Raw genomic sequence first — 142,110 nt, 5'->3', positions numbered from 1 at the left:
GTGCTGCTGTGGCTATAAAGAGGCTCTTAAGGAAAAACGGGACCATTTTGGATTTTGGAGGTGGTTGTGTTTGTATGTGTATGTATGTGTGGTGTATTTGTTGTGTGTGCTGTGTATGTATTGTGGTTGGTGTGTACCTGTGTGTGTGTGTGTGTGTGTGTGTGTGTGTGCCAGAGGATAATGTCAGGTGTCTTCTTCATCTGCTCGCCACCTTATCTTTTGAGGCAGAGTCTCTCACTGAACTTGAAGCTCAATGGCACAGCTAGACCAGCTCCCCATCAAGTCCCAGGGATCCTCCTGCCTCCCCCTCCCAGGTCTGACATTACAGGCCCACATCCCATTGCCTGCCTTTTTGCATGGGTTCTCATGCTTGAATGACAAGCACTTTACCAACAGCCTGTGGCTCAAGATGTAGAACTCTTTGCTCCTTCTCCAGCACAGTGTATGCCTGGGTATCTTGGTATTGGATAACCACATGGGTACTCCCATGCTTCCCACCGTGATGATAATGTAATGTAAAAGGAAAAAATTAAGTGTTTTCCTTTATGAGAGTTGCCTTGGTCATGGTGTCTGTTCACAGCACTAAACCAATAATCTCAAGTTATTAGATTACAAAAATGCTTTTTGACAATTCAAGAATGTAAGGACAGGGGCTAGAGAGATGGCCAGTGGTTAGGAATGTTAGCTCTGCAATCATGAGCACCTGAGTTCGGATCCCAATATCTACGCAACAAGTTGGGCATCTCTGAAAATGCCTGGAACCTTTGCTCTGAGGGGAACTGGAACAGGAGGATTGCTGTGGTCTCCTGGATTCCAGCCTACCTAAGAAATTCACATACAAGGAGAAAGCCCTGCCTCAAAGGAATAGGTGGAGAGCAATAGAGGAAGACACATGATGCCCTCTTCTTGACTCTGTGAATATACACAGATATGTATGCACACATACACAGACAGACAGACAACAGACAGAGTTCAACAACAGCATCAGGGCTGGCCATAAGATGTCATTTCTTGGAGCTGGAGAGATTACTCAGTTTTAACTCTTCCCCCCTCCCCTTTTTCAAAACAGGGTTTCTCTGTGTAGCCTTGGCTGTCCTGGACTCACTTTGTAGACCAGGCTGGCCTCGAACTCATAGAGATCTGCCTGCCTCTGCCTCCCTGAGTGCTGGGATTACAGGCATGCGCCACCATGCCCAGCTACAGTTTTAACTCTTAACTCAGGTTGGGAGAATACACTGCTTTCACAGAGAACCTGGCCTTAATTCCCAGCAATCCTGTTGGGTGGCTTAAAATCAAAACTGCAGCTTCAGGAGATCTTACGCCTCTGGTCCCCATGGGCATGTCTACTCATGTACATGTACACATACACACATGCACACATTAAAGAGTAAAATTCCATTTCTTGTTGATGTTATTGTTGTACTTGTGGGGCTGAAGAGATAGCTCAGAGGTTAAGAGCACCACCTGTTTTTCCAGAGGTCCTGAGTTCAATTCCCAACAACCACATGGTGGCTCACAACCATCTATAATGAGATCTGGTACCTTCTTCTGCAGATAGAGCACTCAAGTACAAAAAAAAAAAAAAAGTACATGTGTTCACCGGCTTGCCTGGGGCCAGCTGTCAGAGTACAGTGTTATGGCCCTTTTGAGCAGTTGCTATTTGAGTTCAGAAAAAGGAGCTGTGATGGAAAGGTAGCCTTTCACTTATATTCAGTAAAAGGAAGGTCTTCCCTATTGTGAGAGACGCCTCAACTAGAATTTCAAGACAGTGGTTCCCATTAGGAACCTGCTAGCCAGTGCCAGAGCACTCATGGATTGGGAATGCCCAAGCCTATGCCAGAGTTCAGAAATAAGTTAGTGAGATCACTCTAGAACACTGTCCTTGGTGTTACTGGGCTTTCCTGCCCAAAAGTTAGGGTATTCAGATAAATTAGAACATGGGACATTCATTTTGGGTTCACATTGACACCCCCACTCCTGTTCCACGTTCTATGCCAGACACAGTTGACAGGATCAAAGGTTACCTGTTCCTACACCCAGGGCAGATATAATCTGGCAGATGAGACAACATATAATTAGAACATAAAGTAGAGCTGTGCCTCTTGGGTGTGGTGGGCGGGAGCTCCCAGAATAGACTCACCCCATCTTACTAGAGAGTTGAGTTTATTCCATGGCAAATAATTTAAAATCAAGTTTTATTATAGTGAAACATTTGCATTAGTTACTTTCTTTGTTGCTATAAAAAAAGAAAGCTGACAAAGGTAACTGAAGAAGGAAGAGTTTATCACAGTTTGAAAGGACAGCCCATCATGGTGGGGACGGCATAGCATGGGGACATGAAACATCTCGTGTCTCCTGCTTAGGAAGCAGAATGTGATGAATGTTGCTGTGTGCAGTCCAGGACTCCAGCCACCCACATTTAGTGTTCTTCCCCATCTCAGCTAGCCTCATCTAGAAGCTCCCCCACTGATACGTCCAGAGGCTTGTTTCCATGGTGACTCTAAATGCCACCGAGTTGACAGTCAAGACTATTGATTACACTTGGATACATTTTAAGTAGACAAATGAGGAAGAGACGTGGGCGGAAATGGCAGAGTACGGACTCCGAGAATTATCTCTAGAAAAGCTGTTAGAAAAGGATGCTGTGCAAATTTCCAAGCTAGGAAGGCAGTCAACAGTCCTGGCCAGCTGTGACATCTATGAACCACAGCAGTGACAAGCATGGCAAGATATGCCAAAAGGTCCTAAAGTAACACTCCTAACTTGGTGTTACCTTAAGATCTGCTCAACAGGAGAGAAATCCTGCCTGATACTAGAAACCTAGCCAACACCCAGGGCTAGTGAGGTCATGAGTCTTACGGGAGAGTCTATTCTCACCACTTTGCTGGACCAGTACAGTTCCTATCTGCATTATAAAACCTATTTTTATTCCTACGTATAGCTCTCACCCACCGTTGTAGAAGCTTCTCTTTGCAGCTCATGGAGACCGTTCTAGAAACCCACCACTGGTCAAAGTGTAGAGAGCAACTGCCTGTGGGGAGCCCAGGCCCAACAGATACACCTGTATAGCACAGCTCCTGTACTTAAGGCTCAGGAAACACCAAGGAAGAGGGGGCAGAAAGACTGTAACAGCCCTAGGGCCAGGAAATCTGCTGTGAGGTTGTGTCTCCTAGAAATGACAGAGAAGCTACACCCACAACACCCAAAGAATATGGTTGCCTACACTAGACCCCAACAGTAACAACACCAGCAGACGTGATGGCGCCGAAGGGGTGCTGATCTCACGGTGTCTTACCCCTGGACAAAGAGCTACAGGCAACAAATAACTACTGACACACAGAGAAAAGTAGTCTCTCCCAGGGATCCACCTCCTAGTTTATCTGATACAAAGTGGTCAGTCATGAAATCATATATACACGCATAAGCAACACCAAGCAGACCCAGAAGGTTTTATTTATATGTTTCTGACTATAACTATAATAAAGAAATGGAAGCAAGGCAGTCTTTACTCTCCCTCCTCTCCAAATCTGATGCCCCAGGCTCATGACCAGCTCTGTACCAGACCACCATACTGTGGCCTTCACTGCCCCTTTGCCCCCATTCCCAGGAGGCTAAACAGGTCCTGATTGCACACTCTTCTTTCCTACCTTGTGAAGACCCCATCATCACCTCCCTGCCCCCAACCATTTTAGATTATTTCCATCTCTAAGTGTCAGCTCCCAAGATGAAGGAACACAGATATGCTTATGAGGTAAAGAAGCATAAAAGGATGGGGAAAGATACTCCTAGCAAACAGACCTAAGAAACAAGCAGGTTTCCCCACTTGAATATCTGACAAAATAGACTTAAAACTAAAACTAATTAGGATATATATATATCTCCACTGTATACTATCAAATAAAAAAACTACTAAGAGGATATTGCAATCATAAACATTTACGCATCAAATACAAGGACATGAAAGTTCATAAAAAGAAACGCTACTATAGCTAAAATGACATGTTGACCCTCACACAGTGATACTATTACTTCAGTGCTCCATTCTTCCCAGTAGACAGGACACCCAGATAAAACTAAACAGAGAAATGCTGGAGTTAATGGACCCTTAGCCAAATGAACTCAAAGGCAGAGAGAGGGGACATAAATTAAAGTTAAAGATAAATGGGGGACATAACAATAAACACCAAAGAAATCCAGAGAATCCTAAGGACATACTTAGAAGACCTGTAGTCTACTAGGTTGGAAAGTCTAAAAGAAATGGATAATTTTCTCAATATATACCGCCTACCTAAGCTAAATCAAGACGAGATAAGCAATTTAAACAGACCTATAATCCCTAATGAAATAGAAACAGTAAGTAAAGTCTACCCTCCAAAAAAAGAAAAGAAAAGAAAAAGGCCCAGAGCCAGATGGTTTTAGAGCAGAGTTCTACTAGACTTTCAAAAAAGAGTTAACCCCAATACTTTTCAAATTATTCCACAAAATAGAAACTGAAGGAGCACTGCCCAATTATTTTTACAAAGCACAGTTACTCTTATACCTAAACCACAGAAGGACCCAACACAGAAAGAGAATTACAGAGCTATTTCCCTGATGAACATAGACACAAAAATTCTCAACAAAATACTTGCAATCTGAATCCAAGAAAAAAAAAAAAGACCATTCATCATGATCAAGTAAACTTCTTCCTAGAGATGCAGGGATGGTTCAACATATGTGAACTGATAAGTGTAACCCATCATATAAACAGACTGAAAGACAAAAACTACACGATCATCTCCTCAGAGGCAGAAAAGGCCTTTGACAAAATCTAACACTTCATGATTAAAGCCCTGGATAGAGAATAGATACAAGGGACATACTTAAACACAGTAAGGGAGATTTAAATCAATCCCATAATAGACATCAACCTAAGTGGAGAGACACTCAAAGCAATTCCTCTAAAGTCACGGACAAGATAGGATTCTCTACTCTCTCCATACACATTTGATATAGTACTTGAAGTCTTGCCTCCCACAGTAAGACAACAGAAGGAGATCAGGGGGGATACAAATAGGAATGAAAAAATCTCAAAGTATCTTTAGCAGATGATACGATTGTATACATAAGTGACCGTAACAACTCCACTGTGAAGCTCCTACAGGTGATAAACACTTCCAGCAAAGTGGCAGGATACAAAATCAACGCCGCAAATCAGTAGCCTTCCTATATACAGACAGGCATACTAAAACAAGCACACTGGGAAAACAGCACCTTTCACAATAGCCTCAAAATATAAACCCGGGATAGCTAAAGCAGTCCTGCATGATAGAAGAACTGCTAGGGGTATCCCCATGCCTGAGCTCAAATTGTCCTACAAAGCTATAGTAATAAAGCACGGTATTGACACAAAAACAGACATGTTGATCATGGAATAATAGAATTGAATGCCCGGCCATGAGTCCCTACATCTATAGACACCTGATTTTTGATAAAGAAATAAGAAATACACACTGGAAAAAGACAGTATCCTCAACAGATGGTGCTAGTCAAACTCAGGAAAAAGCAAGTAGATCCTTCCTTATCAGCCTGCATAGAACTCAACTCCAAGCTCATCAAAGACTTCAACATGAGAGCAGGCACACTGAACCTGACAGAAGAGAAAGTGGGAAGTAATCTTGAACTTAGTGTCACAGGAAGGACTTTCTGAACAGAACACCTGTAGCAAAGCACTAAGTTAATAAATAGGCCTCACAGCCAAACAATAGGCAGAGCTTAGGGGGTCTTGTGGAAGAGTGGGAGAAAGGGTTGAGGGGGCTGGAGGGGTCAAGAACACCACAGGAAGACCTACAGAGCAAACTAACTTGGTCCCATGGGGACTCACAGAGACTGAAACCACCAACCAAAGAGCATGCATGGGCTGGACCTAAACCTCCTACACATTTGTAGCAGATGCGCAGCTTTGTCATCATGTGGGTCCCCTAACAATTGGAGTAGGGGCTGTGTCTGACTCTATTGCCTGCCTTTGAGTTATTTTTTCCTAGCTGGGATGTCTTGTCTGGCCTCAGTGGGAGAGGACGCTCTTAGTACCTTTGTGACTTGATGTTCCAGAGTGGGTGCCTTCTCCTCTCCTCAGAGAAGGGGGGAGGGGAATGAACGGAGAGGGTGGGTGGGGCTGAGGAGAGAGGGTGGGTGGGGCTGAGGAGAGAGGGTGGGTGGGGCTGAGGAGAGAGGGTGGGTGGGGCTGAGGAGAGAGGGTGGGTGGGGCTGAGGAGAGAGGGTGGGTGGGGCTGAGGAGAGAGGGTGGGTGGGGCTGAGGAGAGAGGGTGGGTGGGGCTGAGGAGAGAGGGTGGGTGGGGCTGAGGAGAGAGGGGGGAAGGGGCTGAGGAGAGAGGGTGGGTGGGGCTGAGGAGAGAGGGTGGGTGGGGCTGAGGAGAGAGGGTGGGTGGGGCTGAGGAGAGAGGGTGGGTGGGGCTGAGGAGAGAGGGTGGGTGGGGCTGAGGAGAGAGGGTGGGTGGGGCTGAGGAGAGAGGGTGGGTGGGGCTGAGGAGAGAGGGTGGGTGGGGCTGAGGAGAGAGGGTGGGTGGGGCTGAGGAGAGAGGGTGGGTGGGGCTGAGGAGAGAGGGGGGAAGGGGCTGAGGAGAGAGGGTGGGTGGGGCTGAGGAGAGAGGGTGGGTGGGGCTGAGGAGAGAGGGTGGGTGGGGCTGAGGAGAGAGGGTGGGTGGGGCTGAGGAGAGAGGGGGGAAGGGGCTGAGGAGAGAGGGTGGGTGGGGCTGAGGAGAGAGGGTGGGTGGGGCTGAGGAGAGAGGGGGGAAGGGGCTGAGATCAGGCTATAACGAGATTAAAAAATTTAATGTTAAAAAGTTAAAAAGTAATCGGGTCCAGATCTACAGAATTCTCATACAGGAAACCCAAATGGCTGAGAAGCACTTAGTGAAATACTCAACATCGTTAGTTATCAGGGAAATGCAAATTAAAACTACTTTGAAAGCTGGGAATGGTGGCTCACGCCTTTAATCCCAGCACTCAGGGAGGCAGAGGCAGGCAGATCGCTGTGAGTTTGATACCAGCCTGGTCTACAAATTGAGTCCAGGATAGCCAAGGCCACACAGAGAAACTCTGTCTCAAAAAAGCTAAAACATAACAAACTGCTTTGAGATTCCATCTTACACTTGCCAGAATGGCTAAGATCAATAGAACAAATAACAAAACGCTGGCGATGGTGTGGAGTAAGGGGACCACACATCCACTGCTGGTGGGAATGCAGACTTGTCCAGAACCTGATGGAAATCAGTGTGGCATTTCCTAAAAGAACTTGAAATAAATTTAATTCAAGATCTAGCGACACCACAATGGAGCATATACACAAAGGTGTTTCATCGTACTACAGAGACACTGGTCCAGCGGAAGTGTTTGTCAGTGGATGAATGTGTAAAGAAAAGGTGGTATACTTTCATGATGGGATATCACTCAGTCACTTAAAAAAATAAAATGGAATTCACAGGATTTCATGGGTGGAATAACAAGACAAAAACCATCCCATATACGGCAAGTCAGATTTAGAAAACCAAATATGCTAAAGAAATGTAGCAATAAAATGACTTCTAACAACATTCTGCTATACTCACAGATCTACGCCTTGCTCAGCCATTGTCAGAAAAGCTTCCTCCTGCAGCAAACGTGTGGGGAGTGTTGAGGTAATCCTTACAGAGGCCCGTAAGGATTGGCAAGTGAGGTCTCATCGGCTTTTAAGACTCCTCGGGTGCTCCTGATGCACTGCACACAGTCTTGATCTCCTGGGGACTCCTAGCACACTAACGAAGTGGATCTGAGGCTGAGGTGGTAACTGCTTCCCCTTCTTTACAGAAGTCTCCTGAGGTGACCTTGGCCCCCACATTCCCTTATAGTTAGACCAACCTGATTGATTGCTGTTGGTGCTCGAGGCTAGCATGGGATGGTCTAATTGGCCCTACAATTGAATAAAGGCGTATACACGGCACAATAAAGTCAGATCTGCACCTTGAGTCTGGTCTCTGGAGTCTGATTCCCGGGACTCCTGCCACTCATCCCCCTGCCCCCCGGTTGCTGATCCCCACAAATGGAAGCAAATACAGAGAGACAATACGCAGAGAGTGAGAGACCTCGGAACCCTAAGCCTTCAACAGGAAGGGGGATGTGATGTGATTATATGGACCCTCAGGGTCCAGGGAATAACGGAAGAGGAGGCAGAAAGAGTGTAAGAGACAGAGGAGATGGACTACACCAGTGAATCAAGGTCTTTAGACAACATGGCTGGCATGCATGTAAACTCACAGAGGTCAGAGGTCAGAGGTCAGGGCCTGCACAGGTCAGAGGTCAGGGCCTGCACAGGTCCACGCCAGACTGGGGTCCTATAACTGAAGGAAGTGGAGTATGCCCCCCATCACTAATCAGAATCTATCTCCAATTGGTAGCCACTTTTAAGTGAAAAAATAATTTTCTCCAAGGGAGTCTCATCGGGGAAACAAACCACTCTTAAGGGTAGGCTGCATGCCCAGTAGATGCCAACAGAAAATGAACTTAACAGCATCTTTGGAGGTTCTTTGTCTTATTAAGTTATTAAAGCAGGGCTCTTTTTAAAAACCTTATAGGTCTTTTGCATGTATATGCAAACATATATGTCTCTGTGTCTGTATGCATTGCTTGTGCTTTTTCTTTGGCTCTTTCTCTTCTTTGGTTGCTTCATCATAGTCCAATTTGTTGTTGGGTTTTTTTTTTTTTTACTTATTTTATTGTATCTTATTTTATGTTATTATTATTCCTTAAATGCTTACTTGTTTTCTATCAGGAGACAGGGAGGGCGTGGATCTGGGGGGGGGGGGGAGGTGAGAGGAGCAGGGGTTGTGAAGATGAAGGTGAAGGGGGATGTGATTCTATTTTAATTAAAACATTTAAAAGTCAATTAGGAAATGGGTAAAAACTGTCAGAATCTTTTTCCCTTTCCAAATGCCGGGAAATGAACCAAACTGCACAAGCCTGGCAAGTATATAGTCAGGGAAAGGGGCTGGTTTTTTGTTAGAATGATAAGCCTTGGTTACATCTTCCCAAGTAACCTTTACAAAGTCACAGCCCACATTCACAGTAAAGTTAGCATCTTAGCAACCGCCTAAGGAAGTGTACATACTCATAGGGCGTTCCAAGCCCCTGTACCAAATGTCCTCCATTATACGCCTGTCAAGCAGTCTACAGAAAGCCCACTTGTAAGGATGTCCACCCATGACCTGTTTCTGTGCTTACGTGGAGGGAAAGGCGTTTTTGTTACAAGGCATCTGTTGAAAACAGTTACAGGCAATTGAGTAACTTCACAGATGACTGGGGCAGTGACTAACACACAGCAGACTGACCAAAATCCTTGAGAGGAAAACCTGGACAAATGAGATACCACGGGCCATTGAACATCTTGGAAATAACCCTAGTAACTGAGGAGACCTCAGGCTATAATAGAAAAAAATAGACCATAGAAAAAATAGACCTCATAATCAGCTTTATACAGCATAGAAAACAGCAAAAATAAAATACTCTGGGGATACAGAGAATTTGGTTTTCAGAGCACTCTACAATGTATACTATGAATCATCCTTTCCCTCCCCCCCAAGACAGGGTTTCTCTGTGTAGCCTTGGCTGTCCTGGACTCACTTTGTAAACCAGGCTGGCCTCGAACTCACAGCGATCTATCTGCCTCTGCCTCCTGAGTGCTGGGATTAAAGACGTGTGCCACCACACCTGACCCAAATCATCCCTTTTTAAACAAAACAATATGAGCACTGAAAGACAAAGAGGCATGGCCCATTGATAGGAAAATAAAAATAACCATCAGACACGTTGGCAAGAAAGTACAGATGTCAGACTTCCTAGACGAGGGCTTTAAAACAGCTGTTTAGATCCAGTTTGGTGCTCTGGAAGCTGAGGCAGAGGGTCTCTTGAATCCAGGAACTTTGGGCTAGCCTGGGCAACACAGTGAGACTATGCCTCTTAGAATTTAAGTATATTTAAAATGACAAAAAACAAGACAAACCAAGAAGTTGGGCTGTACTAACAGGAAGAAGAGTATAAAACAAACAGAAAACATCAATAAAAACATAAAAATGGTCTCTATCTATCTATGTCCGTACAGATAATTTGAGGTGGGCTTGGTGACATATTTGCAATCCCAGCACTGGGGGAAGCACAAGCTGGAGGAATGCTAGTTCTGGGCCAGCCTGGGCTATGTAGTGAGACTCTGTCTCTCACTCTTGGATGAAAAATTATTCTGGAATTAATAATAGTAAGATGAAAAATGCATCCATGCTCTTTGACAGCTGTTGTGAGTAGGCAGAAGACAAAGAAAATTAATGACGTTGAGAGGAGGCCCATTGAGACAATCACATTTCAATAACAGAGTGAAAATAAAGATGAGCTGAGCCACAGTGTCCAATGGGCACTGCCAAACATGCCAAACTACGAATGATGTGGGCTTCAGATAGGGGTGTTGACAAAATAACAGACGAAGGCTTACAGATCTTGTTGCAAACTGGCCTATACTTTGAAGTACGCTACACACCTCAAGCAGGATCAATTCCGAGTGACTCTTGACTATCAGGTCATAACAAAATGTCAAAAGGCAAAGGTAGCAGGTTCTGGTGGGACAGAGAGTATCATACAATGGGGCCGCTTGGGGGTCGGACCACAACTGGAAAGCATCAAGCACCTAGGCCTACAGCCTCTGGCTAGTTTCACATCATCTTGACGAAAGCTACAGTCATCAGGGAAGGAGGAACCTCCTTTGAGAAAACAGCCCCATCAGATTGGCCTGTGGACAAGTCTGTGGGGCGTTGTCCTGCTCAACGTCATCATTTTGGATGGAACCACTTCAGCGATGGTGGTCTTGAGTTCTCCTATTAGAAAGCAGCTGAGCAAGCCACGAGGAGCAAGCCAGTAAGCAGCACCCCTCTGTGGCCTGAGCGTCAGCTCCTGCCTCCAGGTTCCTGCCCTGACTTCCCTTAGTGATAGACTGCTACCCGGAAGTGTAAGTGGAATTAAACCCTTTCCTCCCCAAGTTGCTTTGGTCATGGTTTGTCATCACAGCAATAGAAACCTGACTAAGAAATCGGTGCCAGAGAGTGGACTATTGTGATGACTGATGGATTGTGGGAGAACTTTCAGCCTCTGGGCTATAAAAGCCGTTGCCTGTTCTCAGCTTAATGAGTCATGTGGAACTTAGGAGACAATGCCGAGCGCAGTGTGGACTATTAAAGCCCCGTGTTTGACATTTCAGAGGGAAGGTTGACCGTCCCCCAAAGACTCAATCAGGGCCAATCTGAATTAAGAACCACAGAAGTGAAGCCTTTGCTTTGTGGGGGCCAATGAAACTGGTCAACTGGAGCCACAGAATCATCTGTGATTAAGAAGAGACCAGCATCACCGAGGTGAAATCTTCTGGAAAGTGGTTCCTCATGGTGTCAGCACACAGAAGCTGTGTTTTGGAGGTGACCAACACTGGTAGAAGAAACGGACAATAAGAGTTTCCCAGGCGGTACTGGTTTTGAGGGAATGATGGAGTCATGGACAACAGCAGCGTCTCGGCACCGAGAGAGGTCAGAGAGGCCATTAGTGAAGGAAGAACCTCAGTTGTAGTAAAGCCCCAGGTTTGAAGGGGTCACAGGGAGAAGCTGAGGCTTGGCACCGTGTGGTAGGTAGGGTCAGAGTCCCCGAAGAGAGCCCAGGAGGGGCTATGGGTGAAGGTGCAGCCCCATCGCAGTGGAGACCACAACAGTTTAGAGGTGCCAGGACCCTGGGACAACCACCAAGATCAGCTATCTTGGGTATCACCAGAAAGTGCATTGGTGCTTGGGGAGAAATGTCATGAAAAGCACGACACCGGTCATCCTCGAAGACGATCTTGTTGGGGGTTTCTTTATGGACGATCTTGCCGCAGATCGTGGCTGGGCCGCTTGAGCCGTGGCAATCTCGTAAGCCGAGGCCACTTGCTGCCCTTCCTGCATCCCGGCCACCGTATTGAGAGTGCACTGAGCTTTTTACACTGTTAAACTTCGGTTTTGCTTTGATTTGATCGTGACTGTGCCCTGGTCCTTCCACTATGGAGTGAAAAGGCACTTATCCTGCTTATGTTCCTGGAGCCCACAGAACTTTGGGAGCCTTTGTAGTTTTAGTAAGACTTCAGAATTCGAGATAAAAGGTGGGCCACTAAAGCAGAATACAGTAAAACACAAAACGTTCTTAGCAAACACTTAGTAAACGTACACTAGGAAAACCTAGACAAAATAGAAGAATTTCTATATGTGTGTCACCTACCAAAATAGAAGATATGAATAACTTACACCCACTGTTGATACAAGTCTAATATATCTGCAAACAAATGTATGTGTGGGCGTAGTGTAACACTTAGAAAGGAGAACAATAAAGGGCAATAAAAAATACAAAATGCTCACTCATAAATTCACATAAATAGTACATCCTATCTAAGGCCTTTGAAGGTTCTCTCAGTGTCATATGCAGTTCCAATGCAAAACAGTCCTCAAATGACAGTGAATACATGTGATTCCATAAAGGGCCGTTACCTTACTAGGAGCCCCAAATCTTAAATTATGCTTTTATTGACTATTCCTGAAGGATATAGTTTTTGAAAGCACGACTAAACTTAGTTTAGAAAGTACTACTAAACTTTATTCTTTAAAACAAAAATTTTAGATATTCAAATCATAGCATGTGAAGATTGTTAAAAGTATATTTAAAATATAATTTTGAAAAACCCTGAGACTATGTAGGGGATATTGGTTTATTGTCCCTTAATCTCAAAGAGTATCATGTCAGGAATTTCAAAATACCAAGAAACTCTTGCCCCCACTGTATATTACAATTCTAAATCATATCACTGTTGATGAATCAGCACACTTTTGTAATTGGAAAAAAAAAACACCCATAAAACAAAGAGAGAGTCTTGGAGTCAGTGAGGAAAAAGTGACTCATGTATGAGGTGTCTCCAATAAGTTTAAATGTGGCCTTCCCAGCCGAATCTGCAGCAGCAAGAAGCAAGGGGGTGATATATTTAAAATGGTGAAAAAGGAAGAGAGAGTGAGAGAGAGAGAGAGCAAGAGAGAGAGAGAGAGAGAGAGAGCAAGAGCGAGAGAGAGAGAGAGAGAGAGAGAGAGAGAGAGAGAGAGAGCAAGAGAGAGAGAGAGAGAGAGAGAGAGGTGTGTGTGTGACTCAGTGGACGAAGGCATTTAGCACCTAGCCTGATGGCGGGACCCACAGGGTGGAAGCAGAGAACCAAATTCCACAAGTTATCCTTTGACCTTTATATCATGAGTCACACACACACACACACACACACACACACACACACACACACACACCACACACACACAGTAACTTAAACATGAAAAATGAAAAACACCGTGTAGAACAAGAACTCAACACATAGCAAAACATCTCTTGAAAATGCCAATCAAAGCACTCCCAGGTAAAAAATCTTTATCACTAGGAGATCGCCCAGACAGAGATACTGACAAGGTCCTTCAGGATAAAAGAAAAGAAGTCAGAGTCAGTGAGAAGGAAAGTTCTGGAAAGAAGCTTTGTGTGAGGCTCATGGGCTGATTGAAACCTCTGTGAGTGTGGAGGTTTGCAATGGCACAGTTTATCTAATTTACCGTTTATCTTGGGCTCCATAGTGGACTAAAGAGCCTTTCCTCCCCCCAGTTATCAGATCCAACATCCCGATAAGCAGATACAAACTTTCCTGATGTATTAACTTTACAAACCTCTAACTTATACCAAATGGAAAGGCCAAGAATGTTGTCAGATGTATCGACTGTCCGCAGGGCGGTGACCTGCTTCTCCAGTGTAGCCACCAGTGTATTTTAAAACTGACTTGATTCAGGACCTTCTGTGCTCCGCCACATAAAGCTTCCTAAAACCGCTTCTGTGCAGCGACATGGGACCCGGGGAAACACAGAGTCATGTTCTCCGAACTACGGCCCCTCAACTTTGACTCCAGAATAAACTATCTTATTTCCCTTTGAGGTAAGAGCTGGGTTTGTTGGTTTGTTTTGCTTTTGTTTTTTGCTTTACAGGAGTAACTGGAATGTAGGTAGGCAAAGAAATAAAGAACAGAGGCAGAAGGTGGACGTGAGCGGCAGAGTGAGTGATGAAGCTCGTCTCCTCCTCTGATCTAAAAGAGAACAGCACGGCACATCTGTTTGCAACCTGTAGTGATGGGCGTACAATGCAAACACACAAATACATTCAGCTTCTATGAATACAAACCAAGCACGCGAATACATTAGTTTCCACAGGGAGAAGGGACCAGAGCTTCATAAGAACAAGAATCTGTAAACTAATGAAATCAAGCAAGTATTAATAAAAGGTTGATGTAAATCTAAGGAGTAAGTATAAAAATCAGAGTAGACACCAAGAAGAAATCTTGAAAACAGTGTTAAGAAAAGTTCTACAGCCTGACGCAGAGGCACAGGCCTGTAATCCCAGCACTCAGGGAGGCAGAGGCAGGTGGATCACTGTGAGCTTAAGGCCAGCCTGGTCTACAAAGTGAGTCCAGGACAGGAAAGGCTACACAGAGAAACCTCGTCTCAAAAAAAAAAAAAAAAAAAAAAAAAAAAAAAAAAAAAGAAAAAGAAGAAAGAAAGAAAAGTTCAACGCTAGAAACATTTGCTTAATTCAAAAGAATACAATGACAAATAAACAAAACATAACAAATACAAAAAATAAAAACAATAAAATGATAGACACAATCATATCAATGATAATATTTAAATAAACCTAGGCTAAACAAATGAAGCAAAAGCAAAAAATTGTCAGTCTGCTTTAAAAGATAATACTACCCCCTCCTGCAATTACAACAACAGCCCTTTGGAGGTTAATCTCAGTTGTCAATTTGATGAGATTTAGTATCACCTGGGAGACAGGGCTCTAGGGATATCTGCAGAGGATTACCTTAATTAAGTTAATTGAGGTGGGGAGGACTGCCCACTGTGGGCAGCACCATTCTCCAGGCTAGTATTCAGTACTGAGTAAAAGGAAGTGAGTGGAGCAGCAGCACTCACAGCTTGCTGCTTGACTGCCTCAAGCTCCTCCTGCTTTGGCTTTCTACCACAGTGGTCTGTAAGTGAGTCAGAATAAATCCTTTCTCCCTTAAGCTGCTTTTGCCAGGCTATTTTATCATTTAACAGAAAAAGTAACTAAGATAACCTCCAAAATAAGTCACCAGCTACCTAAAGAGATCTACTTTGAAAGGCACAAGCTAAAATTAAAAGTGCCATGATGCACGGGGCAAAGAGAAGAGACATGGGATGACTGCGTGACTAGAAAACATAGACTTTAGAGCAGAAGGTACTCTAGGGATACACAGGACTGCTTCAGAACAATAGAAGGGCCAGTTCATTAGTAACAAGGGCATTGTAAATATCTATACATCTATCAGCAGAGCCCAAAACACCTGAGCAATAACGGACGTAACTTCAGGGACTGATGCCTGAGGCAGTCCTACACACACACACACACACACACACACACACACACACACACACACACACACATCTAGAGCTAACAGACATCTCTAGAATTCTCCACCCAATAAGAGTAGGATACACCTTCCTCTGAAGGGATTATAGAAATCCATTCTGGAGAACTGAGCGTGTTAGGCCACAGAATAATAGTAATTAAACTTAGAAAAACTGATATGCTGCTAAGTTTATTGTCACATCAGAATGCAGTGAAATCTGGGGGTTGTAGCTCGGGGGCAGAGGACCTGGCTCCCAGATATGAAGCCCTGAGCCAACCTGCAAGACCGGCAAGAACACATCAAACCAGCATCGTCCTAAATGGAGAAAAAGCCGAAGGGGTCCCATTAAAATCAGGGCGAGACAAGGCTTTCCAGCGTTTCCAGTCTTTGTTAATACAGTGCTGGAACTACAAATATGAGAAGAAGTCAAAGTCCCCCTACGTGTAGAAGGCATGATAAAGGATTCACAGCAGACAACTGTTCAGCCATAAGAACACCCTGACTCAGGGGGCTGCCCATGACTCTTGAGTACACTGCACGTGATATGTAAAAGAAATGAAAAAAAAAAAAAAAGAAATGAACCAAGAGACATCACACACTACATGATCCCATCTACAGAGATGGAAAAGAAAAGTGCTGGGCAAGGTGGCCCACGCCTTTAATCCCAGCACTCAGAGAGGCAGAGGCAGGTGGATCTCTGTGAGTTCGAGGCCAGCCTGGTCTACAAAGTGAGTCCTTGACAGCCAAGGCTAACACAGAGAAACTCTGTCTTGAAAGCAAAAAACAAGAAACAAACAAACAAACAAAAAACCAAACAAACAAAGGAAAAAAATGGGGTTTGAAGGGATGGAGGTCACTGGGAGACTGCTGAAGGGTTTGGGTTACTTCTTAGAGCAATGAACATGTCCTGTCAGTGACTGTGGTGATGGATGTACAACTATGTGCGTATCCTCAAGCCATGGGCCTGTATGCTTTAAATGGCAGAACTGTGTGATGGAGAAATCCTGCCTTAATAAAGCTGTTAGGCACTGGGGAGATGGCTCAGTTAGCAAAGAGCTTGCCACACAAGCATGAGGACCCAAGTTCAATCCCAAGAAAACACGTTTAAAGAGATTGGGTGTGGTGACACATATTTGTCAACTAGTGCTGAGAAGATGGGACAGGCGTCTCTTTGGGGCTCGCTGGTCACCCAGCCTAGACTATTTGGTGATAGTGTGCACACATATGCACACATGTGCACTTGTATTCCCTTCACACACACATATTTACACAGGCAAAACAAAGGTGTTACAAAGAAATTATGACACATGCATATTTTCAGGAAAATATTTGGACTTCAAGAAATCTAAGTGATGGGCTCGAGAGATGGCTCGGTGGTTAAGATCACTTAATGCTCTCTCTAAACATTGGGGTTCAGACTCTAGTACCCACATGGCTTACAAACATCCAGATGTATACGGGCACATACATACACTCAGGCAAAACATTCGTACGAATTACAAAAATAAACCTTTCGGGCGGGGCGGGAGAAATATGAATGTTCACACATAAACATAAAACTCAGGGGGAAAAAAAAGAACAACAAGAAATGTGAATGTTCCCAGACAATTCAGCAGAGGCATCTTGTGTCTTTGTATAGTCTGTGAGGGGAAGAAGTGTGTCCCAGAGCCCTGGCATCTGGCACTTGTAACTTTTGTTGCAGGGCCAGCTGCCATGAGGAGAGGTGGCTTGCACAGCAGGGGGCTGGGAAGCCTTTGAAGCTGTCCGGATGCATGCACTGGGACCATGGGACTTTTAAGTGCCTGTGGCCTGGACGCACTTCCAACTTGGGCATTGTTGGGACAGGATTCTTGGAGCCTATGCGAGATTTAATCCCCAGCTGCAATGTGAGCTAGGCTCGGATGTTAAGCAGGGCAGCACAGCTGAGGGGCCAGCTCATCTTTCCTTCAAGACATGTAGCCACAGGGATCCTGAGCCCTTCCCAAACTCAGCATGCGACTAAGAATAGGCAGGGTACTGTATGTGTGCTCCAAAGAGGTCGTGAGTATTTATAGCTAGCCCAGAATAAGGAGCTCTATAGAGGTGCAGTGCTCTTTTTGAGAGTGCTCTATGGTCCAGGCTGGCCTTGTACTCACAAAGCCTCCTGCCTCATCTTCCTGACCACTTAGCTGCGGTTACAGAAGCATGCTACCACACCTGGAAGTCACAACATTGCTTGCTAGAGACAAACAAAACCCCAAAACCAAAAACCAACAACAACAAAAAACAACAAACCACAAGCTGGCCTTGTGAGAGCAGACACAGTCTCACCAGGGTGCCTTTCCCTTGTGGGCGCTTCCATTTCACTATGCCTGCTGTACTCAGGGCAGCAGATGGCCACGACTTCCCATTTACCTCATCTGTATTGGACATCCGATGACCTTCTTCCTGGCTTCAGTTCTGATAGGCTCATCTTGGGTCAGGTGTTTACTTGTGAGAAAGGGCAAGAGGTCGAGAGGAGAAAGTCCTTGAATCCTCTCCAGAGGGAAGGAGGTACCTCTGTAGACTGTGCTGGACAGAGAAAGGAGAATTCCTCATACTGTTTGCTCCCTGATGCTTGCTCAGTGTTCTGCTACAGCAGCTGCTCAGGATGATAAACTCCTAGCCTAGCAGAACCAGGATAATGGCCATTATTCGTCATTTGCCCAACATTTCTTTTGTCACACACTGGTCTTGCTCGAAGTCCCTGTCTTTGGCCCCTCATCTCCAGGCATAGCATGTGATCCAGAGAAACTGTTCAGAAAAGTCGATTCCTTGTCATCCCAGCAATGGCTCCGGGCTGACTCAGAGAAGAATCTCAGGGCTGAACGTCCCTCCACTCTGGATCCTCCACAGCTGTGGTGCCTGGACCTCAAAACAGGCAAAACCTAGGGGCCCTTGGCTAGATGCACTGGGTCAGTCTGTCTGGGTTGGTCCTAGGCACTGTGTGTGTGTGTGTGTGTGTGTGTGTGTGTGTGTGTGTGTGTGTGATGTTCAAAAGTAGGTGTGCAAATGTGTGCATGGGCAATGAACACATGCTTATGTGTGAGAGGAGGCTTGAAGACAGCCCTGGATGCTATTCTTTAGGCATTGTTCGCCTTATGGGGTTTTGTTTTCTTGTTTGTTTGTTTATTTTTTGTTTTTTGAGACAGGGTTTCTCTCTCTCTTTTTAAAAATTTTTTTCCTGAAAGTGATGTTTGCTTTCAGCTGATTGTCACAAACAAGTATAAAAATATGATAACTCACCTTAAGTATGAAGGATCTCATCATGTGTTTGCATGATGACTTTTATATTATTTTTATATTTTACATATACATTTATATTATTACACATAAACTACATACAGCAAGAAGAAACACGAATCAATCAGGAATTATATAAATGTTGCATTCATAATGTAAGGCAGGGTTTCTTACTGGCCTGAAACACACTGGATTGGGCTAGGCAGCTGGCTACTGAACTCCAGGATTTGTCTGTCTTTGCCAAGACAATACCAGGATTATAAACTCTTGCCATCACACCTGTATTTTTTTTAAAAATTATTTTTGTTTTTGTTTTTTTTGAGACAGGGCTTCTTTGTGTAGCTCTGACTATCATGGAACCAGTTCTGGAGACAAGGCTGGCCTCGAACTCACAAAGACCGGCCTGTCTCTTTCTCTGGAGTGCTGTGATTAAAGGCGTGAGCCACCACCCACCTGGTGTACACCTGTACTTTTAAAATGTGGATTTCAGGAGTATGGAAATGAAGCCCTTACAAAACAAGTGCTTTATAAGCTTAGCTATCACCCTAGTGCCATATCTGTATTTAATTAAAAAAAAACCTTTGTGTGGGGAGGCAGGGGAGATAGAGAGGATTACACATGCGCCATGGTGCATGTGGAGGTCGGAGGACAACTGTGGGTATCAGTTTTCTCCTTATACCACGCGAGTCCTGGAGCTCCAACTCGGGCCATTAGGCTGGGTGGCAAGCACTTTCGCTCACTGAGCCGCCTCCCTGGGTTAGCATTTGTATTTTTAGTGCGCTATTTTCTGAAGGTGCATGATGAGGCTTGGGATTCATGGCAGCCCTGTTTACACACAGTAGGTGGTTCATATTGCTGCTGAACTGGAGAAGGCTGGCGTGGGCTTTCTATACATCACCGCACCGGTTGTTGTGTTCAGTGATGACACACATGGAGATGTTTTAAGGTGGTTCTGTCACTCTTGATGGTAACTGGGCCCTTCCTGGTAGCCAGATGGTACACACTTGACAGGAGCAAGGCCTGGCAATTTCAGGAGCTGGCCGAACCCCAGAGGTTAGGACACTAGAGAAGACAGTGTTGAAATGGACCTGTCCGTTTTGTTCCAATCAGGCCGCATCAGAATGACTCAGACGGAATGCCAGGGTCTTCTAAAATTAATCACAGCCACATATAAAGCCGGCATTCGGCACGACACGCACAGGGTTTGCGCCCTAGGGGAGGAGGACATCCCATCTTCCGCAGGAGGGGGTGGGCTGTCTCTGTCTTTCAGCCTTTAGACATCTGTCGTCTTTCAGACCCATTAGCCAGCAGTTTCTCTTCTTCTTTCCCCCTCTCCCCCTCTGTGACATTCTGTCTCTGTGACTGCAAGCAAAGGCTATTTTTATGAGACCAGGGTTTCATCTCTGAAAAGAAGGATGCAAGAGGTAGATATTTCAGTACAGCGTCTTGAGCTTATTAATAAAATTCAAGGCCAGACTTTATCCAAACTATTTAAAGCTTTCTCTCCAAACCAGAGGAGTGTTTAAGCCTTTGCTAGACATGCTACAATCTGTATAACCATAAACGCTGGGCATAGAGTAAGAAAATAGGGAGGCAGGGAGAATCTTGCAAGAAAGGGAAAATTGGATAGAGAGTGGCAGGGAGGAGATTGGACCAGGAAGATTAAATGGAGAGGGGGAGGGGAAAAGGAATAAGGGAGGGACTATGGGGAGGGACATTAGCGGCTATTTGAGGGTCACATGGAAATCTACTACAGCCATCATCAGAAAAACTTCCTCCTGCAGGAGATGCGGACTTATACAGAGACCCACAGCTGGACAGTGACTTAGAGTGAGAGACTATGGAACACCCAGTCCTAAATGGAATGTCTACATCAAACTCCTCCCCTCAGGGCCCATGATACACTGCACAGAAGGAGACAGAAAGATTGTAAGAGCCAGTGGGGATGTAAGACACCAAGGACACTGTGCCCTCCAGACACAACAGCACATAGGAATGCACAGAGACCATGGCAGCACTCATAGGGCCTGGACAGGTCCAAGTCAGATGGGCTCCTAGTCCTGAGAGGGGAAGCAAACGTGAACCCCCCACCCCTACCATAGCTATCTCCAGTTGTCAACAGCTCATAAAGGAAAAATTAATTTTCTCCAGTAGAATCTCACTGGGTATACAAACTATGCTTAAAGGGAGGCCTCATGCCCAAGAGCAGATGGCAAACATAAAATGAACGCAATGGCATTTTGGGAGACTTTTAAAAATAATGCTTTGTTTAGGCATGCCTTACCTTAACAGTCTTTTGTGTATATATTATGGGTTCAGATTTTGTGTTTTTATTAGTTTTGAGTATGCCTATATATGTGTGTGTGTCTGTGTATGACTCTGTTTGTATGTGTTTACCCTGCCTTTTCTTTTTTTTTTTTTTTTAATAAATTCATTTGTTTGTTTTGTTTTATTCTAGCTGATTCTTTTATTTGCTTGTCTGTTTTCTAAAGAGAGCTGGATGGGCAGAGCAGTAAGGAATATCTGGGAGAAGAAATGATAATCAAAGTATATTGTATAAAGTGAAATTTATTTTTAATAAAAATGGCCAGTAGTTGGGGTTGAGGGGAGACGGGGTATATCTATGAGGAGTTAGGGAGAGGCGCCTATGACCAGAAGACATGCCATGAATCTCTCAAGTAAGTAATAAAAGCACTATATTAAAAAAAATATTGGGGCTAGAAAGAGGGCTCATTTGGTAAAGTGCTTGCCTGCACAAACAAGAGGACTTGGTTTTGCTCCTCAGCAGCCATGGTGGTATATTCTTGTAAGCCAGCACCGGGAGTGTGGAAACAGGTGGAGCAGAGTCTTGCTGACCAGCCAGTAGCTAAGTCAGTGAGCCCAGGAACAGTGAGAGATGCTCTTTCTTTCTTTCTTTCTTTCTTTCTTTTATTTTTTCACTTTTCTGAGACAGGGTTTCTCTGTGTAGCCTTGGCTGTCCTGGACTCATTTTGTAGACCAGGCCGGCCTCAAACTCACAGCCATCCGCCTACCTCTGCCTCCTGAGTGCTGGGATTAAAGGCGTGTGCCACCATGCCCTGCTGAGATCTTGTTTCAAAAAAAAAAAAAATGAAGTAAGTGGTTCCTGAGGAATGACAGCTGAGGTTGGCTTCTGGCGTTCACATGCATGCTCGCCCATACACATGTGCACACAAACATGCACACACACCTGTATGCAGACACACAAGTACATACACAAAGCTTGAGTATGGTTATTGTAAAGGATTCAGATAACACAGAAAGTTGTAGAAAAGAGAATAATTTCTGGGAGACCGTCGTGCAGAACAAACACTATCATGTTGATGCACTTCTTCTCAATGTCAAAATGGCAAACACCCACGGTTCTATAGATAAAAACAAGGACGTCACAAAGGGAAGGTCTGGAGGGGTGGGCTTAGTGGGCAAGCTGCTCGCTGGGCAGGTGTGAGGACCACTCGCACCCACATAAACGCCAGCGGGCGTGGTGTCCTGCCTGAAGCCATCTCAGCCTTCTGGAGGTGGAACCAGGGATCCCCTGCCTCTCTATATAAGGCGGAAAGACACCAAACAAGATACCTGACGTCTGCTTCTAGTCTCCACACGTACGTATGTGCTCACACATCCTCATACACGTAGAATACAACTCCCATACATGTAAAAATAAGTGTATGTTTTTTTCTATGTCCGTTACAGCTCCCAAATAATGACAGAGAGACCTAGTACATTTATTAATCAGCTCCAAGGCACTTTAGCTGGGCAGATGCCCATCTATTCTAACCCAACTATGCTGACCTGGCCTACTTCCCAGCCACGTGCCTGCCATCTAGGCTTGTCCTGGCTGCTCCTTCTCCATCTTTGTCCTCCTGGTGACCTCCTCCTGGTGACCTCTTCATGGTGACCTCTTCATGGTGACCCTCTCCTCGACTCCCTTTCTTCTCTCTCTCCTCCATCTGGGGCCTTCCTCCTGGGATTGCAAGTCCTGCCTCAATTCTCTGGCCCAGCTATTGGCTGTTTGGCTCTTTATCAACCAATCAGAGATGATGAAAGAACATTTTTTACACAATATTGAGACAGGAGATTCTTCAATAGCAATGACAATGGCCACGTCCTGACAGCAACCAGATTCTTAGGCACAGAAATCAGCACACAAAACCCTCCCCTACACACACACACACACACACACACACACACACACACACACACACACACGATAAGCACATCAAAAAGTGAAAAAAAAACGCAAAACAAAATCTAGCTGCTTGTATCCTCTTTTTCTATGTACTACTTTTCAACTGTCTTTTACTCTCATAATTTGATGCTTATATTATAGATGTTAATCTCTGGAGAGAAATTTGGATTTATGTATAGAAAAAAACCTCAAACCCATCTTCCCTTTTATAGAGCAGGAATTTATCTGAGATCAGTTTTCCAAGTTGGTGCTTTAACTATTCGTTGTACAGGGCTACCCTGGGAGCCACACGCCTGCCATTTTCGGGAGTTCTGCTGGGTCTCTCACCCGCTGCTCTATCAGTAAGCCTAGCTGACTCACTGATCCTCCAGCGTGAACTCTGGTGGAGTCATACTCGGGTTTATCATCGGGACCACATGGGGAGGGGGTGGGCATTGTTTAGGTCTCAGACAGGAAAAGAAGTTTAGCATCACTTGGCACATTTGGTAGGATAGACAAAACGGTGAGTTGGGAAGAGCAGTGGTGGCGTCTAGGTTTTGGGGGAGTAAGACAAACAACTGAAGAAAAATTCTATGTTTGTGTGGGGTGTAAGGGACATTTGCAGAGTAAATTCAGACATGGTAGTTTGTCCCTGTAGGGCTTGTGAGAGCACAGGCAGGGAGTAGTGAGACGTGTAACTAGGCGGGGGCCATCTGGGTGGGAGTTGTCCGTAGGGGAAGCTCCTGCATGGCGGTCTTCTAGGTGGCGTGGGGGTGAACGCGTCTGCTTTGTGGGTGGGGCCAGCCTGGGAGTATGGGAACGCTCTGAGACAAGCTGGAGGTCTAGAGCAGACGCTGGGAGCCCTGGGAGTGGTGCGTCAGGGGTGGAGGAGGGATCAGCAAGCGTCTGCAGAGGCAGCCTGGCCTGCACTATGAGTAATAAGAGATCTATCTGAGGCTGAGGTGGCAGCCCAAAGGGAGACTGCAAGGCGTAAGGGGGAGTTGCACAAGACAGAGATATATAAAGCTTGCAACGGCCATATTGACTTCCAACTTAGCAGATAAATTGGATAAAAGAGAACAAATGGAAGCGCTGGCCTGTCCTTTTTTTTTTTTTTTTTTTTTTTTTTTTTAAATGTCTGGGGTTAAAAAGAGAAGAGGGCCTAGATTATATAATAAAGAGCCCCTCCTGAGACCCTCAAACCTGGGACATCAGGGAGGAAGACAGTGAAACAGATCTGCCTCGGGTCTTTCCCTTGATCGTGAGAAAGGAAAATTTCCCTATTCAGCCTGTGGATCTTAACAATGGTCTGGGCGGGGGGGGGGGGGGGGGGGGGGCGAGAACCATGGAAAACCAGAGACTCTTCAGCGCTCAAATTGCTGGAAAAGAAGATTTAAACAAGCGGCGAAAGACTCTCTCATGGCCTGGCTTGTGAGGTTATGGGGTGCAGGGACAGATGGGATCAGTCTGAGTGCAGCAGAAGCAGAGAGGCCGAGGAATAGCACCACACAGCCCTCCTGGGACACAAGCTGCGTAGCCTGAGGCAGTGCAATGGGGACTCTTCCCTAGGGCGGTCCAGCCACTTGGCCATCACCAGCGGAGGGCTGGCAGCGTTCACCATAGACTCAAGGAAGAACTGTGACCAGCAAGGACCTCGAGACCGGCATGGAGATGTCGCAGTGCATTCCAGAGCTAGATGATGAGACCCTTTGGCTGAGGGCATCACATGCTTTGCTTGCAGGACTTGGAGACACAAAGCTAGGACTAAGCCAGCGGTGTCGCCTCCCTTCCCTCTAAGCTCCCCGCAGTGCCAGAAGTTGCCACTCAAGTTGCTGAGGAGGATTAGCACCAAAGTCCTAACTCAGCTGTGGATCCTGCTTGCTCCACAGTGGAAATGCCAGGCAAGCTGAGCCAGCCCGTGCAATAGTGGTACAGATGGTTGTGGTAGAGCCAACGTTCTGATTGAAGTTAAGGCCCACTTCCGGGGCGGGGGCGGGAAGAAATCCACGTTTGGTACTGGAAGCTTAGACGAACATCCTGAGATGATGGAACTCCGGCTCCAGGGGAGAGAAAACTGCTGATGCTTTGTTAAAGGATGTGCTGGCGGAGGTGCATCCCTACATACGTGTGTATAACCATAGGTTATCACCGCAGCCCGTGTCCACTCGGCTATTTTTCCATTTCCATTGTTTGTCTTTTTTTTCCCCCCTCACCTGTGTCTTGTAATAGGAGAAATATCCCTCAGAGTAGCCATGAACAAAGTTTGGTACCTTGTTGGAGCCGGTGAACAATTAGACATATATGTCACTCCCTACGGGGGGCTCAGGGACCCTTGCTGAAGAGGAAGCCGAAATAATCTAAGAGCTGACGGAAGTGGGGCTTGCCGTACTCTCAGACTGCTCTCCTCTGGGGGAGAGTTTGGCTGGGCCTGCTTGCAAAAAAGATCGAGAGAGCTAGACTTGTTTGACTGCTGATGCTCCCTCCTAGAAGGATGGGATGCAGGAGATCGGAACCCCCACCTGGGGACTCAGCCGCCCCTCCAATCAAGGGCATCCTTCCCCGGTTGCAAATGTCTTGGGGTTCTCATGGAAGGGCTAGAGTATCTAGGTGAGGGAGGGACTGGGGCTCCATCTAGGCAGCAATGGGGGAGTCACTGTCCACGCTGGGTGCAGACCTTCCAGTGTAGGTGCTTAAAGCCAGGGGAGCTCTTCCCCATGCCCCTCCCCCACTGCCGAGTCAGTAAGACAGGGTGAATTTTTGTTGACCCATGCCTCAGTTAATTGGGAACCTTGAAGGAGAGATAGGTACTGCTTGTATCACTCCAAGGAAAGGAATTTTAGCCACACATTGAAAGAATTTTTTTTTTCAGGATAGTTTATAAGCTGGAAGAAGCAACCAACCGTTCCGTTTGCAAAGTAGGTATGTCTGAAAAATAAAACCTTTTCCTCCTAGTAATTTAATCATTTGAAAAAATATTTTCAAATCACATGACTTGAAAAATAATTTCTTTCTCTCTCAGGCCCCCCTACCCCCCCAAACCCCCACCCCCCAGAAATGGTGGTTTAGGTTAAATGCTTTGTTTGCATCTATGCAGACTGGAGTTTACTCTTTAGAACCAGTGTAAAAAACTCAGAGCATGCTGTTTGAAATCTAGTGCTGGGGGTGTGGAGACTGGTGGATCCCTAGGGGGTCACTGGCCAGCCAGCTGAGTCTGATCAGGAAGTCCCAGGGCAATGACAGACCTTGTCTAAAAACCAAGATGGATGGCTCTAGCAGAATGTCCCTTGAAGTTGACTTCTGGCCTCTACACAAATACAGGTGCCATTGTGTTTATACACCTGCTCACACGTGTGCATTCACCTACTCCAAAACATGCACATACATTAATAAGCTGCTTTCTGCAGTGCTTCCCTAGAACCCAAGACCTCAGCCATAACTAAGCACATATTATCACTGACTGCATCCCCCATCCCCCCAACCCTTACCTCCCCCTACCCTCCACCCCCCTACCCCCCACATTCATTTTAAAGTTCGTCCTTGAGTGACATCAGACAACAGTGTTGGCAACTAGCTTAGGGATGGCAACCTGCAGCCTGAAAGACCAGTCACCGAAAGTCTATGTTGAGCTGGGCATGGTGGCACATACCCAGGAGGCAGAGGCAGGTGGATCTCTGTGAGTTTGAGACCAGCCTCAAGACAAAAGCAAACCAAAACAACCAACCAACCAACCAACCAACCAACCAACAAACAATGCCTGTGTGCAACTGTGATTCAGGTCCACAGACTCAGCACCTATCCTGAGCCGGGATCAGTGTCCCTAATCAGTGAGGCTATGCTGGACAGATAAACAAACTCGTGCACTGGAGAACCTGCTGTGCTTTGCAAGACTTCTTTTCTTCCGAGTGCTCAGAGAGCGTGGTACTTAGCTCAATTGAGGAACCTTAGGAAGATTTGTGGGCATCAGAGGTCAGCCAGACCTGGAGACACCAGCCCAGGGGTACACAGCTGTGAGGGTTAGGGAGTGACGGAAGGCTCAGGCAATAAGCAGGTCTTTGGCTTCAAAGCCTGTTTGGTAAAAAGCGTGATTCAGGCCAGGTGTGGTAGTAGATGCCTTGAATTCTGGCAATTGGGAGGCCAGGCTGGTTTATGTGAGTTTGAGGCCAGCCTGGCTTCTATAGTGAATTCTAAGCCATCTAGGGCTACATAGTGAGACCCTGTTTCAAAACAAAACAAAACAAACAAATCCCCATGGCTTAGTTGGGGTGTCACAGGCCCACCTGTCTGTGCCTCCCCAGCACAGGGTTCTCCTTGTCTGTCCCAGTGAAGTTATGAGCTAAAGAAAAACGGAAACAATGTCTAATGTTTGTAGGAAGAATGAGTCCGACAGCAGACTGGCGTGCCGTTAACAGTCCATATTAATTATTAGCTATTAATATTATTGTTTTGTGTTTTAAGACTACCACTGAGCTCCTAGTTTTATTTCTGGATATACACATATGTGCAGGTGTGTGTGTGTGTCTATGTTCATGCGTGTGTGGAGGCCAGAAGATGATCTTAATTGTCCTATTCAGCCACCATCTACCTTTTTTCTCTTTTGAAATTATAATATAATTGCATTATTTCCCCTTCTGCCTCTCCTCCCTTCAGCCCCTCCCACCCATGTGTCTCTTATCTCACTCTCAAACTCATGGCCTCTTTTCCTTTAATTATTGTTTTATATATTTTTTCTATATACATAAGCGCCACCTGCTCATTTGTTGTGATGTTACTTTCACGTCTCTGATGACCATATGGTGTTGGATTATGAATTCGGGGGAGGAGCTCTTTCCCAAGGGGAGCCATTTCTCCTGCTCCCAGCATCCTGTCGTTGCCCACAGTTCTTTGTCTAGGGCTCCAGTCCTGCGGGCTTTCTCCCTTCCGAGTCAGTGTGTCCACTGGTGTCACTGTTGTTCGGGTCTTGTTTAGGCAGCCGTGCTGAATGAGACTTCATGGGTGTAAGCTTTTCTGATGTTTCTAGGAGGCTTTATTTCACATCAGACTTCCTGTTCCTTTTGTCTCTTACAATCTTCTATGTCCCTCTTTCGCTGTAATCTCCGGGCTTTGGGTGCAGGAATCGCACTGTGGGTGTGTTGTTGAGGCAGCACTGCATGGTCATTTGTTTCCTGTATTTTGAAAGGTTGTGGTTTTCTGTAATGCTCTCTGTCTGTTGCAAAGAGAGGTGTTTTTTTATTTTTTTATTTTTTTAAAATTTTTTTGTGAGGGGTGTGAGATACACTTATCTGTGGGTATAATTATGGACAAATGTTTAGATGGTAGTTAGGAGTTAAGCTGATTTAATAAAGTGGTGGTTGTAGGTGTCCCTTCAAGATCCATGACTTCAGTAGTCTCAGATAGTTACCTAGGTTTTAAGCACCAGCTATAAATTTCCATCTTTTTGAGCAGGGCCTTAAGACCAATTAGAAAGCTGTTGACTGCCACCGAGTTATGTGTGACATCATTGCTAGGCTGGTCATTGTTTTAACTCATGGGCACCATAGCTGGGTAGGTCTATTGGCCACTTCCTGTCTTGGCTGGGGTTACTACTGCTGTGATGAAACACCATGACCAAAGCAACTTGGGAAGAAAAGGATTTGTTTAGCTTAGGCTTCTACATCACAGCTCAGTATCAAAGAAATCAGGGTAGGAACTGAAACAGGGCAGGAACCTGGGGGCAGGAGCTGGTGCAGAGGCTGTGGAGGGGTGCTGCTTACAGGCTTGCTCCTTGTGGCTTCTTCAGCCTGCTTTCTTATAGACCCCAGGACCTCCAGCCCAGGGATGGCACCACCCACAGTGAGCATGGCCTTTTCCCTTTAAGCCACTAGTTAAGGAAATGCCCTACAGGTTTTCCTACAGCCAGATCTAACAGTGAGAATTTCTCAACTGAGGCTCCCTCCTCTCTGATGACTCTAGCTTGTGTCAAGTGGAAATGAAACTAGCCAGTACACTTCTCTCCCTTGAAAGCTTGCATAGCACCTTTTCTTTTTGAAAATAGACTCTCTTTATTGGCCTGGAACTTGCTGGGTCAGCTAGGCTAGTAGCCAGTGAACTCTAGGAAGCTACCTGCCTGTACTTGTACTATGATTAAAACATGTGTAATCATGCCTGAATTTTTTTCAGTGTGGGTTCTGGGGGTTGAACTCTGGTCCTTGCAAAAGCAAGCACTTAGCCAACTGAGCTATCTTCTTGTCACAGGTCAGCTGGAGTTAGACCTAGGTTTGTGGTGACAGTGATGCTCAGTGGCCAGAGCCTAAGTTCATGACTGGGCTATTCATCACAAGTCCCTTTCTGACCTCTCTTCTAGTGTCTGTCTCCCTCTTTACATTCCCTCCTGCCCTGCATTTCACACCAGAAAGGAACAGGAAGTCAAACAACAACAACAACAACAACAGCCTCTAGCCATAGAGAATTTGTTTCTTACAATTCTGCAGGCTGCAAAGCTGAGGGCCGAGGCAAGGGGCTTTCTGCAGACAAGGCAAGACCCAGGGTAGCATATGGAGATGGGTTCATGAGAGTGGCCAATCTAAATTTTAATTTTTTAGATTATGTGTGTGAGTGTTTTCCCTGTATACTTCTCTTTGCACTCCATGTGTGCCTGGCACCTGCAAAGGCCAAAAATAGATGGTCTTGGATCACCTAGGACTAGAGTAATAGATGGTTGTGAGGCACCAATATCCATGCTGGGAGTTGAAACCAGGTCTTCAAGAACAACTGCCATTGTGCTTTACTGCTGAACCATCTCTCCAACTCCATTTTATTTTATTTTTTAAAATATGCTTTTATTTTTTATATATACATTTATATTGTTACACATATATAAAATAGACTACAAGAAGAACCACAAAAAAAATCAGAAATTATATTAATGTTACATTCATAGTGTTTTGGCTATTTGTATTCGGCAACCTTGAAGAAAACATCTTTCCTGTCTTGATGAGTCTAAAATTCTGAATGTAAATCAATATCTATCATATCTCATCTCTGTCAACTTAAAACCTCTATCTAGACCTAAAAACATCTTAACCTCTAAACAGCTAAGCTTAATTGTAAAACTAAATGATCTGGTCAGTTATTTTTAATTCATTGGTATAGAATTTTGTATATTGATGTTAAATTTTGATACACTGGTATAGAATTCAAATATAAGATTATTCTTCACATACATTATATATATTTCTACTGTAATATGAGCTATTGTGCCCATACGACTCAAGTAAAATACAAGGTTTACCTCCAATACTTTGAAAATGTTATTGCAGGCTGTTTAGGATAAGGAAGTTATACAAGTTAATTGTTAGTCATGGTCATGTCAGTTACTAGTCTACTTATATTACAGGAATTAATTTGTTTTCCTGTAGCCCAGAAAGGCCTCAAATTCCCTGAGCAGCTAAAGACAACCTTGAGCTTCTGACACCCCTGCCTGCACCTCGGGGGCACCAGAACTGCAGGCATGCGCCACCATGGCCTGTGTTGAAGTGACTTTTATAACAGACCTGATTCCTTGCTAACCTGTTAGTTCACTGATTCATTAGTGGCTCATTTCATTCTTGAGGACAGACCCATGACTCAACACCTGCCAAATATATCACTCCCGCATTCCATTGACATGTGACTTTAGGGATTATGTTTAACATGAGTGTGTTGGTCGATTTTTGTCAACTTGACACAAACCTAGACATATGATATGTCTTCCTAGATGTGACTGTAGGTGCCATGTGACTCCCGACTGAGGCCCTTCTGTCATCAGATTGTCCTGTGAGGATGTGTGGGGAACATTTTCTTGATTTCTAACTGATGTGACAGGGCTTAGCCCATTGTGGGCAGTCCTAACCTTCACAGATGATCCTAGAAGGTACTAGAAAGGTAGCTAAACGTGTGCCTGACAGGATTTCAGTGACATTGATCCTCCATGGTGTCTGCTTCAGTTCCTGCCTCCAGGTGCTTCCTGGGTTCCTACCTTGACTTCCTTTTGTGATAAACAGTGACCTCTAAGATGAAATAACCCCGTTCCTCCCCAGATTGTCTCAGAGAACAGTCTGTCACAGCACACGTTAGCACGAGTTGAGGAAGGGATAAGCACCCACAGCACTGCAGCTCTTTACATTTAAAGTAGGGCGTCTCCTGTGCACCCCCCCTAAAGAGTCTCACATGATCTTAAGATCTGGATTCTTTGAGCGTTTCAATAGACTTTCCTGAGATGTCTGTGCAGAATCAGCTGGAGAGTAAAGCTTGTGATGGGAGATCTGAGCCTTGCAGGCTACTGGTGCTGGCTACTCTAAAGTCCGAGGTGGCAAAGGTTGCCATGCTTGCAAATGCTTTGCAAATAAGCACCAAATGCTCATGCTTGCAAATTCCACCGGTACGTGTGGTACTCCGTACCTTTCTCGCGGCTGTGACAAAATATGAGACTCTAAAGGGTTTATCTTGGCTCGCAGTTTGGAGGTCCGTGGTGCCAGGGAAGGCGTGGTGGCAGGGGTGGCAGGCAGCTGGTCAGACTGCATCTGCAGTGGGAGACAAGTGCTAGTTCTCAGCTCACTTTCTCCTTCCTGTGCAGCTATGTCCGAAGCACATTGATCGGATGGTGCCATTCACACTTAGGGAGGGTCTTCTGACTTCAACGCAACCCAGAAACTCCCTCACTGACATACCCAGAGGATTGTCTCTCAAGTGACAAATTGACTATCAGTATTAAACATCATACCTGGGTCCTCCAGTAGGAGTTTTGGAGGGGGAAAGCCATGGCTCTTTAGGAGGCCAGTGACCGGAGATTCCACTCAGCCTGGAGGTCGCTCGGGTTTTGTTACATCCTTTCAGCACTAGGCTCAGAAAGACTCACAGCTTTCTAACCGTTCTCTCCTTTTCAGTTGTGGGATTCCTGGTCTCACCGTCACCTGGCAGTTGTCAGTGAAGCCCCACATCTGATGGTTTGGAGATGGAATGTCTCCCAGTGTCCTAGGTAACAGACGTTAGCCCCCAGATCGGTACCACTGGGAGGTGGCGGAACCTTTGAGAAGTGAGACAACTGGGGGTGTCGGGGTGTGGGATTGTAGGGTGCCTGGCTCCTCTCTTCTCATCTTTGTGTGCAGACTGAAACTGAGGCCTCAAACAAATCTTTCTTTATTTTAATCTAATTTACTCAGCTATTTTGATACCACAATGGAAAATAAATACACTGTCTTAGTTTGCTTTCTAGGAGGAAGGAGGCATTTGACTTACATATCCTGGGTCACAGTCCATCAAGGAAAACTAAACAGAACCAAGAAGCAGGAACTGAAGCGGAGGCCGCGGAGGAGCGCTGCTCACTGGCTTGCTCCCCTTGCCTTACTCAGCCTTATTTCTCCACAACCCAGAACCACCTGCCCAGGGGTGTCACTGCCCACAGTGAGGTGGGCCTTCCCACGTCTAGCTCATCTTCTCAGCTATGTCTGTGTTTGTGCCAAGCTAGGCCAACTAGCGCAGTCAGTATTCCCTTATATAATGACAAATCAGTGTGTAACATACAGCGTGTGATTTGTTTCATTTTGCAGGTGAGGACACAAAGACTTAGAAAGTCCATCCCAAACCATGCAGGTGGCAAAGCTCATGCTGTCCCCAGCTCATCTTACCTGAAGGCTGTTGTACACTATGAGGCATATTCATTGAAAGGCTGATTGCAGTTGTGAAAGTTGGAAATCAGTTCTGATTTTCAGTAATTGGGTATCGATTAGACAATACAGTGCAATGGAAGGCCCAGAGTAGGGCTTTTTGCACCAATTAAGCATGGTGCTGCGGGCTCAGCAGGTAAAGGCACCTGCTACCACACCCCACAGCCTGGGTTCAATCCGTGGGGCCCACAAGATGAAAGGTGAGAACTTGCTCCTGTAAGTTGTTGTGCAAATACAACAAGTAAATAAACACAAAATGTAAAGAGAGAGAGAGAGAGAGAGAGAGAGAGAGAGAGAGAGAGAGAGAAGCAGGTGGTATTTACTGACATGGAAGTACATATATAGCATACTTTTCCCAAAAAAGATAGATACACAACAATATGCGTGGCCAGGAGTGGCAGTGCATACCTGAATCCCAGTACTCTGGGGGCTGAGACAGGAGGATTGTGAACTTGAGGCCACTGTGGGCTACAAAGTATGTTCACACCGGCATGGGGTATACAATGAGACCCCTTAAAAATTATATATATGAAAGGGGCTTAGGGCAATGTGAGGGTCTATTCACTTTTAATTTCATAAACCATGTAGGTTGGGTTTTGCTTGGTTTTGGCTGCTTTGAGTTGATGCCAAGGCAGGTGCACAGTAGGCACACATCCCTGTAGCTTCTAAAGCTTTGTTTTCATTTGTAATTAGATATGTGTGTCTTTGTACATATGTGGGTACGTGTACTTGAGTGCTGGTGCCCTTGGAGGTCAGAGGCATCTGCTCCCTCTGGCACTGGAGTTACAAGGGTGAGTCAGCATGGGTCTTCATCAGGTCCTCTGCAAGAACTGCATGCATTCTTAGCCACTGAGTCATCTCTTTAGACTCTCAGGTAATTTTTTATCTAAAGAAAATATCTACTTCCTGGTCTACTTCCAAATCCCAGCAAATGTGTGTGCCATCTACTTTCTTTTTATTAAAATGTTGACTTTCATAAATATAGTTGAGCTGGGCGTGGTGGCACACATCTTTAATCCCAGAACTGAGGAGGCAGAGGCAGGTGGATTGCTGTGCATTTGAGGCCAGCCTGGTATACAAAGCAAGTCCAGGAGAGCCAAGACTACACAGAGAAACCCTGTCTCAAAAAAAAAAAAAAATCAAATAAATAAGTAAAGAAAGTTGAAATTCATAGTTTTTTTCCTCCAAAATTCTTTTTTTTTTCTTTTTTGTTTTTGTTTTTTTGAGACAGGATTGTTGTGTAGCTCTGGCTTCTCTGGGTCTAACTCTGTAGACCAGGCTGGCTTCGAACTCAGAGGTCCATCTGTTTCCTGAGTACTAGGGTAAAAGCTGTGTACCACCACTGCCTAGTGAAATTCATAAAGTTCCTATCTGAACCATTTAATGAAAACAAAGTTACAGAAGACAGATTTTCTATGTATGAAAAGGAGATTACATATGTAGTGCAGCTCAGTTCAAACTCAGGATTATCCTGCTTGAGCCTTAAAGTTGGAATAACTGATTATGTCCCCATGTTCAGCTTCCAACACATCCTAAGGAGAAATAACCTTTAAATATGATTTCAGATTTTAAAATATAAAACATGCTCTAAGGCCTACAAATACTGTTAGGGAGAAATAGATGTAGTGTGTAATCTAGTTCTTCAACAATAGCCACATATTATTTATTTCCAAAAGGCAGGGAGTACAAGAAGATTCTGCCAGTCCTCGGTCTGATTATGTGATCGTGCATGAGTGGGAGAGTCTGTGCCAGAGGACAACTCAGGTGTCACTCCTCAGACACATCTACCTTAATCTTTTGAGGAAGGGTCTGGGACTGCCAAATAGAGTAGGCTGACTGGCCGGAAAAGCCGGGGTCTCCCTGTCCCTGTCCCTGTCCCTGACCCTATCTCCCCAGCCCTGGGGTTTCACGCATGCACCAACACACCCAGCTCTCTCTCTCTGTCTCTCCCTTTAAGATGTGAGTTCTGGGGGTTGGCAAACTCATCAGCCACACTGACCTTCCAGTCCCTCTCTCTGTGTGACCTTGGCAAGTCTTTTCTCTTCTGCTCTCAGCATCTTCATCTGAAAGACGAGGACCACTCGGCATCAGAGAGGTAGGTACAGGAAGACTGGGACCAAGTCTGGTTTGCTCTCACAGAGTCTGAAACATAGGCTATTCTCAGTGTACAACTTCATGAACAGGTGGATGGATGGATGGACAAACAGACAGACAGACGGACAGACGGATGGATGGAAATTGAGTGATAGTGTTGGAAGGGCTTTGACGACATGGCATACAGTTGGGGTCCTCACCTGTGCCCTGGGGCAGAAGATCCAGAGTTTGCAGGGAACTACAAAGTTAGATGAGACCATGCTTCGCACCCTAGGGTGGGAGATAGCTCAGGTTTCTGGATTTAGTAGCAATGCTGTGCTTTGTCAGCCATGACATCTTTTTAATTTTTTTTCTATAGCCATGGCTATTCTGGAACTCACTATGTAGACCAGGATAGCTTCAAACTCACAGAGAGCCACCTTCCTTTATCTCCCCAGTGTTGAAATTAAAGGTGTGTGTCACCATACCACCCCCCCCCCACTTAGCCATGACATCTTAAATACCTTTAGCTGTAAGCTTGTTTTGCTTTTTTTAATTGGTAAAATGAAAGTGATTAGGAGCACACCTTTAATCCCTGCACTTGGGCGGCAGAGGCAGGTGGATTGCTGAGTTTGAAGCCAGCCTGGTCCACATACAGAGGGAGTTCCAGGACAGCCAAAGCTACACAGAGAAACCTTGTCTTGAAGAAAACCAAACCAAACCAAACCAAACCAAACCAAACCAAACCAAACCAAGCCAAACAAACAAACAAAAAATAGTTAAAATGGTAGACTGAATTCCATTCAAATCCTTAAAAATGTTAGAAAAAACAAAACAAAAAAACAAAAATGTTCACACACAATATGTCTATATTGCAGAGAACAACCAGGGGGCAACCTCAGTGGGTCTGAACTTGTGAAGCCTTTGTGTGTTGTGTGTGGAGAGCACAGGCCAACCTGAGTGCTATTGCTCAGCTATTACACATCCCGTTTGGTTTTGGTTTTGGTTTTTAGAGACAGAGTCTTATTATGCAGACTTGGCTAGCCTGAAATTTGCTATGTAGAGCAGGCTGGCCTCTAAGTCAGAGATGTCTGCTTGCCTCTGCTTCCCAAGTGCTGGGATGAAATGCAAGTGCTGCCATGTTTGGCCTTTTTCCACTGTTCTGGAACTCACTGGAATAGACTAGGCTGGCTGACCAATGAGGTACAACTGTTCCCTCCTCTCCAGTGTTGGACTTGAAAGCGTACCACCATGCCCCCCCCCGCCCTTTTTAAAAAGATTTATTTTATTTGTACAGGTACTTTGCCTGCACCTATGTCCGTGTGCCTGGTGCTCACAGAGGCCAGAAGAAACTGTTGGGTCTTCTGGAACCACGTTAGCTGCCACATGGGAGCTGGGAACCGAACCCGGACCCTCTAAAAGTGCTCTTACCCCTTGAGCCATGACCAGCTTTCTCTGTGGGTGTTGGGGATCAAATGCTGGTTCTCAGGCTTGCACAGCAGGCACTTCAGTAATGAGGATCGCGTCCACATCCGGAAGCTCTATGGGATCTTTTATTTTAAAGAGAGGTGGTGTTTTTTTTGTGTTTTTGTTGAGGGGGAGGGGGCGAGCCTCTGCAGTCTGAGCAGGGAAGGCAAGCTGAACCCTTCCAAAAACAAAAAACAAAAAACAACAAAACAAAACAAAACCCCTGTGGCTTTGCAGGTGAAGATGATTGGTGAGCGGTACCTGATAGGGTACCGGGTTGGGATGCTGAGAAGCGAATGATGGAGCCCAGCCAGCTCCATTCCGCATCCCCCACTTCCTCATTTGGCCAAACAGTGTGCAGCAGCGAGCTGTATGAACTCTCTAACTAACAAAGGCCAAGTGACAGTCTGTCCCCACGCAGCCGGGCTCTGACATTAAGTGGGTTTCCTGACAGAGACTGCTGAACAAGGGTGGATCACACCACAGCACTGCGGACTCAGTGCATGAGCTTAAGGGGCCGCAGATGAGCAGCCAGGGTGACTCATCAGCACACAGGTAGACACGCAGGATGGCAGGATCCGTGCTCAGCGGTGGCACCTGCTGCTGCTGCTGTTTCACAGACCTTGCCCAGAGGCCAGTGTATCCAAGGCCCGTTCCTAGGGCAGGAGCAGTTCCCAGTGGGCCTGAGGTCAAGGGGCCAGACAGCATGTCTGAGATTTCACCTTCAGCTCCTTCCATCTGAGCTTTACAGATCTCTTAATCGTCCCTCACTGTTTCTGCTGAAACGAAAAGGAGGAAAAGGAACTTAAAAAGCAGAACAGAGATGTGTGCTTAGAAACACATCCTATTTAAAGTGAGAGCTTTAAGAGAAGTCAGTACAGGGGAAGACTGACTCTCTACCAACACACACACACACACACACACACACACACACACACACACACACACAAGATTAGCCACAGGACAGCACTAGCACTACTACAGGATGCCTGAAAGTTGGAGAGGCCTGATCTCCCTCGAGGATCCCCTGAGAATAGGGCCTTTGTTGGGGAGTGTCTTGATTAGGCTAATTGAGGTTAATGTGGCTGGCACCATTCCCTAGGCTGAGATCCTGGACCATATAAAAAACAAGAAAGCAAACTGAGCGCAAGCATCCATCTTTCTCGTTTTCTGCTTGTGGATATGATGCTGCATCACCAGCTGCTTCTGGCTCCTGCTGACTGGACATCATCACCGTGACAGACTGTCCCTTCGGATTGCGAGACATAGTAGAACCTTTTTATATTGATTATATCAGGGTATTTAATCACAGCCACAAGAAAAACAAATAAATAAAACAAGACAGAGGGCATCCAGAACAAAGATGAACAAAATTAAAACCTTTGCCTTCCAAGTATGGCCTAATTAGTTACTTATGTTTAGTAAAACACTCTCATCCAACATGTTAATTTTGGGGAGGGAGGCACAAACATTCAGTCTGGAGCAATGGGCTTGAAATATTCTTGGAAAGAAGGAAGCCATGTGTGTTGTTTGGTTTTACGTATCGGTATGGTTGGACCCGCTGCTTTACTAAGCACTAGTGGAGCTGCTGCTGGAGCAGGAGATGTTGTAGCTATGACCGACATACACAGTCAGTTGATGTCAATTACAGACGTAGCCCTTATGATGCCGGCGAGCCTCCTGCATCAGATAAAAGCAGGGCTAGTCTTCTGGAACAGAAAGCATTAGCTTGCTGGGCATGGTGGTGCATGCCTTTAATCCCAGCACCCAGGAGGCAGAGGCAGGTGGGTCGCTGTGAGTTCGAGGCCAGCCTGGTCTACAAAGTGAGTCCAGGATAGCCAAGGTTATACAGAGAAATCCTGTCTCGAAAAACCAAAAACAAGACAAACAAACAAAAACCAAGAAAGCATTAGCTGGATTGGGACCAGAAATCTCAAAGGAGATTGCAGCATGCTGGCCTTCTCTTCAGATCTCAGACCTGGCTAAATCTAGGGTAATTTGAGTATCAAAAAGATTGACTAAAGGCCGGGCTTTAATCCCAGCACTTGGGAGGCAGAGGCTGGTGGATTGATGTGAGTTCGAGGCCAGCCTAGTCTACAAAGTGAGTCCAGGACAGCCAAGGCAACACAGAGAGACCCTGTCTCGAAAAACAAACAAAAAACAAAAACAAAAAAAAAACCCCAAAACAAAAACCTAAAAAAAAAAGATTGACTAAAAAAAACTTCAAATAAATAAAGACCCATGAATTAGGCTAGGTATGGTGTTACAGGCCTGTAATCCCAACACTCCTAAGACTAAAACAGGAGGGTCACCTGTTCTAGGTCAGACTCGGCTACAACAGGTGGTAGGATAGCCTGGCCTATGTCAGGAGAACCCATCTAAAAAAGAAACAAACAAAACTCCCTAAGCAAACCTAGCCAGCCAATCAAAGAAAACCAAACCAACTAAACAAAATAAAAACCAAAACATCTGCAGGAAAATAAATGGAATTGGAAAATGATATAAAAATGAGGCAACCCAGGCTGGGAAGACAGGCGTGGTGTGTTTCTCTAATTGCAGATCCCGGCTTCTAGGTCTTATGTGTGTTTGTATTTGTGCGATGTAAGTATGTAGGGGCCAGGAAGCTAAAGGGGCCCAAAAGAGGGGCAAAAGAAGCTTTACGGGAGAGAGGTAGGGAGGGCAACACAACACATGTGGTATGAACACAGGAGAGAGTGCTGGGGTGGAAGGCTTTAATAGGAATGAGAGAGATTGCAGGAACATCAACCGAAACTATGGAAATGCCATAAAGAAACCAGTTATTTTGTAAGCTAATTAAAAAAAAAAACTTCAGTGTGTTCAGGCAATGCTTAAAAAGAAAGTGAAAGGGGCGAACCCACTTCATCTGTCACTGCTGATGACTCTTCTACCACTTCCTCATTCTCGAAACAAGAAGGCACAATTGCGGGTGGCAGTGGTGGCACACGCCTTTAATCCCAGCACTGGGAAGGTAGAGGCAGGAGGATTTCTGTGAGTACGAGGCCAGCCTGGTCTACAGAGCAAGTCCAGGACAGCTGGAGCTGTTGCACAGAGAAACTCTGTCCTGAAAAACAAAACAAACAAACAAACAAACAAACAACCTAACAAAGAAGTCACAACTATGCATTTCTACTTAAAAAAACAAAACAGAACAACAACAACAACAACAAAACAACAGGAAACGTGGAAATAAATGTTAGAGTTGGAAATCTCCACTTGTGGTCCCCAGTGAAAATCGGAATGGGCCATTCCGGACACCGAACTCTCCTATGAGAGCTGCTGGGGGTCGGATTTCACGCAGTGACAAACGACCACCCTGCCATGCATCCAGCCAGCACCAGGCACTTGGTGACATGGGTCAGGTGTGCCTGTTCAAAGTGTGTAGATCTATTTTCTTTGAATTAAAAAGTTGATCATTAGCTTTGTTTATCTGTTGCAGAGGCAAGTCTGTGCTGCGGTATGTGTGTGGGGCAGTCAGAGGACAAGTTGCAAGAATCAGTTGTTTCCTACTGTGTTGATCGTGGGGATTGGACTCAGGTTGTCAGGCTTGGTGACAAATGCCTTTACCCAGATAGACCTATCCCTATCCCTATTTATTTATATGTTGCGGTTATCGAAGGAAAACAGCTGTGTCATGTTCAGAATGTGGGCTACTCTGTAGATAACTAAACCTCTCCTTCCCTCCCTCCCTCCTCCTTTTATTGTCTCTCCCTCTCTCCACCCCTCCCTTTCCTGTGTGTTTGTCTCTACCTTTCCCTCTCTCTCTGTTTGTTAAACAAACAAACAAACAAACACCCAGCCAAGAACAGAGGTGTGTCTGAGAGGTGGAGGCAGCTGTACCTTGGGGCTTGCAGATCAGGCAGCCTAGGTAAATTGGGGCCTTCCAGGCCAGTGAGAGGCTCTGTCTTATAAACAAGGTATGGGCTGGGTGGTGGTGGTGCACACACCTTTAATCCCAGCACTGGGGAGGTAGAGGCAGGCAGATCACTGTGAGTTCGAGGCCAGCCTGGTCTACAAAGTGAGTCCAGGACAGCCAAGGCTACACAGAGAAACCCTGGCTTGGAAAAATGGGGTGGATGGCGGCGGGGGTGGGGGGAGAACCTCAGTGTGTTCAGGCAATGTTTAAAAAGAAATCGAAAGGGTGAACCCATTCCATCTGTCACTACTGATGACTCTTCTGCCACTTCCTCATTCTAGAAACCAGAAGGCACAGTCGCTGGACAGTGGTGGCGCACGCCTTTAATCCCAGCACTTGGGAAGTAGAGGCAGGCAGTTCTCTGTGAGTTTGAGGCCAGCCTGGTCTACACAGCGAGTTCCAGAACACCTAGAACTGTTGCACAGAGAAACCCTATCTTGAAACCCCACCCCCCAAAACAACAACAACAACAACAACAAAACAACCAAGGTAGTACACTGGCCTCCATATGTACACAGCCATACTTAAGAGAAAGGAAGAAAAGGAAGCCAAACAAACAAAAACCAAAACAAAACAAAAGCCAAGCATTTTTTGTGCAGGCAGGATTGTGGGGTGAGCTACACATCTGACAACGTTGCTGTGATGGAGGGCAGAGACAGTTGAATTGGACATTGTCAGATGTTTACTCGGAGTGAACAAAAACGATGATTATGTTGAGTCCTCTTCTGTAAAATGCAAAATGCAAACCCCATGATTTCATTGATGGAGTAATGCTGGCCACCTGCACTTCGGTCAATGTGCATCTGTCTGTCCCTGTGAGCTTGTCCTCAAGGTCCAGCCAAGCCAAGCCTGGCTGTGTCCCCAAGGCTTCCACACGCTCCTCGAATTGTGTAGCCAAGCAGGATTGGTAGATGTTGATTTCAGAAGCAAGACAGAGCATCAGAAAAAAAACCAACCAAACAAACCAAAAATATGAGTTAAATATGACTTAAAACCCTAGGTCCTGTCTAGATCTATTTAAGCCAGTGCTCATAGAGAAGGGGAGAAATGGTTGGGAAGATAGCTTATTGGTCAAGTGCCTGAATTTACCCCCTAGAACCCATAGTAAAGAAAAGCTAGGCCCAGTGCTCATGTTTGTAATCCCAGTACTAGGGAGGCAGGGAGAGGCTGACGCCTGGGTTCCCTGGCCATCCAGCCTAGCCTACTTGACACGTTTAGAGCAATGAAAGACCCTCTCTCTAAAACCAAAATAAACAGTATGACACTTATGGCTTTCCCATGCCACACATATGCACCCACATCCATGGGAACAGATACACACCTACACACACACACACACACACACACACACACACACACACACCCCTTGTACATGCTCATACACACAAGCACAAGAGAGAACAAGAACAAGCATAAGTGAGAAGATGAATAAGCAGACAAGGTTAGGCCAACACACTTGCATGGATGGATGGATGGGACCCCAGCTCTAGGGAGGCCATGGTCCTGCCATTCTCTTTCCAGTGCTGAGAGCCATAGCTGAGCTTAGACGAAAGGTTTGTACAGCCCTTTCATGGCACGGTTCCTGAATGCTTGGTTTGTGCCAAGCTCCAAGGACAGGGCAGGATGCCACTGTTAACAGTGCCTCTATCTCCCAATGTCAGAGTTGAAGGCTGTGGCTCTCTAATGGAGTCACCTTGATTCAAGGAAAACCCAATAAGTTCGTTGTTAGAAGTTTTCAATGTGGTGCCTGAGCAGGACGCGCTTTTTCGCCTGTGTGAATGTGATTTCCTCCACCGCTTTAACCATCACTTGGAGAAGAACACCACACACCCTCACTCACTGTCTAAGAACTGGAAAACAGAGCAGTCACTAAGGATCCTGCTGCAAATGCAAGGACCTGCATTAGGACCCCTGGCCTTTTAGGGTGTGTATGTGTGTGTGTATGTGTGTGTGTGTGTGTACCTATCTTTAGAAACAATGTATCGATTCAAATATGCACCCTGTCTGGGCAAAGCTGTGTTGGGTGAGCACCGGAGTTGGGGAACCACCTCTACACACCCAGGTGTGTCCAACACACAGTCACCCAGGACTTAAAGACTGAAATGGTTTCATAACTGGATTTTGTATATATACGTACATATATGTGTGTAAATACACACACACACACACACACACACACACACACACACAAAACACACACACTATGGTCTTGGATGGTAAAAGAGACAGGAGGAAAAGATAAAAACAAGGAAAGCCCCATCAACCTGACAACCAATATTAACCATCGTACTGTGGTTATTGACAGCTGTAAATTTTCTTCGGCAAAGGGTTTCTTTGAATTATCCGCCTGCTTGTTTTTAGCAATGTGTTTCTTCTTATTAGTCCTTATTAGGGAATTACAGCAAGCCCTCATGCATTCTGTGTACAAGTCCCTTGCCAGATCTGTGTCATAGGCAGGCTTCTCTGCGCTCATCACTCCTTCACTTTCATAACTGTACCTTGGGGAGAGAAAGCTTTTTTCAAGTTCCATTTATCAATCTTCTGTGACCTTACACTTCCTTTAAGGCGTTTATTTATTCGTGATGTGTGTGTGTGTGAGCTCAGATGTGCTACGGCCTGTGCAAGTCAGCGGAAAGTTTCCTGGAGTCAGTTTCTTCTTCCACCGTGTTTTGAGGCAGGGCCTCTCTCTTTTCCTGTCACACTGCGTACTCCATGTCAGCAGGGTCCTCAGATTCCTGGCAGTTCTCCCGGCTCGGCCTGTCATCTGTTATCGGGGTGCTGAATTACAGAGGAACAACTCCTCATTGGGCATTTTACATGTCATCAGGCTTGCCTGGAAAGAATTTTACCCTCCCCCCCGGGGCCATTTTGCCAGGCACATTTAGCTATTTTTAATGGTAGCTTCATATTCAATTTGTAAGTAAACCAAACTTAGACATACTACAAGTTAGACATTTATGTGGGCCTCACTTTTCACCCCTGCACTTACCCCACACTCCAACATAGCACCTCAGGGTGCATAAATGTGTTATATAGCCTGATACAGACTTCCTAACGGCTGCCTCGTGCCCTGTGTGATTCCAGGAAGTGAATAGTCACTGCTCTTAGATGCCCTATAGCTTACTGATTCCTTTATAGATTAGTGAAACTTTAGCAGGTCTTTAAAATGGGGGGGGGGGAAACATAGATTTGCCTCTGCCGTTTGTTTAGTAAATCCTGTTTTGTTTATTTGGTAGCTAATGCAAAGATAATTATAGTGAACTCCCACTGAGCATCATTCAGGATGGGGCTCTTCCCACTGTAGGATCTCGGCAGGGATTTGTGGCGGGAGTGCTGGGCAAAGGGCTGTGTGCTTCCCTGCCCTTCTGTTTCCACCCTGGTAAAGCCGGCAAAGGTCAGACTCCTGCCTCACCTGTGACACAGGCCGCACACTGCACTGATATCATGGTAATAGTCATCCTTTACTAGTCCCCTCAGCACAGGGCCAGGGGAGTTTAGGTCATTTCCGTCTTCTCACAGCAGCCTGGCCACACCAGTGTGGTTGCTTTTTTTTTTTTTAAGAGCAACTAGTAATCAGCCCAGGTCTACATGACCAACGTGGATAGAGGAGCCATTCACTATGGTACCAAGCACCGTTCAATCTACTACCTTGTAGGCTCACTATAGACTGAGAGGTCAACAAAGACACAGAGGAGAAACAAGGAAATTGTAATGTTGAATTTTTTTCGTGTGTGTGTGTGTGTGTGTGTGTGTGTGTGTGTGTGTGTGTGTGAATGTTTGTATGTATGTAGGCACACACATGCTTGTGTGTGTGTGTGTCTATGTGTATGTGCACTTGGGATTGTGTGCCTGAGGTTGACCTTATCATTCTTCTTTCATTTTATTCATTGAGGCAGGCTCTCTCAATCAAACTCAGCACTCACCAATCCAGCTAGTCTGACTAATCAGCTTGTTCGGTGGTGGTGGTGGTGGTGGTGGTGGTGGTGGTGGTGGGGTTTCCTTTCTCTGCCTTCCAAGGCTAGTGTTACAGGTGGACTGGTTACCTGGGTTCTGTGGTTGTGCATTCCTCGGGCTCTCACAAGCGCTTTAACCACTGAGCACATCCTCCGCCCAGGCAGCTCCCCACCATCAAACGATGTCACTTTCTGGTGACTAAAGAAAAGAACTGGTTTATATATTGTCGGAAGCCTTCGGGAGTTAGCAGGCAGCAAACTGTTAGCCCTGGCCCACTGCAGAGACCCCTCTAAACATCTATACCAGTAGATTTGGAAGCTAGGGTTCAAGGAGAGAGGTTCTTCTGGAAATCTCTTTGATTCATCTTCTGCCCAGATGGTCACAGAGAAACTGGCCAGACCCAGGGAAGGATGTGTGGACGCCAGTGCTCAGCATAGACTATGAAGGGAAGAGCCCCTCTTCCCACTCTCCTTAACACCCTATCCCTAACCTGGGTGTGCAGGCATGAACGTGTCCTGGTGTATTCACTACTTTTCTCATTCATGCATCAAAAGAGACAGAAGCAACTTAAGGGAGAAAGGGTTCACTCTGCTCGCAGTTTGAAAGGTGTAGTTTATCTTGGTGGGGAAGGTGTGGAGGCAGAAACTTGAGGTGGCTGGTCACAGTCCACAGCAGAAGGTAGGAAGCAATGAATGGTGGTGCTCAGCTTGCTGTCCCCGTTTTATCCAGCCCAGGACCCAGCCTGGTGGAATGGTGCCACTCACGTTTAGTCATCCCAGACCAATTGGCCCTGTCTAGAACCGTTCTCATACGCATCTCGAGAGGGCTGTCTTCTGAGGCTCCCACAGGTCTCGTCAAGTTGACAATACACCCTGTTTGCCTAGGATAATTGTAATTGATGAGTATTTCTCAGGCATAGTTATCTTTCTTCTTACTACTAAAAACGGTCCCATGTTTGACACCCCAGCCATATAGGTTGAGGTAGAGACAGAAAAGGGAGAGTAGCTTGGAGGTGTCTGTAAGACTAAGACGGACTGGGGTTGTTGCATAGAAGGACAGGCCATATACTAATGGCATATGACTTTGTCTCTTTTCATTACTAGTGATCTCCGATTGGATTTATTTGTTTATCCATTTATTTTATTGAGCCTGGGTTTCATGCATTGCAGGCTGGCCTAGAATTCAGTATGTAGCTGCAGATGACCTTGGACTTCTGATCTTCATGGTCTCAGTGTCTGTCTGCCTGTCTGTCTCTCTGTCTCTGTCTCTGTCTCTGTCTCTGTCTCTGTCTCTCTCTCTCTCTCTCTGTGTGTGTGTGTGTGTGTGTGTGTGAGTGTAAACCAGGGCCAACTTTGGATGTATTCTTCAATCATGCTCCATCTAAGTTTTAGCGACAGTGTCTCTCACTGACCCCTGAACTCATTTTATTGAGCTAGGCTGGCTGGCCAGCGAGCCTGAGAGATTGTCTTGTTTCCACTCACCTGCAGCAGCACCAGAGTTATGGGTACACATTTTTATGTGGATGCTACAGATCTAAGTCAGGTCCTCAGGCTTGTTTGCCAAGCACTTTATTGACTGAGTTGTCTCCCCAGTCCCCCAAGAAATATCCTTAAATTCTGTTTGGATCACACATGCATGCCTCGAAGCTAAGCTTTGCCCATATCAAGTGCAAAAGAAAGGTTTCCTCCACATCATACCTAGTCCATGGCATGTTGCAGTAACAGAATGCCTGATGCTGGTGTGCGTGTGCGTGTGTGTGTGTAGATAAAGTTTATGTAGCTTACATTTTCAGATGCTGACCATGCAGGATTGGGTGGACCAGCCTGAACTGGCCACTAGTGAGGGCTTGGTGCGGTGCTATAACACGGCAGAGAGGTCCACAGGCATGTGGCACAGCGTCTCTTTATAACATTTTGCTTTCACGAGGACTAACCTCATCATGAAAGCTCACACTAATGCTTTCTGAGAGCAGTGCTCCATGAGTCAGCATCTTTCCCTAGCTCCGTCCCTTAACAAGCCGCACTGATTTCTTAGTATGGTTGCACTGAGCATGCTTCCAGCCCAGAGGAGTTCCAAAGAAGCGGGACTGCCGAGGGAAGACAGTCTGGATGAAATGTGCTATGTACTATGTGTAGTCACCACTTATCCTGTTTCCCACAATAAACTGAAAAGGACTCCCATGAGATGCCTATGAATGGAAAAGTGATACCCAAGGAGCTGATGCCTGACCCCGTGCTCTCTGCTACTTCCACAATACCTTTAGGCTGGCAGTATTTTACAAACAAGAGGAAATGAATTCTTAGATTCCTTTTCATACTTTTGATTCCTTGAAACAATTGGTTCTGCCTGTAGATTCTTCTAGATCCTGGGCAAAATAAGTCTTTCCCTGTATTAAGGGGTAAGGCGTGACATTCCAGTGTGAATACATGAAGCTGGCCTGTTCCAGAGATGGCGGGGTGCTGACTAGACTCACACAAGATCTGCCAGCGAAGTCTCCTTGTTATACTCATCTCCGAGTTCCCGTCTATAAAAGGATAGTAATAAAGCCATGAAAAGATGCAAAGAATTCTTTTTTTTAAATTAAAATATAATTACATCATTTCCCTCTTCTCTTTTCTCCCCCAAAGCCCTTCCATGTACTCCCCCTGCCCTTGTTCTCTCTTGGATTTCATGCCCTCCATTTTTCTGATTTGAGATATAAAAATATATATATATAGTATGTTATATAATGCTATGAAAATGATAGTCTATAATATATAAATTATAATATATTATGTTCTATAATACATAAATAAAAACTTTTCAGCACATAGGTTACTCGTATGTATACAAAGGGCCAGCCACTTGCTATTAGATGACCAGTCAGGGATGGGGCTCTTACCTGGAAAAGACATTTCTATTTCTCTCATTATTCCTCAGTCGCCTGTAGTTCTTTGCCTATGGGTGAGGCCCTATAGGCTTCCCCCTTTCGTACTAGCACGTCTACTGGTGTAATATTGTTCAGTCCTGTTTGGGCTGCCATGTTGGAGAGACTTCATGTGTAGCTTCTCTGACATTTCTAGGAGATAAGCACTCATGGTAGACTTCCTGGGTTTCTGACTCTCAGTCTTTCCTCTGCCTCTTCCGCTGTGACCCTTGGCCTTTGATGCTGGAGTTGTGCTGTAGAGGTATCATGGGGGCTGGGCACCATATGGTAACTTTTCCTATGCACTTCAATCGATCCTGGCTTTCTACAGTGATCTCTGTCTGTTTCAGAGAGATGTTTCTTTGATGGGATGAGAATTTGACTTACCTGTGGGTACCGGGATAAATAGTTAGAATGTAAGTAGAAATTATGTTGGTTTTGGCAAGCGGTAGTTCCTCAACCTCAGCAGCCCCAGGCAGCTCGCTAGGTTTGCAGTACCAGGCATGAGTTCCCTCTTGTTGACTGGATTTTAAGTCCAATTGGAGAGATGCTGACTGCTATGTGTGCCTCTATTACACCCTTGGGATTTTGTGCCACAGTGTCCTTGTTTTAGTTCATAGGCATTATGGCTGGGCAGGTTGCTTCAATTTCTTGAAAACTTTCACGGCACATTCTGGCACCACAACAAAAGCTTCGTGACTGCATATTACTAAGGGAAAGAGGCTAGTCTGAACAGGTGATACACTAGTTATGGTTAGATCCTGAGACTCCAAAGAGTACAGGTGCTGAAGAGAAGATGCTCTTAACTGCCCTTCCAGATGCCCCAGGTTTGGTTCCAATCACCCACACAGTGGCTCGTAACCACCTGTAACCCCAGACTCAGGGCATCTGACGCCATCTTCTGGCCTCCAGGATCAGGCATGAGGGTAGTGCACAACATACGTGCTGGCAAAACACTTGTACACATAAAGCATAATACATTTTAATACAAATAATGTAAGTGGAATTGTGTGGTGGTGGCAGCACACCCCTTTAATCCCAGCACTTGGGAGGTAGAGGCAGGTGGATCTCTGTGAGTTCAAAGCCAGCCTGGTCTGAGTTCCAGAACAGCTAGGGCTATACAGTGTGCATGTGTGTGTGCATGTGCATGTGCGTGCGCGCGCGTGCGTGCGTGTGTGTGTGTGTGTGTGTGTGTGTGTGTGTGAACAAAAAGATCCTCAAATAATATTCTTCTGCTCTTGAATTATAAAAGAAACACAGGAGGGCTGGAGAGATGGCTCAGCCATTAAAAGCTAGATTGACAGCCCAGAGTATAAAAGAAATATAGGAAATCCTGTTTCTCTGCAGGGAAAAAAATTACCATCTTTAGCATGACTATACAATGGGCATCACTACATCTATCAGAACCACCAAATCCAGAACACTGACAGCACCAAAACGCTGGCTGGCGGGGGTGTGGAGAGAGTGGTGAGCTGGTAGGAAGGCAGAATGATTCAGCTACTCTCAGAGACAGCCTGGGAGAGCCCTTCAACAGGAAACATTTTTGTCATTTGCTCCAGCAATTGTGCTGCTTAATACTTATCCAAAGGAGTATAGAACTTATATTTACGAATACCTGAATGTGGCTGTTTTCCCGCTATTTTATTTGCAATTATCCAAAATTAGAAGAAGAAGAAGAAGAAGAAAAAAAGTCCCTTAATAGGTGAGTGTGGTGTTTTAGACAATGGGACATTACATAGTGCTGCAGGAAATAAGCTATTAGGCCATGGAAAGATACAGGAACCTCACCCCACCCCCACCCCCTGTGATTGTTATACCTGCGTACAAAGCCATGTTTTTGCATGTCTATGCATGCATGTGGAGGGCTAAGGTTGATGTTAGACTTCATCATTCTTGACTGTTCTTTACCTTAGTCACTGACGTCTCTCAGTCAAACCCAGATCTGTCGATGGGGCTGGTCTCACTAGCTGACCAGCTCTGGGGATGCTGTCTGCTCTTTTTAAGCCTGCAAATATAGGCAGACCATCACACCTAGCCAAGCATTTATGTGAATTCTGGGGCTCAAACTTTTGTCCTCAGTCCTGTGTGACAAACACTTTAACCACTGCACCATCTCCCTACATATGTGACAGAAGTGAAGGAGGAATTCCGAATCCATAAAGGTAAATGTACCATGTAGTTCCAACAATCTGACATTCCGGGAGAGGCACACCAGTGGGGAGTGTGACCGGGTCACGCGGTGACAGGATTTGGGGATGGGATGGGTGAATGGCTGGAACACGGGAGATAGTGAGGTGCCCCCTCTATGGTATGTATGATGCTGCAAAGGTAAATACGTTATTGTACCCTTGTCCAAGCCCATAAAACGCACAGCACTAAGAATGAACCCTAATGGAAACTATGGAATTTGAGGGGTTGTGAGGTTATCAGGTTTATTGGCTATCACGAATAAGCCACTCTGGTGCAGGTGCTGGTGGTGGGGAAGGCTGTATGTTACAGTTGGTTTTAACTGTCGGCTTGTTACAACCTAGAAATCACCCCGGGAAGAGAATCTTTGTGAGAGACTGTCTAGGTCAAGCAGGCCCGTGCGTATGTTGGGGGTGGGGTGTGTGTGTGGGGTGTGTGTGTGTGGGGGGGTAGGGGTGGTGTCTAGATCAAGTGGGCCTGTGAGCATGTGCGTGGAGTGGGCTTGTGCGCATGTCTGTGGTGTGGGCCTGTGCGCATGTCCATGGGGGATTGTCTTGACTGCCTTAATTGATGGGAAAAGACTCAACGTGAAAGTGGGTGACACCGTTCCCTGCTGTTGGGCCCGGGTTGTAAGAGAGTGTACAACACTAGCTGAGCCCAAGTAGACATCATTCATCCGACTTCTGAGGAGACTAACTCTCTGGAGCAGTTGCTCCTGTGATGCTCCCATTATGACGGACTGGAGCCTGGATTTGAGAGATAAAATAAGTCCCTTCTCCCCCGCATTGCTTTTTGTCAGAGTATTTCATCACAGCAACAGAAACGAAGCCGGACACCATGCTGGAGTGTGATCGGCAGGAATGTGGGAGAATCGCTGTGCCTTCTGCTTAAGTGTGTTGTAAACCTAAAATGGGCCTTAAGGAGCTGGAAAGACGGCTCAGCCATACCCTGCTCTTGCAGAGGACCCATGTTTGGTTGCGTGTTCCTTTGCTGGGTGGATCAAAACCGTCTGTAATTATAGCTCCACAGGATGTGAAACCCTCTAGGCACTTGTGATCACACGCATATACCAACACATACACACAATTTAAAACAAATCAGTCTTAAAAAAGAACTGTTCTGCAACACACAGTCTATTAGAAACATGCAAACATTGTCTTTCCATTCCCATGACTCAGGTGCACAGTGCGCATTACTCTGTTCCCAAGCGTTTGCTTTCTCTCTCATGGTATTGTTGCTTCTCAAATACTGCCCTCAAAAGTAGTTTCCTCATGATTTTTATGTTTACATTTTCTGTATGTGCGTGTTTGTGTGCATGGGTGCACATGGAGACCAGACAACAGCCCTGGAGGTCATTCCTCAAGGCACTGTCTACCTTGTTTTTTGAGACAGGGTTGCTCACTTTTACCTGGAATGTGCTCATTTGGTTAGGCTGCTGCCTCCTCCGCACACTCCGTGTGTGTGTGTGTGTGTGTGTGTGTGCGCGCGCTGTGGGTGAGAGGCTAACCTTAGCTATGATTCCTCAGGAGCTTGGTTTTGGGGACAGGGTCTCTCACTGGCCTGGAATATCCCTGTCAGCTAGGCTGGCAGGCCAGGGGGCTTGGCTTTTCTAACTTGGGTTTTGGAGATGGAGTTAGGACCTCAGTCTTCTTTCTTGATGTATAGTTGTTTTGACCCTTTGATCCTGGCCATCTAATTCCTACATAGATTTAAGGATAACATACACACACACATTGAATTGTCTTTTTGTTTATAATTGTGCCAATGGCATTGCTTTCCTATTGTTTCCTGGTTGTGAAAGATTCCCCAGAATGGCTTCTCTTACTTTTGTGCTAGCAAGGCTGACTCCCCCCCCCACCCCCCCCCCGCCCCCCGCCCCACTGAGGAGCATTTCTGTTGCTTTGTATTTTTCTGTCATATTTGGAAAGACCAAAAGCCCAGCGAAGCAGAAACTTCTCTTCCCAGGGGCTGACTGTAATAGAATTTGACTTCTGCTTATTTCTTTCCGCAAGGAGTGTTGGAAGAAATTGCTTTGACAGGCCTGGGGATGTGGTTCAGCTGATAGACCATTTGCCTAGTGTGCACAAGGCTCTGGGTTCTATACATAGCACTTTGTAAACGGGGCCCCATGGTACATCCTTGTAACCCCAGCATTTGGGGGGTGGATGCAGGAGGATCAGAAGTTCAAGGTCATCCTCAGCTACATAGTAAGTTTTAGGTCAAGGGATATAAGAGACTTGGGAGAGAGGGAGGAGGGAGGAGGAGGGAGGGAGGGGGGGAGGGAGGAAAGGGTGGGTTGAGGAGATTAATAGTTGCTTTGAGAAGATGGTAGACAATTGTAAAATTAGGAAAAAAAAAAAAACAACAAAACAACCCATGACCCAAAAAAATGTTTCAGAAGAATGCTGTTTTAGAAACCCAGGCTGTTCAGATTTTGTTTGTTGGGCTCATAAACAGGGTATATATTTATATTGATACTTTGCATGCTCATGTGTGTATTCGTGTGTGCATTTAAGTGTGTGGTGTCCATATGTGTATGTGTGTTTGCTGATGGAGATCAAAGGTCAACCTTGGATAACTTTCTCAATTGCTCTCCATTTTATGTTTTTAAGACAGTGCCTCTTGCTGGTGTGGAGCTCACAGGCTCCTTTAGTGGGGCTGGCTGGCTTCTCAAGCACTGGAACCATCAGCGTCCCTGGCTTATACAGGCATCTTGGCAATCTAACATCGGTCCTATATCGATAATGGCAACATAAGACTTCCCACTCACAGTGTTTGGTGAGGGCTGGGTCTTTGCTTGTCTTTTGCTATCTGTGAGACTTTTGTCTTGGTGGTCAGCTGCTGAGCGCTTCTTTTTGCCACAAATAGAAAGACTAATGCTCAGGAAGGAAGAGCCAGATATAGCCAGGCGACACCCAGGAGGGCTCCAGGGAGTGAGCTGGGCCATTGTGAAGGCTGCCTGCGTCTTTTGTTTTCAGGCCTCAGTTTCTCCACTTGCACAAGGACTCGGTGGAGAGCCTACAAGGGTGCTTCCTGTTCCCATTGGGAATCCCACTGTCTCTGAGACTCTGTCCCCAGCTGCCTGTGCTCCTCTGTCTACTATGAGCGGTCCATAGGTCTCACGCCCTGGCTCCTGTCTGTGTGTTGGACACATTTAGACCACTAGGCACATTCATTTCTGTTCAGCTCTACCTACAGCTCCAGAGAAACTTCCAGGAATTGGTCACAGCCCCTGGTATGGCTTTGGGTAGAGGATGTGGATGCTAACATACCACACAAATATATACATTTGGCTCTCTCTATTCGCATTTCTGCATTCTAGGGCCGATAATGTTCATGGGAAATAGTTTTATCTGCACTGAATATCTGCATTGAACTCTTTCTCCTTGTCCTGATTCCCCAAAGAACACAATGTGACAGCAAACCACACAACATTTGCATCTATGAATCATCAGAAATGACCTAAAGAATGTGGGGGAATAGGTGTCAGTTATAAGCAAATACTCTGCCGTGTGTGTGTGTGTGTGTGTGTGTGTGTGTGTGTGTATGTGTGTGTGTGTCCGTCCATACGAGGCCCGAGTACAACCTTGGCTGTCATTTTGACACAGGGTCTCTGGTTGGCCTGGAACTCCCCAAGTACAGTAGGCTGGCTAGACAGCAAGCCTCAGGTAATTAACTACCTCTTTCTGCTTCCACAGGGGTCTTTTGCATAAGAGACTTGCGTATCCTAAATTTTGGTATCCATAGAGGTCGTAGCAAGACCCACGCCTCTAGTGACTACATAGTATGTGTCCTTGGACAACCTTATCTTCACGAATACTGAATGACCCTTAGTCATTTCCCTGCTACAGGATTAGGCAATCCCCAATTGGTGGAAAACCCAGGATGTAGTTAGCTTCTTGGTTGTTTCATTTGTAAAATGGTAATAAATTGGAGCCTCTCTTTCATTGGACTGTGGAGGCTAGGTAAAAATGCTTACCAAATCACTCAGCACAATGCCAGGCACACATTAAGCATGCAGTTAAGGCTAGGTGGTCGATCGACCGATCGTTAGCGTGATAGTTAACGGCAAACTGGAAAACCCCAGTGCTTAGTCAGCACGGGACTAGGCAAAGAGAAGGGGACTAGAGACACAGTGCCCTAGGGTGCAGAAGGAGGCGCGAGCTTGGCTGCCAGCAGGAGGGGGAATCCCTGAAAGGGCACTTTCCCAGCCCGCGGGGACTCTGGGATTCCAGATATCCCCGCACTGTGTCTTTGATTTTTAGAAAGCACCCAACTCATTCACCTGGTTACCTTTTCAGGAGGTTGCAGGAGGTATCTGCTTGGGAGGAGGACTTTAAGCCTCAGGGTGGCCGTGCCGCTCAACTGGGGTCAATGTAGGTGGTTCCCATCCCCAAGCGAAGCACGTCCGGGGAGTCCCCTTCTTGTAGCTTCCCGGCGCCCGCCCTCCAGGCTCCCACCTCCTGGGCGGATAGGCTCCAGATCCTAGAATGGCCCTTTAAAAGGCAGTGTCGTGTCCAGAGGAGGCGGGCTGGGGGCGCTGACCCGCCCGCGGCTGGTCCCTTCTCCCCGCCCCCTCCCTCCACCAGTGGGTCCCTCCCTCCCTGGATCCCCGAGTCGCTCACTCGCTCTCCCCGCGCACGCTCTGTCTCCGTCAGTCCCCTGAGCTTGTTCTAGTGCGCGGCGTGGAGCCAGAGCTCAGGCTGGTGGAGCGGCCGGGGCTGGAGGTTGGGAGCGCGGCGCGCACGGCCTCCCCGCGCCATTATCCGCGCTCGCTACGGGCGAGGCCGGCGCCGCGATGGCAGAGATGGGGAGCAAGGGGGTGACGGCGGGGAAGATCGCCAGCAATGTACAGAAGAAGCTGACCCGAGCACAGGAGAAGGTGAGCGCACGGTAAACCTGCCACACCTCTCACCCCCACCCCTGGGATCCGAGCTGGTCACTTCCGGATGATAGTCGCCAAGGAGTCCCCGGGCTTGATCTCTCTGCAGTTAAGGTGCCCCCTTCTCCCTACCTGGGCGCTAGCAGGGGAGGACGCAGCTGTCCACCTTGTTCCCCCTTCCCCCACCGTTTTGTACCTTCGCGGCTCCTCTGCAGAGAAGTGGAGGCCCACGCTCCGGTTAGATCCTTGAACGTGGGTCCACTCTCATCCTACTGTGGAGTCCAAGGGTCGGGAGGCTGGGAGGTGACCCCAGCCCTCCAGACACATGCGGGCTGTCCAGACAGGGCTTGAGTGGGGGAAGGGAGCCTGTCTTGCGGCCCCAGGGGCCGTGAGTGTTCCAGACTTCTAAGGCTATACTTTCCCAGCTGGATAGTACGGACGCCCACTGCCCTCTCCTTCCTACCGCCTCTCTACCTTAGTCCCTGAAGGGCAGATCGCTTTCCTCCTTCCAAGAGGTGCCTGCGGCCTAGAAGGTCCCGCCCAGACCCGCCGGGTAGTAGAGGGTTCTGCACCCCTCGCCCCAGCAGGGCTTTGGCGGTTCCAGCAGCTGGAGAGTGAGTGAGTGGTGGTGGGAGCTCACCGCTATCCCGGCGGCCCAGAGAGGGGTGTGGAGGGCGCCACAAGGAAACCTTATCCCCTGTTGTCTGAGTGTATTCTGGGGTGTTTTTTTTTTTAGCAAGGGGTGGGATCAGAGCTTCCTGGGACACCCTGACTGTGCAGGAAATGCAGGGATTGGGGGCGGGGGTCCTTCGCTGGCCTGCCTTTTACCCTAAGCCGTCCCTGGCTTATTGAATTGGATCACGCCAGCTGCTGACGCCACTTCCCCTGCCAATTCCGACTCTGAAATCTGAGATTGTCCAATCTGTGCTTCTGCCAGGGATAGCCCCCCATGGCTGGCTCTATGTGGGCCGGGGCCTGGTGGGGACAGGGACAGGCTTGCCTTCCTTTGCCAGTCTTGGGGCTGTTTATAAACAATGACTTTTGCAGCTCTGAGCTGCAAGCTCCCCAAGGATGCAGCCACGTGATGGGGGTGGGTGGGTAGAGCTTCCTTAGAGCCCTACTCATCCTTGTGGTTACCAGCTAGGGAGGGGGTGACTGTGTGTGGATGGGGAGACTCCTGTTAATCTCCAGATCTGGCCAGAGCTCCTTACCCCATCGGGGCGGGTGGAGGGAGAACGAAGAAAGAGGGATTAGAGCTCCCCCAGACTTGTGTTAGTGACTAAGGAGCAGCAGGCAGATACAGCCACCCTGGCTCCCAGTGACCTAGTAATCCATCGAAGATGCCTGGAGCCTGTTTCCCACTCCTAAAGGAAATGAATGGAAATACAGGGAGTAAGCTGAGCCGAGTTCCCTGCCCTCGGTTCCAACTTCATTATGGCTCCACACCGTTGCCAGTGTGTACCTGTGCCCAGATGTATTTGGGGCGGGCAGTAGCCTCCTTGATGCAACCCTGAGGACAGACAATAAGCGTAGGCTATGTTCTTTTCTTGTAGATGGCCCTGTCACACCGGGCCACTGAGCTGCCATCTCTGCTCAGTTTTGGGCAGTTGGCCCACGGCTGGTTGGCTAGGGCCCGTGGCTATAGCCAGCAGCTGGTCTTGCCTAAGCCTGGGGCTCCTGGGCCTGCGCTTGTCTCTTGCCATGGCTGCTCTCTGTCCCATGGGGATTATTTAGGGACTGTTTGCCCAGGAAAAGCCAAGATGGTCTGGCAGGCATCCTGAGACAGTAGCCCACCTGCCATCCTCTCCCTCTTTGGCTGGCTTCAGGCCCTGCTTTCAGGAAGGCCCCATGCTTCACTTAGATAACTCTCCTCTTCTGCTTGTCATCCTGACCCCTGGAATGTGCATTTGTCACAGCCTGGGTATACTGCCTGGGCTGTCTCTCCAGCGTCTTCTGGTGGTGGCCTGTTCCCTATTCAGTGCCCATCGCTGATGGGATCTCGGTCCTGTTGTCTTACCAGCAGCGGTCTTGACACCGGGCCTACCTTTCTTGGTCAAATAAACCAGCCACAGGGCAATTTTTATTTTATTTTATTTATTCTTGTCATAGAAGGCCTTTTTTTTTCTGAGCTAGGATAGCAACTGCTATGGCAAGAGAGTATAGAGAAAGTTGGGGCGGATAGCTCAGCTTGGAAAAGCACTTGCCACACAAGCATGAGGATCTGAGTTCGACTCCCCGAGAACCCATGTGTAAAACTGGGAACAGAAGTGTTGCGAGCTTATAATTCCCATGAAGGGGAGGTGGAGACAGGAGCATCTCTGGGGCTCGCTGGCCAGCCAGCCTAGCTGTATCAGCAAGCTGCAGGTTCAGTGAGAGACCCTGTCTCAAAAAATAAGGTGGCGCAACTGAGGAAGAGACCTATCGGCGAGCAGTGGCCTTCACACGCATGCGCATACACAGAAAAGATAAACAGCATACAGTGTTAGGAAGAAAGCCCTATTACCTCTGGCTTATTCTACTCAACTTCTCAGCTCTAATATCCACAGAGACTCAGAGAGTGACAGTCAAGGGCAGTGAAACCTCTGGTGTTACGGGATCCTGTGTGGGCCACAGAACCAGCTCTTCTCTATGGGTCTTGGGGTGCTATTCTCGGTTTCATCTGGCTTTTTCACTGCCCTGGGCAGATCTGTGCTTGTGTCCCTCTTGTGTCTGGCTTTGGTGGGTGTTTAGTGAGGGTTTAAGAATGAATGTGGGGCCCGGGCAGAGGCAGGTGGATTGCTGTGAGTTCAAGGCCAGCCTGGTCTACAAAGCAAGTCGAGGACAGAGAAACCCTGTCTTGAACCCCCCCCCCCCAAAAAAAAAGAATGAATGTTGGGACTTGGGTGCTTGATCTTGGAGGCCAGGCTGGCCCAGACCCGGGAGTGAGCTGGTTGTATTCTCTTTTATTTTCCTGCCTGCACACATGTCAGCTGCCTTGTCCTAGGCTGAGTCCCTTGAGGCAGGAAGCATATGGCTCAGGCCGACATGGCGCTTACTCCCGTCCTGCTGCCCTGTGCCTGTGTTAGCCTGCGGTGAACGGTGAGCGGTGAGCGTGCCCGGAGCTCAGGCCCATGGGCTTCATGAGGTCATCTTCCCATTGCATTTGGCTTAGCTGACCCTCTATAAATGACTGTGTCCATTTTTGGGCCTCAGAAGGGTGGCTGGGCAGAGCCAATTTAGGGTGGAGGCTGGGTCAGATGAGAAGAGGATTAGAGGTTGGCGAGCTGGGTCCCTTGGGGGATGGGGTGGTTGGGGAAAAGGACAGCTGGGGTTTGTGGTGGTGGTGGTGGGGGTGGGGGTGGGGGTGGGGAAGGTGGGTGGGTGGAAATCTTGCCTGCTGAAATCCATGGCCTAGGAGTCCTCAGGGAAGAATGCATGAGGGGAAGCTGGGTCTTGTTCTCACAGGACTGGGCCACAGTGGTTGACCCCAGGTCGGAAGGGCCTGGGTCTGGTGGGTGTGACTTGTTGGCTGCGGCTGTCCCTGAGCATGCTTGGAGAGGGTGCAAGAGAGAGTGTGGGGGAACGCCGGTGGGAGTGGGAGGTCTGCGGTTGTCAGTGTACAGCACACCTCTGAGCAGATGCTCGGCAAAGGAAGGGGCAGCCGTGCTTATTTATAGGACCGTGACATTCGGTAGTGAGCTGTGCCGTGTTGCTCTGTGATGCCACCGTGACACACAGCACTGAACTGCACTGTGCTCCTCTGCATGGTCAAAGTCTTCCCACGTGCTAGGCGCGTCAGCTTCCTTAGTATGAACATCAGGCTTCTGGTAGTGACCCAGGGAGTAGCTAGGCTACCCGGAGGAGCAGGTGCATATGTTTCCTTCAGCAGAATGGGCGTTTGTTGCACAGCCCTTGCCACTGAGGTCAGCCGGCCCACTGATTTTCCTTACACAGGCTTTTCTCCAGTCTGAGGACCCAGCCTAAAGCTGCCGTCCTCCGTGCAAGGCATATTCTACATCCCTTTTTCTATCTCTGTGCTTCCTTCTGTCCTGGAGAGTCTAAGGCCCTCTTCTAGTGTCCTCTCCCAGGCTGGACCACTTCTTTTCCTTTCTTTCTGGAACTCTCTGTACTGGGCCTCTTTCCTTGAGCTTGGGCAGGCTTTTGTTAAACCTTCCAGCCTGTATCAGGTTTCCTGAAATTTCCTTATGCAAATGCTCTATCTTCCCTATAAGAGCCTCCATCTTGGATGGGTGCCTGGGAGTGGAACCAGGGGGGTCATGCTCTAGAGACATTGGGCTCAGGAAGGTGTCCCTGGGGTCTCCCTGAGCCCCCTCAGGTCTGGTGGCCTTAGCACTTTACTGACTATGGCAGGTGGAAGCCAGGCAATTGCTGTTGTATTGGGCGCAGCTGGGGTGACTGGGGCACAGGTATGTGCCAAGGTGTAAAGGGCCAGTGATGGTGGTGAGAATTTCAGTTCCGTGGAAAAGAAGTGGCTGGGTGAGAGATTCAGGCCAGATTTAATTAAGTGTTGCATGCTGGGGTTAAAAAAAAAATCTGTGTGCCCCAGGGCTTCTCACAGTAGCTGCGGCAGAGACACTTTTGACCACTTCCTCACAGATCATCTTTTGAGGTTCGTTTGTCGCCTTCCATCTCTGGCTTCTGCAATGGATGGCCTTGAGTAAGTTCTTTCCCGAGTGGTGAGGCTGGGACAGTGCTGAGGATGCTTCGGTCTGCGGCTGCTGCAAGCCTCGGGTGAGCCTCCTATAGTTTTTGCCCTGAGGTAGATCCTCGATCCTGTACATCACCATGGGTGGTAGCAGGGAGCATGGGGCCTCTGGGTCCCCCTGACTGGCTGCAGGATCTTCGTCAGGGGGCAGGTTCTTCCAGACCACCCTACAAACCTCCCCCCCCACCCCCGTGGATAAACTGGAGATAGTGACCGCTCCTTTTCATAGGGATGTTGGTGAAGAATAGAAAGCCTTTGAGAAGCACATGTTACACAGTGCATGCTCAGTACACATCAGCTAGCTAGGCAAACTGATATTACAGGACTTCCTCGGGAGCCCTCTTTCTCTGCAAGGCCCACTATTCAGATCGCTCCCTGGGAGTGTCCATTACAGGCCTCTGTAGACAGCTAATCCCTGCTGAGCCGTTAGCTGGTCAGGGCTTAGGATAACTCTGTGTGTGTGTGTGTGTGTGTGTGTGTGTGTGTGTGTCTGTGTGTGTGTGTGTGTGTATGCACATGCGTATATACTATGTACTATGTACATGTTTATGTGTGCATGCGTATGCACATGCCCGTATACTGTGTGCTCTCTGATGTGTGTGTTTATGTGTGCACATGAGTAAGTGGTGGTGTTTACAGGGGCAGCCGTACAGGTAGAAGACTTGGACTCTAACCTAGGCCCCCTTCTCCGGCCCTTCTGTTTCTTGACACGGTTAGAGTGGTGATGGATTTGCATATTCATATTCTTCTATGTGGTGTGTCACACCCACTGTGGGCTAAACGAGGAGGAAATGGAGCTGATGGCCTAGATGGAGAGACGTGGTCATCGCACAGGTGGCCACAGGCAGGAGCGTGTTCTACGATGACTACAGATCTGGGTGGCTGGCTGGCTGGGAAGTCTCGGGGAACTTCTAGTCCCCAGGTGACGGGCCACCTCCAGTAGCGGGGACTTCCTGTTGGAATGTTTGGTATGTTGTATTTCTTAAAAGCTGACTCTTTGGCAAGATTCCTCTCTAGGTCTTAAAAATGCAAAGAAAAGGATGCTAATCCTAAAATTTTATACCGTAGAGGGGCAGGCTGGGGCAAATGGAGTTTGTGCAGGGACAAATGGATGGGGGTGCCTGTTCTGAGGGTCATGAGTTTGTGCAGGGCCAAGTGGATGGCGGTGCCTGTTCAGCGTGCACTTTGGGGGGCATGGGAGAGGCACCTAATGGATGTTACCAAAGGTGTCAAAGATGGCCTGAACTTCAGGGGTTCACTCGCACGACCCCATATGTGAGCAGTGGAGGATCACAGGCCTAGAGGGCTGGGGCCAGGTCATCTTTCAGTAGCACCATGTTCCTGTCCTTGGGCAAACCATGCCAATCTCTCTGACCTCAGTCTCCCCTTCTGAAACAGGAGTAATGATTCCTGCCTCCCCGAGCACTTGGAAAGCGTAAATGGAAATTTGCACAAATGCTTCTAGGCCATCCTAGGCCTGAGAGCCACCAGTAGGAGCGAGTTAATCTCTCCTTGTTCTAATGCCACAAGAGGGGATTCCTTGAGAGGTAAGCTGGCACCCAGGCTTCTAAGGTCCCCTGTAAGAGGCTGCCACCTCCAAGCAAGGCTACTACTGGGTTTCTGCATATACCACTAAGCCATTAAGGGGTTTAGGGCCGGCACTGGAGAAGAGAAAGGCTGCTTTTCCTGCCCAAGAGATGCTCCATCCAGGATCAGGTTAATAATAATAATAATAATAATAGCCGTTAATAACAAATACCTACGTCTTGCCGTCGTTGCTGCAGTCTTGTGAGTCTCACGCAGTGAAGATCCTGAGGGCCAGCAAGGTGGCAATAATAAGGCACTTGTGGTCAAGCCTGACCACCCGAGTTCTATCCCAGATCCCTAGGGATTCCATGTGACGGAAAAAGAGGGGCGACTTCCACATGCATGCCATAGTCCATATGCACACATAACTGACTGACTGAATGACTGACTGACTGAATGAATGAATGAATGTAATAAAATTTATTTTAAATAATTTTTTTTGAGACAGGGTTTCTCTGTGTAGCCTTGGCTGTCCTGGACTCGCTTTGTAGACCAGGCTGGCCTTGAACTCACAGGGATCCACCTGTCTCTACCTCCCGAGTGCTGGGATTAAAGGTGTGCGCCACCACGCTCGGCTGTAAAATTTATTTTAAAAAGAAAGAAATGGATGCTTGATTCAGTGGTTGACGCTTCAGACTCTGGGACAATCAGGCTTATGGGTTATCCCCGCTCCTGAAGTCAGAAGGTAGGAAGACATACACAGGTGAGGTGGACTTTGGCCCCTGAAACACTTGGCCTTTAAATAAGATGTACCCCTAATCCCACTTGGGGCGGAGGTTTCTACTGTGTGTGGTAGACTATATGATGGAAGGCCTGGGTTTCCAGAGTGAGACTGAAGGTGGACAGCTCAATCTCACAGTTGAGGACAGAGGCCAGAGGACCTCATTTTTGGGGACAAGGTGTCCGCTGCAGCTTGCTGTCAGTGAGACCCCCGGATCTGCTTCCTCTGTGCCAGAGCTACAGGTGCACACTGCCGTGTCTGGATTTACATGGCAGCTCAGGATCCGAATTCTGGTCCTTACATTTGCATTTCCCCACTGAGTCTCTCCCCCCCCCCCCCCCAGCTCAGAGACACTTTTTATTCTGAATTATATGCTGTATGCATTGGTTTCTGTCATTGCTACAAATTTCCTTTTATAAAATGACTGAGATACTAGGTGTTCCACAGTGGTCTGGGGGAGGAAATGGCTATGTTGGTGACGCTGCACAAGCTAGGAAACCTTTTCTCTGTGTGTAGCCCCTGCTCTGGGCCTGGCACTGTGCACCCTGTGGCCTGGGCCCAGGCTGGAGAAGAAATTGCACGTCTCTGTTCTCAAGGGCAAGGCACTGCCTCCTGCGTTGGTAGGTGTCCAGACTTCAGCTCAGCACACAGCGGGGCTTCTAAGCATGGAGTCACCCCTAAAGGTCCTTAGAAAACTGGTTTCAGGATGCCCAGCTTGCAGACGTCCAAGTCTCCTATGGGTTAAGTCTGTTACATAAATTAATGTAGTATTTGCACAGAAACTATGTGCTTCTTCCTATATGCTGCTAGCTCTCTCTGGATGGTTTATAATGCTCAATTCGGTGTGTGCGTATGTCACACTGTATATTGTTCAGGATATAGCAGCAAGAAAAACCATTTGTGCCTGTTCAAACACCATTTTGTCTTTTGAAATGGTTTTAATATGTAGTTCGTTGAATCTGCGGCTGTAGAATCAGAGGACCACTGTATTTATTTGCGAAGGATGCACGGCTTTCTGACATCAGGAGACAGTGCTGATGCCTAATAGGCCTGGAGGCTGCATGTCACGCGGAGAGGAGGGATGCTTACTGCAGGACTTGGGTCATTAGCCTGGAGGATGCTATTGCACCCTCCTCTGCCACATTAGGGAACTCTGGTCCTCCCTTTCTCCATGGTCAGCTGGAGAGTAAATTTACTGCCTGGTGAAATGGTTCTTGTGGTTGGTCAGGGATGGTCTGTGGGCGGGGGGGGGTGGGGGGGGGGGCTGCTGCCTGCTTTTAGGTCAGATGATAAACAGGACCTTGGCCCTCAGCAGAGGAAAGCCCTATATGAGCAAACTCGCAAGCGACAGAAGTACTGGTAGTCTGGACCAAGGGCTGGGCAGTGGGTTTGCTAGGCCTGTGACCGACCTCACGGCTACAGCGTGTCAGTCTCCAGCATTAGACCAGGTTCTTAGGGCAGTTTTCTTTTTCCAGACCCTGCACTTTTGTCCCACTCCCTCCCTGCCCCAGATCCCAAGTGTCACAACAGATGGATTGGGGGTCACAACATGGAGTTTGGAGGGAGCCTCAGACCATCTCTGGGTATCCCCGGGAAAGGGCATTCGTGTCTCTAATGTCCTTTGGAAGGGTGTCTAGCTGCATCATCTTCCCACTGCAGTGTGAGGGCCCTGCGCTAAGCTGAGCCCCAGGTCATCATGGGAGTGAGTGGGTGGCTACAGACAGCAGCTACTACAGGGACTAGCGAGGGAGGTATTTCCCCTGTCAGAGCTGCTGCACATCCGAGACCTTCTGTGCTACCACAGGCTCCTCAGCTCCTTATGGAGCCACCCTGGCACCATGTCAGGGCAACCCCTGCGGGCTCCTCAGTTTGAATGCATTCCATCTGACCTGACTTAGACTCTGGGGTGAATGCGGCTCACTTGGGCTGAGGTTGCTTCTCTCACTGAGCACCTGGCTATGATAGGTCAGGAGGCTGAGAGAGAGGAGCCGGTCTGTCTTCTCACACAGTGCTCCCACAGGCCTGGATGATCAGGGGGAGGCTGTCTGGCAGGAAGCAGACCTGAGCGGAGCGCTGCTGGGTCAAGGTGGCAGGTTCCAGGCAGTCACGGAAGTAGAATTTTCAAGGCCTGTTTGCGATGGGAAGTTACTGCAGTTGGGAGGATAAGACCTGAGGCTGAGAAAAGATAAAGGGTTGCCAGGTGGGGGAGGTGACTGTGACTTTGCCTCAGACTAGGGCTGGCTTGTGCTTGCACGTGTGTGCATACGCATGTGTGGAGGTCAGAGGTCAACTTCAGGGCTCGGTCCATCTTATTTTATTTTATTTTGTTTTATTTTATTTTGAGGCAGAGTCTCTCTGGGTACCCTTGACTGTCCTGGACTCGCTTTGTAGACCAGGCTGGCCTCGAACTCACAGCGACCCACCTGCCCCTGCCTCCCGAGTGCTGGGATTATAGGTGTGCGCCACCATCTTATTTTTTAAAAAAGGTTTCCATCTTTTTTTTTTTAATTAAAATTTAAGTTAATGGATTAATCTAGAACGTGTATGTGTGCGCGCGCAGGTTTGTGCCACGGAGTGTGCATGGAGGTTTGAAGAGACTTTTGAGAGTTGTTCTCACCTCGAACTTTGTTGAGGATGGGTCTTGTTTGTGCTGCTGTCAAGTGTACTCCGTGTAGCTGGCTCATGAGCTCAGGCAAGTCTCCGTTCTTTTCTCCTCTCTCACCTAGGCATGCTGGGATTACAAATACACCTCACTACATCAGGCTTTTTATATTTGTCTGACGGTTTCAGGTCATCAAGCCCATGTGGCTGTTGCTGCCCCATCTTCCTGACTTGCTCTCACTTTGGTTTTTGTTTGTTTGTTTTTAGATAGGGTCTCTCATGGTTTGCACCTTGCCAGGTAAGCCATGCTGACTGGCTAGTGTGTCCTTTGGATCTGCCAGTCTCTACCTCCCAGAACTGGGGTTATAAGTGTGTGCCACCACATCCTGGCCCTTTTATGAGGGTCTTGGGGCAGGGTGTGTGTGTCAAACTCAGGTTCTTTTGCTCCTGTGGCAAACACCTCACCTACTGACCTGTGCTCCTGGCCTCCTGGGTCAAGCAAGCTCTTTTACCTTTCTTCCTCAGGTCTAGTTGGAACCATCCCGATTTCCCAGCTAAGTGCGCAACCAAACACTTCACTCTTTCGGCATCTTCCTTAGTCCAGGCACGGGGATCTCAGGACAGCTGGGGAGAGGAAGTGAGCTCTGCGGCCCCAGGAGGAGTAACTTTGGCCAGAGTAGAAACCAGTTATTTCCAAGAAGCCTAAGGGCCTGGGCCAGGTGGGGCTAGTAGAAAGTCTCTGGTATTGGCTCTGCCATGTTTGGTCTTGCTATGTCTTCTTCAGGGCCTGTGGGGTGGGGGTGGGGGTGGGGTTGGGGAGAGCAAGGAGTGTATGAAGAGGGGGTGACACAAGTGGATCTGGTGAGCAGGAATGTCAGGACCCACTTATCCTCTCTAGCCATTGACCTAGATGGATGGGTATGGGACTGTCCCTCACTCTTGGGTCCTGCCAGCTGTGGGCATGCCTGGCTGGAGGTGAATTCTGTTGTGTGGAGGAGGATAGGGCATTGTTGGCCAGTGAGGAGGTGGAGAGATCCATGGCTGCCTGTGGTTGGAGGACCTTTGCCGGGGCTTCAGGGCCGGAAGGGGGATAGGGTGACCCAGGACAGCCTCAGCCGGTTCAGCCCCCCTTCCAAACAGCTGCAGATTCTTTCTTTGGATCCTTTTCTAAGTTCACCCTCTCCCTGGGCCTTCAGCCAAGATGCCTGAGCTCTGGCAAGCCCGGGCCCCACCGCTGAGCCCGAGGCACTAGCCTGATACCCAGAGGTCTCTGGTGGACTCCATTCCCGTGCGTCTGGCCTGTTAGATAATTTTCTATTTCTTAGGTCCAAGATGGCACGGGCTATTGTGTTCAGTGTTGCATGGTCCACGGGACTGGCTCAGTGATCACACGTGCCTAATGGGATAGGTGAGGGGTTCTGACTTAGAAGGGACCGCTGGCAGGTAGACAAGGGGACTGGTGAGTCTGGATGCATTAAAAGGGATGAAAGAAATTTAGCAACATCTTAGGGATAGTTGAGAAGATTTTTGACTTTCAGAAAGGGGAGGGGATTTGTCCTGGGGTCCTAGGATTTGCTTGTTCTCAGAGCCCACTTTTCCTCTAAAAGTGGAAAGGGAGAGAACCTATCCCCCCACCCTGTCCCCTTTCTCTGGACCAATCTGCTTTGCTTCAGCGAGATCCTGGGAAGCGCCCCCCCCCCCACGACGGTCTGCAGGTAGCCGCCACTGTGACCCTCTAAGATTGAACCGCAGTGCTGTATGTAGCTAGCTCTGGGTTGGGGCTGTGGGTGGAAGAGCCAGGCAGGGACACCGAGTACATTCCTCCCTCCTTCCCTTGTCTGCTTACAGATGCCCTGGGATTTCCTCCTTCTCTGGCCTCACTTTGGGCGGCCAGGTCGGTAGGGCGTTGGGTGTCCTGATGTCTCACTCTCAGCTTTATTCCCCTGAGGTCTCTGACCGTGAAGCTAGGCCAGCGGCAGTCTGCGAGTCCAGGCGTTCCTGCTGTGTATTCCTCTGCTACCCACCCAGTCGCTGCCGGAGGTAGGACTGGAACCCAGGTCCCACTGAGCCATCGCCTCAGTCCTGGTTCTGCCAGCCCCCTTGCGCTATCCTCCTCTTGGGCACAGGGAGTGAGAGGCTGGGTGAGCGGAAGTGTCTACCCCTGGAGCAGATGACAGAGCTTCTGCGTTTTCAAGACGGAACCGCTGTGTGGGCTGCCTTTGTTTCTGAGGCCCCGGCATGTGGGAAGGGACTTGCTACCTTAGAGGCTACTGCTCCAGAGAAAGCGAACCGGACCCTTCAGTGGATCAGGGATTTCTCTATGACTTTGGATTCTCCAGAAGCACGTCAAGGTGAATAGGACCTGGGTGTTCTTATGAATAAGGGTCCTCAGAGGTTCAGGGATGGATATATGAATAAAGCTGGCCTGAGGTAGTGGTAACAGCTGGTTCAAGAATACCCATCACCGCCTGTCAAGGAAAGATTGGGGACCCTAGAGGCCATTTGTGCCTGGCAGGAGACTTCAGGATCAGTTTCAGCAGTACAGGCTGAATACTGTTCCCCAATTGAGGGCCGGACCCTCCTTCTAATCTCTTTGACACTGGGCAAGTTGCTAGCGGAGGACAATACCCTTCATGGTGGAGCTGAGCTGTCACTATTTGCCAGTCCAGGACATTGGAGGTCAGCGTCGCAGCCTTTTTTTTTTTTTACAAGGTGTGCGGTGGCACCGTAGAGCAGCGTGGGTGTGTGAAGCTGCTCCGCGCTCTCCACCAGAGCTCTTGGCCTTTATGCTCAATCCAGGCCCAGCTTGGGATCCACATGGTGGGGCCTGAGGCTCAGCGGGGAAGGAGGAAATAAGTAAGTCACTTCTTGCAGGGGCCCCGGCCCCTAGGCCGCGCTGCTCCAGCCAGCTCTTGGCCAAGGACCAGCCTGCAGAGTGAGGTTTGTCATCTACTTCCAGCCTTACTCTTTTTCTCCAGCTCCCTGGTTGGGCTCATTCTTGGGACGGGCAACTGTTGCATGTAAGCAGCAGCTCCGTGGGTAGGGGCTGCTAGGGGTGAGCGGGACAGTCTGATCAGAGGGTGTGTGAGGATTGGGCTCGGCTTCTGGGAACCTCTGTCCTCAAAGATGGAAGTGTCTGCTCCAGGGGACAGAGGACTGGGGTGACTTACTTGCCCAAGGCTGCGACGTAGTGAGCACCCTCTAGCTGATCCGTCTCCTCATGTTGTCTCTCTGAGCTGGTGGTCCCCTAAAGTGTTGAGCCCAGGGGTGCTCAGGGACACAGGCAGAAGTCACGCAAGGCGTTCAGTTCGCATACTATCCACGCTGGGCAGAAAGCCACAGTGCTCAACCTGTCTGGGCCTCGTCAGGCTTTTCTGCTGTGCTCATTAGGACCTGGAGTGTGGGGCCTTGTGCTGGCCTTGATAAAAGCACACAAGCTGTCAGGGCCTTTCCCTCCCAAACCTCCCCTGACCTGCATCTAGAGTTAGGACAGTGGCTCCCCTGGCCTCTTCACCCTCTCTCCAGCCCTCTCTTTGCCTACCGTGCTCTCTAAGCCACTTCCTTGGCCAAGTCCGGAAGAGTAGGGGGTCAGGCTATGTAGCCCAGGCTAGCCTTGAACTCATGGTCCACCTGCCCGAGCCTCCCAAGTGCTGGGACTACAGACGTGCACCCCCACACCAGCGGTTATGGGGAAGGAATTACGGGAAGTTGTGAGTGAAACATAGTGCCCACATTTATTCTTTCCCATGTGTTTGTGTGTGTTCACATGTGTGTGCATGCACGTATAGGTCAAAAGTCAACTTCAGGGGTCATTTCTCCAGTACCCTGTTTCTTTGAGACCTCTGTCTCTTCCAGGCCCTCTTACTGGCCTGGAACTTTCTGATCCAATTAGGCTGGCTATCTAGTAAGCTCCACAGATCTCCCTGTTCTGCCTCCCTGATACTGGGATTACTGGCACAGACTGCCATGCCATATAGTTTACAGGGAAGGGGTTGAACTCAGGTCTTACTGTTTGCAAGGAAGCACTTTATTCACGGAGCCATCTCCCCAAACCCCATGAATTCAACCCTTGTTGTTGCTTGGAGAGGAAGTAGGAATAGCAAAACAAAACAAAACAAAACAAACAAACAAACAATTAGTCTGTTTCTTTTGGGGTGACATGATTTTTCAGCGCCTTCGTTTTTGTTCTGTAGTGCTGGGAGTGGATCCCTGGCCTTCATTCCTGCTAAGGCAGCTGGCACACTGAGCCCGTGTGTGCTCCTCTCCGTTCCAGGCAGCAGGTGTTGAGGGGGTGGGAGCTGGTGGCCTTAGAGGCAGACCCACCCCCGTGGCTGGGCTGAGAATAACACCACGCCCGTGTTGGGACAAGGAGGAGCTGCTCTGATGACATATCTAGACAGGCGGGGTAGGGCATGTGCCCGTGGGCACGGTGCCCCTCCCAACACAACAGGCCCTGGGGTCACCCTGTGCCATTCACGTTCCACCGGCCCTGCCTGGTTGCCAGCCTTTTGGCCTAACTCTAGCACCAGACTGTTGAGGCCCAGTCAGGGCTCCCCATAATGGCTGAGGCTGGTCCTCTGAGACTGTCCCTACAGGATCCAACTTTTGTGCTTCCCTTTGGCTGATTTTTGAGCAACTTGTACTGTCTTATCCCTGTGTGTGTGTGTGTGTGTGTGTGTGTGTGTGTGTGTGTGTGTGTGACGTTCATGGAGGCTTAAAGTTGATGCTGGTCTGTCTGCCACCTTATTTTTCTGAGTCAGGGTCTCAATCGAACCCAGGGTTCACCCAGCTTACTGGCCAACTTGTTGTGGGGAATCCCCTGTGTCTGCCTTCTAAGGCTGGGGTCACAGGGAGCTGCCATGCCCATCCAACAGATATAGGCTCTTTGACCATGAACCGTTAGCCCTCTTACTTTCATAGCTAGCCTTTTAGTACTGGCCCATCTTTTCCCCACTTTGTTTTTGACAGAGACTCTCTTATTGGCCTGACAAGCGAGGCTGACAGGGGATCCTCTCTATGTGGCCATCCAGTGCTAGGATTACAAGTGGTCCACCATGCCCGCCCGTCTTCTTATGTTTTGAACTTAGGTTCTGTTGTGTACAAGGCAGCCGCGTCAGCAACTGAGTTATTTCTCCAGCCTCCTTACCTTCTTCACCGAGAACACCAAGGGCAGTGGGCTGTGTGTGGTTCTTGCAGGACCCTGAAGAGCTGCAGCCAAACAAGCTGCTGGAGGAAGCTTGGGCCGTGAGTTGTGGGCTTAGTTGATGTCTGTCCCTCAGCCAGGCTGAGTATGAGCTCAAGAGAGCCACAGAGGTGTGCGTAGGTGCCTGTGGTGGGGCGGGGTAGGGTGGAGACCAGCTGGAGTGGGCTGGCTTGGGTAGGAGCAATCCTACCTAGCTTAGTATAAAGAAGACGGGACGGGGTGGGGGTGAGGGGTGGGGGGTGGAACCAGCCGTGACTCTGAGAGTGGAGTCTGTGGTCCTGGTCCTTACATCCCCCCCCCACACACACCTTGACATCTCTGGGTACCTCACTGCCCAATATATGGCCACCATGGGGTCCTCTCTCTAATTGCTCAAACCTAGATTCTGCCCCCCTGCCCCAATTTTTCATATCATATTTGATTATTCTCACCATTTCCTGTCCATTTTTTTTGGTCTCTGCAACTCACCTGAGTGAATTCCCGGGCCCACCCATTTGAAGGATGTCCCCATGTGGCAGGAACAGATAGAATGGAAGTCAAGCCAAGCCAGGCTTGGTGGGTGGGAAGATGGCGCGCGTGGTGCATACAGTGCTTACTGTACAGGCCCAAGGACCCCAGTCCCACTCTCCAGAACTAGTGCTCACTGATCAGCTAGACTGTCTGGCTAGCAGGCCACTTGTCACCCCCCCCCCTTTCCTTTGTGAAACTCAGTAAGAATAGAAAGTTACACTGGAGGGCTGGGGGTGTGGCTTAGTTAGTAGAGTATTTGCCTCGTGGGTATAAAGCCCTTGGGTTTTCTCCCCAGCATCATATAAACCAGGGATGGTGGCACACACCTATTCTCCCAGCACCACAGTGGGGACACAGGTTCAGAGATGCAGGTTCGAGGTTAAAGAGATGCAGGAGCTGGATTGAGGAGAGGAGGTCTCGAGTTTATCCCTTTTTGGGGGAGACTCTTCTACACCAGGTACAAAGATGTGCGCTTTACCCTCTGGGTTTCCGTTACTTTGGGTCCCTCCAGCTTCCTTCACCCTGATTCTGGGTCCTCCTTTTTGTGTCTCTTGAAGCCCAGCTCCCTGGCTTCTTCCTGAGTCTAGCCGTCTTCCTACATGCCCAGAGGTGACTGGAGGGCACGGACAGGGGTCCCTGCTAGGGAAGGAATATATGTGTCTCATATCTAGGTATGTGTCCTGAGTGCTTGGCTCAGGCAAATGCTGCCCGAGGTTCTTTCCCATCAAGCCGTCTGGTCCACCCTGACTGACTTTTCTTGTCTCTGAAGGGAGGGTGCTTTAGTTACTTCTTTCATTGCGGTGATCAAATACCTGTCAAGAAAGAACTTCAGGACGGTGGGGTTTCTTACTTCAGTGTATAGTTTGAGAAGATCCAGTTCATTTCAGCTGGAGCATGAGACACATTGCGTCTATAGTCAGGAAGCCAAGAGAGACTAGCACTTGTGCTCAGCTCGTTTTCTCTTAAGCTCGGCAACCCAGCCTAGGGGATGGCGCCGCCCACATTTAGTGTGTGTGTTCCCACATCAGTGAGTCCAGCCTAGAAACTTCTTCACAGACACTCAGAGGTTTGTCTCCTTAGGCTATTTTATCTCCTGCCAAGCTGACAATATTAACCATCACAGAGGACAGTGCTCAGGAGCTTGAGGCATGAGGCGGAGACTAAATGGCAGGGAGCAAGGATACCGAAAAGGAAGAAAGGGTTGATTCTAAAGTAGAGGCAGGACAGGATAGGAGGAGCCTGGAGCACTTTGCGACACTAGACAAGAAGGGCAGGAGGATGAGTGGGGATGTGTCAGGAGGCTCCCACTGGCCACATTTGGGACATTTGAGCAGCAAGAGGAATAAGGATGGGAACAGATTTGTGTGACACAGTGAATGCATAATGAAAGCATGAGTTCCTGGTGCTAGCTAGGCTGTCCTTGCAGAGGTAAGCTGGGAAGCTCTTCATAGAAGGCCGGGGCTCGTGGAGGGGGCTGGCCCGTGGGAAGACGTGCTTCTCAGGCTTCCATGCCTATGAAGAACTTGGCGGGGGTGGGGGTGGTGGGGAGGGAGGGGTGGGGGTTGAGTGGGGGAGGGGGTTGCATGGGGGAGGGGCCCCCAAAACTAATTCAGCTGATGGGATAAAGCCTGGAATTCTTCATTAGACTCTTGGTTAGTAGTTCTGCAGCTGGTCTGTAGACCTGCTCTGCTGACTAGTGTTATTCAACTGGAAAGAGGGAACCTCAGATGAGGAAATGCTCCCGCCAGAGTAGCCTGGTAGCAAGCCTGTGGGGCAGTTTGTTTTTTGATTGATGCTTGGTATAGGAGGTCCCAGCTCACTGTGGGTAGTACCACGCCTGAGCAAATAGTCCCAGATGCTGTAAGAAAGCAGGTTGAGCTAGCCGTGAGGGGTTAGCCAGTAAACAGCATCCCTCCATGGCTTCCTGCCTTGAGCTCCTGCTTTGATTTTTCTTCAGTGACGGACTGCAGTATGGAGCTGTAGTCAAAATAATTCCTTCCCACCCTAAGTTGCTTTTGGTTATGGTATTTTATTACTGCAATAAAAACTCTGAGATAACTCACTTTAGTTATGTGTGTGTTTGTGTGTGTGTGTGTGTGTGTGTGTGTGTGTGTGCACATGTATGTTTATATCTGTGTTCAGGTGTATGTGCATGTGTTTGTGTAGGCCAACATCAATGTTTTTCTCAGTTGCTTTCCACCCTATATCCTGAGTTAGGGTCATCCATTGAAGCTGGGCCTCACTGGTTCTGCTATTCCAGGAATCCATCTATCTCTGCCTCCCCTGGGCTGGAGCCATAGACACGCCTCTCACACCTTCCTTTTCTGTGTGGTGCTGTGGATCTGCACTTGGGTCCTCATGCATGTGTTTGATCCCACAAAACTGGTGTGTGGTGGCTGCACCTGTAGCCCTAACACCTGGGAGGCAGGAGGGTCAGAAGTTCAAGGTTACCCTTGGTGACATAGTGAGTGGACCCTGTGGGAATTGTCACTGGTCACCTCTGCCATTGCTGCTCCAGTCTGTGGGCTTGACATGAGAGAGCGAGAGGAAGTGGGAGGATCTTGCACCCCTTCTCTGCCTGGGTACCCCCCCTCTGGCCACTCCCATACCCCTGGGCAATCTTTTCATATCTTTCTATCTACCATGGCTTCCCTGTAAGGCTTGCAGTTGGTCACTCTGCCTTTGCCAACCCTTTAGGTTGGGGTCAGAGGGAAGATGTGTGTGTGGGGGTGCTATTCTCTGAACCAAAGCTCCTAGCTTGACTGATTACAGCGCATGCACATGCACACATGCGCATGTTTGGACATGCTAGAGGATGCCTGGATGAAGAGGGACTGACAGAATGCCCTAGAATACCAAAAAAAAAAAAAATCATTCTAAAATTTAGGGGTACCTGGACCTTTGGTCTGATTCTGGGGTCCCTTCCTCATTTTTGCTTCCCACAGGGGAAAACCTATCTTGTTTCTCACAGGGCCTTTTGCCTGCCTTCCTGTCAGCCCCAGTGTGAGTTTGTGAGGGCGTTAGAGTGTACATCCTGTCTGTGTGGTCCCCGACCACAGCCTCTGCTGAGAAGAAGAAGAAGAAGTTTGGTGGGAGGGGAGGGGAGACGCCCTGCTGGCTGGGTGAAGCTCGTTCGGAGGCAGCTTCTTCCTGGGACTCCAGCTCAGACTCGCCCGGAGGAGAGGATGAGGAAGGTGAAGGCCTGGTGACTTTTTGAGGGTCTCAGCAATGGAGTGGAGGGTCCTGGGAGGGAGGCGCAGGAGTGCGTGCTCTCACGTCTGTGCGTAGACATGCCCAGGGTGTTAGGGTGCTGGCAAAGTGGGGTGAGTGGGGAGTGGAGTTCAGTCTCTGCTTCCTATAGCAGGTGGGGCAGCAGAGACCTTCAGTTTTCCTGCCTGGCCTGGGCTTTCTGGAATCCCTGGGTCTTTCCTCCTGGGCTCCTGGATTTAGCCCTGGATTCTAGAACGAGCTTATTCTCTGTGTGTGTGTATGTGCGCGCGTGTGTGCGTGCGTGTGTGTGTGTGTGTGTGTGTGTGTGTGTGTGTGTGTGTGTGTTCGGGGTTGTTGTAGAGTTGTCTAAGGGTTTGGTGGGATATCTCACATATTCAAGGAGAATGCTTGCACAGAGCCCCTGTTCTTACCTTTGGCTATGAGGAAGGCCACACTGGGCATTGGAGGGCTTAGGGAGGACTTCCTCCCTTCCCAGAGGCACAGGTGGCTCCAGCAGGCACCGCCCTATGCCCAACCCCTTACCTCGGCCCTCCCAGGGAAAACAGGCCATCTCATTTTTGCCACTGCAGAGGGGCTATATGGCTGGATATTAGCGGAAGGAGGTCTGGAGCCTTCCGCTGAGGTGTTCAGGCAGCTGTTGACAGATACTTCAGCTCCACTCACATCTGGCCAAGGGCTGAGGATGTGAAGAGAGGAAAGTCTGATAGGAGGTGATTTCGAGTGGCACTGATAAGGCTTCCTGGACTGTTGGCTGTGGGCCTGCTTAGTGACCTCCTCTGCTGGCAAGCACATACACACAGAGGTGTGGCCAGTCGGAGCCTTATCCTTTGTCCCACGTGAAAGCTCCTCTTTGTTCCTTATGAAGTGGCACATGCGGGGTGAGTGTGTGGTGAGTGTGTGATGGCTGCAAGTGACACAGAAGGTCTGGGGCTTCCTTTTGTTAAGCGTGTGAATTAGAATCTAAATGACACCCACTGGGATTGCCAGGCGTGCCCTACAACAGAGAGTTGAGTCAGGAACACCTAGTAATAGAGATAGGACAGCCCATGAAGGAAAAGAGAGACGAGGTTGCAGGGTGACGCAGTGGTGAAATGCTTACTACTCAGCCGTGATAACCCGGGTTCAGTTCCGTGGAAGCCACGGACAGCCCATGTCTGTGACGCCAGCAATCTATGGTTAGATGGGAGACGGAGACAGGAAAGTCCCTGGAAGCTTGTGGGGTCCAAGTCTAGCATCCAAACATGGTATAAAGTCAGGTGCTTATGGCTTGCAGGGCAAAGAGTTTACCCACCGCACCAGTTCTGCAGCCTCTCGCACGTCAGTCTGATGCTTCTGGAACCTCCCTCTCTGCCCTATCCTCCTCCTCCTCCTCCTCCTCCAGTTCCGTATATAACTCTGAATACTTGGGTGCCACCGAGGCCAGTGTCACTCCATCCTTCTCATCCTTCCAAGCTCAGCTTAATGTCTTGTGCTCCTCATCCTCTCCTGGTCCAGGCTGCCCCAGATACCGAGGGCCTCTGCTTCCCCAGGGCTCTGCGTCTGTGACCTCAGTGACTCCAGTGAGAGGCACGGATGGACTGTCTGTGGGTTGAGGGCTGTGTGTGTGTGTGTGTGTGTGTGTGTGCGTGCGCGTGCGTGTGCGTGTGCGTGTGGCTTGGTGAAGGCATTGGTAGACTTAAAGAGAGTACCTTCTGCTTCTCACCCAAGAATGGGGACAGGTCCCAGTGTGGCTGAGCAGCATTCATGTTAGGGAGTGGATTTGGCACTAGAGCTCGTCTGGAAGGCCTTCCCCCTGCCCTCCCCCCACAGAGACTGTACCGTTCCATCGTTTTGTGTTAGGCTATATTCATAGCTGTACTCTACTGCATATGGCTTGTGGGCTGTGAGCTTGACACAGCCGAGAGCTGAAAGCTCTCATTGGCTCAGGTCTTTCTGCAGTGGGGTACTTGAGTGAGGTGGGACCTGAAGGGGGCCACGTCCCTGACCCTTGGCCACACCACAGTTTCTGTCGTTTGTTACTTACCACTGCAGAGGAAAAAGTTTGCAAAGCTGTTGGCCACCTCTACCAGTGTTCTTATCTTTCTTCCCATCCTGTGACCTCTAGTGGCCTGGAGCCATTAGATATCCCCTCCCCTCTGCCCGCCCCCCAACTCCCAGCAATATGACAATATGACTGATCTTTTTTTTTCTCCACCTGAGCTTGCCATCCCCCCCCCAAGTCTTTCAACCCAGCCCCTTGCTCCCACATCTGAGTAATCTATGTAAATTTTAGCAAAGATACAGGACATAACATCGATAGGATATATGACAAAGAAAATATTTTAATCAGCTTGTGCTTACTGTTACAAGTATAGGAGATGAGGAGATGATCATCTTTAAAAAGGAAAGATTTATTTGGCTCATAGGTGAGATATTTTAGTCCTTTGTTGATCTATTGTTTTTAAGTACATCTTGACAAGAGATGACCATGATGAGGGCTGGAAAAAGGCGCAGTAGAAAAGTGTGGTTTCCTGAGGGCCAGTGGGATGGGGGAGGTCCTAGCTGAGGCCCTGAGTAGACCACGTGTACTTCCCAGCAGTGCAGCCTATCTCAGGGTCACCAAACGGAGGTGTGCATCAGAACACACTGGGGCTAGGTAGATGCATCTGTCCCCCTTGGTTTTCTCACTTCTGTTTTCCTCCTGGAGAGCTCTCGGGCTGGAAAGAACAAGGCCTAGGGAGAAAGTGAGGAGGCCTGTTGCCTGTTGGGCAGGCTCTCTGCTCGGGGCTGCCTTTTAGCCCTTTGATCTAGCTTCTCTCCTGGCCTTGTGTCTACTTCTCTGCCCTCACCCACTCAGCACCATACCTTTACCCTGCACCTCATTTTCCCAACACTGATGAGAAGGCCAGAGGTCATCAGAGGCAGGCCGCCTTGGAGGCTTCCAGTTGAGAGTGGATTATAATAGGGATGTGTGAACATATTTCTCTCTCTCTCTCTCTCTCTCTCTCTCTCTCTCTCTCTCTCTCTCTCTCTCTCTGTGTGTGTGTGTGTGTGTGTAAATATATGTGTGTGAGGGGTGGAGGGCTCTAAGAGACAGTATGGTTGGGCCAGTGTTGCCTCCTGGGCTATGAAGGAACCAACTCCATATGCTCAAGAACCAACTCTGCAGTCAGATTGCACACACACACACACACACACACACACACACACACACACACGCACACGCACACGCACACTCAAATGCACGCACACATGGCATAAGCACAAAAAGAATATAATATTCCACCATTTTGTGTTAGGCTATAGGTGAATTCAGCCAGGCCCATCAGCTCTTGGTACCCTCTCTGGTCTGTGGCTTGTTCTGTGCCTACTCTGGGTCTTCCTGCAGTATCATAGGCCTTGGTGGAGGCAGTGGAGTCATCTGGGTATGTGAGGACACCCTGTTTGTCCTCTTCCCTGCTTGGCCCATTTTGAGTGGGTGGGGCTCCCAGCAGGGCCATGAGATCAGTAGGGAGGGGCATTCAGCCTCCTATGCTGTCTCTGAAGCTTTCTTTTTGGTGACATCATGCTAGTCTGTCTGAGACTCCCCTTCTTGGCTGTTGGTAGAACTCTGGATAGAAGGTAAGGCATGCTCCAGACATGAGAGCGTGTCTTCATCTATTGCTTGCTGATGTAATACAGGCAGGGTAGTTTATAAGGAAAATGTTCTGGGGTTGGGGCAATGGCTGACTTGGTGAAATGCGTGCCGTGTACCCCTGAGGACCTGAGTTCAGATCCTCAGCACCCACATAAAAGAAAGAAGCAAGAAAAATATTTCAGTCAGTTTGTTGTTATTGTAACAAACACTTTAGACAATCCACCCAAAAAAAAAAAAAGGGGGGGGGGGAAAGTGAGTCTGTTAGTCTTGTGGCAGTCTTCTGCCACCTCCTCTCACCCTACCTCCATTTCCTGGGGATTCTGCATCTTGATTAGCTTCCCCTGCCCCCCCCCCCGACCCTCTCAGCCTCTCCTTCTAGCATAGTACATTCCTTTTCGTCAGCCGCGGATGTGCAGAAACACCCGCAGTGCTACCAGGGGCCCACAATAGCTATGCCGAGCACTTGGGGAGATGACTTTCCCTCTCCTTCCAGCCTTTGACTGTGTTCTGTTCTGACTTACTCTGAGTCTTCCCTGTGGCAGGAGCTTCTGCTTGCAGGAGCAGCCTCTACCCCCGTCCCAGCTCCAGTGCCTGGAGCTGCCGTCTCTTGGTTCAGAGTCTCCCCTTCATCCCTGTATTGCCAGATCCCCTCCCCCCACCATGTCTCTACTCCCTGGGCCTCCACCTCTTGGTGTGGATCAAATCTCCCTAGGCCTTTCCTTCTAACCCATCCCCATTTCTTTCTGCCACCCACTAACCTGGCGAGGCACTCTGCACACCGCAGGGTCCCCACAACCACCACATTTACCTAGGACCCAGAGAGGACAACAGAAACCCAAGAACAAAACACCAACCCAACAAAGATAAGACTAGATGTCAACCCCTAGAAACATGCCTATTCTCATAACCCCTTGGTATCACTCCAGATGCCTAGAAATCAGTGCAAATGCCTGAATTAATGCCTATTGGCATGAATAGGCAAGACAGTATGCCTCCACCAGAGCCCAATAACTCTATTACAGTAGGCCTTGAGAAACGCAATATAGTTAAGACACAAGACAGGAATTCAGAATACATGTTATGAATATGTTCAAGGATATCGAAGAGGCTATAAATAAATCCCTTAATGAAGAACAGGAGAACACAAAGAAATAGTTGAATGAAATAATGAAAGTATAAGTAGAATCACTAAAGAAAACCCAAAGGGAAACAAAACAGGAAATGAAACACTTTGCATGTCAAACAAAAACCTCAGAGGTAAGCCTCACCAACAGAATACAAGAGATGGAAGAGAGAAAGAACCTCAGGCATTGAAGACAAGGTAAAAGAAATGGACACCTCAGGCAAAGAAAGTGTTGAATGTCTGAAAACTGAGGCATGAAACATCCAGGAAATCTGGGACACTATGGAAAAATCAAATCTTAGAGTAGTAGGGATAGAGGAAGAAGAGACCCAGGTCAAAGGCATGGAAAATATTTTCAACAAAATCATAGAAGAAAATTTCCCCACTTTAAAGTAGGAGATTCTCAACAAGACTCAAAAATCATACAGAGCACTAAATAGAAAGGACCAGGGGGGAAAATTCCTATGACACATTATGAGCACAAAACTAAACATACAGAACACAGAAAGGATAATAAAAGCTGCAAGTGAATTTATAAAGGCAGGCCCATTCAAATAACATCTGGCTTCTCAGTGGAGACTTTAAAAACTAGAAAGACCAGGCTAGATGTCCTAAAAAGTCTAAGAGACCACAGAACTGGCCCAGACTACTATACACAGGAAAACGTCATAATTGATGGAGAAAGAAAAACATTCCATAATCAACAATATTAAAACAATTTCTACCCACCAATCCAGCCCTACTGAAGGTACTAGAAAGGAAACTTGTGTGAGAAGGCTAACTGTACCCAAGAAGACACAAGGAATAAGCAGCACCACAACAGACAATTAAAAGAGAGAGGAAAAACCCCACACCTTAACAATAAAATAACAGAACCAGTAAACACTGCTCATTGGTAACTCTCAGTAGTAAATTCCCCATATAAGACACAGGCTAGCTGGATGTGATGGCGCACGCCTTTGATCCCAGCACTTGGTGAGGCAGAGGCAGGTGGATCTCTGTGAGTTTGAGGCCAGTCTGGTCTACAAAAGCAAGTCCTGGACAGCCATGGCTACACAGAGTAACTCTGTCTCAAAACCTGTCCTCCCCCCCCAACCTCAAAAAATAGAAGACACAGACTAACAGATTGGATTAGAAAATAAGATCCATCTTTGTGCTGCATCCAAGAAATGTACCTCACCACCATCTCAGGGTAAAATCCACCGAGAGGATATTGTAGTCCTAAATATTTATACATCAAATACAAGGGTATTCAAGTTCATAAAAAGATACACTGTGATAGCTAAAATTCACATATTGACTCTTATAGTGATGGTGACTTTAGTAATATGCTCCTGCCAATAGACAGGTCATCCAGACAAACACTAAACAGAGAAACACTGGAGCTAACAGACATTCTAAACTAAATGGACCCAACAGATATTTACAGAACATTTCACCCAAGCACCAAAAAAAAAAAAAAGTTTTTACTTCTCTGCACCTCGTGGAACTCTGTCCAAAATTAACCGCATACTTGGGCACAAAGCAAGTCTCAACAGATACAAGAAGATTGAAATGACACCCTGCAGCCTATCTGACCACCATGGATTAAAGGGGGATATCAATAGAAACAAGAGAGCTTACAGACTTATGGACACTGAACAACTCTACTGAAAAAAAAAAAAGAGTCCAGACATAAATTAAGGAGGAAATTAAGAAAAAACTTTTTTAGACTTGAATGAAAATGAAAATGCAACATACCTAACCCTATGGGACACGGTGAAGGCAGTTCTAAGAGGCAAGTTTATAGCACCAAGTGCCTGTGTAAAAACCATGGAAAGATCTGATATTAACAACCTAACAGTACACCTGAAAGATCTAGAACAAAAAGAAGAACTTACACCCCAAAAGGACTTGCACAGCTTTAAGCCAGAAGGCATCCCACGGCTGAGAGTGTGAAGTGACAAGGGCTAACAAGAAGCTGTCTGCACTTGGTACCCACTTGCAAAGGAATTGATTTTATTTTATTTTAGTTTTTTCATTTTCTCCGGTAGAGTCTCCCTGGGAATATTAACCACACTTCAGGGTGGACCCCCGTGCTCGGCCGTAGATGGCCAACAGAAAGCAAACTAAAAGCCTCAGTTGGTTTGATTCATTGCTTGTGGGCCCAACGCGAGCCAGCATGCTGTATTTGCAGAGAGCGCATGGCTGAAAAGTTTCTCATCTTGTAGCAGACAGGAAGCGAAAGAGGGAAAGAGAAGGGAATGGCGTCCCTGTAAGCCCTTCCCAGGCATGTGCTCAGTGGCTTCACTCTCTCCCCCTGAGCTCCACTTACTGGTTCTACCACATCCCAATGGCACCAAGTGTTGAGACCAAGTCTTCAATACATGGGCCTTTGGCAGGGAATTGGAGAGATGCTTATCCAAATTGATATGCACAAGGGAGGATGTGCGCACCATGATGGAATTTGGATATCCAATCACATGTGGATATTAAGGAGGACCACACAACTGAACCACTCCTGATAACTGACCTTCCGCTCCCTGGATAATGACATCCATTATGCACCCATGAAGAAAAAGCCCTCTTGGGCCTGGTTACCTTCCGTTGGGTCTTACCCAGCCGCACTGCCTTGTGAGGATAAACATCCCAATGCAGGAAGTGTGGGCACACATTCTGACTGTTGCACAGGGGCAGTCCTCATGGTCTTTGGGCCCCAGCCTTTCGCAAATGAACACCCTTGTTTCAGCCCCTCGATTCTCAAGCTGATGACCCTCCCTTCTCTCTGTGCCGGCAGGTCCTGCAGAAACTGGGGAAGGCGGACGAGACGAAGGATGAACAGTTTGAACAGTGCGTCCAGAATTTCAATAAGCAGCTGGTGAGTGTTTAATGGAGGTGGAATAGCGCTTGCCAGGTAGGAGATGGGGGCAAGCATAGTTGTGCGGTAGGAAAGCCCAGAAGGGAGAATGCTGTGGCTTGCTGAGGTTGTGGAGGACTTTCTGGAGGAGGATGCCCTGGTCTTGGCTGACACCATCAGCCAGGTTCTTGGAAAGACCTACAGTGAGAGAGACAGGGAAGGGGAAGGCTGAAAGAGTCTGTGGTCAGATTCTGGAAAAGGTCACATGTCAAGGCCGGTGGGAGCCAGAGTAACTTCTTACAGTATTTCATGTGGGCCCCCCGCAGGCTGGATTTGACTTAGCCATCATCTGGACATGACAGGCGCTCAGCTGTATGGCAGGTTCCAACTAGTCCTTTGTAGATGGCTTGTGGGCATCTCCAGACAGCACTGGAGAGCAACTGTACCAGTGTCCCCCTTTCATAGATCAAGCAGTGAGGCTCAGAGACATAGGGTCAGTTACCCAAGGCCATCCAGCTTTGAAAACAGATTCAGATCACACTTGTCTGGCTCTGAAGCCTGGAAGCACTCCCAGGGCATCCCTACCAGGACACATCCCAGGCTTAATTATGTAGGCAGCGTGGAGGCAACAGTTAGGGACAAAGGAGGGCTTCCCTAGCGAAGGGAAAACCCTGAATGTCCCAAATGGAGATGACCATCAGCATCTCCTGGCTGGGGGGGTCGGAGAAGGACAAGGCAGTAGGAGGGAAGCTGAGCTGGACCATGTCCTATGGCTACTTCAGGACGTACCCATGAGAATCTGCGGCCACAAGAATGGGGGAGGACATGGGAGGTGAGGTTGGGGGACTGCTGGAAATGGGGTGGGGTAGGCCCAGGCTGTGACACTCATGGGACTCCTAGTCTTCTATAACAGGCCTTGGATAGCATTGAAGGTGCCCATCGAAGCCTCTGCAGCTGGTCTGGAACCCAGGGGAAGGGTCTCACTGGCCTGGCCCTGGGATCTGGGAATGAGTGGTAGCATGCTGGGAGAGGTCAAAGAGCATGCTGGGATAGGTCAAGGGGAATACTGGGAGAGGTCAAGGAGCATGCTGGGAGAGATCAAGGAGCATGCTGGGAGAGAATGGGAGAGCACCGAGGATACTGCTTAAAGACAAGTCATCTTGGCCTGCCAGAGGTATCTAACCCAAGAGGTTCCCCAGGGCAGGAGTAGGAACCATCATGGCTACTTGTCCCTCAAGCAAGTAATCAGTGGTGAGTATGTCCCTGACAAGGGGCATCTGACACCTTTGACTCTTCATCTGCAAAAACGTAAGCTTGAAGAAGAGGTCAGGAGCCCCGGCCTCTGATTCTGTCTCTTGTAAGGCAGGGCTTGTCCCCTCCTTAGCTGTTTCCTTCAGACTGTGCGCAGCCTTGAAGCCCCTTTGGAGACTGCCATTACCCGTCTCCTCACTGTGAGCCATGCATAGCCTTGTCCGCCCTGTAGGATTGCTCTACCACACAGTTTGGGTAGTACCTGGGATCGAACCCAGGGCTTTGTGCATGCTAGGCAAGCTCGCTACCAATGGAGCTAACCCCCCAGCTGCTGGTATTTTCTTTATTGTCAGATGAAGCACCAGGGTATAGAGTCATTTAAGACCACATGGCTAGTTTAGGGGGCTTGGAGACGGAAATCTGGACTCTGGGCCCTTTAACTTTCTCTAAGTTCACCCAACCCTGAGACCAGCTGGGTGCTGTGAGCTTGGAGTGAGGCTGCTCAAGTCTTTTTAAAGCAAAGGCTGGGCTGGCAGCGGGGAGGACAAGGAGAGCACCGGGATGGGAGCTGAGGCCCCTGTGGCCTGGCCCGATAGAGCACCCTGTTCTTCCTCCCACAGGCTTTACAGGTGTGGACCTGGGCCTGGAGGGCACCTGCTGGGATCTCTAGGTTCTTGTGTTTCAGACGAAGGAACTGAACCATCAGCACACGGATAGTGGTGGAAACATAGAGCTCTCCTCAGGGAGGATGTGGGCAAGAGAGCTGGGAAGGAAGGGTTAGAGGTCCAATGACCCTGTGCTCGGCAGATGGGGTCAGTCATACACGGTCCATTTTCTCTATGCTTGCTGTGTTACAGGTCAGCCTTAGCTAGAAGGGGTTTCTTTCTGCCAGTTGGCTTCTGTCAGATGCTCATCTTCAATGCTTTCCTCTACAGCCACTTCAGTGTTCCTCTTGCTGGGTCTCGGCCCCTGGGCAAGCCGTCTCTCAGTAATCCTTGCGAAGAGGGGCTTAGCCCAGAACAGGGTTAGAGATAGCCACGGAGGTACACCTGGACTGAGGCTCAGGCTACCCCTGGGCTGGTGTGATGTCTGATTGTTTAGGGTTAGGGGTAGTTTTGAGGTGGCCCTCCCTTGGACACAGTTCTGGAGTCACCTGGTGTGTGTGTGTGTGTGTGTGTGTGTGATGACTCGGCAAGGAGTTGAGGCTGCAGTGTGGGTTGTAAAGGTATGGGGGCTGTTCTCTATTTTTGAGGGAGAGAATCCAGGAGCTGTAGTGACCTTGGCCCTCTGCCAGCCCACAGAACTGGGATCAGAGCTGGGATGTGGAAGGCACAGCCCCACTTTCTCCTGGAGCCCTGGCTGGAGCCCTCAGCATAGCGAGCTCAATTCTCGGTTAGCATAGGGCTGACAGTGTGTTCAGTCTTGGGACAGGAGACCAGTTACTCCTTCCTGGGTCCTCTGGAGGAGGTGGAGGTTGCCCTGCTCTTCCTTATTCTCTGATGACCTAGGTGGATGGCCCTGTTTGGGTCCAGCTGATGCCCGTCACAGGCAGTACCTTTGACTTCTGTCCTGTCCTGCCCTGTTCTGCTATGAGCGGACTAGGCAGGCTGTGAGGCACTTGGCAATTAAGATTCAGGTTGGCCTTTCAAATATGCTTGGTTTATTCATAGCAACATTCCTTACAGTACCACGCTATACAAAGATGACGGGACTCTCATGTAAACAGACCCCTCACCAAGTGGTGGATTGTTGGGTAGGAAATGCAGGTGCCTGCAGTGAGGGTGATCTGGGGGCAGGCTTGACCCATGCCGCCGGGCCCCTCAGCTGAGGCATGCTGGGAGGATGGTGCTGTGGGAAGTTCCAGATGGGCCTTTGCGAGCCACGGTCAGCCCTGATGGGTGCAGCAAAGGTGTGGGGAACTCGATGGTCACTGGAGCTAGAGTCACATGGGGTGGCCGGTCTCAGAGTCCCCCTTTGCCAATGGCTTGAGATGGCATTGTGGGAACACAGCGGTGCAAGTCTGGGGCCACCACTGAAGTTCTGATTTTTTTTTATATTGCTCCGGTGGGTGTTAGATCTGGGCCTTCCCAGCTCACAGCTTAGGGCTGGTCCACTAACATACTTGAGCTCCCTTAGGCTTGGCTCATATCAGAGCCCAGCCTTGTGGTTGGCTTCTTGACACATCTTGCAAGCATTACTTTATTCCAAGTTACACAAAATAGTTTCACTTATGCCCTAGCATAGGTCCTAGGGAGACTACCTGTTGCTTTCAGCCTATAGTGCTACATACCCCCCCAACCCCGCCACCCCCACCCCCCGGTTCAGGCTCTGCAGAAGCCACTGTGAGCTTCCAGGCTGGCTGAGCTCTTACTTGTAGGGCTGCCCAAGACTGCTGGGCCCTAGGGCCCACTGAGGTGTGGAAGCCCTACTCTTGGCTCTGTTTAGAGTAAAATCCTACCTCTGGCACTGAGTGCCTTGCAGAAGGAGTTGAGTCTGAAGCCAAATGTCCCCTAAACCCACTAGGAGATGGAAGCCTGAGTCTGCAGGCTTAGGGTGGGACTGAACAGAGGAAGGCCCAGCAGGGGTGTGCAGAGGCTGGCTGGGCTCGTCCTCCCCTGGCTCTGTGTCAGGCCCTTACTAACACTGAGGGGCCTGAGTTGTGCAATTCTTCCCCAGCTGGGCTTTAATAGCATTGTGACTGGAAGCCAGGATCTTCTAGAGATTGGATGCCTAGCCATCCTGTTTGGGTGTCAAGGGAGCCCGTTCTGGGCAGCCCTTTTGATTATCTGCTCACAGCTCAGGGTCTGGGAGGCACCCGGAGCCTCAGTACAGCCTGCATAGCCCACCCAAGAGGAAACTCTTGCTTCGGTACAGTGTATGGGAACACATTGGAAGAGATAGGAAGTGGGCTAAAGGTTATGGCCGGGATGAGGGGTGCTTAGTAGGAAGAGAAGCTGATTCTGGAAGGTTCCATGGCAGCGGGTAACAGAATAGCACTGTCTCACAAGCACACTTTAATCCTCATCTCTAGTAGAGAAGCATTTAAGGTGTTAAAATAGGGAGTCTTTGGAGGGCTGGGGTTTTCCCTGTCCAGTGTCACAAGCTCAGCACCGCATCTCAGAACACTTCTAGGTCAGGCTTTTGTTTCCTCATTTAAGTTGTTCTCAGTGAGCCTTGAATTTGGGTGTTCAAACTTACATCTGACCAGGGCTACATGCCAAGTGGTCGGCCTCCCTCATCTGCACAGATGGTGGTCTGTGGATCTGACTGACTGCGGAGTGAAGATATTTCTAGAAACAATAACAACCACGATTATAAGAACAAAAGCAACCCAGTGTGCTATTTTATATGACATTTGCATTATGAATAACATAGAGATGGTGCTGGGGGGGCACATGTGGGTTCTGTGCGTGTCCTTTGTCATTTCATATGTCACTCATGTCATTTCCATGCCTGTGCATCTGTGGGTGTGAGTACCTGACGGGTTCCAGGACAGATCTCCAATGTTTGTCAAAGTGCAGCTGTCCTCTAGGGAGACTGAAGGAGTTTTAGAGAGAGATTTTGTTTCTTTCACCCTCTCTGGTTTTTTGTGGCATTTTATATGTTTTTCTTAAACTGCCTCTGCTGGTGTCCTCAGCTGTGAAAGAGAGTATAGATGATAAAACAATTAAGAGGATTCCACCCAAGTGTAGTGTAGTGAGCCAGTGGTTTATTGGAGCGAGCAGGGTGACTCAAAAGCAGCTGTGTGCTGAGAAGCCCACCCAGCGTGGGTGATGACTCACAAAGATGCACCCCTAGAGTGCAAGGCAGCGTGGCTGACTGGAGAGTCTCTTCCCCCCCTCCCCCAGCAAGTGCTCCTGTTTATATAACCTTGGGGAGGGACCTTATAGATCTGTACATCTCATGAGCTTCTTAGAGCCATTATTACCAGTAACCCCCCCTAGCCCCAAACTTCCCTCCGATTGGAAGTGCTCCCTGAATCTCTGTGTTCCCTGAACTTCCTGGGCTGTGTCTGATGCTGAATACATTGCTGACCTCACAGCATCCTTGTGAAGTGGTGATCGTGATGGTGAGAAAATGGTACCCAGGGCTATAGGCACCAGGGGAGAAGTGCAGGCCCCAGCAAAGGATGAAGGGCCTGCTGACAGGGGGCAATAGAGGCTGGAGGGTGCTGGGGTGAGCAGGGAAGGTGGCCAGTCCCTGAATGCCCTTCCTGGAGGTGGACCAGTGTGTGCAGAAATCATCTTCTGGCCAGAGTGTTGCACCTTCTAGGTCTCCTGGACCATGTCATGCCTGCCCATGTCTCCTTGCGTCTCCTCCAGGGTGGGAGAGGCCAAGGTGTTTCCTTCCCAAGACACAACCAGCCTCAGCTGCATCCCCCTCCCCAAGTGTGAAGCCCACTCCCTGAGGTGGCCTGACTTCATGCCTCTGGGGCCTGGTGTCTCACCTGAGCTGTTCCTGAGGCCTTGTGGCGTGCCAGGCAGGGTTGTTATTTCTTCCATATTCTTGGGGCTCAGGGAAGTATGCTGACTTGCTTACTGCATGCCTTTGAAACTTGTATGTCCTTTCCCTTTTTATATGGCTTCTGGAACCTCACACTTGGCACTTTGGGTAGTCCATGGATGCTCATCTCCTGGTACCTTGGTCTCAGCACTCCTGGTCCATTTCTGTGTCACAGGATCTTGAGGCCTGGCCCATAGCTCCATCCTCTCTGTTGGCTCTGCAGCCTCAGGAGCTCTGCTTCTCTCTTAGCTCAGGAAGCTTCGTAGCCAGCTCACTCCTTCTCAGCCCTTTCTACTGTCTCTCTCACCTGAGCTAGAGGCCCTTAGAGTTCTCAGCAGTATCCCACACTTGTGCACGCTGCCAATACCACTACCTTCTGGGATTTCTTCTCCTTGGAGTCTGCCAACCTCTATCTCTCAGCACCATTGTCCCTGTGAAGGCTCATAGGCGCTTCCCTCCCTTTGGTACAGCCAGAGTCTCTGTTCCTAGGTGCTACCTAAAGTTGCAGAGCAAGGTGCCTGATGGTTCTTGAACCTACTTGGCCATGTCTCTGTGTCCACTTGTCACTTAGTCACTGTCATCCAAGATTGGCACTGCTTTGTTCATGTACTCTGTGTGTATGCTGCTCAGCAGTGCTATTCTGGTGTGACCTCCACTGGGCAGGGTCTTGTCTTCTAGCCGTTCTTACAACACTGAGTGGGGGCTGACACATGAGGCTGTGGGGCTCCCACTGAAGGGAGTAACAGTGACAGGAGTAACAATGGCCGGAGGGCCACAGCTGTTGGCAAGAAGGAAGCCTGGTTTGTCATGCGATGGGCAAGAGGAAAGAGAGAGTTGGTGACCAGTGTCCCCAGGCCCTGACTTAGTTCTTGGCTTTTCTGGCAGACAGAGGGCACCCGGCTGCAGAAGGATCTCCGGACTTACCTGGCTTCTGTTAAAGGTAGGGTACATCTGTCTGCAAGGAGGTGGGGCTGCAGGGCTGGGGTGGGCAGAGCCACAGGGCAGCTGGGGCCACGTCTGTGGTGGGGATGGCGGGATGGAGGATGGCCCATGGGGCCCATTACCTTTCCCCCCTACTCCACAGCCATGCACGAAGCCTCCAAGAAGTTGAGTGAGTGTCTCCAGGAGGTGTACGAGCCTGAGTGGCCCGGCAGGGATGAGGCAAACAAGATTGCAGAGGTAAGCATGGGAGGGTGGCCTTGACTCCTCCCCCAGGGCCCTTTTTGGCCTCAGCTCCTGTCCCTGCAATGTCTCACCTTCTGATGCAAGCTGCCCTAATGCTCTGGCACTTCTATGCAACGTATCCTTGGTCAAGTGGCCTTTTCTGCAGGCTGTGCTTCTGGTACCCTTCACACTGAGGGTTTCAGAGAGCGGATTATGGCTGTCCCCGTGTGTTAGTACTCATGAATCACACGGTCTCGCTTGACGACCCTGACAGTCTTTACTGTATTTGAACCTTGCCAAGGCTCTGACAGTCCACAGAGCTTTGGGGGTGATGGACTCTGGGATGAGAGCCGGGGACTCTGTGGCTTAGATTCTTGTTCCTGTGTCTCAGAACAATGACCTTTTGTGGATGGACTACCATCAGAAGCTGGTGGACCAGGCTCTACTGACCATGGACACCTACCTGGGCCAGTTCCCTGACATCAAGGTACGAGGCCTCTTGGCCCATCGTCTTGCTTTCCCCTTGGAGCTCGTGGAAGCAGTTGGAGTCTGGGAGAAGCCTAGAATGCAGGGCTGGCTGAGGTGGAAGGTGACAGCCCTGTGGTTAGGTATCTGCTTACCCCGGCGGTTTGTCTCTTCAGGACTGGCCTCTCTGTTATCAGCCATTAGCTGGCTGTATCTCCTAGAGAAGATAGTGGGCACACATGATATACCAAAGAAACAATTTTACCCAAGCCTAGTTGAGTTTCTTGGGGTTATGCTTAGCTTAGCATAAGTGGCAACTTACAAAGCGGCATCGCTGAAGCTCCCACACAGCTGGCAGGCCACGTGGCAACCCAGAGCATCCCCTTTCCAGTAATTGTTACTATTTATACAACCCCAGGCATGGCCTTAGGTGTGCGGCCAGGTAAGACCCAAGTGTATGTGGACCAAAGGTCCCTGTGTTTCTGCTGTGTGTTTGGTAGGGGGAGTGTAGCCTATTAACTGTGTGGGTGTGTTTATATTAGCCAGTGTTCAGAAACCTGGCTGCTTCTGCTGGAACTCAATCTATGATTGGAGCCTTGTATGCCAAGGTCTCCACCAATGCTGCTGGGCCCCCAGGTGCTGTATCCATAGGGGCTCAGGAGTCTGAGGAGCCTGAGAGGGCTAGGAGTGATGTCTCCCTTATGCGCGCCAGTGCAGATATATAAAGCCATTGATAGAGCGGATCTGGAGGTCTGGGGCCTGAGAAGTGTCTCTAAGGACCCCAGAGCCTGGCGAGGAAGAGGTTTGGCTCACATGATACTGGCTAGAGGGTTCGGGCGGATGACTTCCTGTTGCCAGGCAAGTGGATGCCACAAAGATGACAGGGTGAGCTTCCTGCCTCCAGAAGGCTCTGTTGCGGAATTGGGGTCTGGACCCAAATATGCTGCTTTGTGCCTGCTGCGTGTTGTATATGATGCTTGCTTTCTCTGGACCCAGCCTGGGCATCTTGGCATAAGGCCCCATTGAGCCCTCCTGTCTCTCTGCTCCTTAGTCACGCATTGCCAAGCGGGGGCGGAAGCTGGTTGACTACGACAGCGCCCGGCACCACTATGAGTCTCTGCAGACCGCCAAAAAGAAGGATGAAGCCAAAATTGCCAAGGTAAGGGCTGGGGGGTATGGATGGCGCTGATGCCAGTGTCAGATAGTAGAAGGCCCCTCTGGGTACCTAGGCAGGTGGGTGGGGGCTGTTGCCGGCCTCTTTCTGCCCCTTTGCCCTGCTCTGAGGCAGCTTTCCACAATAAGAATAGGCCCAGCTTGGGTTTCCCTGGCACGGCCACTACCTTGCTCAATGCACTGAGCGGAATTCTGTCATAGGATCCGATGGGGACTCTTGTCTTGCTGGAACAGGCCTGTGGGCTGGTCACAGGGCTGATCACACAGTCCTGTGGTGAGTGGGTGGGTGGCAAAGCCCTCTGTCCTGAACCCCTCTACCCTGCTTACTCCTCTCACAGCTGTTTTGCAGTTGCAGTTCAAAGCCTCCCTCTCCATACTCACTTGGGTGGGCCTCCCCTGATATTTCTCAGCCTTGGGGGTTGGGGAAAGGGAGATGCTACACCTGCTGCAGGCTGGCCTCTAGACGGGGGCTGGCTTGACTGTCTGCGTGGGATTGTGGGCTTGGTGTTTAACTATTTATGTCTCTGTTTTTTTCTCCCACCTCCCTCCTGTCTCTCTATTCTCCTTTGCCTTGCCCTCTCCCCTCCCCCCACCCTCCCACTCCCCCACCCCGCCCCCAGCCTGTCTCGCTGCTTGAGAAAGCCGCCCCCCAGTGGTGCCAAGGCAAACTACAGGCTCATCTTGTAGCTCAAACTAACCTGCTCCGAAATCAGGTGATACTGGCTTCTAACCTTGCACGTGCTGGCGCCTTCCGGTCTGTTGTCCTCTCCTGGGCGTCTATCTGCCCAGCCTCCACAAAGCTTCCCTGGGATCGTCTTTCTGGGGTTTGGAGGCAAGCAGGGCTGGAGTCTGAGCTAGAGGAGGCCTGTGGCACAGGATGGGACATGGTTGGGCTTTCAGGTTCCTCCGAGACTCCTATTCTAGAGGAGACACCTGACCAAGTTCCTGGCAGATTGGGCCCTAGGAGTCGTGGCTGACTTGGGCACCCACCCAGGTCTGTGCTCTCTAAAGATGGCTGGCATCCTGTAGTGCCCCAACCAGGGACACCTTTGAGCATCTCTAAGAGCCCGCTCTTGGACTCCTACCTTGTTTCTCAAGCTGTTTGGAAGCACCGAAGTTATTCTGAGGAGACATAGTTTCCCCTAAGGCACTCTTAGCCCCAGGGTCCCATAGCTGTTTGTAGCTGAGTGGGGCTCCTAAATCGAGTCCTGGGGTGGTTAGCCCATGGTCTGGGCTCCATGTAGGTGGTCCTAGGTATAGAAGACTCAGGATTTGGTCACCCGAGGAGACTCCAGAAGGCCTCTATATTCTGGCTGGGATTCTGGAACCTATTAGGGAGACCTGGGGCCAGAAAAGGTCATCCTTTGGAGCTTACACGGAAGGCAATGGTTTTGAGGGACTTTCTATTGAATACTGGGCCATATGACTACCTTGCCAGTGGACCCTACAGCCCTCCTGGTGTCCTGAACCTGGAACTGGCTAAAGTTTGCCTGGGGTCAAAAGGAAACCATCAAGACTGATGGATCTGGACCCAGGGGTGGGGTGGGGGGGCTGTACAAACTGCTGCACCAACCAAGGACGATGCGTGCAGTGAGCCTAGACTCCCTGTTCAGATCTAGCCAAATGGACAGCCCTTTCTCCATGGTTGTGGGGAGAGGGAGTGGGGACTGCCTCTGACATGAACTCTGGTGCCCCCAATTTGATCACCTCCCCTCGGTAGGGAGACCACCCTGGGCACACAGAGGAAGGGGATGCAGGCTACACAGATGAGACCTGATAGGCCCTGGTCAGATGGTGAGGGAGGAGGGAACGAGGTTGGGAACAGGAAGATACAAGAAAGGGAATAAGAATCAGGATGTAATATGAGTAAATTAAAATTTTAAAAAAATTGGCAGGGGTCTGCTAAAGGTGAGGCAGGTAGACCAAGAGAGGTGGACCACATCTTTTACATCTTTTTTTTTCCTTCTTCTTCCAACCTTGCTAAGACTCTGGGGATGAGGCAGGTAGCTGAGACTTGACCCAGGAAGAGGTCGGATTTCTCCTGGCTGGTGCTCCGTTTTTCCTGGACCACCTCCCAGTTTCATCATGCCCAACCGCAGGATATCAAATGTACAGGATGGGAAGGAAGGGAGGAGCTCCAACCTGACATGGCTAGCTGCCTAATTTCTGACCTGACCCGCTGCCTAATTTCTTGAAGGCCAAGGCTTGGGGCTAACTTTGGAGGTGCTGAGTTTAGGATCAAGGTGATTGGTTATTCGGAGCCGGTGGGCGTGGACTTGCAGGTCTGGAAAAACACCCAGTAGGCCTTGGAGCCGGAGGAATATGGGGAAGTTTGCGGGGCTGAGAGGGGTTAGAGCTGAGACACATTGCGATGGAGAGACTCCCCGGGATGTTGTAGGGTTTGGGGTGGGGTCGGCCTGATGCTCTAGAGACTGTGTGGGTTCTGGAATCCTGATTGGGAGGGTAGCGGGGGAGTTTAAAGCAGAGTCACATGGCTAGAAAACTGGAGCAACTTTGCTGTCGCCCTTGTCACCAGAGGGCAGCTAGGTGACTGTGAGCTTGAATTTGAGATCCTAATCAGCCCTGAGAGTGGACTTGACTTTAAGAGACATTGTATCTTCTGCCAGCTGTGCTTGTTGAACCGATTGCCTTCCTGCCCCGGCTGGTCCTGGGAGTGCTCCAGACTCGCTCCAGACTCTGGGGCTTGCTTGCAAGGCAGATCTAAACTCTCTAGTCAGCTCTTTGTCTTTAGGATGGAGACGGGTGTGGGGACTGGAAGACCTCGTGCGCTCCTCACGCGGTCCCCTGCTCGTCACTCCTGAGTGCTATCTAGGGTGCGGTATTTGTGATAATAGGGTGCACAGTTGCCTTCCAGGTGCTTCCTAAAAGACCGAGATGTGAGGCACATATCTAAAGACTTTGGGCAATTTAAATTGGACCTGCCCTTGTGCTTACGCAGTGTTGGTGGGACACTGGACCTATGCTGAGAGGCTCCCAGCTCTGATGTGACCTGTCAGAAAGGAATCATTTGTGTTTATGCCACCTTCCTAATTCGCCTTTAAGCGTGCGTGCGTGCGTGCGTGGGATTGTTCAGAGGTGTTGTTCTTCAGACACAGCCTTAGGGTTTCTATTACTTCAATGAAACATCAGGTTGGGGAGGAAAGGGTTTATTCAGCTTCCACATCACAGTTCAGCATCAAAGGAAGTCAGGATAGGAGCTCAAACAGGGCTGGAACCCGGAGGCAGGAGCTGATGCAGAGGCCATGGAGGGGTGCTGCTTACTGGCTTGCTCCTCATAGTTTGCTCAGTTTGCTTTCCTATAGAATGGCACTACCCACAATGCTTTTCCTTGCTGAGTGTTTTGTACCACACAAGACAGGTTTTTTTTTTTTTTTTTCACTTGGCCTGAAATAGACTATATCAGCTGGGCTGGCTAGTGGGGCTCAAGGCATTCATTCACCTGTCTCTTTGCTGGGACAGCACACACCACCAGGCCCTGCTTTAAGTGTGTCTTTGTCTGTCTGTCTATGTGCCTGCCATCTTTGGGGGAGTGTGTGCTGTGTGTGTGTGTGTGTGTGTCTGTCTGTCTGTCTGTCTGTGTGTGTGTGACTGTCTTTCGGTCTGTCTCTGTGTTTGTCATCTCTGGATGAGGGTGCCCTCAGAGGCTAGAAGAGGAAGTCATATCACCGGGAATTGGAATTCAAAGGATTGTGACCTTCCTGATGTGGAGCTGGGACCGAATTTGGGCCCTCTGGATGGGAAGGCAGCACCCTTAACCTAGCCACTAGGCCATCTATCTCTCTGCCTCCTGACCCCGAATTTAGAGTGGGTTCTGGGGGTCAAACTCAGGTCCTTCTGTATGCACTGTAAGCTCTGAGCTTACCGAGTTGTCTCCCCAGTCTCATCTTTAAAGGGTTTTGCTGTTGTTTGTTTTGTTTTTTGTTTTAAAATTTAAACTCTAAAAAGGCTGCTCAGGAGTCCACGTGTCACCTGGAATGCATGGTAGCCAGAAGCCATGGAGGTCCCTTCTCGAATTCCATCCAAGGTCCTAGCTTGTGCTACACTGGGGCTGGGTGCTTAGTGCGCTGGCCCTGGTGTGCCTTACGCTGGGTGGAGGGGCCAGCTGAGCCTCAGGAGGGGAAAAAACAAAAACAAAACCAAACATGTCATTTTGTCTGAGTGGTGTTTTGGCCAGCTAAGGTCCCAACAGCATCCTTAGAATGCGAGGCTGCTGGCCTGCTGCCCCAGGGAGCCTGGGGTTGTGAGTCAGACCTGAAAATCTGAGTCACTCCCTTCACCCTTGTCTGTGTGACTCAGAGCTCTGCCTGGTGCTGGGGTCTAGTGCCACCTCCCGGTAGGTGTGAGCACTCTGTAGAGTAAGAGATGTAGGGTGAGGCGTTGCCTCTCTGCTTCATTCCTTTGCTCTTCTTAGAGGTGCTGAGCCACTGCCATGCATCCCTGGTTGGGACAGGTCATAGGAGAGGGATTTGTGGGGAAAACTTCCTTAGCAAAGTAATGTGAAGCTAACATACCAAAGTCAAGCATGCTCGGGGTGGGGTGGGGTGGGACAGCAAAGCCAGCAGGAGCCTGTAGTTGGGGGTCACAGAGAGCAGTAGTCGGCTAGCTGCATCTCGGGGCTGACACTTGGCTCAGGGGAGTTGATGTGGAAGTTGGCCAGGTTCCACTGAGTCTGGGATCTGCCTCTGTGCTCCATTTTCTAGGTGGTTTGCTTTCAACCCCTACCCCGCTCTGTGTATTTCCACGTGTGTTTAGGCTAGGGGTCAAGCTCCAGGATTGTCCCCGGGAAGTTGTCCCCATTAATATTTGAAGGGTGTCTCTCACGGGGACTGGTGGCACATTGGTGTAGTTCAGCAGGCTAGCCAGTGAGCTCTAGGGATCTTCCGGTGGGTGTCTCCCGGAACTGGGATTTCACATCTGGCTTTTTATGTGGGTGCTGGGGGTCCAAGTCAGGTCCTCCATTTTATTCTGCAGGCATTCTACCAACTGAACTGTCTTCCCCCCCCTCCCCCCCGCCATGTCTTTAGCCTTCTTATTGGCTGTCTCTCCAAACCCTCCTTTGTAATGGAAGCTCCGCCCTCCCGTTCCCAGAGTGTCCCCTTAGGCTCCAGTGGGAGGTTCTGGGTGGGTATCCATTTCCTGTCTAACCTCTAGGCTAGACTCTGCTTAGGCCCTGGGGCCTGCACCCAGGCCAGAGAGGGTACCGGCTACGGGGGTAGGTCTGGCTCAGCTCCCCATGGCAGAGTTACAGACACAGTCTAACATAGCCCGTTGCCTTTCCATCCCAGGCAGAAGAGGAACTCATCAAAGCACAGAAGGTGTTCGAGGAGATGAACGTGGACCTACAGGAGGAGCTGCCATCCCTGTGGAACAGGTGACGTCAGGAGGGGGTTGGCCCATACACCTGGCGGCCAAGCCTGGCCCCGTGTCTCTGAGGATGGGGCGTGCAGTCACATGTGGTTTTCAACATATCATCTTCTCCCCCCACCCCCACCCCCACCCCATGTCCCCGGCAGCCGTGTAGGGTTCTATGTCAACACGTTCCAGAGCATTGCGGGACTGGAGGAAAACTTCCACAAAGAGATGAGTAAGGTAGGCCAGGGGGACCCTCAGTGCAGAGGGCCAGTCGAAGGCAGGGGTGTGGGGAGTTTGGGTACTCTGGCGACTATGTTGACTTTTCTACCTGGGTTAGCTGTGGGTGGTCCAGTCCAGCCCCAGCCTGCCATGCCCAGTCCTGCCCTTCTTGCCTGGACCATGTTTTGGGAATGGGGATAGCCCCATTGAGAGCTCAGGGCTAGAAACCTGTAAGAAAAATAATAAGTAAGCTACCAGAATTTTTATAATTTAAAAGAAAGAAAGAAGAGTCCCCTGTGTTCCTTAAGGTGGTGAAATGGGCTGCGTCTCTTCCTGAGTGTGGCACAGGAGGCGTATTCAGCTCACACTTTTATGTTGTATTAGAGTGGAAGCTGTGTAACATGGCCGTCGGAGACGCCTGGTGTGACAGCTCTCCCACTCCATATGGTGGCTGTTGTGACTTTGTCCCTTGGACCCAGAGGAATGAAGTGATGATGGTGGATTCCAGGTTCTTGGGCTGAAGAGAAAAAGAGCTGGTGTGGGGCCTTTTCCTGACCACAACCCTACTGTTTAAGGCCTCTCTTTTCTTCCTTTTTTTCCCCCCATCCTTCCTTCTTAAAGATCTGAGGCGAATCGTATGATGGTTAGAGCTGGCGAGGTGGCTCAGTGGGTAAAGGCACTTGTCACACAAGCCTGGCTACTGACTGCAGTTTAGTTCCTGAAACTTAAGTAATAGTAGAAGGAAAGAATCAACTCTACAGAGTTGTCTCCCTAGTAACAAGTACACAGATAGGAAAAAAAAAATCAAAGAAATCTTTTAGGAAAGGAAGCCTTTACGCAAAGTTAGTCCAAGGCACCAAAGACAGAATTATGTATAAGTGGGAGAAAAAAATTCATCTCTACACTTCCTAGTGGCCAAAGCAAAAAGAGAAATGTTCTCAGTGACAAGACCCATACTCTGTGTGGGCCAAGCCTCTTTCTTCTCTTACTTTGTGCTTTTGGAGGGATTTCCAGAAGTTGTAGGAAGGTTTGGAGGCTTCTTGGCAAAAATGTCCTTAATAACAAGGATTAAAATTTAAGGCTGCAATCTGTAAAAAAAAAAACAAGGTTTAAGAAATATGCTTATGCCTTTATGCTTGAAATCCAGCGAGTAGGAAGAGTAAGGTAAGAGAATTACAAGTCTGAGGGCTGGGCAGCTTACTGAGTCCTTGTCTCGAACTAAAATAAACAAAAAGAGCTGGGGGACCTGGTCCAGTGCTAGAGCACTTGCCTAACATATGCAAAGCCTTTGGCTCAGTCAAAGGGTTTGTGTGTGTTACACAAGTGCTCCACGTTTTCCCCAAAGCAGTAAGGCGCTTATGTGGCATTTGGGATATTCCTTTAATAAACATCAAGAGAGAAACGATGGTCCCCAGAAACAATCGCTGTCAGCAATACAGCCCATGTCTCCTGATTTCTATGCCATCAGTTTTGCGGGGTTCATTGTGCTGGGATCATCTTCCATTGATGGGGTCAGGGGAGCTTGCTCCTGATAGAGGCCGGGGAATGAGTGAGGAGGTCCTCCTGCAGAAGGTGTGCATGTCCAAGCCTGCCTCGCTTTACTTCCTCCGCAGCTCAATCAGAACCTCAATGATGTCTTGGTCAGCCTGGAGAAGCAGCACGGGAGCAACACCTTCACAGTCAAGGCCCAGCCCAGGTGGGTGAAGGCGGGGACGGTGATGCCAGTAGGGGGGCAGGGGGGCTGTGACTGGATGGCCAGCACCGCAGGGGCAGCTTCCTCCTGAGAGACCCTTTCTTGTCCTCCTTGGGCTCTGGTGGCTTTAGCCCTGGGCCTCTGGGAACCTTCCAGGCCCTGCCTCCTGACATTCGGGAAGTAGCTCCTCATAGTCCTTTCTGTAGAGAAAGGAGTGTAGCTATTAGGGAACCTGCAGATCTCTGAGCCTTTGTAGAGTAGAGGGCAGGTTGGAGACGGGGCTCCTTGTTGACACAGGGCTCTGGTTCCTGCCACCCATACTGGCCTTCCTGCTTCCTGCTCAAGGTAAGGTCCAAGGATGGCAGCAGTGCCTCTGGTGCTTTGTCCTTTTCTGCCTTTCCTGGGCAGCTGCCAGGAGATCCTGACTCCCGAGGGAGACCATGAGGGGGAGGAGCAGAGACAGCCTGCAGTCTGGGGTTGCACCCCTTGGTGTGTATGTGTGTGAAAGACTAGGGGCACGGGGTATTGATCGCGTGTGTTTGCGTAAGTTTGATACGTAGACAGCGCCGTTAACACTATCCCGCTGTTCTGCAAAGTCTCTGCTTCTAGGGTACCGGGGTCTGCTGTCCAGCACTTTGGAGGGTTTCAGTGCACAGTCTTATTCCTTGTCCTCTGAAAATAAAACATGCAGTTGATAGAGAGGAGCCTGCAGGTGTTCTGGGGAGCACGGGGCAGGGCCAGGGGCAGGGGCAGGGGGATATGAGGCCAAAGAAGAATCTGTGCTCACTTTAGAAAGGCCTTGCTCAGTTAGAAAGACTACGAGGCTGGGTGAGCAGGCTCTTGACCATACTCTCCACTAAGGTTGCCCATTGGTGCCCTACCCTGCCTCCTGTAGCCTTCCCAGATCTGTCAGCAACTGCACTTAGCAGGCAGGGGCACAGGACAGGCAGGGGCATGGGGTGCGTATTGAGGGCAGTGAGCAAACCCTGGGAAGGGAGGCTAGGAAAGATATAGGTGAAGTCAGGGGACTTCAGCGACAGGCTGAGTGGTGGAGGGGCAGGTGGAGGAAGGCTGAGCACAGGCTGAGGGCTGGGGCAGGCTGAGGGCAGTGTGGGATCAGTGGAGAACAGACTGAAGAACAGGCAGAGGAAGGCCTAGTTCTCCTGGCTCCTCCTTCAAATGAAGCATCAACACCCCACCATCCCCACAGAAAGAAAACTAAACTGTTCTCACGTCTGCGCAGAAAGAAGAACAGGTACCGCCCTGAGTGCAGTGCCTTGGGCCTTTGGGCCCGCCCACCCTGACTGCGCATGCGCCTTGTGACCAGTGCCCTGCTGAAGGGCCCACTAACCTCTAACCTGCCCGTGTGTCCTGTGGCTTGGGGATGTGTCAGAAGGGGATGGGGGCCGGGGATACCATGGAGGTAGGGGTTACAGGGCAGGTGGTTTGAGGGTTAGTGTGTAGCCCTGTTCTGTGTACATCCTAAAGCCCAGCCCTGGGCTGCTGCTGACCACCAGCACACAGGCAGAAAAGTACAGAGCAGGAACAAGGAGACACTGCGGCCCCCCCCCCCCCCCCGGCCTCCCCCCCCTGTATTTTACATTGCTATGTACTCTTTAAGGAGGTGATTGCACCGTATAAAGCAAGACCACCGCCCCAGACCAGGTGCCTGGGGTACCACTTCCACTGCTCTGCAATGACCTCCATCTTCATATGTCAACACTGTAGCTGGTTGCTTCCTGTGGCTCTTGAGCAGCTGAAATGAGTCCACTGTGATCTTGGGAGCTGAGCTGGCTATGTTAATTTATTTAAATTAAGTAGACCTATGGTGACTGGAGACTGTCACCTGTCCCCTCCCCCCATATCCCGTGGCTGCAGTTCACACCTGTGTGACCCTGCTGCTCAAGACTTTGCGCTCTCTCAGCTGTCACCTCTCTGCAGTGAATTTATTCATGCCAGCTTTGCCCTGGCATGTTTCCTCAGGGTGTGCACTAAAGCTGAGGAACCACGGGAAGGGGAGTGTGGAGGCCCCGAGGGCTCCTGGGTTTGGGTCAAATCTGCGCAGTTGGGAAGAGCCAGGTGGGAGGCGGTACAGACTGTGGAGCAGGCTAGGGAGCAGGCTGAGTGAACAAGCTGCTGTCTGATGAAAGAGACTCACTTTGCCGCTAGGATGTTTGGCTTGCTTGTGCTGGGAACACCTGGCATTGAGGCGGAGGTGGGGAAGAGCTGCTCTCGCTGGTGTAGCCCTGCTTCCAAGGCAAGCCACACGGGTCACACAGGAGCACGCCTTGGTCCCCCCACTCTACACATGCACACATTTACATCTGAGGTTTCACATACGGTCCACATATGAATCACAAGGCTTCACATTAGGGTCCGTGGGACATACACGTATTAACGTGTGTTATCTATAGGATACATGCTTCAGCACACATTTTTTTTTCCTACACGTGGGTCCACAGGGCTCACACGCACATGCAGAGTTTTACATACAGGCACATTGTGCTCACACATGCATATGGCTTCACATGGGGCTCCATGGGGCTCACACATGCACACACAGCTCCACATGTGGCTCCATGGGACTCATACCTGTACACACAGCTCCACATGTGGCTCCATGGGGCTCACACATATACACACAAGCTCCACATGTGGGTCCATGAGGTTCATGGGTCCACATATGTGACTCCCCAACGACACCCACCAGGTGCTCATAGACCACTCCATGCCTTGTAGTTCTTTGTCCTACTGATCTCATGCTCCTCTTGTCCTTCTACAGTGACAATGCCCCTGAAAAAGGGAACAAGAGCCCTTCACCGCCTCCAGATGGCTCCCCCGCTGCTACCCCTGAGATCAGAGTGAACCACGAGCCAGAGCCGGCCAGTGGGGCCTCGCCCGGGGCCACCATCCCCAAGTCTCCATCTCAGGTAGGCATGGCTCTTGTCTCCATGTCCTTTCTGTCATTCTCTTTGCTTTTGTCCCCTCCCCTTTCTCCATCACCCCCTGCCTGGGCCTGGACAGGGTTTGAGCCTGGGGCTTTGCTCCATGGACGACTGACCTCAGTCTGCCCTGGGCTGCACTTTCGCAGTGGCCCTGGCCTACGTCACAGGCATATTTGTAAACATTCTCATCCATGGAGGTGCAGCGCCCTGCTCCCCCCCCCCCCCCCGTCTGTCTCCCCCATTTCCCTGACTCTTCACTGTTTTTGCTCCCTAGATAGTTGCTCTGTGTTTTCAGCCCCTGAGTATCCAGTCTCTTCTCTCTCTGGACTCAGGAGGTCTTGTCCTTTTCTCTGGCAGGGGCTGAGGGAAGAAGCCTCTCAGTTGGTCTCACAGGACCATCAAAGGGACAGAAAGAAAATGGGGCGGGGGAGGGGGGAGGCAGAGGGGACAGGAGCATGGCCTCAGTCATCTCCATCCCCATCCTGTGCCGTTTCCTGGGCTCCTGCAGAGGTCCCAAGAGCTGGCAGCTGGGCGGGGTTGAAAGGAATGTATCCTCTTGCTTCTCTTCATGGGAAATTAGGCCAGTGATGCCAAGAGTGGCAGTAAGACCCCAATCCTGAGCAAGGTACCACCACTGGTGAGGTTGGATCCCAGGCCAGTGCTGCCTGTGCTTCCATTCAGTGGTTTTTGTTTTGTTTTGTTTTTGTTTCCTTCACTGCCCTGGGAAATGGATAGAAACCAAGATTAGGGTCATCTTTCACCTGGTCTGTATATGTGAGGTCCTTGCGGGGGACCTTGACCCAGTGCTCTATGGGAGCATGCCAGGGTCACAATCAGCTGGTTTGTTCACCCCCTCTGCCTCTGTCTCTCCCCTCTTTCTCCTTTCTTTTGCACAGCGGTTTTGGACCTCCTGTCTTGGCCTCCTCCCTTGGGGTGTTCGTTCCATCTTGGTGTCTGTTTAGGGGAGCAGTTTGTTCTCCTCAGTGGCCTGGGGGGGGTTGTGGCCTGGGTGGGTTGTGGCCTGGGAGTGACCAACTAACTTAACCGTGGCCTTGCCTCTGTCCCCCTGTGCCGTGTTCTGCCACGCCTCCCCTGCTAACCCCCCTTGCTGGCCCACAGCTCCGGAAAGGCCCACCTGTCCCTCCACCTCCCAAACACACCCCATCCAAGGAGATGAAGCAGGAGCAGATTCTCAGCCTTTTCGATGACGCATTTGTCCCTGAGATCAGCGTGACCACCCCCTCCCAGGTCAGCCGTGTCCACCGCGGCCCAGTCCTTGCCCCTCATCTCGCTCTCTCAGAGCATGCATGGTCCTTCCATCCTCCACTCTGAAACTCTGAGCTTCTCTCGAGAGCCAAGCATTTGGCTGGAGAGATGGGCTGGAGCCTTCACCTTTGACCCATCCATCTCCCCTCATCCATCGTTTTACCATTGTCATGCTTCCCATCCGTCAGAGCATGCACCGTGGCTGGATAAGGGGACATGAGCAGGACAGGTCTTTTCCTGTTTCTCAGTGGTATTGGTCCGCTTGGCAGTCACCTCACAGAGATTGGTGCTATACTGGGGACATAGTGGTTGGGCAGCCATAGGATGCTTCCTTGTGCAGGTGACATTTGCCTGGAAAGGACTCAAGAGTCACTGCTTTAGCTAGAGATAGCAGAACTAGGCCAGAAAGCCGTAAGAGATGGGCTCACAGGGCCAGGGGGTGGTGGCGCACGCCTTTAAATCCCAGCACTTGGGAGGCAGAGGCAGGCGGATCACTGTGAGTTCGAGACCAGCCTGGTCTACAAAGTGAATCCAGGACAGCCAAGGCTACACAGAGAAACCCTGTCACAAAAAAACCAAACAAGAAACAACAACAACAAAAACAAACAAACAAACAAAAGAGATGGGCTCACTAAGTGGCTGGCAACGGTAGGAATCAGGCAGTGCCCTGTTGGCTACTTAAATGACCAAGATGTAGAGACTTACCTGTCAGGGCCACTGTTTGTGTCATGAAATGCCCACCCTCAGGTGGAGCTAGAGAGGGAGGAGCCTCTTGTGGTGGACAAACATCTTAAGACTGGAGTAGGCTAACACGTAGTTGACCAGCGTGGGGTGATCCATTCCCCACTTCAAGCTGGTCTTAAGCCTCCTAGCTTCCCACCCATGCGGGCAGGGGGAGGGGGAGAAGCTTCCCGTTTGTGGAGGCGACTAGTCTAGTCCCTGGGGGACTTAGCCGGAGCCCTTCCCAGGTGTCTCTAGACTGTACCTTTCCCCAGGGTCATTTGTACAACCCAGAGACCTGGAGAAGAGGGACGGGGTCTAAGGGTGGAAGTGTGAAGAGGCAACTTGGGATGAACAACAGTGTAACGGGGACCTAGAGGAGGGTGGGCCTTCAGCTCCCATGGAAAGGCCGCACGGTGGAACCAAAGCCCCTCTGCAGGAAGGTGGTACAGACGCAGGTAAGGAACAGGCAGTGTGGGAATGGAGCTGATAATCTCCAGGCTGGCTTGTTGTTGAGCCCCTTCCCCTCCTGAGGGACATGCCTGCGCCAGGGCAGGTGACCAGTCTGTGTTTAAGATGAGAGAGATTTGGCATCATGGGAACCAGCAGATTCTGAATGGAGATGGTGTAGCCACTGACTTGTACCATCTTGTTTGATTGCCAAATGCCCGCTCTGAGGGGGCATACCCCATTTACCCAGCGCGGGGCCTGATCTACAGCTTATTCCTTGGCCATGTGTCACAGGGAGTCAGGCAATGGCCCAGTAGGCGTCATGTCCCCCGTGTCATTGCATGCCTTGCTTGCTGCTGCTTTTGTCCATCTGCAGAGATCCCGGGCGGCCAGTCTGTCGGGGGTGGGGGGTGGGGAGGAAGGATGGAAGAGCGTTTTGGGTGGTATTGCATGAGTCGGGGGTGGGCTCACATTGACCATGGTGCAAGTGCCAACAGACTGCTTAGTGTGGCATGACATTGGGGAGGGGGCAACCTTCATCCCTTCAGTGTCTTGGTCTTGTGTGGGAAAGAGTCATTTGCCACAGCCAGGTGTGAGAGAAGATGACCAACTCCCTGATTGTGGACCTCCCCGTATAGCAGGTCTGGGCTTGGGTGACTTCTGAGAAGTGTGGAAGGGGAAAGGTTGATGGCTGGGTGACAGAGGTGCCTGCATCATATAGGTGGGAGGAACCTCAAAGTCCCGAGGCCGTGACATCTCCAGCCCAGCTTTCAGCTGATGCTGGACTAGGAGGAAAGAAGGAAAAGTCCCTAAGGGTCATTCTGAGGCCTCTCATTCTAGAAAGTGGGTCCACTTGGCCCCACCCAATAGAAAGGGATGGCAGAGTCTCATGCTGCGGGTCATCTGGCCCTTAGTGTCCTCAGGACTGTAGAGGCTCCTCTGAAGGGCCACGGGCCACGTCACAAAGTTTCCAGCTTTTTTTGATGGTAGCTTTGGGGTGGACACCGGCCTGGGGCACCCTCTCTTAGAGCTGGGCTCCCACGGAAAGCAAGTGGAGGGAAGAAGTTGATGGCCTGACTTTGCAGGGACGTAATCTCTCTGCCATCCCCTCAAAGGCTGGGGGAGGGGCACACTTGGCCATATCCCTGCTTAGACTGGGGCAAAGTCTTCCACAGCTGTGAGGAGAAAGTCCACAAGTAAAACAAGACGGCAGCTTCTTAGGGTCATCTTGTTCCCCCGGGCACTGGTTTTGCTCAACACTCTGCCAGCCTCAGACCCTTATCCTAGTCAGCTACTACTGACCTGTTCAGGGGTCTCCCTCACAGGCTGAGGAGAGGCACCTCCCATGCCATGCTAGCCTGGGGGACATTGGAGCTTTAATTTTGAGTGGAGTACCAGCTTCGTGCATACTGCTGGGCCACAGCCAGGTTCCCTAAAAGGCAATCAAGAGGTGGCTGTGGGTTTTGTTTGTAGCTGTAATGCAGGTACCCCAAGGCTCCCCAATACTGGGGTCCCATACTGAAGACACCCTTGGGGTATATATGCTACTAAGTCTTTCCTCCTCCCTAAAGCTGGATGACAGGTTGGAGTGTCCCAGGGGGTGACTTGCCTGGGTGCCAGTGTGAGGCCCTTGACCTGGGGGCCTCTTGGGGTTGGGAGACTGAGGTGGGCATGTCCAGCCCATGCCACAGCCTCGTGCTGTTCTTGATACGCAGGGGTATCTGCAGATCAGGTGAGCTGGCTGAGGGCAAAGGGCAGAGAAGAAGAGATGGGAGTAATCTGATCTTGGTGGCTGGAAAAAACCGGCCAGTTGTTGGATGTCCTTAGTTGGGATTGGGTGTCTTCATGTAGGTAGGAGCCTATACTAGCTAGTTTGTGTAGTTGTGGACAGTAGTGGGTGGGAGGGGAGGCGAGTGTGTGTGTGTGTGTGTGTGTGTGTGTGTGTGTGTGTGTGTGCGTGCGTGCGCATGTGTGTATGCATATGTGCGCGTGCGAATCCAGTTTCCTCTGTGTGCACACGGTATAGGTCCAATCCCTTACTAACTGCTTCCTTCCTCCACTGCTGCTGCCACCAAGTTTGAGGCCCCTGGGCCTCTCTCAGAGCAGGCCAGTCTACTAGACCTGGACTTCAACCCCCTTCCGCCAGTGGCAAGCCCCGTGAAGGCACCCACACCCTCTGGTCAGGTTCGTTGTACCCACCCATGCCCGCACGGCCCATCAGCCTGAGGACCAGGTCTTGTGCTTGTGTGAGGCCCTTAGGCTCCAGCCTTTGGGGATGAGGCCTTTTACCCCCGAGTTCTAGCCCTTAGCCCTTTTCACTTCCTTTGGATGTAGAGCAGATGCGGGCTAGCTGGGTTACTCCTGCTCGTCCGGTCATTCCAGCATCCTGCCCCTCCGTTAGCCGCCACCCTGTGGGCCTCCCTGAGCAGGGGTCTGAAGCCCTCTGAGCTGAGCTTGGAGCCTGCTGGGTTGGGGCTCTGGGCATGAACGGGACCCCTGGGACTGCTTGCCACCCTGTCTCTAACCTGTGTACTAACTCTGTCCTTTTCCCGTTACTGCTGCACTTAGCCAATCCCGTGGGACCTTTGGGAGGTAAGCCATGCAATTTCTCTGACCAGTGTCCTCACCCCTGGGGGCTGCTTTACCCCTCACTCACCCCCTCTACCCAGTCTGCATATGGCACACTAGTTTATCCATGTTCATATGCACAGGGGGCCAGTGAGATCACATCCCTTTATCAGGACCATAAGAGTCGGCTCCTTGGTAGCTTGACGAGGTCCTACATTACTTAGATTTAGGGTCTGGCTGGTGCTTCCCTTGACAAGGAGCCAGCTGGGCATCTACAGTAGCCAAGGAGTCCTGACTACAGGGAAGTATCAGAAAACTGTTCTGGGCACTCCAGCCCCGGGATCCTTGGACATGGAGATTCAGAGAGACTCACACTTGGAATGCACCAATGTATTCTTTAGTGATAATAAAAACCTGGGTTCCAGGGCCCAGTCTGGCGAGGGCCAGCCAGTATGGCACGCAGGTGCAGCCAGGCCTTGTTTATTTTTATTTATTTATTTATTTATTTATTTATTTATTTATTTATTTATAAAAATAGCTTTATTCTGTAAAGCGCTAAGCTGAGTTTGATTCTCATCACTTGGGTAAAAATTCCAGGCTTTGGGCTGGAGAGATGGCACTTACTGCTCTTCCAGAGGACTGGGTTCCTCTGTACCTACATCAGGTGGTGTGCAACTGCCTATAATTTCAGTTCCCAAGGTCTGATACCTTCTAGGCTCTGCAGGCCCCTGTACACATGTACATATATGTTTATATAGGCACACATACACACAGAGAAATAAATACTATATATATATATTTTATTTTATTTTATTTTATTTTTTTAAAGATACCAGGTGTTGTGGCACAAGCTTATAATCTCAGTACTGGGAGGCAGAGATGGGGTGCAGGGGAGGGGTTGCAGCTCTGGATCTTGTTAGCCAAGCAGCCTGGCTGAAATGGTAAACTACAGATTCAGTGAGAGTCCCCGTCTCAAAAAGGCAAAGTAGATAGTGACTAAAGAAGACTTAAGAGATGGGTCTCTGGCTTCCATACACAAGATCACACATGTCACATGTGTGCACAAGCATCACACACACACACACACACACACACACACACACACACACACACACACACACAGTCTTTCTGCAACTGCCAGTGAATTAGGGCTGGAGGAGGCTGGCCGGGCCACCATTCTGACAATCTTGGTAGACACTCTCCTGTGCGGTGGCATCACACCTGCCTGACTCCTTGGTAGTGGCAGGAGTAGAGGAATGGGAGGCTGTTGACCCCACAAAGCCCTGAGCAGGCTGCTGTCCCACGCCACACCCCTTGTTAATGCTGGGCACTCAAGACCACCTTCTCTTTGTCTCCTGCCCTTGTCCAACACGCCTTTCCCACCTGGCCTTCTCACCCCTTCCCCATCTTGGTGGCTTGCCACTAGTCCACAGAGAGTCAAGCTGGCATCCTGCCTTCCGGGGAGCCCGCTTCTGCTGAGGGCACCTTTGCTGTGGCCTGGCCCAGCCAGACAGCCGAGCCAGGGCCTGCCCAAGTAAGTGCTCTCCCTGTTCACATCTGGCTTCTTCCTGTCTCCTGGCTATAACGTGGACAGAGAGCCAGAGGAAATGCATAGTATGGACAAGCTCTGGCTGTCCCGGGTCAGGGAGCCTAAGGTGGGTTATCATGGCTCCAATCACATCTGCCCTCTCCTACTCTCTTACCTCAGAGCAACCCTTGCAGAATGGGAAGGGGGAAACATTTGAGAGCACCACAACAGGTTATTCTAGGCACTTCCCAGAATTCCCTTGGCGTGCCTTCAACATAACCATATCGACCAGATGCTTTCTTTGTTGCTGCGTTTGAGAAAGTGGAGGGCAGGAAGGTTGAGTGACTAGGGTCCAGTGCTCAGAAGTGGCTGAGTCTGGGTGTTGGTAGAGGTTAGCCCTTGGCTGGAGCCATTGCTGTGGTCAGTTGAAGTGCCTTAATTGTGGAGGAGAGGGCAGCATCTAGGACTGGAAATTCTGCCAGATATCCTAAGCATGCTTGGTGGGTCCAGGCCATCCATCAGGCTCCAGTGAGGGGCCGGGGTAGCTGGTAGAGTAGGTGGGACAAAGCGGGGTATTTAAAGGGAAGACAGAGATGGGGGCGGCATTCACGGTAGTGTGCCATTCACTAAGGTGTAGACTGTTCTCTCCACACGCCCGTCGCTCCTGTGTCGGCCAGTGTTTTCTCTCCAGCTGTCTCCTGTGCAGGGGTCAGCCTGTCCTGCAGGATGCTCCTGGACTGTGAGACACTATGCTAGGCCAGCCAGGCCAATCCCTGTGGCCCGCCCACCTGCACACTGCCCTCGTGTGGTGTGTCCTGGACATGACATCCTGCTCTGAGTCTGATCCCTTGCTGGCATTTTATGTTGCAGCCAGCAGAGGCCTCGGAGGTGGTGGGTGGAGCCCAGGAGCCAGGGGAGACAGCGGCCAGTGAAGCAGCCTCCTCCGTAAGATGGCAGGGGCCGTGCCCTGTTTTTTTTTCTTCCCCCGTTGTCTGTCTGTCCATTGCTGTCTGTCTTCTGCCTGTCTGCAGCTTCCCTGTGTTCCTCACCCGTGCTGGGGCAGGCCACAGTTCCCTGGAAGAGCACAGGGCAGGGTAGTTTGGCACCGGCCATGAACACGGTCTCCTTTCCTTCTGTGGCCCTGGCTTCCCCCACACTGCCATCGGTGCAGCTGACTCATCCTCTGTCCCCAGAGCTCTCTTCCGGCCGTGGTGGTGGAGACCTTCTCAGCAACTGTGAACGGTGCCGTGGAGGGTAGCAGCGGGCCTGGGCGCTTGGACCTGCCCCCGGGCTTCATGTTCAAGGTGAGCTTAGGCTAGCTAACCCTGTATAGCCTTTGGCCCAGGTGCCTTGGGAGCTGGGGCCACCCTTGTTTACAGGTTAAGACACTTAGCCCGGGCGCCCCATGGCTCACTTAGAATGTAGCCTCTGAGTCTACTTCATGCTGTAGCTGGTGTACAGGGTAGCATTTTTTAAAAAAAGAAAAAAAATGCCTAATCTCTCACGGGCAAGATGGCGGACGCAGCCCCCTGACATCCTCTCCCAACTCCTGCAGGTGCAAGCCCAGCATGACTACACAGCCACCGACACTGACGAGCTGCAGCTCAAAGCTGGCGATGTGGTACTGGTGATCCCTTTCCAGAACCCAGAGGAGCAGGTGAGCCTAGTTGGGTATGAGAATCCTGGGGCTGCTGATGCAGTGGTGGGCATGGCCAGCAGGGGGCAGAAAGGCCCACTGTATGTAGCAGGGCATGTCTAGGTTGGCAATTACTTGCACCTCCTTTTTCTTTATCTTACATGTATTCCCCGCCCAGTTTCTCTCCTCTTTTTCCTTCCCATTGGTCCCTCCTGTCCCCGACTCTGCTTTTTAGCCTGTTGAACTGCATTTCCTTCCGTCCAGCTGCCCAACCAACTTTCTGCGTCTACGTTTCTTTCTTGCCTTTGCTGTGCTCCTGGCCACGTGGCCTTCCTTCCTTCCTTCGACAGGGTTCCTGCCTGCAGTGACAGAGCGCTAGGCTCACACTGGCCTTCTGGGCTGGCTCTGCTCTGTATGGCTGGCCTCTCACCCTAAGTAGGTGTGGGCTGAGCTGTGGGGAGTGCACAGGCTTGAATCTACTACTGCAGTGTGTGTGTTTGTGTGTATGTGTAAGAGTGTGTGTGAGTGTGTGTGTATGTGTAAGAGTGTGTGTGTGTATAAGAGTGTGTTTATGTATAGTGTGTGTGTGTGTGTAAGAGAGAGAGTGTGTGTGTGTGTGTGTGTGTGTGTGTGTATGCCAGAAGACTACCATATTTTGCTTCTTAGGCGTCATCTACTTTATGTGTTTGAGATGTTCAGCCCGTCTCTACTTCTTCAGGGCTGGGTTTTAGTACAGTCCCTAACTTCTGGCTTTTTACATGGGATCTTGGGTTGGAACTCAGATCCTCATGCTTGAGTGACGAGGGCTTTGCTCACTGAGCAAGTTCTCTAGCCCCATCTGCTGCCGCTTTCAAGGCCTAGGCATCTACTGGCCACTTCAATGGGCCTTTCCTAGCAGGGTAGGATTTTGAGACACATAAACCATGGCCTCTACCCAACAGGGAGGTTGTGTATGGGCACTGGAGGGGTTGAGATAGGATATATACAAGGTCTATAAAAATGCAGAGATCTATAACAGCGCAGGTAACGATAGAATACAATTGCAAAGACCCAGGCAGTTGCCAGGCGTGGTCCAGCTTTGGGACAGCCACCGTAACTCCAGCAGCAAGGTCCCGCAGAGAAAGCCCTGTGAGGGTTAGTGTTGAAAGAAAGAGCAAGTTGGAACTAGACTGCATAATAGAGTGGATTCAGGGCCTCCTAGCAGGCACGTCTGATCTGTAGCCCTGGGTTAGCGATGCATACAGCCTAACAGAAAACCGCAGGAAACCTATTTAAAACCTTATGAGATTTTTGTCTTGTTATGAGATAAGGTCTCATGTATCTTGGGCTGGCCTGGAACTTACCAGGCCAAGAGTGGTTTTGGAATTCTGATCCTCCCTCCCTTTGCCTCCAGAGTGCCGGAGTGGTGGCTGATGTGCGCTGCCATGCTGGCTTCATGTGGTGCTGGGGATGGAAGCTGGTGCATGCCAAGAAGGCACCCTGCCGACCTCATGCCAATCCCCAATAGCACGGGACTTTTTTTTTTTTTCTACTTTTTCAACTTGAACAGTTCTCCAGCATGACTTTTTGTAGATGACAGCAGCTGTCACAGGGTCTAAATATCTGCTAGGGGCTTAACATTTTTTTAAAATCACATTTCTTTTTGTATGTGCGTGTGTGTGTGTGTGTGCGCTCATGCCCGCATGCCCCATGTGACATGGCCCATGAGTGGAGGCCAGAGAACAACTTACAGGGGTCTTTTTCCTTCTTCCACAATGTAGGATCTAGGGATCTGACTCAGGTTTGTAGGCTTGTCAGCAAGCCATGGAGTCACCTCAGTCTTCTCCCACTTTTGTTTGTTTTTTCAGTGCTGGGTATTGTACTGAATCATGGGGCACATGCATGCTCTACCACCACACTATATCCCCAGCCCTCTCTTTTAATTTTTAATTTTGGGTCAGGATCTCACTAAATTGTCCCGAGGTAACCTTGAATACACTCTAGTCCAGGCTGGCCTTGAACTTTCGATCATCCTGTCTCAGCTCCCCTACTTCCAGAGTGCCTGGAGGTCTGACTAGAAGCTCTTAACCACTAGGGCTTCCAGAACTTTCTGGATGTTTATAGAAGTCTAAGACTTGGGAGGACAGTTGGGGTCCTCTTGGAAGTTGTTAAGGTTTCAGAAACCCAGTTCCAGAGAGACACACAGAAGTCAGAAGAGCCTCCAGGTTGACAAAGCACTGGGGTCTGAAGGAAGTTTCAGTCGTGGGGGGGGGCGGGGAGGAGGAGAGTGGGAGGGAAAGGGGATGGAGGGGGGGCAAGAAGAGAGGTGATGTTGGGAGAAGGGAATGTGTCCAGGATCATCTGACATCACACCAGACTATGAGACACTATGTCAGCTTGTATTCTGGCCAAGGCAGGTATTTTAAGTCCCAGAGACTGAGAAAGGGCTCTCTGGAAGAACAGCGGAGCAGTTAGTGTGTGACAGCTGTCATTTGTCACTGCCTATAGCCCAGCCTCATTTAGGGTCCCATCCCGGTATGGGTGTGAGAGACTTGGCTCCTGTAAGGGCTATGAGAGGAGAGCCACGGCAGCAGCTGTGATGGGTCCTGGCCCTTCTGTTTGTCTAGAAGGTCTGGATCCTACAGGGATGCCTCTGAAGACGGAAATGGACCGGGACTGAGGACATTAGTGCAATGGCCGGGCACAGAGGATTCAGAATAGCAGGCAGGCTGGCTCCTCCCAGGGCAGCTTGGGTCTTAGTGTACTGAGGGTGTTGTGAGGAGGACCGGTGTTATCCATGCTCTGTTGGTCCCAGGATGAAGGCTGGCTCATGGGCGTGAAGGAGAGCGACTGGAACCAGCACAAGGAGTTGGAGAAATGCCGGGGCGTCTTCCCGGAGAATTTTACAGAGCGGGTGCAGTGACCGGTGGAACCCCCGCAGCCTTCCGGTGTGTGAAGAACACCTTTTTCCCAAAAGATGTGTGCTTTTTCTTTTTTTCTTTGTTTTTCTTCCTCTTTTCTGTTTTTGTTTTGAAACTCTTGAAAAGTGTTGGGAAACTGGGGAGCGGAGACCTAAGCCAAGAGATGTACCCCCAAAGATGAAGTGGTTTTTTCCAAAGAGCCGTCCGACCCAGTTCAGTGGACTTCTCCAGTTTTCCCGAAGCTGCTGTGTACCCCCCCCCCCCCTTAGTTGAGTTCCCTGTGCCCGCATGTTCAGGGCGGGCCAGGGGCGCAGAGCCACCGCCTCACTTGCCTGATGCTTGGCCGCGCCACCGGGCAGGGCTTGGGTCCTCTTCTGGCAGCTGCCGTGGGCGGGGCCTGCACACTGGCCCAGCCTGGTCCCGCTCTGCAGACCATCCGTGTGCTGTTTGAAAATAAGCCCTAGTGTTCAAAATGCAGCGAAACAAACAAACAAACAAACAGACAGACAAACAAAAAGAAAAACCTGACAAAAACCACCCAGAACAATGCACGTTGTCTTTCTTCGCCTCTATTGTGTGAGTGGGACCCAGACCAACTGAGGCCTTATTACTGCTGGTGTATGCTCCTTGGAGTTTCCACGGGTGGTAGGTTAGAGGTCAAGCACTCTCTGGGTACTGTCCTAGGTGACCTTATTTTACGCACTTCAGCACTTTGGGGGTGGGCAGACGGATGCCAAGGCAGCGCCCAGTAGATGAGAACACTAAGGCATAAGGAATCAAGGGAAGCTGCAAGAGGCCGTAGCCTGTGACCGGAGCCTCCGACCTCATGGAGAGCCTGAGACCAGCCTCTCCCCGTGGTCCCTCTGCTGATTGCCTTATGAGCAAGTGGAGAAATCCAGCACCCAGGACTACAGAAACAGCCTGGCCTCCAGAGAAGGCCAACCACAGCTACATCAACGTAACACTGTGTGGGTACGAGTGTCCAGCCTGCAGCCTGTGGGTTACTAGCACTCCAGAATAGCTATGAATGTGGCCTGACAAAATTATAAATGTACTTAAAATAGTATGAGTTTTTTTTTCAAGACAGGGTTTCTCTGTGTAGCCCTTGGTTGTCCTGGACTCGATTTGTAGACCAGGATAGCCTCCAACTCACAGCAATCCACCTGCCTCTGCTTCCCGAGTGCTGGGATTAGAGGCGTGCGCTACCACACCTGGCCTCGGTATGTGATTTTTTTTCCCGCCAAACTTTTTTTTGGTAATTCAATTCATGGTTCTTGGGTGTGGACTTTGTAGAAGACATCTTTCTTGCCCTGATGTCAGAAGGCTGGACACACCTGTAGAACACACTCATTTCTGGTCACCTGCCTAGGGAGCTATAGCTTCCCCGTCCTTGCTTTCCCTTGAGGAACTTGATTTTGGAGCACAGACCTGAGCCTAGGATGTAACGCCTCCTGCTGTTTGAGGGTATGCAGCCATCCAGGGTCTTCAGTGTGAAAGATTTTCCGAACATTTTCACTAACAACTAATGCAATTAGAAAATATTTGCATTAGGTTTTATTATACTTCAAGATTCAAAGATATGGCATAAAAGCTTCTTGTCCATACTCCCCATCAATAACTGCTGCTACTACTACTACTTCTTCTTCTTCTTCTTCTTCTTCTTCTTCTTCTTCTTCTTCTTCTTCTTCATCTTCTTCTTCTTCTTCTTCTTCTTCTTCTTGTTTTCTTCTTCTTCTTCCTCTTCCTCCTCCTCCTCCTCCTTTTCCTCCTCCTTCTTCTTGTTCAACAAGATCTATTTATATAGCCTAGGATATCTGTGATCCTTCAGCCTCAGCTTTCTGGTCCTGAAATTACAGGCCTGTCCTACTATCCCTGATGGTAGTCATGTACCTAACAGCTGGGTATTGCTAGGTCCCTGTCAGTCAGGGGATTCAGAGTCAGGCAGCCTGTATTAGCTACTTGTTTCCTTTCTGCTTCAAACAACCTGATAAAAATCACTTAAGGAAGAAGGGTTTATTCTAGTTCACAGTTCCAGGGCCCACAGTCTGTCATGGTGGGGATGATGGCAGGAGCTCACAGTTCCAGGGCCCACAGTCTGTCATGGTGGAGATGGTGACAGGAGCTCACAGTTCCAGGGCCCACAGTCTGTCATGGTGAGGATGGTGGCAGGAGCTCACAGTTCCAGGGCCCACAGTCTGTCATGGTAAGGATGGTGGCAGGAGCTCACAGTTCTAGGGCCCACAGTCTGTCATGGTGGGGATGATGGCAGGAACTCACAGTTCCAGGGCCCACAGTCTGTCATGGTGGGGATGGTGACAGGAGCTCACAGTTCCAGGGCCCACAGTCTGTCATGGTGGGGACGGTGACAGGAGCTCACAGTTTCAGGGCCCACAGTCTGTCATGGTGAGGACGGTGACAGGAGCTCACAGTTCCAGGGCTCACAGTCTGTCATGGTGAGGACGATGACAGGAGCTCACAGTTCCAGGGCCCACAGTCTGTCATGGTGGGGACGGTGACAGGAGCTCACAGTTCCAGGGCTCACAGTCTGTCATGGTGAGGACGATGACAGGAGCTCACAGTTCCAGGGCCCACAGTCTGTCATGGTGGGGATGGTGACAGGGGCTCACAGTTCCAGGGCCCACAGTCTGTCATGGTGGGGATGGTGGCAGGAGCAGGAAGTGTCCAGTGACCTTATACCCACAGTCAGGAAGCCAAGCAAAGAGGGATTTTGGCGCTAAGCTCATGTTCTCTTCATTTGGTCTGGGACCCCAGCCCGTGGAATGGAGCCACTAGACGAAGTCTTCCTACTCAGTCCACTCTAGAAAAGTGGAAACTTAAAGCTTGGAAAGCTGAAACTGCTGGGAAGAAATACAGGAAATACTTCGAGATACCCCAGAAGCAGGACATGGGATTGTTGAGATGGAAACTTTTCCCAGTATGAGGCTGGAGAGAAGGCTCAGTAGTTGAGAGCCTTTCTCATACTTTCTGAGGATCTGAGTTCAGTTCCTAGCACAGGTAAGGGAGCTCAGACTGCCTGTCATGTCAGCCCATCTGCACTTACACACACACACACACACACACACACACACACACACACACACACACACACCCCTACACATGAAACTATTAGCAGAATAAATAGTCTATAGAATGAGAGAAAAATCTCTGATAGCTAAACCTCAGATAGGGATTGATGTCTGGAATATGTAAGTAACTGTAAAAATTCAATACCAAAGCCACAAAAATAAAAATGAACAAACAAACAAACAAACAAACACAAAAACAACCCAAGCTGCTAAGAAAAAAAAGATGGTGGTGGGGAGAATGCATATGCTAATGACAGATCCTAAAAGAAACACAACTGGTCAATAAGTTTTTAAAACAATCACGCATCCTTTTCCACTATGGACGTATAAATGGAAATGTCTTTAAGGTTCCATCCCTGAGCCTGTGGGCTGGATGGCTCAGCAGTTAAGGCACTTGCCACAAAGCCGGATGACTTAAGTTTGGTCCACAGGAAACTCACATGATAGAAGAACCAGTCCCTGTTAACTGACCTCTGACCTCTGACCTCTGAGTGCATGCTGTGTGTGGCACATGTCCCTCCACCGCCGTACATCATTTTATTCCAGTCAGGATGGTTAGGATCAAGAAAACGTATGCCAGCGAGGATGTGGGGGAAGCAGCACTCCTCCTCACTGTGGTGGGAACCGGTGCAGCCATTATGGAGATCAGCGGGGGACTTCCTCAAAAAGTTAAACACAGAATCACGTGACTCGTTTAGACACCTCCTGAGTGTAACTGCGCATCCGTGTTTAATGCTGGATTATTTACAACGGTTAGGAAACGGAAGCAGCTTGTACGTCCATCATCAGAAGGTCAGATAGTCAAAAGGTATGCCGTATAAACACACAGTGGAGTTTTATTCAGCTGTTAAAAAACATACAGGAAATAGGATAAATCTGTAAAGCATATTAAGTGAGGTTGATCTGGACTCGGGAAACAAGAAGAAAAACACACAGCTCTTTTCAAGGGAGACACAAGCTCACAGCGAGCTGAGGTTGACCCCAAACCATCCCAGAAAAAAGAAACCTGGGCCATGAGAGGGCTTAACACGTGACCATCTCCCATGCAGCATCAGAGAGTCTTGTTTTAGAAGGAGATGTACAAAGTGTCTGACCATGAGCAACCTGAAGAAAACAAGCCCGGTGTTTTGCACAGCGTCAACAGTTGGGTAAGTGATGGAGCACAGGGCGCGCTCAAGGTCTGTTAGAATCTCCAGCAAACTTGCTGAGGTCCTCGAAATCCTCCCCCTGTGCCAAGCATGTGCAAGTGTGGCCCAGTCTCCTGCTTCTGAAGATGTCCTAACGGCAATCCTCTGCAGTCAATGAAGCAGAACACAGTCCTGGGACCAACACTGTTGGAATGACGATTTGGGAGACGGCTCAGTGGATAAAGCATTTGCATAATCAGAGGTCCAGAGTTCAGATCTCCAGTACCCATGTAATGAACGGCAGGTGGTCATGGCAGCCTGCCTGTGGTTGAAAGGTGGGGGAAGGGGCATCCCTCAAGCCAGCTGGCTAAGCCAGACTAACCTAGTTTTATGTTCTGGGTTTGCTTAAGATCCTTCCTGTCTTTGTTAGGGTTACTTGCTGTGATGAAACACCATGACCAAAGGCAAGTTGGGGAGGAAAATAATTTATTTGGATTACACTTTAACATTGCTGTTTATCAAAGGAAGTCAGGACAGGAACTCAAACAGGGCAGGAACCTGCAAGCAGGAACTGATGCAGGGGCCAGAGATGGGTGCTGCTTACTGGCTTACTCCTCGTGGCTTTCTCAGCCTGCTTTCTTATAAAACCAAGGACCGCCAGGCCAGGGATGGCGCCACTCACAATGGGCTGGGCCTTCCCCTGTCAATCACTAGTTAATAAAATTGCCTACAGCCTGATCTCACAGAGGCATTTTCTCATTTGAGATTCCCTCCTCTCAGATGACTTTAGCTGTGTCAAGCTGATGGAAAACTGCCCAGTGCACTGCCTCATTCAATAAGCTGGTGAGGAACCAAGAAAGTTTCTCAATTCAACCTTGGGTCTCCACATGCATGCATACAAACAGGCACATTCACCATATACATGTGCTCACACACAAGTGAACACGAACACATGCACATACATGTGCTGAATAAATAAATAAATAGGTTCTTATAAGACAGATAAGGGCCCCCTGCCTCTAGGGGTGTTGGACACTCTTACAGTCTGTTAACTGTTAAGCTAAGATGCTCAGCACTTGCTGTGCAATAATGAGGATCTGAGTTCAGAAAACGTGCGAGAAACAGCTGGACATGGTGCACACCTGTACTCCCATCGAGGGCGACTTACGGATTCCACATGCACAAACATACACCTGTATATGCACCTGCGCATATGCAAACACGTATGCACACATACACATATATGAAAGAAATCAGCATGATGCTGGATTGCTTGAGTTGTACTTTAAACGTGTCTGATGCTCATTTTTTCCTGTAAACAAGCAAAGCTATTAAGGGATAGGGTAATTTGGTTCCCTAATAACAGCCGTTGGACTCTCTCTGTTTGCTGGCTGCCCTGAGTAAAAAATAATTGCTAAACAGTCAGCACCCAGACTACCCTTGTGCCAGCACTGGCCTTTGGGTCCCACAAGCACTAGCTCAGGAAGGTTTGTACCAGATCTCTTTTGTTGTCTTTTGATGAACTCTAGTTTGCACCCCCTTGTGGTCAAGGGGAGGAACTACTATGACTGGGACTAAGTGATTACGACTGATTTTATATCTAAGCACAGCCTGTGACTGAGGAAAGGCTGTGGTTAATCCAAACACCACTTCTCAGTCTGCACAATCCAGCCGCTGAGGCTCCAAATGCGTCCCCTGGGTGCCGCCTTCTTCGCGGTTACAACACTAGGCCACATAGAAGTCTCTCCAACTAGGTAGGTTTCCCCTCCCCACTTTAGTAGTGAGCTGAGTAGGAAACAGGAAGGAAAAGAACCAGAGAGAGCAGCAGCTGAGCCCAGCTGTGAGCACCAAGGCAGCTGCCTGCTGACAGTTGAGTAGAATAAGGGAGGGAAGCAGCAGAGGGAGGGGGAGGGAAACGGGGATGGGGGTGGGGGAGGAAGAGAGGAAAGGGGAGGGAGAGGGGGCGCAGATAGCTGTGATGGAAGATTGATGGCTGTAAGGAGAAAGGGAAGAGAAGCTTCAGGCTAGAGAATGGTGAGGTCATTACGCCCGAGGGTCTCAGACACCCCAGGCTCCGGGCTGACATACTACCTAGTGTTAAGGACTGAGGAATCCTGATTCTAAAGCTTGCCTGCTAGCTCCAGACAAGGTCTAAGGAACCCCGGCCTCCTTGGAATCCTGACACCTACGCTGCATGGAAGCTGCAAACCCAGCTGCCGCCAAGGGCTGAAGCATTTGACTTCCTAAGCTTACACAATATTCACAGGATAGCACCCATAGACCAAAAGGTCTGCAGACTGAAGGCCTACCACACGCAGAGCTCCACCAGCCATGATCCCACCTACCTACTGTTGTTGCTAGCTACCGTCACACATGAAGGGAGCCGAAAGCTGCCCAAAGACCAGGGTTGGAAGAATTTCTTCTTGTCCACCTGACTTCTATCTGGGTCTCAGCCAACTGACAGCTATCTCAACTTTTTCTTCCTCCCACTGCCTCTTGCAGGGCAGAATTCTAGTGAGGACAGGGAAAGGAACACCGTCCCACTGCAGGAAAGACATGCGGTGACCACAGCCAAGATGCTAGAAAGAATGTGTGTACTCAGTAAAGAGATCTCAGTCCATGCTGTCTCAGGTCTGACTGACTGATGTGGCCAGTGCTGGCTATCTGGGGGTCAGTGCCATCACTAAAAGACCAGGCTGTGACTTAGGAGGCTACTCTTTGAATGCACTGTACCCTCTGTGTTCACATTAACTTCTCTCAGGATTTAGTGAAAGTCTTCTCTGGCATCCAGCCTGTATCCTAGCTGTTCTCTGGAAAGCCAAGGGTCACTGCCTTGTGTGTACCGTAAGGTCTAAGAAGGATGGGGATCTCATGGGCGGGCTGCAGGCCCAGAGGAAGCTCTGCTGGGCCTGGAAGCTTTGATGGGTTGGACCAATGGCTCTCTCCTGCACTTCTGGGTTCTCCTTCAGAGAAAACCTTTAAGGCTCTAAATATTCCCTCCTTCCCTTCTCCCCCACCTCCTCTTCTTCCTCCTCTTCCTCTCTCTTTCTGTATATATGCATATGATGGTGCACATGCATGTGGAAGCCAGAAAATGATGTCAGGTGTTTTCTTCAGTTGCTCTCCACTTTACTTTCAGGACAGGGTCTCTCTCCCAACCTGGAGATTGATTCTTCAGATGGCTATCTGTGCAGTAGGTCCGAGGACCCCATGTCTGCATCCTTAGCAATGAGATTAGAGGTACATCCAGCTTTTTTTCCTTTTCCTTCTTTCTTTCTTTCTTTCTTTCTTTCTTTCTTTCTTTCTTTTTTTCTGAGACAGGGTTTTTCTGTTAGCTTTGGCTGTCCTGGACTTGCTTTGTAGACCAGGCGGCCTCAAACCCACAGAGATCTGTTGCCTCCCAAGTGCTGGGATTAAAGGCGTGCACCACTATGCCCGGCTTACATCCAGCGCTTTTAATGTCAGTTCTGGGAATTGAACTATGGAATTTTCAGGAAACTGGGTGGTTCTGAAGAGCATTATATCGAGGTGACCCAGACTCAGGAAACAAACAAAATCTACAGCTCTTTTCAAAGGAGCTGAGGTAGACTAATGTAAAGGAACAGGTGCTTGTCAGGAAATCCAAGAGGCATACAGACCATCAAATAGTGAAGGATCAGAAAAGAAGCTCCTCATGCTATATAATAGTCAAAAGAGTATATGTAGAGAAGAAAGAAAGGATATTGAAAGAATCAAGAGAGAACAATCAAGTTATATGCAGAGGAACACCTGTCAGAATAACAGACTTTTCACTGGAGACCATGAAAGCCAGAAGGAATTGGACTGTAATCTTCAAGTTATGGAAGATAACATGTCATCTCAGACTACTATACCCAGCAAAACTGTCAGTCCTATTTGAAAGGGAAAGGAAACATTTCCATGACAAGAACAGATTAAATGAATGTATGACCGCTAAACCATCGTTACAAAAGATATTGGGGAAAAAACCCACTTAGGTCTGAAAAAATGGGGAAACACTTTCAAGAAGACACAAATAACAAATACAGTAGTTCCATAATACTGAATCATAGGGGTTTGAATAAAATACCACAAGAAGCTACAAAATGACAGGAATTAGCACACATTGTTCAATCATAACTCTGAATATTAATGATATCAATTCTATAATAATGAGATATCTTTGCTTAACAAATTGGATCAGAAAAACAGGAGCTATCTTTGTGCTGCCTCCAAGAAATATAAGTCATAGCTGAGAGTCACCATATAAGGTGAATGGATAGAAAAAAACATTCCAAGAAAACAGAACCAAAAACCAAGCAGGTGTAGCTATCCTACTATCTGACAAAGTAGATCAAAACTAATCAAGAGAGATAAGGGACATTTAATTCTCATTAAAGGAAAAGTCTACCAGAAGGATATTTCAATCCTAAAGGTATGCATGTACCAAATATAGGAACAGGCAACTTCATAAGAGACACACTATTAGACCTGAAACCACACTAACACAATGACAGCAGGTGTGGTGGTTTGGTTGCTTTCCTTTATAAGAGTTGCTATGGTCATGGCGTCTCTTCACAGCAACAGAACACTGACAAAACAGAAGATGGTATCAGGAGTCGGATATTATTGTGACAGGCCTGACCCCAACCATGCTGCTTGTTGGTAGAATATGAACTTTAGGACTTCGGATGAGAAAAGCAGTTGAATACTTTAAGTGGGGTTTAATGAGCCATTCCAGTAGGAGCATGTAAACAATGCTGCTGAGAGCAATGAGATTATGATGGCTTGGCCTGAGAGGTTTCAGAGGAGAATATTAGTAAGTGTCCTAGAGACTATTCTTGGTGACATTTTGGTGAAGAATGTGGCTTCTTTCTGTCCGTGTCCAAAATATCTACTTTAGGTGGCATGGAAGAGTTTTTGATTAATGGCATTGGCAGAGGAGATTTCAAGACAGTCTAGCATTGACTCTGTCATGAGTATTGTTAGTCATTCTTATATAGATCTATAATGAGCGAGCTGAGCAAGGAAAAATACAGAATGTACAGTTTGAGAAAAAAAAAGACCAGAAATTGTAATGGAGATAAGTCCAGTGCTCAAAGAGATAAAAAGTGTTAAAGAAAAGCCTGAAGATCATTGGAACAAAGGGAGTGATGACCTCAGGGCAAGATCCCACCCAGCTGAACTTCCAACTTGTGAAAAAGAATTAAAGAAAAGCTTATGTGAAGGAGACCATCAACAATAGAAAGTTGATGCATATGTAATTGAACAAAGGGGCCATGTTTCAGACCCAGCAAGCAGCAGAACTTGGAATCTTCAGCTGTGTGGTTCTGGCTTTAGAGTCAAGGATACAGGAAAGGGGTTGTGGAATCTCCCTTCGTGGCCAAGGAAAGCTGCCAGGGCCAGGTGTCTGTGAGGGGTGTGCCTGCGTGCAGGTCCAGAGAGGCCATTTTGTGAAGCTGTGAAGGTGAAGCCTGTGCTGCTTTGGAAACCAAAAAATGTTTGAGATGCCAGAGTCATGGGATACCTACCAAGGAAAGCTGTTATCAGGGTATGGAACCAGCCCAATAAAGAATAGTGAGTTGTAGTCAACAACGCTAAAAGGAGTTGGAGATCTGAACAGTAATTTGACATCAGTTATGAAGATTCAGAATCTGGAGTGTGCTCCGATGGTTTTCAGTCTTTGTTTGGGTCAGTATTTCATTATGCTCCCTTTCCATTTGGAATAGTAGCATATATTTGATGTCATTGTATGCTGAGGTATGTGACTGGCTTTTTAAATTTTAATTTTAAAGGGGATTACAATGTCGAGATTGCCTTAAGTCTCAGAAGAGACTTTGAGCTTTTAAACATCGTTGAGACTGATAGACTATGGGGACTTTTGAGGTTGGACCAAGTGCATTTTCATCATGATATGACTACAAACCTATGGGGTCAGGCGTGCAATGTGGTGGTTTGAATGAGAATGGCGCCCATAGGCTCATAGATTTGAGTACCTGGTCACTGGAGAGTGATATTATTTAAAAGAATTAGGAGGCGTGGCCTTGTCGGAAGAAGGGAGTCATCGGGGGTGGGCTTTGAGGTTTTAATAAGCCCATTCCAAGCCCAGAGTCTCTCTGCCTGCTGCCTGTGGATCCAGATGTAGAACTCTGAGCTACTTCTCCACGACCATGTCTGCCTGCATCCTGCCATGCTCCCCACCATGACGACAATGGGCTAAACCTCTCAAACTGTAAGTGATCCCCACTTTAATGCTTTACTTTATAAGAGTTACTGTGGTCATGGTGACTCTTCACAGCAATAGAACATTGATCAGGACAGCAGGTGATTTCAGCATCCTGTTTATACAGGCCATCTGGAAAAGAAACTAAATAGATTAACTCTAGGGTTAAATGACATTACAAATCAAAGGAACAAAACAGATGTGCAATGGTTGTAAACATGTTTTTGTTTTGATCCCAAGTGTGATGTGAAACAGACTTGTGTGAGGGCGTGTGATGTTTGTCTGACAGAAAGGGAACTGCCTCTTGTAGGGGCATGGTCTTTGCCAGTTGATAAACATACAAGTATGGACTCAGAGGAGATAATTAGAGCCTGAAAACTAGAGCCTTGGCTTTTGCATTGTTTTGCATCAGCATCCTTTGACTGTTCACTGGAGAAAGTCCTAGAAAAAAAAATGCTCCAGAGAACACTTTGAGCCTCGAGCTGCTTCCAACTGCTGTGGTTGTGGTCACTTTTGTTGAATTTTTTGGTTTGTTGTTTAACAGGTTTTCTGCAATTCTGACAACAAATATTCGAATCGGCCCAAGGAACTGAGTCTAAATGGTCCACTTCTCATGTTCCCCTTTAACCTCCTCTCTCTCTCTCTCTCTCTCTCTCTCTCTCTCTCTCTCTCTCTCTCCTATCTAGTTTAGGTGGGTTGGAAGGGAAGTAGAGGCATTAAAGAACACCAAATAAAGTAGGTTTTAAGAGATCAAAGCCTACACAGATATCTACAGAACATCCCACCCAAACACTAAAGAATACACACTCTTGTAGCAGCCATGGAACAGTCTTCAAAATAGTCCACTTATTAGTATACAAAGTAAGTCTCAACAAATAAAAAAAAAACCTGAAATAATATTCTGTATATTATCTGGTCACATGCGATGAAAGTGGGTATTAAAAACAAAAGAAAAACAAAGCACATATACTTGTGGAAACTAAAAACATACCATTAAACCAAAAATGAAGGAAGAAAGAAAATAAGGAAATTAGAAATTTCTAGAATTAAATAAAAATTAAAAGACAACACACAAGAATCTGTGGGAAACAATGAAAGCAGTCATAAGAGAAAATTTTATAGCAGCATGTGCCTGCTTTAAAAAAGTAAGATCTCAAATTAAGCTAATAGTGCAATCAAAGGCCCGAAACACATCCAAAAAGAGCAAGTGTGAGAGATAATCAAATCCAGTGCTAAAATTAAAAAACAAAAAGAAAATCAAAATGTCAATAAATAAAAAAAATTAAGCTGGGCGTGGTGGTGCACGCCTTTAATCCCAGCACTCGGGAGGCAGAGGCAGGTGGATCTCTGTGAGTTCAAGGCCAACCTGGTCTACAAAGCGAGTCCAGGACAACCAAAGCTACACAGAGAAACCCTGTCTTGAAAAACAAACAAACAAACAAACAAACAAAAAACCAAAAAACCAAAAAATTAGTACTTTGAAAATCTTCAAAAGGCTGACAAATCTTTAGCCAAACTAACTGAAAGAGAAACAATTGAAATTAATAAAATTATAGATAAAAAGGAGACATTACAACAGACACAGGAGAAATTCAGAGCCATAATAACATTTTAGAAAGAATCTATATTCCATCAAAGTGGAAAATCTGAAATAAATAAATCAATATATATGTATACACAATCTGCCAAAATTAAATAAAGATGCAGTAAACAATTTAAATAGTCCCTAAATACCCAATATAAGCAGTAATTAAAAATCTCCCAACTAAAAACGCCCAGAACCATATGGATTCAGTGAAGAACTTTACCAGACCTTTAAGAAAGAATTAACACCAAATGCTACTCAAACTAATCTACAAAATAGAAACTAAAGAAATATTTACTAATTCTTTTAGACGGTCACAATTATCCTGATACTTAAATCACACAAAGACCCAACCAAGAAGGAAAATCACAAACCAATATATCTTATGAACATAGATGCAAAAAAAAAAAATCTTAATAAAGTACTTGCAAATTGACTACAAGAACATTTTTTTAAAAAGGTCATCCACCATGATCAAGTAGTTTTCATCCCAGAGATGCAGGGATGGTTCAACATCTGTAACCAAATCTTTAAACACTACATAAATAGATTAAAGAACAGAAACCATATGACCATCTTGTTAGATGGAGAGAGGGCCTGAACTGGCTAGTTTTGCATGAATTTGACATGGGATTAAGTCATTAGAGAGGACTGAGTTCAGCTGAGAAAATGTCTCCACGAGCTCTGACTGCAAGGCATTTTCTAAATTGGTCATTAGTAGGGGAGAGTCCAGCCCATTGTGGGTATTGCCATCCTTGGGCTAGTGGTCCTGGGTCTATAAAAAAGCAGACTAATCAAGCTATTGAGAAGGAGTAAGTAGCACATCTCCTAGGCCTTTGTACCAGCTCCTGCCTCCAGGTTCCTGCCCTTATTGCTTTTGATGATGAACTATTACACGGAACTGTGAGCAAAATAAACCTTTTCCTCCCCAAGTTTCTTTGGCTGTGGTGTCTCCTCAGAGCAATAGTTACCCTAACTAAAATGAGTTTAGGCTAGGCCCTCCCCTGGTGATAAATAATTTAGAAAATGTCTTAGTCAGATCTGATGGAGACATTTTCTCAATTGAGTCATCCTCTCTGATGACTAACTTGTGTCAAGTTGACATAAAACTAGTCAGTAGATGTTTTTTGACAACATCTAACAGCCACTCATGATACAAGTTATGAAAGACTAGGGATACAGGGGACATATCTCAACAGAATAAAGGCAAAATGCAGAAACCCCACAGCCAACATCATCCTAAATGGAGAAAAATTCTAAGAACGTTCAATGATGTTAAGAACAAGGCAATGATGCTCACTCTCCTCACTCCTGCTCAGCATAGTACCTGAAGAGTTTGCTAGAGCAATAAAACAAGTGAAGGAGATAATGCGATTACAAATTGAAAACCAGTAAAAGTTATCTTTCCTTGCAGATATGGTTCTATATGTTAAAGACTGTACCAGAAAATGCCTACAGCTGATAAATTCATTCAGCAAATTAGCAGGTACAAAACTCACACACAAAAAAATCAGTAGCCTTCATATGTGCAAATGACAAATGCATTGAGAAAGAAATCTGTAGGGGGCACAGATAAGTCCTAAGACCCCAGGAATGTTGAACACACAGGGATGTCTCTTCAAGGGAGGCGATGTATACCTGTTTTCCACCTGGAGAGCTGGGAATAGATGTAGTTAATAGCCTGGTGATCTGTGCTATCAGTAGGGCCGGGCCTCACCAGAGTCCCTTGGACTGTTATGTTTATCCCAGACTCTTACTCTCTAGACTTTTATCTTGAGCTTGTTTCTTAGTCAATAGAACTCATCCTTATGAGAGATGTCACATGTACATTATAATAGCCTAGGTGGCCTCTGTGCTATCTGTAGGGCCAGGCCACTCCTGACTCCCATAGACCTTTGGAGTTTTCTCAGTCATTCTCCCTAGACCCCTCTTGAGCAATGTTTCTAGTCAATAGAACCCATCTTTATGGAAGAGGCTATATGGCTTCATAAAGAGTTTCAATGTAAACATGTCTTAAGTTTTGTTGTACACACCAGATTGAGTTAATTATTATCATGAAACTCCTCCCCCCCAAATTGTGCTGTGCTTAAATGTGGCTAAAATAAACTTCCAGTGTCAGACTCTAGAAGTTTGAACTAATATCAGCTACTGAGTCTTGTTGAAATGGAGTTCCTTCTTGCCTCATGTGGATTGTTACTCTGCCAGTCCTGGTGTTTGCAGAGACCCCAGTAGAAATCAAGGAAGCAATATCACTTGCATGTCCTTCTTGTTCTCCTTTTAAATCTTGGAATAACTGTCACCAAGGAGGTGAAAGACTCACACAGTGAAAATCTTAAGACAATGCAAACAATCGGCTAGGACAGCAGAAGACATAAAAACCCTTCGTGCTCATGGACTGGCAGGACTGTTATTGTGAAAATGGCTATGCTACCAATAACCATCTACAGATTCAACATAATCCCTGCCAATATTCCAATGCAATTCTTCACAGAGATTGAAAAAAAGCAACCCTTAAATTTCATATGGGAACACATGGGCACATATGAAAAAATTTTCATATAGAAACACAAAGGATCCAGAATAGCAAAACCAACCCTAAACAACAACAACAATAACAGAAACTGCTGGAGGTGTGAACATCCCTGATTTCAAGTTATACCGCCCAATTATACTAATGAAAATAGCAAGATAGTGGCACAAAAGGAGACTCAGTGATCAACGGAATAGAACGGCAGATCCACACATGTCTTCAGCATATGGTACTGGTCAAACTGAATCACTACATGCAAGAGAATGAAAATTGCTCTTCATCTCGCACCCTGCACAGAACTCAACTTCAAATGCATCAGGAATCTCAACACAAGAGCCGATACACTAAATCTGATGATAGAGGAGAAATAAGAGATTAGCGTGAACTCTGGCATAGGAAAGACGTCCAAAACAGGATCCCTTTAGTGCTGGCACTAAGACCAACAATTAATAATGGAGCCTCATGAAACTAAGGTGTTTCTGTACAGAAAAGGATACCATCACTTGAAAAAAGAGGTAGCTCACAGAATGGGGAGAAATCTGACAGAGGGTTGCTATCTGGAATATGTAGAGAACTAGCTAAGTACATAAACAAACAAATAACATGCCAACAAATAACTCAATTTTAAAAATGCATAGACCAAACTAATTTAATATGGGGCCTACAACTAGACAGACTTCTCAAAAGACAGAAGAGAAATGGCTGAGACGCACTTTCTTAGCAATCAGGGAAATGCAAATTAAAAGGCTTTGAGGTTTTATTTTACCCTAGTCAGAATAGCTGAGACAAAGAACGAAAGATGACAAACGCTGGCGTGGATGCGGGGGAAAAGGAAATACTAGCTTTTGGTGGGAATTTCATCGGGTAAAAGCACTATGGAAATCACTGTGGAAGTTCCTCAAAATGGTAAAAACAGATCTATTGTATTATCCAGCTACATCAATCTTAGTCATATACCCAAGGGACTCTACATCCTACCATAGAGATACTTACTCACCCGTATTTACTGCTGCTGTACTTACAATATCCAGGAAATGGAAGGAATCTAGATGTCCCTCCACTGATAAGTGAATGACGAAACGATCTCTATACAATGGAATATTATTCAGCTAATTAGAAAATTACAAAATTCACAGGTAAGTGGATGGAACTGAAAACAATTATTCTGAATGAGGTGAGCCCGACCCAGAAAGACAGACATCACGTATTCTCCTCATTGGTGGCTATTAGCTTTGAATCTTCAGCTGTGTGCTTCATTTGGAATACTCACAGAGGTCAGGCGGCTCCTAAAGGTCTGTCTTAGATTCTCATTGCAGTGAACAGGCACCACGAGGAGTACGGCAACTCTTAAGAAGAAAAGTGTTTAACTGGGGCTGGCTTACAGGTCAGATGTTTAGTCCGTTAGCATCATGGTTGGGAAGCATGGCAGCGGTGTGCAGGCAGACATGGTGCTGGAGAAATAGCTGAGAGTTCTACATCTGAATCCTCAGGCAGGAGAGAGAGAGAGAAAGAGAGAGAGAGAGAGAGAGAGAGAGAGAGAGAGAGAGAGAGAGAGACAGACAGACAGACAGAGAGACAGAGACAGAGACAGAGACAGAGACAGAGAGACAGAGAGAGAAGAGAAAGAGAGACAGAGAGAGACAGAGAGACAGACAGAGACATAGAGACACAGAGAGAGACAGAGAGAGACAGAGAGACAGACAGAGACATAAGGAGAGAGAGAGAGAGAGCGAGCCCACGGGCCTGGCTTGAGCTTCTGAAACATCAAAGCCCGCCTCCACAGTGACACACTTCCTCCACCAAGGCCACACTGACTCCAATAAGGCCACACCTCCAATAATGCCACTTCTTATGCGTCTACGAGGCCATTTTAATTCAAAACACCACAGGGGCTGTGGAGAGGGGCTTCCAAGGGAGGAGAGAGAATGCACTGTTATAAATGGTAAAAAGAGAAGGCAAAATGGCATAGGAAAGATTAATCTGGAAAGGGAAGATGGGAGGTTAGGGTACAGAAGGGAGTGTGAGGTGGGATAACTATGAAGACCTTTCAAAGAATGCGTGTACACATGTACAGGTGTGCAAGCACGAGCACACACACACACACCTGTAGGATCTTACACACACACACATACATGTGAATGCACACACATTATACAGGAAAAAGCCTAGAGCCAGGAATGGGTTGCTTCTTATGGAGCTGTGTACAGTGATATCCTGCAGACCCCCAAACGTCATAGGCCATCGCCATTACTCTTGGTTACCCTCCAGAACTCAATAGAGGGTCCCTATAGCTAAGAAATAGCACATGCTTGTGTCATAGAACAGGGAGAAGTTAAGTTGGAATCAACTTAGGTGCTTTATCTGGATGGCTAGCTTTCATAACACTGAAAGATGCTATACAAGCTATCAGAGGAAGAGAGTAATTATCAGTTATACCCAGATGGGCACTCTGTAAGCTACAACGACGACTGGTCCGGAAAGTCATGCTCATGGAATAATAGTGGCATGAACATCATGGGAGCAACCAACTACTTTCTGATTGGGTTTAAGTCTACTCTACAAGATGAAACCTCCACATGATTCTATTACGAGGCCCCAAACCTATGGCACCAGGGGAAACCTACTAATATTCTCTGCTAAATGGACAATATTAAAATGGGGCATTTATCATTGTACCAGTAAATCAGTGCGTCTCTCAGTCATCATCCAATAAGCTTGTATTTGAAGTAGATGGCGATTAACCTGTTGACTCACAACTGGCCAAGGTGCAGAGAATGAGAGACTACAGAACACTCAGTTATAAAGGGAGCATATTTATCAGGTCTATCCTCCTAAAGCTCAGGGGTCCTCGCAGAAAAGGACCAGAAAGAGTGTAGGAGTCAGAGGTAGTAGATGACTACGAGAAAACATCTGGACACAACTGGGCAGCTGCACATATGAACTCACAGTGGGTGTGACTATGCACACAAAATCTGCGCAAGCCCAAGCCAGACAAAACCCCAGTACAGAGAGGGGAATTGGACACACAGTCCCACCCTAGCCATGAAGCAATAGGCAGTTATTAGCTGAGAAAAGGAAGGACAGGTTTCTTTAAGAGTGTAGCCCCTGGTATGTTAACCATGCTCTACTGTTAAATAATTATCACAACAAGTAATAATTTGGGTGGTGCAAATGAATTATTCTTGGAGGGTGTTTTTAAAAACACAAAGTTGGGTGGATAGGAAATGTCAGGGGGTGAATCTGGAAAGAGTTCTGGGGATGCAAATATGATCAAAACACATTGTGCAAGAAATTCTCAAAGAACTGTTAAGATGCTTTTTAAAATATTAAAAAAAATGTGGAGAGTGCCTGAGAAGTATAGCCCATATTGTTGTTTGTCCTTGGTATGCACACACATGCACATCCATCTTCAATGAGTACACCTCACATATCTGAACATATGGACATAATATAAACAAATAATAAATGACATTCTTGCTTTGCATCTGTATATGTTTATTTCTTGGTTTCAATGAATTCTTTGTTTTAGGAACCTATGAACCCCCACATCTGTAGATGCACAAGTCCCTTGTATAAAATAAAGTAGTAAGGGGCTAGGATGTGGCTCAGTGGGTAAGTCTTTTCTTACAAGTGTAAAGACATGAGTTTGAATCTCCAGAACTCATGTAAAGCTGTGCCCTGGTTCTTGAAGTAAGAAGGCATTTAACTTTAAAAAAAAAATCCAGAAACCTCCAGTTATGACACCTTGGATGCTTTAAAGAAACTTTGGAATTTTAGCAAGACTGCACAATTTAGAGAGGCTATGGATGGATGTTTTAGAGACTTAGAACATGCTCTTACTGTGTACACCCTGTCTCCAACAAGGTGGAAGCTCCCCCTCCAGCAAATAAGCATGCCCACATCAAGAATAAAAAACTAAGTAAGATAGTATAGTGTGGTCACAAACCACTTAACAATGGCAGTATGTTCTGAGAAGTGGATCTTTGGTGACTTTATTATTGTGTGACCATCACAGTGGGGGCATCTACATACTTTAAAATAACTATGATACCACTGGGTGACATGCTTTTATGAGACCATACAGAAATACTTGCTTGTGCATAGAAGAATGAGTATTAAAATGTGAAAATAACACCAAACTGGCAAAGCCTTAAATGTTCATGAACAGTAGAAACCATAAGCAAATAGGTAGAAAATGGACTAGTACAAGCTGATGAAAATGAACAAATCAAAGACACTTATGTATACAATGAGTAATGGAAAATATTCAAAATCTCAGACACAATGGATGACACTATAATTATACTATTCGAAGTTCAAATTTATATAAATAAAATTGATTTATATTACTGGTTGCATTAAATTTTCAATGCTGTGACCAAAGACCTGAGAAAAGGTGATTTAAAATGAAGAAGAGTTTTTCTGTCTTACACTTTGTAGGCATAAAGTTATTGTGTAATTGAAATGCTGATTTCTGTACCCTCCGTATCTGTTGCAATCCTTGTTCTGAGAATCTCCTGTCTCAGTGTTGTGTAAACACTGCTCCCCAATTGTCCTCTGATATGCCAATAAAACAGCTTACAGCCAATCAACGAGGAGGGGCAAGAATAGGGCTGGACTTCCTGCCAGCCAGGCGTGGAGGAATTAGAAGAGGAAGTAGGGGATTCAGCCAGAAGATTCAGCCATGGGAGAGGTCCAAAAGATGTGGAGAGAGAGAGAGAGCTCAGTAAGGAAAGCTACAAAGTGCAAGTATCTCTGGGATATAAGCTGGGAGGAAGTCAAATTACAGTTAAGAACAGAGCAATAACTGATCAATTATTATACTGTGAAGCTGATTATTAAACAAATGTAAAAGGAGTCTCAATTATTTGCGTGATAGCTGGATTAATAGAGGAAACAGAGAGACAAACACAGTTTTGTGAAAATAACTTTAGCAGCACCTAGACAGCATCATTCCAGCACATCAGGGAAGACAGTGAGCATCAGGGGAGGGCATGGAGGCAGAAGCAGCATGCTGGTCAGTCACGTCACGTTCACAGGCAGGAATGAGAGTGAACAGGAAGTGGGCTGGGCTAGAAAGTCCCAAGTCCTGCTTCCGATGACAGGCTTCCTCCAATGATCCTCCAATTCCAAGTTCTACAACCTTTCCAGACAGCGCAAGCTGGGATCCAGGTGTTTAAGCACATGGACCTGTGAAGGACGATGCAGATCCGGACCACAACTCCGGGGTACCACACCACTCATCAGTCAATGATAGACTACAATACAAGTTCAATACGCTTATCCTACATGGTGGCACTGCACCATCTTAGACTGGGTTATTCATTGTGTTGTACATACAATAATGAGATAACCATGACGCATTTCTCAGAACCAATTCCCCTCATTACATCATATTGACTGTATTTGCATATACACTGTGGTCATCTGAATTTACTTACTTCTTTTGGAGCTGGGAGCCAGAGTCTAAGTGCTTAGATACTGCTGCTGGGTTTCCTTGTGCCTATTTCTGGTAGTCCAGAGAGGGCACAGTATAAGAACAGGAAATGATCTACTAACTAAGAAGGTGCTAAATAACACTGTGAAAAGATACTGTTTTATATCAGCTCCTACATTAAGCCAAATCTGCACCAAAGCAGATTGTGCCGGGTACCAGGTTAATACGATTTAGTTTTGAGTTCCTTTTCATACTTTTCAAAACCACACAACAAATTCAAGACAGACAATTGAAATAGAAGTCAATGCAAGGTGAGATGACGTCTTAGGTTTCTATTGGTGTGATAATACACCATTACCAAAAGCAACTTGGGAAGGGGAAGGCTTGCTTTATCTTACACTACTGCATCTCAGACCATCAGGACAGGAATTCAAGGCAGGAACCTGAAGGCAGGAACCAAAGCAGAAGCCATGTAGGAACCCTGCTTTCTGGCTTGCCCCTCACGGCTTCCTCAGCCTGTTTTCTTATAGAACCCAGGTCACTAGATCAGGGGTGGTACCTGCCTACCACCCCTGTGGTCTCCCACAGGGTCAGTCAAGAAAAGATACCAGAGGCTTGCTCACCAGGCAATCGGGTCTTGATATATTCTCAATTGGGGTTTCATCTAAAAGGATTCTAGCTTGTTATAAGTTGACATTAAAAACTAGCCAGTGCAACACTAGTTTAAAAACTAGCCAGTGCAGCCCTACCTACATAAAGACCTAGTGCTGTAGCTGTTGGTGGTGTGTTCTTAGTTGATTTTAAGTCCAGTCAAGTTGACAACAAAGATTGACTCTCACATCCACTTAAACCAAATCTTCAGAAAAAAAAACAAGAAGAAATGTTTTTAATGAAAAAACTTATTTACAAAGGGGTATATGTTGGGAGGAAGGAGGGAGGGAGGAAAGAGAGAAGAGAGAGAGAGAGAGAGAGAGAGAGAGGGAGAGAGAGAGGGAGAGAGACAGAGACAGAGACAGAGACAGAGACAGAGACAGAGAGACAGAGAGACAGAGACAGAGAGAGAGAGAGAGAGAGAGAGAGAGAGAGAGAGAGAGAGAGAGACAGAGACAGAGACAGAGACAGAGACAGAGACAGAGACAGAGACAGAGACAGAGAGACAGAGAGAGACAGAGACAGAGCTCAGAACTCTCCTGGCCCCAGGGAGGAGTGCTTTGCAGTGGGAGCGAGTACCCTCAGAGATGAATTAGTTTTCAGAAACCACCTGCTTGGATTGCTGCTTTGGGTGCTGCTCTGATTGCTGCTCATTTCCGGAAGGAGGTAACTGGCTTGCTCTTCCCTGCAAAGAGGAAAGAAATGGGACTCTTCAGTGCAATCCCAGTCCCTCTGACTTCCTCCTGGGAGTCCCACTAGCCAAAGCCACCCAGGAGCCATGATGAAGCGTTTACACTGCTGGCCTGTTCGAGTCAGTGTGCAGGGAAGAGACGGGAGGTAGCTCTGCAGGGGCACTCTGTTGAGAAGAAGAGGCTTGAGAAACTTTGCTTCTCTGTGTCCTGGGCCCCAGCTTCAAATGTCTCTGCATACAGCAGACCGAGCCGGCCTTACTAGCCCCAGACAGGAGTGCATTTCCTAATACCTGATCAGCCTTTTTCTTTTGGAGCCAGAGAAAGTAACCACTGAGCAAGAAGAAGGTGAGAGATGGGTCAGTCAAGGAGTGGGTGTGTTTCTGTAGGGATACTGAAGCTGAGGGGAGGAGTCACTCACCCAATGCCAGCTACAGCCAGGAACATCAGGATGCTGACTACAATCACAGCCCACTTGTAGTGATGAACGACCCTGCCTGGGGTGGGAAAGGGGGAACCACGCGTTTAGTGGCTCCGTTGGGGCACTTGAGGTTGCAAAAACTTGTGTCTAGGGCAGATCTGCCCTTCAGCCAAGTGTTGTCTGTACCTGGAGCTGTGTGGTGGAGGCTGGAAGTGCAGTCAGGAGAGTGTGTCATCCCTGGTGGGATGTGCCTGTAATCCCTGAGCTTGGGAGGATACAGGCAGATTCCTGGATCTCATTGGCCGGCCAGCCTAGTGTATTTGGTGAATTGTAGGCCAATGAGAGACTGTCTCAAAAAGAAGTCGGGGCACTAGGGAGGTGATTTCCAGGCTAAATGCTTGCCACACAAGCCTGATGGCTGGAGTTGGGGTGCCCAGCGCTCAGATGTAGTAATATCTCTCCCCTTCTGCCTGTGTGTGTGTGCATGCACACACACACACACACATGCATGAGAGAGAGGGGGGGCCAGGGGAGATGAGAAGTAGACCCAAGCTATGGGGCTACAGCCTGTGCAGTGACCAAGAGAGCCTGCAAAGGCAAAAAGCAAGGGCAGAGGCTAAAGGTTGACCTCTGATTGCCATACTCCTACTGGGATACATGTCTTCCCCCTCCCCAACACACACCCAATAAAAAAATAGAAGATGGGAAACACCTGAGGAATGATTCTACAGGATTGCCCTCTAGCCTCCACATGCATGCACACACATATGTGCATACATGTGTACACATACACATACTCCTGTACATATGCACATGATCACACACACACACACACACACACACACACACAGAGAGAGAGAGAGAGAGAGAGAGAGAGAGAGAGAGAGAGACAGAGAGACAGAGAGAGACAGAGAGAGACAGAGAGAGACAGAAAGCTCGAGTGAAATGCAGCAGGACAGTGAAGAGTCATCCAACCAGGCTTAGGTGAGACAGAGAGAGGAAGGTAGAAGGAGGCCTTTCGGTTTAGAGTGTGGGGGTCTGAGTGAGGCCAGGTGTTAGGGATGACACTGAAGGTAGAGCCTGTAGTAGAGATGGCATGGGACTGTCCCAAGCTTGCTGAATCTGAGGACCCAGAAGCAGTGGAGCGCTGGCTTTGAAGGCAGGCACAAGGACAGCAAGCAATTTCAAAGATCCTGTTGTCCTTAACCCAACAGGAAAAGAAAATCCAGAAGCATTGTAGACTTGTTAGAAAGGGATGATGGAGACAGATGGTAAATCCAGGGGTGGAGGGTCTGGGAAAGGGAGGATGAGCAGAGTCAAGTCCCAAGAGTGGAGCAAAGGCTACCGACCTGGGCAGAAGGCCGGGTCATTGCAGGACAGGTAGCGCGTCTGGCAGTCAGCACACTCAGTGACTTCCGTTTGGGAGAGGATGTCTGTAAGAGCAATGGGCAGGAGCCTCAGACATGGCGGGGGTGGGGTCTCTCATCCCTCCCTCCAGCTCCGCCCTGGGAATACTCACCACAGGACTCATTGCAGGCTGCCCAGTAAAGTGAGACAATGGAGAAACTGAGGCACTAGAGAGGCAGACAGAGCTGGGAGCGATGGGGAGAGGGAGCAGGACATGGGACTAAGGGACTCATGGAAGGAACCTAAGGTGTGGGCAGGCCAGTCCTGGAGAGATCTTAAGAGGGGTCGCCTATTGGGTTCTCCAGGCCACAGTCTCAGAGGTGATGCGCAGGGCAGTGGGCGGGGACAGCCCCGTCTCCTACCCCTCTGCTCTAGCTCCTGGGACCGCTCCTTCAGCCTCTCAGCCAGGAGATTCTTCTGAAGATGAATCTCTTCCAGCAGTGCTTGCTTATCTGGGTGTAGTAGAAGGAAATAAAACTCACTGATATAAAGATGTGTGTGTGTGTGTACATATGTGCACAGGTGCACATGCATGCACGTGTATGTGAGTGTGGAACCGCCGGCAGTGTGCCTCAAGAATCACCCTCTCAATTGGCCTCAAGCTCTATTCCAGCTGGCCAGTGAGCTCCAGGAATCCTCCTGCCTCTGCCTCCTGCGATGATGATGATAAACAACTACCATGCATTGTTTGTGGGGATTGAACTCAGGTCTTTTGCTTAAAGGGAAAAATCTTTTAATGACTGAGCCTCTCTGCAGCTTTTCTTAACTTAAAAAAAAGGGTGTGGGTGTGTGTGTTGTGTGTGTGTGTGTGTGTGTGTGTGTGTGTGTGTGTGTGTGTGCATGTGTGCACATGAGGGGGGTATATGAGTATGTATCTGTGTCCTCCTTACCTTCCATCTTATTTCCTGAAGCTGAGTTTCATGCTCTTTGCTGCGGTGTGTATGCAGCTAGCTGACCTGTGAGCTTCTGGGGAAATCTCTTGTCTCCACCTCCCCCCTCCCTTTAGGAGCCTGGGATTACAGACGCCTGCTACTATGCCTTGTTTCATCTGGCTGGGAGCTGGGGACTCGAACTCAGATCCTCGTGCTTGTGCGTTCAGTGATTTATCTACTAAACCATCCTCGCAGTCTCCCCCAACCACCAGACTTGGTCTCATGTGTCCCAGACCGGTCACTACGGAGCTGAGGAGGGTCTTGAATTTATGGTCCTCTTACCTTCATCTCATAAATGCTGGCACTATCGGGCTGTACCACCACAGCATGCAAAGTGACACACTGTGCTCTTCAGGGAAGCTTCCCTGCCCACCACCAAAGTGACCTCCAGAGAAAGCTGTGTAGGGTGGGTCTTGATAATGCCACTCAACCCCTGGGGTCCTGAACACTCATCTTCCTTACCATCCCTCAGCTTTTTAATGGCGTTGTCCACATGGATGAAGAATGCAGCTGTTTCCTCTTCCAAGTGGTCTCGAGCTGAGGATGGGACATGGGACATGGGACATGGGACAGAGGGACGTTGGGGACAGGATCAGGCCAGGTGAAAGGGTGCTCCCATCCCTGCCTGGCTGTGCCTCACCAAGATACCAGGGCATGAATAAGGTGTTATCATCCAGGAAAAAGGAGCGAAGGCTTTGTAAGAGTTCGGGTGGCCCTGGGCTGCCCCAGAGCACCTGCACATCATAGTCCAGCAGGGAGGGCAGCTCCGGCCAGCAGCGGAGGCAGCTCTTCCCATTGGTCAAGGACAGGAGGCAGAACAGCAAGACAAGAAGCATCTTCTGGAAGTCCTTCCCACGTACTCACGGTCTCATAGGGAACACCGTTGCCCCGGGGACCACATTCTTGTGGCAGAACAAAGGTAAATTCCACAGGGACCCAGCAAGGTCAGCTGGAGTCAATCCAGGTGTAGGCATCACTGCCAACAGGGAGGGAGGACGGAGACTGAAGAAAGTAGCACTAACGTAAGCAAGAAGCCAGTCAGCAAAGAAAGTTCCGAGGTTCAGTTAGGGGTGGGGGAAGGGACACTGAGATATTATCGATTTGAGTAGAACCTTGATTAAAACTTGTTAATGCCACTGACATATGTACAGGCAGACAAGCAGGAGCATGGTGGGTCTTAGGGCCAGGAGATGGAGTAACTTAGAGGAAGAGGAAAGGTTTCCTAGCATAAGGGGTGGGGCTCCTGGGGCTACAGTGTGTGGCTGTGAGAATGCAAGGGAGATGAAGCAGAGGGTCATCAGGGTGACATGTGGTCATTATACTGGTAGGATGCGTGGCCTCATGTATCACCCACCCTCCGTCCTGACATTCTGAAGCCTGGAAACCTGATTTTTAAATGTCCTTGGGCAAGCGAGAATCGCTCCCATCCCTTTGGAATCTGGACACTAGAGGAGTCTGTTTATGCATACCCATGGGCAGGCTCTCAGTAGCAGGGTTGCCACCTGGCCCACAGCAGCTGTAAGGAAGAGGCTGCTGCAGGTGAGTGCTGCCTTGCCAGATGCATTCTCAAATATGCTAGGGAGGGAAAGACTAGAAGCCCTTCCCAATCTCAGCTACATGTAATATGCTTGAGAAAAGTTAATGGTATAGAAATGAGAGAAGGAGGCTACATAAATGATCTAAAATGTCACAAGCCTCATGATCCAGTGCTATTTTTGCATGTTTTATTAAATATTTAAAAAATTTTTTTACATATACATTTATATTATTACACATATATATAACAAACTACCTATAGCAAGCTGAACCATGACACAATCAGGAATTATACAAATGTTATATTTTAAGTGTTTTGGGTATTTGTATTTGGCAGCCTTGAAGAAAACATCTTTCCTATCTTGGTGTGTCTAAAATTCTAAATGTAAGTCAATATCTATCATATCTCATCATTATTAAACTAAAACATCTATCTAGGCCTAAAAACATCTTAACCTCTAAACAACTAAGCTTCATTGTAAAACTAAACTATTTGGTCTTCAACCCTGTCAAAGATTTGAGAAGGAATAAAATTGATTACCTGTGTATACTGGGAGTGCAGGTTAGTAGCTTTCCAAATGAGAAGATGATGGAGACAGTTTGCTACCTGAGTAATCACTCAAACTCTCTATAATATTGGAGCATCTTCTTCAGCTTTCTGGTCCCAAATATATCTGACAAACATATTTGTGAGGCAGGAACTGTTGAGGACTTTCTTACCCTGTCTTGGCAGAGTTTGGCCTTCGACTCTGCCTGCATCCAAGCTTGCCAATTTCCCCCCCAAAACTTCAGAAACATACAGAATATGACATCTTAAACTGTTTTTCTATTTTAAAGATTTACTGACAATGAGACAGGTTAACACCTGGCAACACCCAACGTACCTCAAAGAGGATGATGAGCATCAAAGAACCTCCTTATGGAGATGGCTTCAAATGTGGCAAACAAGCCACTGGGCAAAATGTGCTCATTTCTACCACAGACAGAATTCTGCCTAAGAAAAAGATCCAGTGCTTTTTGAGAGCACATCTTTTTTTTTTAATATTTTATTTTATTTTTAAAATTTTTTTAAATTAATTTATTCTTGTTACATCTCAATGGTTATCCCATCCCTTGTATCCTCCCATTCTTCCCTTCCTCCCATTTTCCCCTTACTCCCCTCCCCTATGACTGTTCCTGAGGGGGATTGAGAGCACATCTTTTACCCACCTCACTAGCTTGCTCACATTCACACGTGTGCTTTCCTTTTCTTAATTAATTGTCTCTAATTCTGTTTTCAATCATGTGCTCCTGGTGCCCCAGGACATGAGAACCTGGACTCAGTGGATGGTCACCAAACTAAAATCCATCCCTATATCACCAAGTGAGCCTTAGATTAATCTCTTGCCCCAGAATGATCAACTGGTGTTTGGCAGGGAGGATTCTCTGATGATTCATGCATTAACAAGACTATGACGATCATGCTTCCAACATGAAATTTAAGAGGCACATTCAAAACAGAGATTCTCAACTTGAATTCTGACACCACATCTCTCTTACATTCTGAGTGCTGTCACCTTCTGAGAACTGTTCTCTGCGAAAGGAAGTCAGGTTGTCAACTGTGTCACCTTTCATGTTGGCATTCGAAACCTTTCTACTTCTCTCTGTGTCGGTAGCTTGTCTTACCATGGAAACAAAATACCTGACAAAAAGGACTTATAGAAGGAAAGGTTTATGTTGGCTCACAGTTTAAGAGGTCACAGTCCCTCGTGTGGAAGGGCATGCTGGCAGAAGCCTGAAGAAGCTGTCACACTGCGTCTACATTTGGGAAGCAGAGTGCTGGGGCTCAGCTCTCTTCTTTTAAATTAGTCCAGGATCTCAGCTAGTTGAGTGGTGAGGACCACATTCAGGGCGGGTCTTCCCAGCTCAACTGAACCTGAAACAGAAAGCCCCTCACAGAGTCTGTTTTCTCAGTAACTCTAAATCCCATCAGATTGACAACCCAGATTAATCATCAGACCCTCCAAGTACAGATTCCCTCAAGTGTGAGTTGAGCAACTGTTGAACAACAGCTGCTAGAACTTCAGGGTTCACAACAACAACAACATCATCATCATCATCATCATCATCATTATTATTATTATTTTATTTCCTAGTGTCTAGAGGTATGGGTCTGGCTGAACTTGGATGTCTGCTCAAAGGCTCTCACAAGGCTAAGTTTACCATGACATATGGAAGACCTGAGATTATATCAGATAATCAATTTTTTTACTCCATTATAATGGCTTCTGTCCATGGCTAATTATATTTATTACTTTGGGTATTTATGCAAGGCAGCATTATCATGGGGTACATGTCATGGTGGAGGGGCAACCTCCTCACTTCATGGTGCCAGGAAGAAAAGAGAAAGCCGAAGGGCAAAGAGACTAGAGTCCCATAATCCCATAATAATTCAGTGTCGCTCAACTTTCTCCAAATAGGCCCTATTTCTCAAAAGTGCAATCGTTTTCCCAAACTCTCTCCTGAGGCTTTTACACTGGGCTTTTGTGAGACCATTTGTAACAGGGCTCCAGACCTTAGTAGGCCCCGAGTTCTTAGCACAACCAACTCTGTGATGGAAATACATTAAGGTTGTAAAACAGCATGTAGACAGCACCATCTACCAAAACTAACAGAGGCTCAACTCGTCAAAGTCCATAGTTCTGGGAAAGTCTCTAAGTGCTAACCTTGCTTCTTGCCTTCTGCAGTTCTGCTTCTGGCTAACTGCTCTTTTATTTATTTATTTTTTTTTAATTTTTATTTTTTACTGAAATGTACCATTCCAAAACATAATTTGCGTGCTTAAAAACTCACCCCGAGAAAGGTTTGGTGCTGCAGCAGGATCCCAAATACCCAATGTAATAGTTGCCAGCTAATACTAACTTTTTATTGGCTTACACCCACGTCAGAGAAGTTTTCTCTGGTAAACACCCCACAACAGCTTTCCCAGCTGTGGCAGCAGTTGAAGCGGGCAGCAGCTGGAGTGAAGGCTGCTCTTAGCAACCAGAGAAACTTTCAGTCCCTTGCACATGGACTCCTCCATAGCCTTTACATCCCTTGAATTTATCCCTTCAGGAAGGGGTACTTTTTTTTTAAGGCCTGCCTAAGGCACTCAGCTTTGATTAACTCAAAGTTTAGACTGATTTTTAGATCTTAATCATGTCTACAGAATCCCTCATTTTTGTGTAGCATAGCTCTTAACCCCAGGTAAAAATCCATCATACGGTGTGGCCTCACACCTGAGGAGAGAGTATTTACTGATGGTCCTCTCTGGATGGGGTACTTCCAGATTCTTGTTGTCTTGTTCAAAGAATTGGAGGAAGCACATAGAGGTGGCAAATTAGGAAGCGGTTTTATTTAGAAGGAAAGGGAAGGTACAGAAAGGATATGTGACAAGGGAGCTACCAGCCCTGAGTGGGGTTTGTGCAATAGCCCTGGGTTACTTAATCTGTTTCCCCTTTCAAAAAGTGTTATCATTTAGCCTTATGAAATTTGTTGATAAAGCTGTTTTTATAACCTTAAGTTCCTTTATGGCTCCTGGAGGGGGATAGTTGCTGGGGGCAATATGGTTCTTTTTCCTCTGATATTTCTCATTCACAGGCTTTGGTTATCCATTCACTATGTATGGCCGCTCCCATAATGTGTCTGATTTTAATCATATACATTCCCAATCACACAAAGGCATAGGGTGTTAAAGAAGGGATTATTAAAAACAAACAGGAGGATCCAAGATGGTGGCACTGAACATGCAAGGTATCTGATCTGTGGGATAGAGACCAGGGCTGTGAGCTACAGACCGAAAGACGTGGAGAGCCCTAGATGAGAGAGGTCTGCATAGAGCAGAGCACAGGTGGGTCCAGCCTCAGCCCATCCAAATGGCCCATGGAGGACGGGTGCCCAGTTCCCAGAGTCTGGACTCATACCCACCTGCGAGCTGCAGCCATATTGTGGACTCTGTATCTGGGACTGAACTGTGGGTGGTGAAGCACCAGAGTCTAGAGCTGCTGGCCTGGGGAAAACCCAGGAAAATGGGTGGATCTGACCTCAGCCCCACCAGTCCACAGAAAGCCCCAGTGGCCAGCAACCATATGGGCACAATATCCAAAGTCCAGCACAGCCTAGCGTGCCACCTGTGGGCCACACAGAAATAGCATCAGTGTCGGCTGACCCAGGAGGAGACGAGAGCATGGATGTGGGATAGATCTGACGTCAGACCATCCCACCAGACCACGGAGGGACACAGAGCCCACACGGGGGCCCAGGCAGCTGTCGACACGTTCTCCAGCTTACAGCTCCATAGCCACACTCTTGGGTTGACTGATCTAAGGCAGCATGGTCTGAACGGATCAGGCAGAAACCTAGCCAGCCAGACTAGTGGGCTGTTCTCGAACACTTGGGCAGAACTGAATGGGAGTGAACAGATTGTGAGGAAGCCTAGCCCAGCAGGGGCTCCCGTGCTCTCAGGAGGGACTGAACTGGCCTGAGGGGATTGGGTGGAAGCCTAGTCAACTGCCAAAAGCAGAGGGTGGTATCTTCTCTTTCAGATAGGCCCCAAAGCCTGGATGGAGCAGGCAGAGGCCTAGTAAACCTCCACAAGCCAGCAGGGGTTCTGGTACTCTAGGGTGGACTAAGCCTAGGCCCCCAAAGCCCCAGTGCCCAAGGTCAGGATTTTCAAAGCCTAGCCAAAGGCAGGATAAATGGCTTTATCTACACTACTTCAAATTGACCCTTGGGCTGCAGAGCGCCAGCATCTGCCTCTGCTGACCCAGTGGGGAGCTCAATGCATGGAGCAAAGTCCCCTGGAGTTGAAACCAGGTCACCTATCTGATACAGGGAAGCGTTCATTCCCTGATCCCCACAGGTGAGGGTCTTTGACCTATAGATACTTGACCTATAGACACTGCTCTCAACAACCAGTGAAGGACACAAGAAACTATCTGCCAACATGAGAGACAGCAAGATGACTAAAGGCCAGCGTAAAAAAACACAAACAACAAAACCCAAAACAATATGGCATCTCTAGATCCCAGCTATGCCCAAAAATTCAACCCTGAGAACTCACACACAAATGAAGCACAAGAAAATGACTTTAAATCCTTAGTAATGAAGATGATAATGGAGGAAATGAATAAAATCTGTAGACAACTGCAGGAAGATGCAGACAAACAGATTGAAGACATTAAAGAGGCACTGGAAAAAATTCAGGAAAATACAAACCCCCAATACAAGGGTACCCACATCTGTAAAAGAAATATTAACAAAGCTTACGCCACACATAGACCCCCCCACATTAATTGTAGGAGACTTCAACACCCCACTTTCACTGAAGGATAGGTCATTGAAACAGAAACTGAGCCAAGAAATAACATCATTAACCAATGTCGTGAATCAAATGGAACAGATATTTACAGAACTTTTCACCCAAACACAAAGGATTATACCTTCTTCTCAGCACCCCATGGAACCTTCTCCAAAACTGATCACATAGTAGGTCACAAAGCAAGCCTCAACAGATACAAGAAGATTGAAATAATACCTTGTATCCTATCATATCACCATGGCCTAAGGCTGGACTTCAACAACAACAGAAATAACAAAAAGCCTACACACACATGGAAACTAAACAACTCTACTTAACGACACTTGGGTCAGGGAAGAGATAGAGAAATTAAAGACTTCCTTAAATTCAATGAAAATGAAGGAACAACATACCCAAATTTGTGGGACACATTGAAAGCGGTGCTAAGAGGAAAATTCACAGCACTAAGTGCCTTTATAAAGAAATGGGAAACATCCCACATAAGCAACTTAATAACACATCTGGAAGCCCTAGGGAAAAAAAAGAAGCAGAAATATCCAAGAGGAGTAGACATCTGGAAATAATCAAACTCAGGGCTGAAATCAATCAATTAGAAACAAAGAACAATTCAAATAATCAACAAAACCAGGAGCTGGTTTTATTTTTTGAGAAAATCAACAAGATAGACAAATCATTAGCCAAATTAACTAAAAGGCAGAGACACACTATCTAAATCAACAAATCAGAAATGAAAAGGGAAACATAACAGACACTGAAGGAATACAAAGAATCATAAGATCCTACTTTGAAGGTATATATGCCACAAAATTTGAAAATTTAAGGGAAATGGACAATTTTCTTGATTGTTTCCATTTGATGAAGTTGAATCAAATCAGATAAACAAATTAAATAGTCCTATTTCTTCTACCGAAATGGAAGCAGTCATCAAAAGTCTCCCACCCTCCCCACCCCCCAAAAGCCAGGGCCAGGTAGTTTCAGCACAGAATTCTACCAGACTTTCAAAGAAGAGCTAATACCAATACTCCTCAAACTACTCCACAAAATGGAAATGGATGGACCATTACCAAACTCATTCTATGAGGCCACTGTCACATTGATACCTA

The 142,110-nt window shown here is 48.3% G+C and overlaps 2 protein-coding genes and 1 long non-coding RNA gene across 23 annotated transcripts; 1 reads left to right on the top strand and 2 right to left on the bottom strand.

The window, feature by feature from the left end:
- Positions 1–36,265: 36,265 nt before the first annotated feature.
- On the bottom strand, positions 36,266–57,304 carry LOC311596788. Of its 2 annotated transcripts, none has more exons than XR_014778976.1 (4): positions 54,258–57,304; positions 53,473–53,675; positions 44,177–44,285; positions 36,266–36,978 (listed from the first exon to the last, which is right to left on the bottom strand). It is a non-coding gene; the product is annotated as an uncharacterized lncRNA (long non-coding RNA). The 2 variants fall into 2 exon arrangements; XR_014778977.1 differs by lacking the exon at positions 54,258–57,304 and adding an exon at positions 53,805–53,932.
- On the top strand, positions 53,815–110,553 carry BIN1 (bridging integrator 1). 17 transcript variants are annotated; one of them, XM_084780577.1, is made up of 20 exons: positions 53,815–54,061; positions 80,135–80,215; positions 86,834–86,888; positions 87,033–87,127; positions 87,504–87,599; positions 88,629–88,736; positions 89,371–89,463; positions 94,057–94,142; positions 94,285–94,360; positions 95,956–96,038; positions 97,246–97,290; positions 98,818–98,965; positions 100,100–100,228; positions 103,493–103,600; positions 103,985–104,008; positions 105,411–105,518; positions 106,383–106,457; positions 106,706–106,816; positions 107,068–107,169; positions 109,943–110,553. In XM_084780577.1, the coding sequence occupies exons 1-20, from the start codon at positions 53,978–53,980 to the stop codon at positions 110,048–110,050; spliced, it is 1,815 nt and encodes a 604-aa protein (XP_084636703.1). In that variant the 5' UTR covers positions 53,815–53,977; the 3' UTR covers positions 110,051–110,553. The 17 variants fall into 17 exon arrangements, with proteins under 17 accessions (XP_084636703.1, XP_084636714.1, XP_084636713.1 ...); XM_084780588.1 differs by lacking the exon at positions 105,411–105,518 and having other exon boundaries at positions 53,817–54,061; XM_084780587.1 differs by lacking the exon at positions 89,371–89,463 and having other exon boundaries at positions 53,818–54,061.
- A 20,439-nt stretch (positions 110,554–130,992) lies between these two features.
- Positions 130,993–134,977, bottom strand: TEX51 (testis expressed 51). 4 transcript variants are annotated; one of them, XM_084778763.1, is made up of 9 exons: positions 134,774–134,977; positions 134,596–134,670; positions 133,564–133,653; positions 133,314–133,331; positions 133,144–133,227; positions 131,795–131,870; positions 131,667–131,706; positions 131,479–131,540; positions 130,993–131,369 (listed from the first exon to the last, which is right to left on the bottom strand). In XM_084778763.1, exons 1-9 carry the CDS (start codon positions 134,967–134,969, stop codon positions 131,213–131,215), a joined length of 798 nt encoding a protein of 265 aa, XP_084634889.1. In that variant the 5' UTR covers positions 134,970–134,977; the 3' UTR covers positions 130,993–131,212. The 4 variants fall into 4 exon arrangements, with proteins under 4 accessions (XP_084634889.1, XP_084634890.1, XP_084634891.1 ...); XM_084778764.1 differs by having other exon boundaries at positions 134,782–134,915; XM_084778766.1 differs by lacking the exon at positions 131,667–131,706 and having other exon boundaries at positions 131,197–131,369.
- Between the last annotated feature and the right edge of the window lie 7,133 nt (positions 134,978–142,110).

This window comes from Acomys minous, assembly GCF_964271855.1.
Source record: "Acomys minous genome assembly, chromosome: 4".
Taxonomy (NCBI): Eukaryota; Metazoa; Chordata; class Mammalia; order Rodentia; family Muridae; genus Acomys; species Acomys minous.
This window is presented reverse-complemented; position numbering and strand designations above follow the sequence as displayed.

Coding starts and splice junctions, on each gene's coding strand:
- TEX51 (XM_084778763.1), bottom strand. CDS start 134,969: ATGCTTCTTGTCTTGCTGTTCTGCCTCCTGTCCTTGACCAATGGGAAG. Junction 131,707..131,794: donor CTGGCTGTAGCTGGCATTGG/GTGAGTGACTCC, acceptor CTTCTTGCTCAG/TGGTTACTTTCTCTGGCTCC. Junction 131,541..131,666: donor AAAAGAAAAAGGCTGATCAG/GTATTAGGAAAT, acceptor TCTTCTCAACAG/AGTGCCCCTGCAGAGCTACC.
- BIN1 (XM_084780577.1), top strand. CDS start 53,978: ATGGCAGAGATGGGGAGCAAGGGGGTGACGGCGGGGAAGATCGCCAGC. Junction 100,229..103,492: donor GCGTGACCACCCCCTCCCAG/GTCAGCCGTGTC, acceptor GCTGCCACCAAG/TTTGAGGCCCCTGGGCCTCT. Junction 107,170..109,942: donor TCCAGAACCCAGAGGAGCAG/GTGAGCCTAGTT, acceptor TGTTGGTCCCAG/GATGAAGGCTGGCTCATGGG.